This window comes from Prionailurus bengalensis, chromosome A3 (genome assembly GCF_016509475.1).
Source record: "Prionailurus bengalensis isolate Pbe53 chromosome A3, Fcat_Pben_1.1_paternal_pri, whole genome shotgun sequence".
Taxonomy (NCBI): domain Eukaryota; kingdom Metazoa; phylum Chordata; class Mammalia; order Carnivora; family Felidae; genus Prionailurus; species Prionailurus bengalensis.
In genome coordinates this window covers 112620532-112764710 of record NC_057354.1, presented here as the reverse complement: position 1 = coordinate 112764710, position 144179 = coordinate 112620532, and positions in this window count along the sequence as shown.

Genomic DNA, 144179 nt, shown 5'->3' with positions numbered 1-144179 from the left:
ATGTCAAGGAAATTCTTTAATAACATAACTTTGGTAAAATTTTGACCCCTAAGTTACTAACAATTAGTATTATTAATTATTGTTAATTCATATCATCAAGATCCAGAAGTGTCATCAAATTCACATTCAATTTGTTTAGTTAGTCTTAGATAAACTACTTAATGGGCAGAATTGTGTATTTTCATACAGAGATCTGTAAGTCTGTTTTTCTCCCTGATATTAGTAACTGATGATCATTGTTTGGATCTAAATGGGCAGAATTGTGTACTTTCATACAGAGATCTGTAAGTCTGTTTTTCTCTCTGATATTAGTAACTGATGATCATTGTTTGGATCTATAAATACATTAAGGGGTTATAGGATGGTGATACTTTATCATTCTTTATTGTGTACTAGCTGAAATATTTCCACAAAGGCACATTTCCTTTCTTTAACTGTAGTATAACTCCTATAGAATAGCAGAATAAATATTTAATTTCTCCCCTATATTTACTAGTTTTAATGTAATGCAGTCATTTCCTGGCATATTTAAGAGTAATTGTATTTATAATGTACTCTATTTTCATAGCTCTAGTTCAATATTCCTATTTTATTTTTATTGATAGACTTTATTAGGACAGCTTTAGGCTTATGTAAAAATTGAGCACACGGTATAGAGAGTTCCCATATAGTCCCTTTCCCACACAGAGCTTTCCCTGTTATTAACGTCTTACATTAATGTGATACATTTGTTACAGACAATGAACCAATATTGATACATTGTTATAATTCAAGTCCATAGTCTACATTAGGATTCACTGTGTGGTGCATAGTTCCATTGCTTTGGGAAAATGTACAACAGCCTTGGAATACTTATTTTGAAAGTATTTTTTTCCCCACTCTGTGGGTTACCTTTTCATTTTCTTAGCAGTGTCTTGCACAGAGTGGATATTTTTAATTTTAATGGAGTTCAGTTTATTAATTTCTTTCTCTTATGGATTGTATGTACTTTAGTATTGTATTTAAAAGGACTCACCAAATACAAGGCCACCTAGATTTTTTCCTGTTACCTTCTAAATGGCTTATAGTTTGGCATTTTACATTTAGATCTGTGATCCATTTTGAGTTGTTATTGGTGAAAGGCATAAGGTCACCATCTAGATTAAGTTTTTTGAGTATGAATGTCTAATTTTTTCAGAACCATTCATCGAAAGGACAATCCTTTCTCCATTGAATTGCTTCTGCTCCTTTATCAGAAATGTGCTAACTCCATTTGTGTGGGTCTATTTCTGAGTTCTCTATTCTGTTCCCTTGATCTATTTGTCCATTCTTTTCCTTTAACAATATTGTCTCCCTTTCCATGAATGTAGAATATCTGTTTATATAGATACTTGATATTTTTAATCAGTCTTTTTTTCAGTTTTCTTCATGTAGACTTTGTGCATATTTTGTGAGTTATGCTGTAATATTTCATTTTTGGTAATGTTAATATAAGTGATATTGTGCTATTATATTCAAATCCTGATTGATCATTGCTAGTAAAAAGGAAAGCAATTGGCTTTTGTATATTAACCTTGTGTCTTGCAAACTTGCTATAAGTTTTTTAGTTCCAGGAGTAGTTTTGTAGGTTTTTGGAGATTTTTCTACATAGACAATTGTATCACCTGTGAATAGATAATTTTACTTCCCTTTTTTTTTCCCAGTCTGTATAACTTTTATTATATTTTTTTCTCTTACTGTATTGCCAGGCTTTCTAGCATGATATTGAATGAGAGTAGTGAGAAAGTACATCCTTTCTTTGTTGCTAATCTTAGCAGAAAAGCATCCAGTTTTTCACAATGTTAGCTGTAGGTTTTTGGTAGGTGTTCTTTATCCAGTTGAAAACATTGCCTTCTATTCCTAGTTTCCTGGGTGTGTTTTATCATGAATGGTTGTTGGATTTTGTCAAATGCTTCTTCTGCATTTACTGATTGGATTTTCTATAAGATTTTTAAAAATATTTATTTTTGAGAGAGAGAGACAGATAGACAAAGCATGAGTGGGGGAGGAGCGGAGAGGGACAGAGACACAGAACCCAAAGCAGGCTCCAAGCTCTGAGCTGTCAGCACAGAGCCTGAAGTGGGGCTCAAATTCACGGACTGTGAGATCATAACCTGAGCTGAAGTCAGATGCTTGTTTAACTGACTGAGACACCCAGGCTCCTCTATAAGATTTTTTTTTTTTTGGTAGCTACTTCTTTGTTTTCAGAATCTTCATATATTGAAGATACAATATTTCAAGTAACAGGGGCACCTGGATGGCTCAGTTGGTTAAGTGTCCGACTTGAGCCTAGGTCATGATCTCACAACTTGTGGGTTTGAGCCCCGTGTCTGGCTTTGTGCTGACAGCTCAGAGCCTGGAGCCTGCTTTGGATTCTGTGTCCCTCTGTCTCTGCCCCTCCCCTACTCATGCTCTGTCTCTCTCTCTCTCTCTCTCTCAAAAATAAATAAGGATTAAAAACATTTAAAAAACTGCAAGTAACAAAAAAATTTGAATAGACAAATAATGTGTTTGATAATCAAACTCAAGACTCAAAGTGATCTGATAGGTTAAAATGTCAAGCTGAAACCTATAAGATAAAAGTTAAGTCCTGCATACCTCACTAAGTACAAAATGAGGGAAAAAATGCCTTCACAGGAGTTCTTGGAAGAAGTATATAGCAAAATTTTGTTGACAAAAGTTTTAATATTAAATAGTACCAAGACCTGGTTAATTAACACCTGTTTTGGAGTATTTAGTTTCTGTCTTCTGGGTGGCAAATTTTAAGAGAGTCTATATACAACAGTGTGTGTCTTGTATTAATTTTATAATGATCTCTCTGTTGCTTACAGGACCACAGTGTGACAAGCTAGTATAGATAATAGCAAAAACCAAAAGCTAGAAAAATGGAGGAGTTAATGTGGCTGTGCAATAAGGATCCGAAAATACTTCATGGATTGTTAGTATAAAAGAAAATATAGCTATGTTTTTTATTCTTACAGAGCAAAACTATGAGCAGGGGCTAAGATTTAAAAGTAAAACATATTTTCAAAATCAAAACCAGGAAATTGGCATTGGTACAGTAATGTTAGAAAAAAAGAGCAAAATGTATCTTGAATACATGTATGTATCATCTTGACATCCCTATACTTGAGGTATATGGTTTCTTTTCAGTTGTTGGATAGTATAAGACAAGTCCCTGGGATAGGGTGTAGAAGAGTTGCTACATGGGATAGAGTGTCAGGCTAAAAGAAGTGTAAAGATACCTTAGCACTTTAGCACTCAAAGTCTCTAATTCTCCTAGAGCTCATCTGAAGAAATAGATTCTGACCATAGGGCACTTGTGTAACTTTGGGGTGGGGATTCTGAGCTGCCGGGGCAAGGTAGAGAGAACGTAAAAGACTAGCTACCAAAAGTTGGTAGAAAATGAAAATGACAGAAAATACTCCTCTCTCAATACTGCATGAGTGAATAAGTGTGCAAATGCACATCCTCTTGCAATTATTATTAGCATGAATAGTACATCCTTCATGCTTCCTATGGGAATTGTGAAAGGCAGCTCAGTTTTGCAAGGATATTCCCTAGAAATAAGAATAGCTCTGAAAACACAGAGTAGTTGGGGTAGAGTATTCAGGAGTAGGACTGACCTCAAGAAAACAAATTTGCTTTGAACTTTCTATGGGGCAGGAGAGCTTAAAAGATCCCACCCAGAATTTTATGCCGTCTTAAAATCAGTATCAAAACATTGCCACCATTCAGCATCAGAGGGCTCATATCAGAAGGAATTTTAGTTGCTAAAACAGAAAGAGACATCTATAAGTCAGTTAAGGAGTTAATCTGGCAAGTTATGACCCTTTAATAAAGAAGCATTCCTTTGGTTAAGATCACTTATTAGCAAGGGGCGAACCTCTAGAAAATAAATGGTTAGGTTTTTTTATTCTTCTTCTACGTGAAGCACCTAATGGGATTTTTTTTTTTTTTTGAATAGAGTGAACAGTTAGTTGGTATTCTGTTTCTGGTATGAATAAATTGAAACCGAATACATTTTTTGTTGTTGTTTAAGGGCAATAGAGAAGATGACAGTAGCCTTCATCTGCTAAATAACTCCATTACAATTAGGAAGTCAAAAGAAACGATAGTTTTAGCAGATTATTAGAATTAAATTTTATATTAATTACACTGTCAAAAAAATGAATACAATTTAATTCAAGTCAGCAAGCTTTGACTATATTATTTATATAAAGATACTTAAAACTTAATTTAGTCTTATGAAGCCTGAATGTAAATAATATAGTTGGAATTGACTGAAGAATGCAGTCTGGAATGAAATCATATCTTCTTTTGAGGTCCTGTACACTTAGGTCATATTCAGTGATTGGCTTTCAGTTTTTTTCCCTTAAATGTTAACACTCTCATTGTGAGAGACCTAATTGACACATTTCCAATTATTCTTTTATGCTATTCTAAATATATGCCGCTGACATTTAAGAAGTATCCCAATTAGGAATATAAGGGCTTAAACTTGCTTCTTGTGGAGGGAGAGTCCATGAACTGTCAGTGTGCCCTACCCTGTACTTTATTGACATAAAGCAGTGAGCCCATCCCCCCCACCCTGAGCTGACCCATCTACCCCATTCTGCCTGTTCATGGGCAATCTGTGTAAAAATACATATTCATCAGTAGAACACTCAAAAAAGACAACTTTCCCAAAACAGCAGAGGTTATTTTTATGGTTTCTTATAGTTGAATTTGGACTAGAACAAATTGCCGTATTCTGTCTCTAAACAAATGCTATTTCTGAAGCAACATGGTTGCATCTGACTGATGTTTAAATTGTGACTGGTCATGTGATTCTGACACAGTGAGCCCAGTGATCTGGCTAGATTGTTGGTGCTTATTAACTTCTTAAAGTAAAAGGAAAGAAGCACGTTGGGTGGGCATCCTTGTAGGGCATTAATATAACACCCTCATTCTTATTAAATGAGATACATAAAAATGAAGGACACGACGTTTTCCCCAATGCAAACATGCTGCTTTCCAATAATGTTACTATAAAAGGCAGAACAACATAGACTTCCAAATGCATTTTTGTTACTCTCCTGATGAAACAAACAAATTCATGACAACATGGCTTTGTGTATATTTTGAATCTCCACAGATTGTTATAGTTTTTCCTATTTTACATCCCACCATAATTTTTCTTTGGCAGATCAGCCCAAATTGCAGTTTATTACCTTTAAAGGAGTAAATGAGAGGGGTGACCAATGCCCTGGACCAAGTAACAGAGGGGCCTCTCTCTCGTTTAGACAAGCCTTGCTAGTTGAGCAAGTGCTGTTGGTATGTGACCTCCCTTCAGGTTCTCAGAGGTGAGGTCTCTGACCCATCCTGGCCCTGTCATTTGCTGACGTCTCCATAACCCCAAACCTGCCCTCCCATTCAAGAAACAGCAAGAACACTAAGGGAGATACTCGGGTGGCAAAGAACTTTCTTTTCAAAAGCCAATGCCACTGGAGACTGCAGTGTGGTGGTGAGGTTTCTGGAGCTGTGTCTGTCCTGACCTAGAGGTGAGGAGCATCAGAATATACTGGTGAGAGTTACCGGGGATCTGGAAGGATGGAGCAGTGGCCTATGTATCTTATTATCTAGTATCCTAGAATGATTTCTGACAGATTAATGAGGAGTCAGGAATGAAGTAATATAGTCAGAGATCATTGGTGACACAGGATTTGAAGATCTATCAAATTTCTAGTTAATTCCTTCTACTTGTAGAAAGGTCATAGATGGGTAATTGGCAGGTAGGGTCAGTAAGAGGACATCCAGACTAAGGAAGAGTGGACACTTAAATTTACTATGAAAATCCTCTGTCTTTCCTAAATTATTTCTTGTCCTTTCTGGAATATGTGTATTTCCTGTAGAGAGCTGGTGCTTTTGAAGCAAAGGCCACTTTCCATCCTTGTATGAGCCACTGAACCTCAGAGGAAAAAGAATAACAAAACATAAAACAAAAATTTCACAAGAGTAACAACAAAGGAAAAGGGCTAGAAAGTAAAATTAGAAAAGCAACTCAAAGTGTATATTATGCTAACACAAACCTATAAAAAATGCATGGTTTCACAAGGTCCAGGGATGCTTTTATTAGCTGGTATAACAGAATGGTTTTTTGGCTTGGGGAAAGTGACTTGGGATTCCAAGTCAGATATAGATATAGATATATACATACACAAATGCATATACTCCTACATATATGTACAGATGCGTCCATGCACATGTGTATGTGTGTGTATTTGCCTATGCACACATGTGCACATGTATGTATATGTATAAGCTTCAGATGTGTGTGTATATATATAAAGTTCAGATATATGTATGTGGATATGTGTAAAGTTTATACACACACACACACACACACACACACCCCAAACTGGCTATCTTCCAAAGTGGTATTTTCTTAGGATACAAAGTAAACCTCCATTGTAGGCCAAACCAAACTAACTCATATACTACACATAGCCACTTAATAATTTATTCACACCATGGGCCTGGTACTAGAATAGGCCTTGAAGATGTGATTCACATCTGAGAAGACAGGTGTCACTCACATAGAATTGTTAAATTATAATTGTGTTAAATGCTATCGGAAAAGGACATTTAGAGTTTCACTTGGATTTTCCATGGCCTTTACACATTAATAGCTTAACATAATGGAATGAATTGATCTTTTAAAAATTCCCTTGTTCTAGCTAAGAAAAGGAACTAAATTTGAGAAGAGAGAGAAGAGAGCAACTTCCCCTCAGGCTGAGCTTCTCATTCCATTCAACTTTTCTATTCAATGTGCCCCACACTTGGCTTACATTCTTTAGCCAGTGGGCTTTCATATTCTCTCATTTAGAAGTGCTTTTTATCTCCCTTAAGGTTAGCTCAAATACTATTCCCTCGTTGGGGCGCCTGGGTGGCTCAGTCGGTTAAGTGTCCGACTTCAGTTCAGGTCATGATCTCGCAGTTTGTGAGTTCGAGCCCCGCGTTGGGCTCTGTGCTGACAGCTCAGAACCTGGAGCCTGCTTCAGATTCTGTGTCTCTCTCTCTCTCTCTCTCTCTCTCTCTCTGCACCTTTCCTGCTTGTGTGCGCGCTCTCTCTCTCTCTCTCTCTCTCTCTCAAAAGTATATAAAAAATATTACTTCCTTATTGATGCTTAACTGGGGTTAGTAACTGTTGGAGGAGGTCATTGAGAAGACAACCTCAGGTTGGCTCTCAAGCTGGACCCAAGCAATCAGAGGCTCCTCACCCCCTCACCTAACCTTGGAATGTGTGTTCTGTTCACTCTTCCCACAGTGTGAGCCCTTTTCAAGGACACAGCCTTAAAAGAGTAATGTGTTGTTGAGATGTGTCGATGGTGGACATGACTAAACCCTACAAGGCCTCTCTATAAACTGATTCTGATGGGTGGTTGGGTGTGAAGATACACTCACCTTGCAGCCACCCACCACAACCCTTGTGTGTAAGTTCCCTTGCTGTTTAACCTGCTATCCACTGATCTGGACCAGTCTGCCCCTCTCTTAGGTCTCTCCTTGCCCTCTGTGTACAGAGGCTAATTTGCAAACCAGCAGTTGGCAATCGTTCCCTTTTCTTTACCTTTGCTATTTTAATATCTTTTATAGTTCTTACCCAATTAACTTTTGAACCTTATTTTTCAACTGAGGTTGGAAACTAAACAAAGGCAATTCTATCCAATCCATGTGATGTGATTTATTAAATTATGCCTTTTCTCTTTTTGCCAGTTCAGTAATAGAAGAAATTATTTTATTTGTCTTACTGATAGGATTAAAAGGTCAATTAAGTATTCTCCATAGAAGGACCTGTTTGTGTGCTGTGAGACCATGTTTTCAGAAGAGAACAGCAAAGTGAGAATCATATATATTTAAATACAATAAAATATCAGTAATAGCAATTAATAAAATTAGTAAACATAATTTAATGGTAACCTCTGAGTTTCTCATACAAACTTCATGAAAAATTCTTTAAAGTTTTCTCAAAACTATGCAGAGATTGATAATAAACCAAATATAATACAGAATTCACTTCCTTAGGCTAAATGGAATACCCAACTAAGATTATTTTCAATTTTCATGATTCTGTAACTGGAACCAACTGAAACTTTCTTTCTGCATTAGCACGAGGTTACTACTCCAGGAAACTCTTGCTCAGGAAGACAAAAGTGGAAAATAACATTATTATTTTAGGAACTCCCCAGAGGCCTTTTAAATGAGCATTAGACTCTTCACTTTTTCAGTAGGTAGCATGGAAAGTCTACTTCTGAAAGAGTATCTTTGGAACTCTCCTTAAGACCTTAGCTTGCAGTGTCTGTCCTTTCTAAACTATTAGATCATGAACCTTACTCAATTGGAATCAAATACACTGCCTTAAACCAGGCTCCCCAAACCTCATAAGTACCCAATTTTTCTGTGTCCATTCTAAAATGCTACTAAGATTCTGTCAAAATAGCAATCTCCTTGACCATAATAACCCATTTTCCCTTATGAACAGGTAATTTTGGTAGCATTTTATCAATTCTAATAAAATGAACAAAGTCATTTTTTATCCACCGAGAAAGTTTTTGTATGCCCATCAAACAAATTTTTATAAATTCAATAAATTTTTGGTTTAGAAAAAAAAATAGAAGTCTGTTTAAAGTAGTACTTGGCATTTTTATGGAATGAATGAAGCTGTATCTTCATAAAGTGGATAGTGTTTGAAACTTCAAATCAAGTATATCCAAGTTTTTTATTAAGTACAAAAATGCACCCCAAACCATTTCCTCTGATTACTTGGTACTTTGGAGCTTATACATGGGTTTTCATTTATTCAGATAAAAAGGTTGAAATCTGACATTCCAGTACCACAGAAGCAATGAGTTTCCATTCTTAAGTCATCCTAAATCACTTTGCTTCTAGTTTTTCTTTATGAATACTTGTGTTTTGTGACATAGCTTTTCATCACTTGATTCCCCCTGTACAGTTTCTTCTCAGAATAATGATGTTTCTGGCACTTACCTTGCTTAAAAGTTACTGAAATAGCATTAGCTTTGGATTTGGGTGGACCTGAGTTTTGCTGTTTGTTCTGATTCCTTTCATCTCTATCACGTTTGATTTGATTCCTGTTCCTATCACCTCTATCACCTATTGAAAATAACCTCTTCTTTCTAAGCCTCAGGTTCCTCAACTGCAAAAGGGGGATCATGTTAATAACTCCCATATTTGTTTGGAAGATGAAAGGGGAAATGTAGGGAGTACTCAGTCAATCATGTGTCTTAATTTTTATATTTATCCTGTTATTCAAGGGATTCCCTTTGATGAAGGGTAGTTTCTTCTCCTAGATGACTCTACTTTGGGTTATGATGTGCCTGCCACTGCGACATTTCTTTAACTGGGGTGCTTCTTGAGCTTATGGTACTTCCTTCCAAAGTGTTCCATGACAGATGTATTTTCCCAGAGCCTACATTTCAGTTGTTCAGGGAGCTGCACCTCCCGGCAGAGCTTTATGTCATGGTTTAACCTATTGTCAAAATTGTGGGCCAAATGTATTGCCCAAGTTACTTGTTTCACTTTAATCTTTTGGATTTTTAAAAATCTGTTTTAAACCATAGCAAATCTATCCTATAACCTCATGCACTTTTTACATTGCCAATCTTTATTTATTCTCATATGTACTTTCAAAAATATAATTTTATGATTCTATACTCTGAGATTTCATATTTAATACACATACCTAAGTCATGGCTCGTAATAATTTTTTCAACATCATATTTCAGACTGCCCTACAATGAATTGACCTCTCTTTGTCCTCAAGCAAAGATACCCTGATAAGTTTCAAAAACATGGAGTTGTGTAACTAAAGGGGAATTTTAAAGGTAAAATCAGTCAGTGATTTAACATACTCTGAGGGAACAACTCCATTGGATAGCGCCTCCACATATCTAAAGCATTGCACCTTATTTGTTTGTGAAGACCATTCTACTAATCTACCACAATCTGTATAGCATCTGTTGGCTTTCCTATAGTGAGGTTAGGTTTATAAATTCTAGTAAATACAAACCAGAAGAATCTTGAAGTTGATCCAGTCCAGTTATCTTATAAACAGCTAGAGGCTCAAAGACTTGCTCAAGGTCACACTGCCTATTTATAAGAGATTTGTCTTTAGTACTCAGATTCTGTAACTCCCAGCCCAGCACTGTTTCTGCTTTACCTCAGCTTTGGTTTGATTCATGCTCTTTCTCACTGTCTCCGTTGGATTAATGGTACACATTTGTGAGATGGATGACCTGGGCTGTTGTCATTTTTCTAAAGAGATGTCCATCTACCCTCTTCAGCTCGACGGAATCCATGCAAACTTTTCTTTCAATGTCTCCTTTATTTCTGTCATCTCTGGAAAAATGAGAAAAATTCCAGTACCAGGCATTGCATTGATCCCATTGGAAAGCCTTTTCATCATAAATAACAACAAATAGTTGTTGAGCATTCACTGTGCTTATGGTATACTTTATCATTTTCTTTTTTCTCCTTATGCTGTGTGTCTCCTTTAAATTTGTATACCATTTCCAGAGGATATGCTTAAAGTTATTTTGCTTAAAGTTATTCTCAGTTTCTTGTACCCTAAGAAATAATCCATGTTTGAGCCTGATTTTTTACATAGGTATTTGCTTGTGGGGAAATGCAAACCTCACATACTGGTTAAACTTCATATATTTACTTCACAGGAGGCCTCCTTTTTGAGAGCAAGGTAATCAAACTACCTTCTATAATAGATGTTGGATTTATTCAAAACCAGACAAATGTTCCTGTGGCTGTACTACTTTCCTATAAATAAATAACTTGAAAATGTCATAAAGTTACTATGGCTGTGTCCTCTATATAGAACAGAGTGGATGCAAATAAAGGCCAGTTCAGTGCTTAATGGGTCAGTCTGAGGAAGAACGAGTGGTCTTGGAGATGGTAATAAGTGTATGGATTTGGAAAACCAGAGCTAAAGAATTTGCTGGTGGATTGGATCTGGGGTGTGGGGGGAAAAAAGCTGAATCAAGCATGATTTCTATTCTAGATTTTTAACACATCTGTTCAAATTGCAGTGTTGTTTTCTAAGATAATAGAAAAGATTTGTGGGAAGAGGTGTCAAGAATTTCAGACTCCTTGTTGAAGCAAAAATGTCAGGTTGGCTGTGGTGCTGGAATTCCTGGGAAGACACAGGGATTTCACCGTGTTGGTCGTATGTTCCAAACACGATGGACTTAGGGGAGGTCAGGCAGTAAGAGTGTGAAATGATGACTGGGTTAAATAACAAGCAACAGGGATTGAAAAGTAGCATCCAATGAGGTAGAAGAGATGAATGAGTACTAAAACCCATAATGACAGAGGAAATGATCAGCCGTGGAGAATGGCACTGAGAGGTTGAGGGCACAGGGATGCCCATTGGTCTCACTTGGCAACTTGCAGCTCATTGGTGATGTTGACAAGAAGGATTTTAGAGATGTAAGGAGGGGAGATGAGCAATCAGAGTGGAGATGAGAGAGTGGAGGCGGAGGAAAATAGTGTCAGCAGGAGGAAAATGAGCTCAACACATTTAGAAATGGAAGAAATGGGGATTGTGGCTGATGAGGTAAAGAGGGCTAAGAGAGTTCATTTTTTTAAGTAGGTAGAGAATATTACAGTGTAACTTACTCTCATTTTGATGTATTGTAAATAATTTTGTTTGTTGTTACTCCTGACTTCTCATTAGCCACCACCTACTGGCTAGAGTGGTGGGGTGGGGGGGGGGGTGGGGAAAGCTAAGTATTCTTTCAGGTTAAAATTTAATCCAATCTGATTATTTTAATTATCTTTTATTTTTTAATGTTTATTTGTTTTTGAGGGAGAGAGAGCGTGAGCAGGGAAGGGGCAGGGAGAGAGGGAGACACAGAATCTGAAGCACAGAGCCTGACGCAGGGCTCAAACCACAAACCACAAGATCATGGCCTGGGCTGAAGTCCAACGCTTAACCAACTGAGCTACCCAGGTGCCCCTGATTATTTGAATTATCTCAAAAAAGGATTTCTAGGGAAAAAGTGCTCAGGTTTTCAATTTGCCTCCTACAGCTTCTCTCTAATCTGGCTTTTCTCTCCTGGGTCTAGGACAGGGCATTGCTGCTTTCACATCCCTGGGGTGAACGGAAAAACTCAGATCCTATGAGGACCCCTTTTTTTCTCCTGGTTGATTCGAGATATTTCATACTAATAGTCTGTAGCTGCTCTAACTCATGACTTGTTCACTCTTGTGCGTCCTCTGGCTTACTCAAAGCTCAAGGCCTTTCAGCTTCCATTCTCTTCCTGAGGCCTTATGTTTTGTACCCTGGAGACCAGCCTGTGTTACAGTCATTTTATGGGACAAGGCAGACCCTATAAAATGCACACAGCATCCAAGTACCCACACACTGAGGACACATTCAGATATCTAAACTTTGAGGTCGCCCTTTGCCTGGCAACACTATATGCACAAACTAGTAAAATTAGGCCTTGGTTCAGTTCTGAAAGCCAGTCAGACAATTAGTCTCATTCCTGAGTCATAAACAGAGTTCCCACTATTGGTGGTGGTATCCTCACTTACTCAATGTCAAATATATTCTGCTTTGTACCAAAGCCAGAGAGAAGACTATTCAGACACTCATATGTGGCATCCTCCCTCTTTCTGGAGCCAAAAAGAGGCAAATGTTAATACGCATCCCCTCTCTTTCTGTCTTGGTGTCCTTTATTTAAATATGGGAGGTAAGGGAATTCAGCTCCTCATTTATCTTCCAGGCTGAAGGATTCCTTAGACAAACTAGGAAGAAAGTCATGTACTAAGAAAGTAAAAGCCAAAAGTTCATGAATTAGGGGTGTCTGGGTGGCTTAGTTGGTTGAGTGTCTGACTCTTGATTTTGGCTTAGGTTATGATCCCAGGGTCATGGAATGGAGCCAGTGTCAGGCTCTGTGCTGAGTGTGGAGCCTTCTTGGGATTCTCTCTCCCTCTCTTTCTGCCCCCTCCCCTGCTCATGTGTTCTCTCTCTTGATCTCTCCCAAATACATATTTTTAAAAAAAGATCATGAATTCTATGAAACATATTACCCCTTTTAGACATTTTAATGTGTTGGTAGAAATGATCTAGTGGAGATAAAGAAACCAATAGAAGAGAAAGGTCCTTCTTAGGGAGGAGAGATGGGAATGTGATGCACAAATGGATCTGTCAATTTTTGACAGGTCCAGAGACATTTCACGCATCTTTTTTTTTTTTTAACTTTTTAAATGTTTATTTTTAAGAGAGCAAGCAAGTAGGGGAGGTGCAGGGGAGTGGGGGACAGAGGATCTGAAGCAGGCTCAGTGCTTACAGCAGTAAGCCCAATGTGGGGCTCCAACTCATGAATTGTGAGATCATGACCTGAGTCAAAGTAGGACGTTCAACCGACTGAGCCACCCAGGTGCCCCACTTCATCTTAATAGCTGACCACAAGGTGGGAAGGGTAAGTATAGATGCAGAAGGGTGGGCGCTGTGACAGAGGAAACATGGGGTCCTTCACATCTGATTTCATCTGTGTTCTCCATGAGATGGGAGACAAGGTCATCACTTGTATTTGAGAAGAGAGAATGCCAAAGAACTGCACTCCAAAAAGAAATATTTTATAGTTTTATTTCACATAAGATGTTTCTCATAATGTAATTACTTTTCTCTATGTGGTGCTCTTCTGTTCCGAATGCACTAACTTACAGGTTTATATAATTTTATTCATTCTCTCTCTTGAAGATAAAATATTCTGTCCTTTATGAAATATAGGGATATCATTGCATGGAGTTAGTAGTTTCATTTACCTGTCAGGATAGATGGGACAGATTTGGGATTGATGGGAAAATTTCCAGTGGATCTACCTTGTCTTCATTCCCAGTAGAAATAATGACATGTTTGTGTATGCGTATCAGTGCAGTCATTAGGTATGTTCTAAAAAATGCCTGGTTAAGAGTAATCAGAAAAAACTCTTAAGGTTATGGGAATGTCAGACTGAGTAATTTGAACCAACCCTATTGCTGATTATAATTTAAAAATATAGATGAACTAAAAAAAAAAAAAAAGACCAGTGTGTAAGCATCAAATAGTCAACATGATAGTGAAGAGATGAACTGGACCAATGTAGGAGAAGAAAGAATTGAGAGACGTGGGTCTGGAATTTGGAATTGCTTTGGCTCAGGAGCATTTGCCAGTTCAGAGGAGGATCTGAGCAGTGTTTGACAGAGTTTCAGAACTTCAGGGACAAAGGTTAGAGTCCATTGCTTGCCAAAGGTGAGGTGTCTGAGTAAACTTCCCTGACTTAAATTTGAGAACCAAATCAAGAGGGCAGATTGAACCAGAATCAAACCATCTTGGAACAGATGGCTGTCCTATGTCAAGTCATGTAGGTCACCCAGAAGAATTGGATTAAGCTAATATTTCCAGGCAACTGGAAAGCAAGTGAAAAATATTATTTTAGGCCTCAAATTATTTCTAGCAAATTTTTAAATACTATGCCTGGCATCCAGGGATAACAAGAGACATGGGGAAGAGACAACATGGAAGAGAACCACTACAAAAGACAGATGACAAAGACCTGTAGATATGTCACATAGTGGAAATATGCTCAGACTGGGGAAAAATATGTTCACTGCACTCATGGAAATAAACGTTGAACCTAAACGTGTTATCGAGGATTTGGAAACTATGTAACATGACATTGTAATTTTAAAGAAAAGAATTGACTAGGAATTCTAAAACTGAAAAATAAATGACTAAAATTAAGAACTCAGGAGGTGGGTTTAAAGACATACAAGACACAGGGGAAGAGAAAATACACGAATCAGAAAATAGATCAAAAGACACCATCCAGAATAACGCTGAAGAAGTAAAATGCAGGGAGCACAAGATAGAGGGTAAGAGACACAGAGGATGGTGTGAGGTTTATTATATATTTACCTGGAGTCTCAGAAGAGAGGAAAGAGGGCATAAGGCAAGAGAAATATTTGCAGCGATAATAATTTCCCAAAACTTTTGGAAGACATTAAGGAACCAAATCACAAAGCTCCATTAATTTCAAGTAAACCTGTGAAACCTAATTCAGGGGAATACTGGAATACATCAATGAATTTTGTACTATTGGTAGAGTGTTTTGTTTGAATTACTGTGTTAATTTTCTTGTACAGTTGATCTAAACTGGGAAAATACTTGCTGGTTAGATGTTTTGTTTTAATATATTTAAACATTTATAATTAGCCTCAGTTGTTTAAAAACACATCTAAAAATGATTGAAAGTGGTTTGTTTTATAAATTGGCTATACATTGTTTTTATATGATGTATCTTGTTTGTGAATCCAGTTTGTCTTAGCAGACAATGAAAGAAAAATAATCCCAGCAATATGCAAATCATTGCAGATTGAAAATGTGTGCTGAATTTACATATATTTACTTCAATGTAGTGAGCTGAAATCACCATTGTCTTATCAGGTTGCAAACTTTATAGAGATTTGTTCATACAAAGTTTTTAATATATTGGGAAAAAAAACTCTCCAGTCTCTGGGCTTTTCATCCCCCTCCCTTTCTTTCTTTCTTTTTTTTCCTTTGGTGGACATATGGACAGGGTTGAATAATGTAAAAGAGCTTAGAGAAAAGGCTTCATACTTCTGTATATCTAATTTTTTAATTAAGAGTGACTGCAGTTGGCATCTACTGATGCCGCCATATGTTGGGAGAGATTATGTAAATGACAAAAGATTCCCCATATCCCAGTTTTTGCTTCTGACTTTGAGACATTCTCTTGTGTTAAAATTTAAATCTAAAGCTGAGATGAAGTTTCCAATTACAAAGTGCAATTGTCCTCCTTGAGCTATAGATACCGGATGGTAACCTCAAAAATTTCCCACCAGAGGCTTAACCAGGAGTCAAGTGATGCAAGGAAATAAAATAAATCTTGGCTGATTTCTAGGAAATCACCTCCCACCTGGCACAGGCCCATATCGGGCTTCAGAGTGATCTTCAGAGAGACATGGAGAACAGAGCTGAGTGACTCTTCACAGCAGGGCTGTGCTGCCCACGGGACAATCTGGGGAGCATTGAGGGCAGAAGGAAGTCACAGGCTGGTGAATCTTGCTGAAGGCTTACACTGATAACCCATCTGTCAGTGACACTGGCCAAACCGCTTCTCCCCTTCCATGTACCGGGAGAATTTTGAAGTGCAATATTGGGGAACAGGTGTTAACAAACCATTTTGTATTTTTTTTAATGTTAATTTGTTTTTGAGACAGAAAGAGACAGAGCATGAACGGGGGAGGGTCAGAGAGAGACGGAGACACAGAATCCGAAGCAGGCTCCAGGCTCTGAGCTGTCAGCCCAGAGCCCGACGCGGGGCTCGAACTCACAGACCATGAGATCATGACCTGAGCCGAAGTCAGATGCTCAACCGACTGACCCACCCAGGCGCCCCAAACCATTTTGTATTTTTAACAACATTATTTAATGGGAGTTGCTCATGTCTTTGTCACAAGCAAGGATGAAAATGCAGGCTTTCTTAAAGAGGGCCATGGGGGATGGAAGGAAATTAGTGCAGAGAAGGTGGAAGGTAAGTGGAACAGTAATTGGGAGAGGAACAAAACAGATAAAAAATTAATGACAAAAAAAAGAGAAAGTGTGCAATTTAGTACCGTATCAGCACTTGTTAATTTCATATGCTTCTTATGGAAAGTTTAATGGAGAAATTAAAATGAGAAAAAAATTAAGATATTAAAAATCTTCCATATTAAAGTACGCTTAGAAAAGTTTTAGGTTTTCTTCCTGCCTCCTCCCGTTTCCTTCTCTTTTCAAAGTTTTCTCTTTCTTTTGAATTAAACCATGGAATCTCTTTTCATAGACATTTTGGGGAAAAGATACTTTATCCTGTCTTTTAGAATTGTAGGGTCTGGTCTATGTAAATTTGTGATATTCCTTCCAGTCATTTGATCTTAACTTGTAGAGGCCTAGAGAACTATGTGAAATCCCCCTCAATGGTCTGAAGGTTATTCAAAATGAGTTTCCTTAGACACTTACAATGGCGAAAGAAAGGAAAAAAGGAAGACTCTTCAGATGCATCAAAATATAAAGGCTTTACTTTTAAATCTGCATTCTGTCATTGTGGGTCAAACCCTTTCAGGTCTGTCAAATCCTGGAACTGGCACTTAGGTCCCACTGTATGACTTCTCAACTGCCATAAGGGCCTGTTGCCACACTGGTGTTTCTGAAGCCGTTAGGGCATTTCTACTGAGGTGTAGTGTATATATGGAGTCCTCCTGAGCCTATTTGTCAATGGGGAGTGAAACTTAAAGTAAAAAAATGAAAAATAAATAAATGATAGGATGACCAAGAATGGAACAGTGAGTGACAATAGCAAGTAGATCAGATTCTCAGCCAGATAGTTGAAGAGAGAGCTAGCACATCTTGAAATTGAGGGGAAAGTGCACTTATTTTGGGGAAATACCACTAAAACCTCTCAACCAGGCAAAAGAGACTGAATGGGTGATCTATCAGGTCAAAATGACATAAAGTCAGAAACGTAATCAAAATTACTTCGATCTAAATTTTTCTTACATCACCTTTACAATATCAAGTCTCCCCAGAGTAACCTCCTGTATTTTCCTAGGAACCCAAACATGCACTTACAAAATGGGCCTGAATTGTGCCCTGAGGCCTAGTGAGTTGGTCATCCCTGCTGAATATAACCTCTGGCCTGGTCTGAGATGCACAGGAGCCCCTGTGAAGGGAAAGGCACTGCATAGAAAATGACAGGACCACAGTTTAGTTTGTTTTGTAATGTAAAGGGGATTTTCCTTAATCTTCACAGTGAGGACAAAAAGAGGGTAGGAACATACTCAAAGCATGCTCATTAAAAATCAGTGCAAGCCAGCTGGATGAGGAATCTTGCCTGTTTCTCCTTCCCTGGATATCTGTTGGGAGCTGCAGCACCATTGGGTCCATCATCTAAGTAAGGCAATTGTAAAGGTCTTTTCTCTGATATGACCTTACTCATGATATCCCCTCCTGACTTACAGCATATGTTGACATGGTTTGCTAAGTATGCAGAATGGCTATCTGTATCAGAGACCAAGGACTAGAACATAGGTTTTCCTCATGCAAGGGTAGGATGGCATGGAGTGAATGTGCCATATAGTCCAAGAAAATGGCTCTAAGCTTGTGTGTGTGTGTATGTGTGGTGGGGAGGGAGGTTGCTAATAACACTTGGGAGGATTAACTCATGAGTCACCTGATTTTTTTTCCAAGGGAATGTTTGGAAAAAACATGTCACTCCCTGCTGGTATGGTGGGGGTGGTGGTAATATGATGGGTAGAGGCATGAGGGACAAGGACAGGAATGTGGTAGGTATATAGGGAAAGCTGAGCAAGCCTCTTACCACATGTAAGGATGGTTCTGATTTTTATTAATGTTTCCATCTTTGCATTTGAACTTCTTGTTAACCTGTATTAAAAAGTCTTTTTCACAAGATCATTACAAGGTAAAAGAAAGAATAGTGAAAATAAGATTACTATTGAAATGAAAAAAATGTACAGGGTTCAGAGAGTTAAAGTTCCATATGTAAAACGGTGGGAGAGGGAAAAACTAAAACTTAAAAGTTTTACAGTAAGACATTTAAAAACATTAAGGGCTTAAAAAAGGATTCAAAGCAAGGGAACAGGCTTAGGGCTAACAAGATTTTTAAATGACTGGATGAGATTCAACAAAAAAATGACCCATGAGGGAGAGTGAAAAATTTAAAAAATACCTTCTGGTTTCGTTCTAATTAAGAAATAAAGGTAATGGGCAAAAATAGAAATGTTTGAAAAGTAAGCATTTTAAGTAAAAAAAAATCATTTTTGTAAGGAATTCTAATAACTAATACAACTTCTTTTTAGTACAGAAATGATTTACCTTTTAGAGGCAAAAGTAAAAGAGACCTAAATAAAACAAATAAAAAAAAACACCCAAAGCATGATCCAAAGCATATTGGTCATAAATCTCTTAGTCTGGATCTAATTTCTCGTGGTTACTAGCTAGGTACCAAAACTATTTCTCTGATGCTAACTACTTTCACCTGCCTCATACTGCCCCACAACAGGTAGGATTTTGAACCTCCAGCTGGGAAGGACAGAGCTGGGTACCTTGATCCATCAGGCAGACAGATGATGAAGAGAAGAGATAAGAAGAGGGGAGTGCCGGGGCGCCTGGGTGGCGCAGTGGGTTAAGCGTCCGACTTCAGCCAGGTCACGATCTCGCGGTCTGGGAGTTCGAGCCGCGTCAGGCTCTGGGCTGATGGCTCAGAGCCTGGAGCCTGTTTCCGATTCTGTGTCTCCCTCTCTCTCTGCCCCTCCCCCGTTCATGCTCTGTCTCTCTCTGTCCCAAAAATAAATAAACATTGAAAAAAAAATTAAAAAAAAAAAAAAAGAAGAGGGGAGTTCCTAGCTGCCCCCGCCCCTGAAAACATTCCACTTCTTACTAACTGGCAGAAGAAAGTGAAACTTAAAAAGTAAAAACAAAACAAAACAAAAAACAACAAAACATAAGAATAAGGTCCAAGGTCCAAGCAGGGATCAAAGCAATTATGTTCAAGTAGCAGTAAATATTATTAAAATGATGCTTCTTTGATGAGAATGTTCACATTTCATTTTTCTTGCTGGGTTTGTTTTTATGTCTTATAATGCAGCTAGACAGTAAAGTTTAATGTTCCTTGTGCTCAGTGACCACATACATAGGATTTGAGCCTTTGCTTATAGAATTCTCTTACCCTTCCCACTCATTTATGTGGATATATATAGACCCCATTTTTTAAAAACCAACTCAAATGCCGTCTCTTCCGTGAAGCTTCTCTGATTTCTATAGCTTGATGCAGTGTTTTTCTGTCTTGTTGGCCTCATTAGCCTTCGAATACTTAGAATTCTCTATACTCTATAAATGTTATTTATAAAGATAATTTCTTCTGAACCAAAAGTACTTAAAAAAATTTTTTTACATTCATTTTTGAGAGACAGAGAGCATGAGCAGGGGAGGTGCAGACAGAGAGGGAGACACAGAATCCGAAGCAGGCTCCAGGCTCCGAGCTGTCAGCACAGATCCCGACGCGGGGCTCAAACTCACAAGCTGTGAGATCATGACCTGAGCTGAAGTCCGATGCCTAACCGACTGAGCCACCCAGGCACCCCTGAACCAAAAGTATTTTAAAGAAGCTGTCCATGTCTTAATCATCCTGGACATTAAAAAAATAAACCCAAAAAAACTAGCATTCTCCTGCATTTCCTTACAATAAGAGATGTGATTAAAAGATAAATGGATACTTCTATTCATTCATACTTCAATTACTTTTCCAACAAGTACTTGTTTGAGCTTCTCTTGTAGACATCCATGCCATGATAGAGCTTGAATTCTGGTGGGGGGCAGACGATCAATAAACAAATTAAATATATAAAATATGTAGTATGTTAGAAGTGATATGTGCTATGTAGAAAAGTAAAGTAAGAAAGGAGGAAATGGGTCGTTCAGTTTTTAATGAGGTGGCCACACTGGTTAGGTTATATTTGAGCAGAAACCTGATGTGAGGAAGCAAGGTGCATGGCTGTCTGGGAAAAGGAGTGTTCCCGGTCCACGAGAAAGCACACGTGGAAAGGTCCTAAGGCAAGAGCTCTTCTCCTGAGTTTTCAGAATTATGCCAGTGTGACTGAAAGAGAACAATCGAGGGAAAGAATGGTAAGAGATCAGATCAGATAGGCTAATAAGGAACCCTATTGCAGCATTGTAGATCATTGGAAGAACTTGGGCTTTTGAGCGAGACCGACCAGAAACCACTGAAGAATTTTAAGCAGAAAGTGGGAGAGTGTGAGATGACTTGAGTTTGTGTTTCCACATGGTTGAATTCTATTCTATATACTATATTCTATATGATCCAGACACTGGATTCTCTGTACTACGTATACTATGTGTATCGTGTGCACTATACGTACTCTATAGTAGTAGGGTAAGCCACCTGCATTGTCTGAGTAGTAATCTGTCCTCACACATGGTTTCTGGTTGTGCAGCTACCGCTACGTGTTAAATACCACACAGTAAGGAACAATATATGTAGGAGTATCTGGCTTTCAATTTCCTGCCACCAGGGTCATTGTTCCTAAAACAAATCATAGATAGCTGAGTGCACAGGGCTGTGAAGTATTGACCACTTCAATTTCCTTATTTTACCTGTGTGGCTGAGCTTACAGATTTTTTCTCAGGGTTTCTATTTAATGGAGTTTGATTTTTTAAAAAGGGCCATGACTGGGTTTTAAATGTCTTTCCTGATGTCAATGATTCACCAAGGATTTTCTAATTATATTGCACTCCACTGAAACCGGACTTGAATTTCACACTCCTCTGCAGAGGGACGCACTCTAAACTTAGCTTGTCTCCTATAGTGACAATATCTAATTAGAAGGGAGCCTAAAAAACATTCCAGTTCTGTTTCTATATTTAAAACTGTATCCTATTTCTCCCTGTCATTCTCTTATCAAATTTTCCTTGTGTATTAGCCTACAAGGAACACAAATTAAAATTTCATTGTCGCATATTTTCCCATTTTAAGTGCGTTTGAGTATAAATTGTTTCACTGATATTAACTCTAAAATTGCATACAGGTAGAGACTAGTGGTGAAAATTATTAAAATAAAAAGCCAAACAATTTTCATTTAGTTATCTTAGACTAAATGCTCCAAGGAGATTTGGATTTAATTTGAGAGAAATAAAACTAGTCCAATTTTATATTATACTCAGAAAGATTACCTTAGGTGTCTTGTGCTATATAATTTCATTTAAGGACTTTATAACTATGAATTTTTATCAATTAGAATTATACAATGGTTTTAATTAATCTCATTTTATTTGAAGTAAGTTTTTACCAAGGTATTGACTTTTAAAAAGAGTGATCTTTCTCGGCTAAAAAAAAAAATTTTTTTTTCAGCTAGAAGTAAGAACCCCAGCATCAATAAGCTGCTAAGATTCCAAAACACAATTATTTAACATAGAAAACAATGAAATAGAACACAATAGAATTCTTTAATTTTTGGAGCATTCTTTTTTTAATGTTTATTCAGTTTTTGAGAGACAGAGAGAGACAGAGCATGAGTGGAGCAGGGGCAGAGAGAGGGAGACACAGAATCTGAACCAGGCTCCAGGCTCTGAGACGTCAGCACAGAGCCCAACAAGGGGCTTAAACTTATGATCTACGGGATCATGCCCTGAGCTGAAGTCGGACGTTCAACCGACTGAACCACCCATGCTCTCCTCTAACTTTTGGAGCATTCTTAAGCTGTATCATAAAGTCAATTCCATGATAAAGTGGTTTTGTCTGTTTGATTATTGAGGAATGCTAGGTTAAAAAAATGCTTTTTATGACTCCTGAAAGTTTATTCTCAAAAGCTGATACCAATATTTTGTTTTTCTGAATTAAGAATAAAACAGTGTTATCCATTGTGGTTACTGCATATATTTACTTTGCTCCTGGCACCTGACATGCAGGTCCCCATTTAATAGACAAGAAAGTTGACTAAAGAATGGCAAATGATCTGCTTTAGTTGATTTAGGGAGTAACTGAAAGAGCTATACTTGAACTGGCTGTCTCCTTGTCCTAAGCCTGTTTCTTTACTTTGCCCCACATTTCTTCATCACAGAAAGGTTGCCTTTCTAGGTCTTTTGATATTTCTATCTTCACCTTTATCTCCTTTGTATAAAGAAATCAATTGTATAGTGATAATGGAATTTCACCTACAGTTTTTTGTTTGATTAAAAAATAATAGCACTACACCGCAGACACTATGCACATATATTCATAGGCTCCTGGAGAGATCACACAATAGACATTATTCTAAAACTCCAAAAAGAGCAATTGGAATGAAACAGCCATGGTAACACAGACATTGAATTAGGAAATCTAACAGATGGTAGATTGGGGAGGCTTTGCCGGAGCTAATCTGTAAGGAGTGGGACTTTGTCTAATAGAAAATTTACATCAATAATTGTTAGTTTCCTTCTTTTCTTTCTATAAATATCCTTGCCCAATTTATCAGTGACTTAAAAGATATATGGAACACATGATTATAAAATTTGAATGTATTTTGTATTTGTAGATGTATTTTGTAATACTGATCTCTGGGGAATTGGTCTCAAAATATGTTCCATTCATTTGTTTTTATTAGGGCTCTTTTATTAATATTTTTTCTTTTAACCAACTTTAAATGGATTCCTTTTTTTTTCTTAACTCAGTCCAAGAAATCACTGCCTATGAAACAGTGGGTTTGATGTTCTCGATTTTACTAACACATACATAGGCAAACATGTTTAATATTCTTTGTCTAAATATGCTACCTAAACTAATGTTGTATGCTTCCATTGATATTTATATCATATTTTGACATATACTGTCTTGATTTTAATTCCTGAGATGATTGGACTAGTCACTTCTTCTCATCTTTTTGATACAGGTCACCAACGAGACCTGTCTTTGAATATGCAGTAAAAGGACTGCTCTTGGGTAGGCAGGTGTGGAACTGCACTTAGTCCTATAGGTTGTCATCAGGAACTGGAATCACGTGATCAAGAGCCAGCAGAGGCTGTGGATAAGGTAGGCAATGACAATTAAACGTAACAGATATGAATGTTCACATTCAAATAACTTCTCAAGTGAAAAGTACTGAAGACTTGCCTTGGTGACAGTTCAAATGCCAAACTGGTGGTGATTTTGTTAATCATAAGGTTATTGGCGACTAGTAATATTACACAGAACATATAGATAAGGGCACTGACCAATAGTATGTGTTCCTATCCCAGCGATCAAAGGGGGAAGGCTCTCTGATTTATGGGATATGTAAAATAATTTTATGAACATTAAGAGAGTTGCCTTAAATATTGAAGTTGTCATAGGGAAGAGAGAAAACACCAGTGCTATCTTACTCTTCTGGACATAAGTAGAGATGGTGAGTTTTGGAGCAGTGTGAGGAGCAACTTTAAATTACTTAGAATGTTCCAAAATAGAAAACTTGAGCTTCGGCCAAGAAGAGGAAAAATGCTTCCCTTTCAAAGAGGCGGGAGGCAGTTTTGAATTCAGAGAGAAATTGAGCTTCATGGTCTGTGAATTTCTAGGCTTAAGAGTCTAAAAAAATTAGTAAAAATTTTTACACTTAAGTTCATATATCATAGTATATTGTGCGAAATATTTACAAGAGTAAATCTCTGGAAGTTTCATAATGCTGAGTTCAAAGTTTCCTAATGATTTGCATATAAATCTCCCCTTTTCAATCATTAAGTTTTTCTTAAAATCTCACGTTGGAAAGAAATCTTTCCATTCAAGAGATTTTTGTTCTCATAACTAAGCATTCTGTGCTCCAAGCAATTCTTCATACTTAGTAAGGACTTTCTTGGGATGGTAGATTTAACTAAGCTGTTAACCTTTAAAAATATGAATCTGAACAGAAGAAAAATGTCCAATCCACAGGGTATTCTCCTAATATTTGGCTACAACATTAGAAGTACGAGTGTATACTTTTAAAACAGACTTTATAATATCATGTGGATGTTCTTTATACTCAATGAGGTATAATACATTAACACTTGTAGTTATGGAGAAGTGTCAGTAAAATAAAAAAATATGATGTTGAAGTTAATGGGTGAAATAAAGTGTTGAAGTTAATGGGTAGGCATATCTAATCTGTAATTTCTCTTTACCCCCAGACAATAGTCTGTTGTATACCTATTATTTACTCTTCCTGACCTTCCTGTTTTCAAATTATTTATGAGATGTAGAATACTCTGATCCCTCCTTATTTATGTGAGAGAGCTTGGAGAATACATTTCTGACAATAATGTTAGAATTACTGCTACTTTCAAGAATCTGCAGAGCAGAGCTCTGAGTAGGAACAAATGCCCATATGTTCTATTATAAATCCTATGATGCCTCCCACAACATAACTGTGTCACAATGGCAGAAAGAGCCCCTTTTATAGTGGCTTTATAGTGGTTAAAAGATAATTTATTTAGAACTAGTTAAACACCACTCATTCTAAACAAAGAAAAGTGGGTAAAACAAGAATAAACCTCTATAGGAACAATTGTTATTGTGCTCACATTTAACTGTGAGTCCCGGTAAATTTTTTGTTCTACCATTAGTCCTAGATGAAGAACGTATTTTCTTCTCTTTGTAAATGTGGTTCTACCAGGTGTAAAAAAGGAATGTAGCAAGATATCTACTGCTATGTCTTTAGCCAGTCAAGATCACTGAATAAGCTGTGCCTCATTTCCTCTGGTGTTGCCATATTTGTGAGAATAAGACTGTAAGTAAAAGCTTGCTTGAATACTGGAGAAAAAGCATGGCAAAAGGTACCCATAAATGGCCCCCCAGTCTCAACTTAGAACCTGAGGGTGGAGTCCTTTGTAATTTGGGGAATATTTTGTGTTTTACCAGGATGGTATAGATAATTTATGACCTGGCGTACCCATGGGAAAATGAAGCTCCCCAAACACCAGACAAACCCCTGATAAAATTTATCTTTTATATACATATTTATGTGTATTAATATTTATCTTTTAAACTTCTCTTGCATATGTATTTATATTTTACATTAAGACATATATATATGTGTGTATACATATATATATATGTGCCTAGTTGGAGAAAGTCTTAACTCTCTTATCATTTCCCAGATATACATTGGGAGAGTTGGAGAGTTAAGACTTTCTCCAACTAGGCAAGAACATTTTTAGTGCCACTGTATTGGATCTATCCTTGGAGCTACTAACACTGTTTTTTGAGTCTTCCCCCTGGATATGAAGGTTGATGATCCTAATTTGCCAAGGAGTTGAGTTTTGTTTAACATAGATATATTTCTATGATTCATTATGTCTTGGCTGTTTGAGGTGATCGTGACCATGGCCTTGTTAATTCTGTCTACTCCCACATAACGGCCAGGGCCCAATCTGAGTTACTTATCTCTCCCATACCTGCATTTGCTGGACTGAAGCTACTGTTCAACTGTTTCTTTTTTCTACCCCAAGCCTCACTCAACTTAGGTAGATATAGTCACTGAGAACCTTTTGACATCTCTAATGTTCATCATCCTGTGTGGTACCAAATTCAGAGGACAGTGCCCACAATGTAGTAAATTGACATGAGCAGAAAGACAGGACAGGAAGAGATTTACTACACTGACTTAAGAAGCAGTGCCTATGGACAACCTAACTTTGAGCTGAAGATAGGATACAATATATTATGTAAAGGTGGCTAGAGTGTTGTATAGCAGTTTAGCCACTGATCATAAATACTCCTACCAGACAGAGGGGTGGGACCGCCTCGTGGCATGATGGAAACAACTATGAAACAGATAACAGTGGGCAAGATAATATCAGTGGCAGCTAATGGGACCAGAGAAGAAGGAGAATTGAGTAAGTAGATCACCAAAGATGAAGGTATCAGTGGGGGTAAGCAGTAATCTGTCAGTGAAGTAAACAATGAAAAGGACAAGACAAGAAGTAACCCCCCAAAAGAAATACCAGATGTGAAAACAGTAAGACCTGAGGAGTTCAAAGTCATTACAGGGTCCTGAGAAATTCTGGGAAAGCACTTCCCAGAAAATGTTTCACTTCTATTTTGTTAATAATTGCATGGTCACCCTGTACCCAGACAGAATTCTTGTTTTTATTTTTTCTTATTTTAATTTATTTTAAAAAAAATTTTTAACGTTTATTTATTTTTGAGACAGGGAGAAACACAGCATGAGCAAGGGAGGGTCAGAGAGAGGGAGACACAGAATCTGAAGCAGGCTCCAGGCTCTGAGCTGTCAGCACAGAGCCCGACGCGGGCCTAGAACTCATGGACTGCGAGATCATGACCTGAGCCGAAGTCGGCCGCTTAACCAACTGAGCCACCCAGGCGCCCCAGAATTCTTGTTTTTAAATTAATGCCATTCTTAAATTATGTAGGCTAAGCCTCCTTCAATTCTTATCTATCCTATGCTTTGGAACTCCTATGCCACTCAGCTTTCAGCAGCCCCAAACCCAATAGTCTGTAAGTTCATTAGCCTGCACTAGTAGAACTTAACTTGATGTGATCAAATTACTTCCATACATCTTCAATGATGGCTCTTTGGAATATTGTCCTAAACACTCCTTATTAGTGTGCTCTGTTGTTGAAGGGATTTTTGTTTAAAATTCTGATTTCTAACATGTCTCTCAAAGTCCTTTAGTTTTTCTTTTGGAGAAGATTTATGCTTCATTTTGTCAAAAATGAGTGATATTTGATCAAGACAAACGGAAGCAAGTATTTTTCCATGTTATTTTTCCAGTTAGAGGAATCAAATGTAGACTTGGCATCTGCCTACCAAGCTTTGCCAAAGAATGTAGTTAGAGCTTAAAGAAATTCTACTTTTGACACCAGAACCGAGAATGTGTTGACAGTCCTTTAATGAAGATTTCTGGAGCTGATCAATGACTTTTCCCTGTAACATATCCTTTTCAGGTAAATACTAAGATTAATGGGTTATATTTAGACAGTTAAAGTGCCAACAGAATTGCTTCTGTTACAGCTGATGCTTTTTTGTGTGCCAGTTATATGAGGCATACGATCCAGACAATAAAAATTGAGCATGTCCCAAATTAAGCAAAAGCTCATTACATTCACTTCTTAATTAATTAAAAAAAAACAAACAAACACAGATAACATAATAGGCTTAACTCTGTGCCCCTCACATCTCCTTCATATTTCTGTTGCCAGGATTTGACTATTCATTTCCAGCCATCTGATAGTCCATTAACACTGTCACCCAAAAGGCGGGGAAAGGAAGGGAGGTGTTAATCCAATCAATCAGCTTCATAGCTCCCTAGAAGTAACACTGAATACTTTGGTAAAGGAACAATTTTACACAAATGGCTAAAATGAAAATTTCAGAGTATTGACAAACCTTACTGTCTACCTACAATAAAAGATTCTCTGTAATCTCAGGTATTTTGGCAGGTAGGTATGTATCAACTTATCAGCATCACCAATGTTTATTCATGTGATGCAACTTAGCATTAGTTGATTAATATCTTGGAGACTGCTCCCATAATGAAATATACTCATACTTTTGTTTTTTAAAATCCAGAGATTTTGCTATTTGCTGTTTTGCTTAGTAGTAAAATGAGTTGATGCTTTCTGCAATTTCTAACAAGCCAGCTAAGTTATTAGAAAGTTGTGGTCATTTGAATGTTTTGTTGTTTGTGATAAATGGCAAAATCATGATATGCTGATAGTTGGAAACTACAAATATTAAACACATCTGAAACAACGGGCACTGCCAGACCTAGGATCAAATTTTTCCTTGCCTCTTGCAGAATATTTGCATCATACCTCTGCCATGTAGAGAAGGCTTGAAGAGATTCAGATCCAGTTTTAGATTGCTTTGTTTCTGAAATAATGGGTTTTAATTGTATAGCAAATTACAGTTCCTCCGTTCTCAGAAATTACTAGCCTAAATCTTTGAATAGTTCATATATAATATAACTATAGAATGGAAGTGAAAAAATACTTTCATTTCACAATATTACACAAATAAGCTTTATACTTTTAACACATCCACATACTAAACTTTGTAGATTTTATTAATGAGGACAATTGTTTTTTAAAAGTAGCCTTCAGCAAGCTATAACTCAAATCCAAGTTGTTTCTGATTATTTTTTGATGTAAAACAACAAATGAAACCTTATCTCTCACACATGAGATAGGCTTAGTGGGCTTAACTCTATGTCCCTCACTTCATATTCCTGCTTCCAGGATTTGACTGTATATTTCCAGCCAGCTGACAATCCATTAGGACTGTCACCAGTACGTTTTTAAATACACAAGGATCTCTAGCCCTCTTTATGCTACTTGTTGAAACTGTGCTAGTTAAGCACAAGATCAGTTCCAAGACTATTGTCTCCAACTCTTCTTTTCTTGGCCATTGTCTCATCTTTTATCTGTTAAGAATATTCCATCAGTCACTGTTAGTGATGAAATATAGATTAAAAAGAAATAAAGTCAAACATTTATTGCCACAACATCTCTAGTATATTAAAAACACATATTTTATGTTTTCAGAAAATAAAATTATCAAAAAAGTTCAATACTCTTCTGCAAATTAAAGGTTTCTATATAAAAGCAGATAAGTAATATCTGGTAATAACCAGAGGCACAAGTTCCTGTTTAGATATGCTCTCCAAATTTAGAATATATCTGTCATATGAGCTAGTCAATAGGTAAACCTTTTTTTTTTTTAATGTATTAACCACACTACTGGCTTTTTTGTTTGTTTGTTTGGAAAAAACAAAAACAAAGAAAAAATAAAAATGAAACAACCCTGATTTTTTATAACACATTAAAAAAAAAGTAGGTTCCTGGACATCTGGGAAATCCACGTTACTTCTTTTGGGGGGAAAATGTTGACTATCTACCGATTTTTCTTTATAAAAAGCATTGAAGTGGCAAACTCCAGAGTGTGTCTTCTCATGAGGTTTACTCATCATTGCAGTAGTAAAAAGAACCTTTAGTGTCGTAGCTAAGGAAGTTGTCACAAGTACAGGAAAACAAAACATAGAATTTTGGACACATCTCTTCAAAAAAGATTAAAAAAAAGATCATCATTATGATCATTGCGTTTTTGCTCTAAATATAAATTTAGAATGAGATTTAATGCATCAGTTATTTTCCTGGTTAGCACCATAGCTTCTATCACAAGAACTCTGTGCTTCTTTTATTTACCACAGAAACACTGATGATGGACTAGAGCCTTTACTAACTGACTCGCTGATGAAACAAGTCCTATATGAAATTAGCTTTGAAGGTTTCTTTTGACAGGTTCTAAGACATCGTGGCTCATCCTTTAAGTTTTAGGGAAAAAAAAAACCCTCTTTTTATGAGGAACTTGTTCATATTTCTTTCATGAATCTTATTCTATTTCACAAGATTTGACTGATTCTTTATCTCCAGAGGAAGTCTTGTTTTCCTCTGTAACATATAGCCAACATGATACATTCTTATAACAGATCTTTTCAAGAAAACCCCAAATCCAGACAGACTCAAGTTTCTGCTATAATAAAATCATACCCTTCATGGATCTCAATGTCATCATGGCCCGGCCATGTTTCTTGTGACTGCCATGATGTTATTGAAATCCCACACTCCATGGATGGTTTAAGGTTGAAATTTGAAAACTGTCTATCATAAATTTTGTGATCTTTAGATTTCATCCATTTCTTTTGAGCAAACAAATCCATGAGAAATGTATCTTTAGTTCTGTTTAAACATCCTTGATCCCCCTATATGAAGTGTAAGAGGATTGCTGTGAGCAAAGCATAATGTTCAAGATTGCATGTTAAGAGTGATGATATGACCAGGAGAAAAGGGTTAAAGAGAGTGATTCTTCCACTTTCATCTCAGAAATCAAGTTCTTTTGCCCAACTAGACATAAACAATATCCTTGAGAAATACTCCACTTTCTATCTCTTTATGACTTGGGAACAACAGTTATGGCAGTAGTAGGCTTCAGACTGAGAATACAAGGACTTCTGGATTAGCCCAATTGACAAGTGCACTACCAATATTGTGGTGAAATCATGGACAAATAGGAATATTTTCCTAGAAATAATCATCGTGGCTGACTTGCTGGTACTACCTATTTTATTTAGTAAGAGAAGAACTAAAAACTTCTTCCCACAAAATATACTAATAGAATTATCATGATGAACCATACCAGTATGGTTATTATCCTCATATTTATGCAACTCAACGAGGATTTCTCTATCTCTTTATTAGCAACATGTTTTGGGGGCGGGGTGGGGAGGAGGAATTGTCTGTGACATTGGCATTTGAGAGTTATGCTTTAAACCAGAGTTTGGCAAACTTTGCCTATAGAAAGCTAAATGATACCTACTAGGCTTGTGGCCCTGGTCTCTGTTAACTCCTCAACTATGTCGTTGTAGTGTAAAAGCAGCCAGAGATAACAGATAAGTGAATATGTGTGGCTGTGTTCCAGTAAAACTTTCTCTACAAAAACAGATGGTCGGTCAGATTTGGCCTACAGGCAGCAGTTTGGCAGCTCCTTAAAAGTTCCACATTAGACATGAGATATATTCAGCATAGATGTTGGCCTTTACTAGGAACTAAATTATATGTCAAAAGCATTTCCAGTATTAAGGTAGCATATTCAAACTCCTAATTAATTTGTAGAATAATAGGAATGATTGGTAGTAGAGTAGCAATACATTTTGTAAGATTTGTATGGTTTGGAAATGTCTGAGGCCAAAATAAAGTTCGCGATTACTTCAACTCCTTAGGTGGAAGTGTTCAAGTGTAAGCTACTGGTTATTATTAGTGGTTATTATTTTGCAAAGAAGGGCATGGTTTTTAAAACAAATATCAGTCCCTTGCATAATTTGAAATTAGAGTATATTGTTAATCTACTCATCTTGAAATTTGAGGGCTTGACAATTTGTAATGGTAGCTCAAAATAATATCGTGTAGAACACAGGTGAGATTAGAGTAATCTCGAAGTCTCCCTCCTGGTCTCACATTTAGTGGTTCTATGCAAATGAATACATCAAGGTTCTTATCAAATGTGACTGAACTTGGAAAGCATATGAGAAAAGAGCAATGGCTATTCTTGTAGACACTAATTATCTCCCACACATCATGTTTATTTTGATGCTTTGCCTAGGGTCTTAATTCTGAATAACTAAATTTTATGAGACTTTTAAGGTTATCTTTTTTTTTTGCTTCATTTTAAATGATTTTGGAACATCTGTATTTAACTCTTTAGAAAGCATTAAAAATAAGCTTAATTTCTAGTTTTTCTTGTTCACCCGGTGGCCAAAATTTATTTTTGTTTTGTATTTAGTTCTTCGACTACTTCAGATGAATTTGGTTTTATTTTTTCATGTTATATTTGGAAATTTTGTAACACATAAAAGCAGAGAAGAGGCACCCCTACCAATCATATTCAACAATGATTGATTTTACTATTATTATTATTTTTTGCAGCTTTATAGATTCCTCTGTTTAGCTTTGGAGGAGTTATAGAGCTTTAAAGTATATTTTTGATATCATGTGTCTTACCTATAAAAGCTTTATTATGATGTCTAACTGATACAGAGATTTTTAAAGTAACAACTTTGCCATTATCAGACGTCAGAGCAATAAAAATTCCTCACTGTCATGTAATGTACAGGCTACATTCACATTCCCCAGATTGCTTTACAAACAAATCTTTATTTTTACAGCGGCTTGTTCATGTCAGGATACAAACAAAGTTTTAATATGACTCTAATGGTTTATCGAACACTTTTTCCCTTGAAAAGAGCAGGAAGTTAAGAATAGATCAAAATACTCCCTTCAAATTCCTTCCCTAAATATGGTGATAATGTTACTGAAAACATCCATATACAAAACCTTACAATTGGACAATTATAAATCTTTGATGAGAAACAAGGATAGAGATTCTAAGATCAGGAGCAAATGAAATGAAATAAAAAATGAAATAAAAAACTCTTAACAATCTGTATTCATACAAATCCTTGTTGGTTTCTCATCTCCAAAAGCATAAGCCCCAGATCCTTTGCTTAATATGCAAGGCCTCAGTATCTGTCATGAGCCTAAGGATTCTAGGTTAATTTCATTCTTTCTTAATTTTTTTAAACGTTTCTTTATTTTTGAGAGAGAGAGAGAGAGAGAGAGAGAGAGAGAGAGAGAGAGAGAGAATGAGAACGAGTGGGGGAGGGGCAGAGAGAGAGACACACACAGAATCCGAAGCAGGCTCCAGGCTATGAGCTGTCAGTACAGAGACTGATGTGGGGCTTGAACTCATGAGCCCTGAGATCATGACCTGAGCTGAAGTCGGATGCTTAGCAGACTGAGCCACCCAGGCACCCCTCATACTTTGTTTGTTATCTTTGGAATCCCTGTATTTCCTCAAATAGGACTTGCTCCAGGCGTTTTCTCTGCTTCTACTGCCTTGCCCCTTCCTCCATCTGATGTTCTTTTATGTCTGAGAGGAATGACACATCACTGAAAACCACAGTGATCCCTCTGTGACTACAGTTTCTTACAGAAGTCAAGAATTCATGAACTTATAGTGGTATATTCTTTTAGCATCTATAAGAAGTTCCTATCTGGTGTTAAAAAAAGGTTGTCACTTTAAAAAAATAATAAGATGAACAAGAAGGAAGGGAAAATATGGGAACAGAACAGAGATGTCAATCATAGAAACATAGTGCTTTTTCTTCTGTGAAGCCCATGGGAATGATAAAGGAAAATGGAGAAAAGTAAACTTAGAATTTATTCCATCTCTCAGGAAGGGAGAAATAGCAAAAATGTATGTAAGGAATCAGTGGATTGGTAAAGAGGCAGGAAGATGAGGATACACAAATGACTAAATCCTGAGGTACAAACACGGACAGCCACAGACAAACAGATAGGGGAAGGGATGATGAGTGACCTGTCCCAGAGAGAAGCATCATGATGTATTAGCATCTAATTGTAACTCCTGGGAGGCAACCAATTGCAAATGGTCCTGTGATCAAGGATACTGAATGAAAATGCTTATAGGGCCTATTAGTCTAAATGTAAATGAGTGAAATTCCCTCATTATTGGCTCTTTTGAGTTGGATTGTACACCATACTCACACAGAAGTCCCTCCTGAATTGAGAGGAGAGTTTCCTTCCAAGTCCTGGGTTTGGGAGCAGATTCTTAGCCTCTCCCAGGCAGCTGCCCAGTTCAAACCCTGTCCAGAAGCTTCTCTCTTGTGCTAGTTCAGTCTGTGGCAAATAGAGGAGAGTGATCTGTGCTTTTAGAGGATATTCCTGACAGAAGAACAAAGGTGGTTTGGTGTGGAGGGCTGCAGAACAATGGAGGCAGATAAAATGTGAGGGTGACAGTCTTCAAAACACAGGTGACAAGGGCTGAACCCCGGGCCGAACTTGAGCCACTCTCCTTCCAGGGTGGACTTGAGCCATTCTCCTTCCCCCTAGCTCCACTGAATTGCTGTGTATCTGACCCTGCTGTATAAAATAATATCAATTCTGACTAGCCCCGAGATTGTTACAATAGAAAGGTAAAAATTGAACTTTTTTTTTTTTTAACTTACAGCTGAGATAAGATTCAGCTGTTTCACTTCACACTCAGTGGTTTTGGTCATTTAGTCCTCACCTCCAAGAACCATGGTCAAGGTGAGTCTTGATGAAATATTACTGACTTCTTAGCCTCAAGCTTACTTTTGCTTTTTGCACATTTGTTCTAATTCTTTAGTGTGCTCATGACTTAAGCATTCTGTTTAAACACCTTTCTTTATGTGTGCTGTCTTTTTTTTTTAAAAAATAATCAAACCACTTTTCTAAAAGGTGTTTTAGGTTCACAGCAAGACTGGGCAGCAAGTACAGAGAGGTTCTACATACCCACTGTCCCCTGGCAGGCACCAGCTCCCCCACCATCAACATCCTGTAGCAGAATGGTACCTTTATGATTGAGCCTCCATTAACACATCCCCAGAGATCATAGTTTCTGTTACACTTCACTCTTGGTGTTCTACATTCTGTGGGTTTTGAAAAGATAAATCCACCATTGTAGTATCATACAGTACATTTTCATAACCCTAAAAATGCTCAGTATTCTGCCCATTCATCCCTGTCTCCCCACTACTCCCTGGCAACTACTGATTATTTTACTGTCTTTATAGTTTTGCCTTTTCCAGAATGTCATATAGTAAGTGTTGATAAATATAGTAGGACGTCCCAGTCTGAAATATGGCATGCTGACCAATTGAATATTTGAAACTGAAGGAATTCGAAAAATGGCAGATGCGAGAAGTACTTTTTGACTTTCGCCTGAAGCAGGTTATGAGACCTTCATGTGAGAGGTGGCCTCCCTCAGAATTTTCTCAGGAAAATTCTTATCTCTGAAGCTGGAGGAATACAGACAGGAATAGAATTGGCCTTGCTAAGTTTCCCCAGTTTACTGCAATTAGCTCATATCCTTCATCTTTTAACATTTCCCACAACTTTCTACTCTTCATCAAACACAGTATAAAATAGTATAAAATGCTGTAGTATAAAAATGCTCAGGTTTTCATTTTCCATGTCACATAATATTTATATTAAATATAAATACTATATTTAATTATACATTGTATTTAAAAAAATTTTTTTAATGTTTTTTTAAAATTTATTTGTTTTTTGAGACAGAGAGAGACAGACCATGAGCAGGGGAGGGGCAGAGAGAGAGGGAGACACAGAATCTGAAGCAGGCTCCTGGCTCTGAACTGTCAGCACAGAGCCTGATGCAGGGCTCGAACTCATGGACTGTGAGATCATGACCTGAGCTGAAGTCAGACACTTAACAGACTGAGCCACCCAGGTGCTCCTATATGTTGTATTTAAAGGATATATTATATCCTTTTCTCTTGTTATTCAGTCTTTGTTACAGGGACCCCCACCGAGAATTTTGAGAATTTCCAAGGGTAGAAGGAAAAGATATTTTTTCCTTCCCTATAGAATCACATAGTATGTAGACTTGCTGTATATTAAATTGGCTTCTTTCACTTAGTAATATTCATTTAAATTTCCTCCATGTATTTTTGTGACTTGGTAGCTCATTTCTTTTTAGCACTGAATAATATTCCATTGTTTGGATGTTTATGCACCTACAGAGGGACATTTTGGTTGCTTCCAATTTTTGGCAATTATAAAAAAAGCAGCTATGAATATTCTTTTTTATTTTTGTAGACATAAGTTATCAACTCATTTGGGCAAAAACCAAGGAACACGATTGCTGGATCATATGGTAAGATATGTTTAGTTTGGTAGGAAACTGTCAAACTGTCTGCCAAAGTAGTTGTACTTTTTGCATTCCTACCAGCAGTGACTGTGAGTTCCTATTGTTCCATATTGTCAGTGGTTTGGGTTTTGGCCATTCTAACCGGTATGTACTGGTATCTCATTGTTGTTTTAATTTGTATTTTCCCAGTGACATATAATGTGAAGTGTCTTTGCATGTGCTTGTTTGCCAACTGATATCTTCATTGAAGTGTCTTGTAAGGTCTTTGGCCAATTTTTTAAATTGAGTGGTTTTTCTTACTGTTGAGTTTTAAGAGTTTTTTGTATAGTTTGGATAGCAGCCTTTATCAGTATGTGTTTGGCAAATATTTTCTCCCATTCTGTGGCTTGTCTTTTCATTCTCTTGAAGTGTCTTTCACAGAGAAAAAAGAAATTTAATTTTAATTATGTCTAGTTTCAGGTGGTGAAGAAAGTAGAGTCAGTGCCTATATATTTTTTTTGCATGTGAATGTCTAGTTACTCCAATTTATTGAAAAGACTATCAGTGTCTCATTATATTGCCTTTTCTCCTTTGTCAAAATTCATTTGACTAGATTTATGTGGGTCTATTTCTGGGCTGTCTGTCCTGATCCATTGATCTACTTGTCTGTTCTTTCACCAATACCACACTGTCTTGATTACAGATGGTAGCTTTATTTTTTACTTATTTTTCTTTGCTAAATACTTTTTTATTTTAGCCATCCTAATTGGTGTACAGTACTATGGCATTGTAGTTCACATTTCAATTTCCATGACTTTTTATATTAAATATAATTTATTGTCAAATTGGTTTCCATACAACACCTAGTGCTCATCCCAACAGGTGCCCTCCTCAATGCCCATCACCCACTTTCCCCTCTCCCCCACCCTCCATCAACCCTCAGTTTGTTCTGTGTATTTAAGAGTCCCTTATGGTTTGCCTCCCTCTCTCTCTGTAACTTTTTTTTTTCCTTTTTCCCCCTCCCCCATGGTCTTCTGTTAAGTTTTTCAAGGTCCACATATGAGTGAAAAACATATGATATCTTTCTCTGCCTGACTTATTTCGCTTAGCATAATACCCTCCAGTTCCATCCACGTTGCTACAAATGGCCAGATTTCATTCTTTTTCATTGCCAAGTAGTATTCCATTGCATATATAAACCACATCTTCTTTATCCATTCATCAATTGAAGGACATTTAGGCTCTTCATAATTTGGCTATTGTTGAAAGTGCTGGTATAAACATTGGGGTACAAGTGCCTCTATGCATCAGTACTCCTGTATCCCTTGGGTAAATTCCTAGCAGTGCTATTGCTGGGTCATAAGATAGGTCTATTTTTAATTTTTTGAGGAACCTCCACACTGTTTTCCAGAGCGGCTGCACCAGTTTGCATTCCCACCAACGTGCAAGGGGGTTCCCGTTTTTCCACATCCTCTCCGGCATCTGTAGTCTCCTGATTTGTTCATTTTAGCCACTCTGACTGGTGTGAGGTGATATCTGAGTGTGGTTTTGATTTGTATTTCCCTGATGAGGAGTGACGTTGAATATCTTTTCATGTGCCTGTTGGCCATCCGGATGTCTTCTTTAGAGAAGTGTCTATTCATGTCTTCTGCCCATTTCTTCACTGGATTATTTGTTTTTCGGGTGTGGAGTTTGGTGAGCTCTTTATAGATTTTGGATACTAGCCCTTTGTCTGATATGTCATTTGCAAATATCTTTTCCCATTCCATTGGTTGCCTTTTAGTTTTGTTGATTGTTTCCTTTGCAGTGCAGAATTTCAGCACATCTGACCACTTGAACATGCTGACTTTGGTGCCTCATTCATTTTTTGCACTTATGTCTATGCACCCCTGGCTGGAGTTGGTTGCTTGGAATTTCCTGATGGGCAAATACTCTCTTTGAGTCTCCCAGTAGTTTTGTATAGGTCTTTGGCTTACACAGAGTTAGTTATAGTTCTTAAATTCTACTTAAAAAAATTTTTTTTAATGTTTACTTATTTTAGAGAGACAGAGTGAGACAGAATGCAAGTGGGGGAAGGGCAAGAGAGAGAGAGACACAGAAGCTGAAGCAGGCTCCAGGCCCTGAGTGGTCAGCACAGAGCCCACTGCGGGGCTCGAGCTTAGGAGCAGTGAGATCATGACCTGAGCTGAAGTCAGCTGCTAACTAATTGAGCCACCCAGGCTCCCCCTTAAATTCTGCTCCTAATGCTTTTGAAAGAGTCTGACTTTAAGGACTACTCTCAGCCAATGCTAGATGCTAGCACTGTCACAATTAACTAGTATAATTTGGTTTTAGAATCTGTTTCTGACTTCCTTCATTGTACATTCTTTAATCAAATACCAATATAGATGAGTTAACTTCTATATATGGGCCCAATAAAAATGAAGCTGAAAATTTCCTAAATTTACTACCTAGTATCAGTCAGACACAGGTCACGGGAGGGGGGGTGGACAGAGAAAATATGAAAATATTGATGGTTACAAAAAAGAACTAAACATAATAAATAATTCAAAACTCTCTTGCTTATGGGCCAGAAGTAATATATTGACATAAATATTTTAACGAAATTAGATTAACCTAGCAAAAAACTCTATAGTGCCAGTGCCATCCACTGTTTTTTTTGTTGTTGTTTGTTTGTTTGTTTGTATTTTGTGTGGACTTTAACACATGTTGATAGCCCATAGGAAGGGTTCATTGTTGGTGGCTAATGTTTCTTTCCATTTGCATATGATGGCTTCTTAGAGAAATGTTTCAGGAACATTCAAGTTGTCAATAAACAAAAGGGCCAGACCTGTTCTTCTTATAGTCACTAACATACTGTAAGTTTGTAGAAATCGCATTTCTCAAATCTGATTTTAGTACAGTATGATAAACTATGCCTACCTATTCTAAGAAAGATACTGAGTGTTTGAAGGGTGAAATACTCTACAGCAAAAAATTTAAAGACAAAGGGAAAAGTTATAAATCCTATATGTTACATTAGAAACTATGAAATAAACAGCAAGAGGTTAAAGACTAAAATATTTTTATTTCAACAAGCCACTTCAATACTATAAAACAAATCACTTGTCCTTCTATATCTTTCAAATGGAATTCTTTGAAAGTTTGATATTACACATCTTAGAATAAATCCCAGGCAATTCCTTTGGTATTCATTGACAAAACAATATACGTATTTTCAGAAACCCATTTGCAAATGTCTCTTTTGGTCTGTCTCTCCATGCAAAAAAAAAAAAAAAAAAAGCAGAGAGAAAAGATTTTTCCTTATTACTCAAAAAAGAAGAAAGAAAAATATGTAAGTAGACACTAAATTTAATACTTTAATGGAAATTAATATGACCTATTTGGCTAATCAGCAGTAAAGACAGTAATACATCCTCTTGGTTTGTTAGTACCTAAGAAGAAGTAATTTAACATGTAGCAAGATGATGAAGTGTAGATCTAGAATAAAAAAATATTTTACCAAAAAATTTCTTAGAAGTTGTTTATTAAATATTCCTGTGGTTTTATTTCAAATTGGACCTAACTTATAAAGTATGCAAATAGCAGAGATTGATAAAACAGTTAAATCTGCAAGTGTTTTCTCTCTTTAAATTTTTTTTTCAACGTTTTTATTTATTTTTGGGACAGAGAGAGACAGAGCATGAACAGGGGAGGGGCAGAAAGAGAGGGAGACACAGAATCGGAAACAGGCTCCAGGCTCCAAGCCATCAGCCCAGAGCCTGACACGGGGCTCAAACTCACGGACCGCGAGATCGTGACCTGGCTGAAGTCGGATGCTTAACCGACTGCGCCACCCAGGCGCCCCTGTTTTCTCTCTTTAATTCGCATATTAAAAGTATATTGAAAGGTAGAGGATGAAGAGATCTTTTAGGAGAGAAGCAGGATATTGGGGAAGAAATAGGTAAAGAATAGGAGATCTACAACATTATTAGAAGTTGGTCTAAATCTGACTTGAAATGAAAACGAGAAGCAAATAATGTGAGATTAACATGCTAAACTAATAAAATGGTGCTCTTTCTCTACCAGTTTACAAAGGATGATAGAAGTTAGCATTCATGTCAAAATAAGGCAACTGAGATAATGAACAAACACAAATATGTACGTGGTAGGCATATTACTAGTTCATCCAATGTATATTAAAACATTATTTGTTAGGTACTGTCCTAAAAACAGTGTAAACCATGGTTTTTGAAGCACCCTTTCAATCATACCTTTAATCACCTCCTCAGTGTTGTAATAGATGGATTGTGTAGGGTGCCTGCCTCACCCCTACCTTCTGCTCTGACAAGTGTTCCCACAGTAAGAGCTGCTACTCTGTGCTACTCTGGCCCCAACCATTTCTGATTGGACCAGGAGTAAATAAATGCCTCATTAAGTGGAGCCTTTTCAAAGAATTGTTGTTCCACTGACCCTGAAATCAAGGGGATAAGGAAGAGGTTGGGTTATTTAATCACAGAAACTGAACCTAGGATAGGGCAGGGGTAGCTAGGTCAGGGCACAGTATAGATGGAGCAGAAGAATCAGGCAGACCTGCTCAGAGGAACAGATTGAGGACATGTGACCCCAGAGGAAGATAAGTGGAAAGAGTAGTTGTTTTGGTTCATGACCATGTTTTCATTTCTATTTCCAATCCCTGTGGTATCTGACTACCTTCACTGACCCTAAATTCCAAAATATGCTCTTTTACTCTCTATCCTTTCCCTTAAATCACTTTCACCCATTTATTTTGGTTGGTTTTGTTTAAGGAAATTTAATATGTTTTTGTTACTTGTATACAAGGAGTATTCAACCACGGCACTAGTTTTTATTTAAAATTTACATTTCCTTCAACATGTTGGGGCAAACAAGTCAGCCACTTGAAAAAAAAAACAATTTTGGTTTTTAATTTAGACTATAAGCAAAATATGTAACATATTTAAATATGTTTTACAGAGAGATAACAATTAAATTTTTAGCAAAATTTTGGAGACAGCATGAATTTCTAAGTTTAGAAGTATAATAAAGAGCTTCAAAATTAAAATTTAATAGATTTGACAAGGGCTCTGCATGTAAAAGGCAAAAAAATCCTATTAGAAAGCAATATATTGATACATAGAAAGCATATATTGGTCATATATGTATACCATATATGTGAGTGTCATTATCGTTCTTATATAAATATCTCAGAAAATCTGTAAGAAGAATATTAAAAACTTCATGAGTAAATGGACCAAATTCCAAGTTCACAAAGATGATTAAACACAAATAATTGATATTAATGTGAAAACATCCAGTCTCTATCAAGTAAACAAATAAATATTAACACAAAAAAGAACACATTTTCTGCTACTAAATTGGAAATTTATTTTTAAATATTCACTGTTGCCCAAGGCAGGATAAAAGTGGAAATTTCCTACATTTTGGGTAATGCTAACTAGTACAACTCTTTTGAAAATGAATTGGAGATACTGTCCAGAGCAAAGGAAAGAAATAATACATACAAACACACACACACACACACACACACACACACACACACACACACACGCTTGAGATATATAGTCCCAGAAGAGAATTACTGGGCCAAAGGATTTGTATTTAAACATAAACATCTGTGTAGCTATAGTTATTACATAGATATTAATGTTTATCTACATTCATGGCTATATATATATTAATATTATTATATATTTTTATTTGTATATATATTCAGTATACTTATCACATTATTTGTACCATGAAACACTGAAGAAAACTTAATATCCAATTATTGGAGAATATTTAGGAAGTTTGATAAAGTTACCTTGTGGCTTTTTTTTTTTTTCAACGTTTATTTATTTTTGGGACAGAGAGAGACAGAGCATGAACGGGGGAGGGGCAGAGAGAGAGGGAGACACAGAATCGGAAACAGGCTCCAGGCTCTGAGCCATCAGCCCAGAGCCTGACGCGGGGCTCGAACTCACGGACCGTGAGATCGTGACCTGGCTGAAGTCGGACACTTAACCGACGGCGCCACCCAGGCGCCCCACCTTGTGGCTTTTAAAGTGAATGCTGTAAAATAATGAGAAGTCTCAAATTTGAAATGAGGTTACATTAAGAAAGCAAAATATATAATTAGAAATGCGATGTGTCAAAACATTTCAAAAATCTCAGGAAGAAAATGCTGGATGCAGTGAAGCCTCAATGATTGAATTAAGATAATTTAATTATAGTTTGTTTTGCCTTTTAATACAAGAATGTTTATAATGCATCTATATACCTGTATATTTAGTTTTTTAAAATCTCAATAACCATATGATTAAGACTGCACATTTGCAGCACATTCATCTTTACACTTTAATGTTATTTTGTTGATTTCTGAGGTCAGAATTTAATACAATTATTTATAGAAATGGATAATTAGAAAGAACTTACAGTCCAAACACTGAGGGAATAGTTAAATAAATTAAAGTAATTCTATTTGGAAAAATAGTATTCAAACTTTACTCCTACAGACAACGTAGTAGCCTTGGAAAGTAACTGAGAAATTCACTAAACCTATGTTCCTTATAATTATAAATATCTTTAAATATCTGCCTGTGGTGGGGACAAAATACTCTTACTAATAATATTCAGATACTAAGATTATGGACATTTTGAGATCAAGCTTTTCACAGAGCACCTGGGTGGCTCAGTTCATTAAATGTCTGACTTCGGCTCAGATCATGATCTCACAGTTCTTGAGTTCGAGCCCCTCACTGGGCTCTGTGCTGACAGCTCAGAGCCTGGAGCCTGCTTTGGATTCTGTGTCTCCCTCTCTCTCGTCCCATTCTCCCACTCGTGCTCGCTCTGTCTCTTTTTCCCTCAAAGTGAATAAACATGAAAAAAAAATCAAGCTTTTATAAACTTGTCATATTATTTTGTATTTATAAAAAAGTTAATACTGTTAACATAATCAAGTAAGGAGGCTCTAAGCCTCCTTGGTAGACTGTATAAGCAAATGGAAAGCAATACGTCATTTCCTGTAAATGCCTCTAATTAAGAACAGCAGCCAACCACAAACAGCCAGCTAGGCTTTCCTAAATAATACAACTGATTATGCTGTAGCAAATCAAATAATTTCCTTGCTCTGCTTCAGGGTCTTTTCTGTAAAAACCTTGCTCCTAGCTTCTATCCAAGGAGACTTCTATTTCCCTATTTAGCACTGCTTGGTCAGAACTGATATTTGCTTAAGCTAAAAAAAAAAAAAAAAAACTAATATGCTTCATTTTATCTTTTTTTTTCCAGTTTCTGTTTTAATACATTAAAGATGAGCTTTTTAATTGAAGGAAAGTAGATGTCATTCTGTGCATCAAGATAAGGCTTCTGAGGCAAACCAGAAGGTCTTCAAGCACACTGTATATATTCTAGTAATGGGAACTTTTGCCAGTGTTTGAAAAGGAAAAGCAGGCATTCGTTGAAAAACCGCTAGCATGTGATTTAAACCTACAATGAAAAAGGTCAGTTTTAAATACACTACCATTAATCCAGCTGCTTACACTGTAAATCTTTATTGAAACAGTGTCTGTTACATCCCTATGAAAGGGTTTTTTTTTAAGTTGTTAATTACATGCCCATCAGAATAATAGATGAATAATTATCCTTATTGTGCTTAGTGACATTGAAACTTCTTTTATTCTGTGATTGGACCTGCATAATTATAGATAATTGTTGGTACTGTATTGCCTGTTCAAATATAGCTCTGCAAAAATTACTTTATTTTAATTAAACATGTTTAATGTTTTACAAGTTTGGTTTGCTATCATAACCAAACAAACTCTATTTAAATGTCATAATAGAATATATCTCCTGAACTCTTATTAATCAGTTTTGAGCAAATCAGTTCTTGAACTCTAAATGAACTGCCCTTGGGGTGCCTGGGTGGCTCAGTCTGTTGAGGGTCTGACTCTTGATTTTAGCTCAGGTCATGATCCCAGGGTCATGGGATTGATCTGTGCATCATGCTCTATGTTTAGCTTAAAATTCTCTCTCTGTCTCCCTCTGCCCCTTTCCTGTCTCCCCCCCCCCGCCCCGTCTCAAATAATAATAAAAGTAAATAAATAAACAAACCAACCTTCTTCCACTTAAAAATCAATTAGATGAAATATAAAATTAGATGACTAGTATATTTTCTTTTGTAGGACCCAATTCTAAAAGCAAAGGTAGAATTTTTTCTAATATTATTGACAATACGATTTTTAGCTTTAAGAGATGGTAGTATTGGGTTAATAAAGCACTTCTCAAAGATTTAATGAAATAAAGTATTGTAGAAACCATTTACAATAAGTATGACACACTATTTTGGAACAAAGTCAAGGAATATTAACAAAGAGAAATATAGAACTCCTTTATCAAAGATGTCACTTTCTCAGAAAACTTATTACAGTAGGAATCAGCCATATAACCTGAGCAGGCAGCCTGCACAGAACTCAGTCCTCTTTGCACTTCAGGCTTTGTACAAATACCACACCAGAAGTCACAAAGGACACTTTTCTTTGACCTTGTCTCCTCTTTTGATAACACATAGTTTATTTCAAGTTGACTTGTTCTTTCAGGCTGAGAAACACCCCCGAGAGGTGGGTCCAATGCTTCTTTAGTGCATGGTCCACTTGTCTAAGATTCACAGGCACATTTTATGATGTTGTCATTGGCCATCACTCCGTCTTCCCTTTCCTTCTTTTGACTTTGTGGTAGGAGTTCAGTCTTGGAACCAACTAGGGGTCTTTGCTGGGTTACTTGTCATTGACCTCTGCTGCTTGCCTTCTCCTGAGCAACTTTGACTCAGGTGCACAAAATCAAGCGAAAAAACACAGTATGGAATTTCAAATATTCCATTTACATCCAAGGTAACCCATCCCAAGGCTCCTAAGGGTCTTTGGCATTGTAGAATGATGACACCCTGAGGACACTGGGTCTGTAGTTCATGAGCAATAAAAGATCCCAGACAGAGAGATAGGGAGAAAGGTGAGGAGCTGTGTTTAATGGAAAGAGAAGCAGACAAGGGATTGAGCATAGACAGGCAAACTGTTAGGAACCATTGATAAAAACGTGTTTTCAAATTTGAACTTGTTTTTTTCTGGACCAAGACAACTTTCATTCATTTGTTTTGCTTGCTTGTTTGCTTATGTTTTTGTTATTGTTTTTATGTTTGCATGTTTTTTTTTTTGGTGTAAAAAGTACTAATACTTTCTCATTACCCAGGCTCAGAGTTGTCTTGGGATCCCCTTTTTCTTTCCCTCACCCATTCTCTTGCACATCAGCTCATTCCATACTCTATACAAATCTTTTACTGTTCTTTTCTCTTTCAAACTACATTTCTGCTTCTACTTCTGATGTTAGGTCATTCTTTTCATTTGCTTTGCTTTTAAGCACACATCCACTTGCTTTTTTTTTTTTTTTTTCCCATGCATTAAGGTCTAACTCAAATGCCACTTTCATTGAGGAATCTTTCCTAGTGACCCACATCTGAAATGTATCACTCTTAAGCTCTTTCTTATCCTCTCTTTTTTGTCTGGATATTCTGTTTTGCCTTAGTTGTTTATACTCTTGTTATTTTATCCTACTAATGTGAAAGCTCTTTGAGCCAAATACCCATCCTAGGCATGATATACATCACAACAAGTAACTTCACTTTCCACACACTATAAGATGAGAACATAAGATTTCCTTTTAATATTTTAAACTAAGCATGTAACATAGATGCTAACAAGGGAGTCTTCATGTAACTTTATATAGGTCTTCCAAGAAGACAGATAAGATAATTTTTATGTGTAGCAGCTTAATATTTACATAGTGGATTAATTGTGAGATACAATATTTATCAGAGATGACAGTGAAAATAGGCAACCTTCTTTCCACGTAATGAATATGATGCTCAAGTAGAAGAGTAGTCCCTAAAAATATTTTAACCTTTCATAATCAAATATGCTCATTATAAACACAGACTGTTTTAAAAATGCAAATTTAAATAATGTAACTAAACACTAATTTTGGAGAAAAATCTTCTAGATTTTAATTATAGAACCAAAAAATAGAAGAAGAAAATTCTAAGAGATAAATGTTTTTTTTACCTTTTGATTAATGACCGTATATAATTTACTTTGGATTTACTGACAGTGTGAACGCAATGGGAATGGATTGGTCATGTTTCTCCATCACATGAAAACAACAGCTTTATGCAATCAACTTTGTAGAATCCCATTTCCTGGGAGAAGGTAGTAAGTGTGTGATAGAAAAATGGCTCCTGTCCAAATTATGATTCATTAAAAAGAGGCAGGCAGAGAAAGGCAGAAAAAATATTAGAAACATTTTTAACTCCTAGAAATCAGAAATGAATGTTTAACACGTATGAAGAAAGAGGAGTGAAAATCAGACTGTGATCACAGGGAATTCTTCTATATGACTTAACAGCATAGACTAGTTTACATTATCAATTTCAGAAAATAAAATATTTGATAATGCTGGGGCTAATGGTCATTTTGTTCATATTATAGTGCTGACACTTTCCCTTAGTTTCATACATCCTCACATGTGCCATATGTGAATAAAAATTATTTTGGCCCAAAGGAGATTTTTTTATACTCTTTGGCTTTGACTTTCAGAAACCTCCTGTGCCAGTTGATTCAATGCTTTGAAATACATAAACTTGTAGTGGAATCAAAAGTAATAAAATTTTTATATAGGTTTAAAGAAAGTTCTATTGAAAGTGTGTCTTCAACTAGGATTTGCTAAGACTGTAACACCATTTATCACATAGGGAAAAATGAACTGTTGTTTTAAGTCGACTATTGTTTAGTTCTCGAGGTGATCCGCTGAACCCTGGGAGTCCCTGAGACAATTTTAGAAGGGATATGAAGTCAAAACCATTTTAATAATAATATTATATATTTTATCATTTTTACTGTGTTAACATTGCACTAATTATGCCAAATCCATGGTGAGTAAAACTGTGGGTGCCTTAGCATGAGTAAAGGCAGTGGCACCAAACTATACTAGTAATGACTGTGTTCTTCACTGCTGTGAACTTAAAAGAAAAAAAAAATTTCACTTAGGAACATAAGACATTGAAACTAATTTTACTAAAGCTCAACCCTAGGATACATATCTTATTAAAATTTTATGTGATAAAGTAAGAAATATGTATAAAGTACTTCTAATTCAAACCAAAGTATGATGCTTTAGAGAGAAATTGTGGAATTGTTTGGTTTGAAGGCAAATTAGCCACTTTTTTTCATGAAGTACCATTTTCAGTGTTTGAAGAATAACTATGAGAGAAACCTTGATTATTTAGGCTTGGGGAAATTGCCAGATATTTGTTCAAAAGTAAAGGAACTGAGCCTATCATGTCAAGGTAAACAATGAACAGTATTTGTTGGCAGTGATAAAATTTGAGCTTTCATGGGAAAAATGGAAATGTTGGAAAATACCTATCAGTAAGAGCTTTATGCTTCCTGATACTGGGCAATTTTTTGTGATAAGATTGGTGGTGATATTAAAGGTGATATTTTGCTATATTGTGAGGTAAAGAGTTAACTCAGCAGTCTTACATTGTTCAGATTCTGCACATTCCAAAGAACAGATTGGCTCTTGATTAGTTCATGGTACATAACATCTGAGCCTTGTAATATCTTTCCTGATAAGAGTGTTTTGTACATGGAGTTCCTGTACCTTGCTGTATTTGGCCTCTGAGGAGCTGAAGATTGAGTGGCCAAAACCAGTCTTGAGAGCAGTATGTCTACATGACGAACCTCAAGCCGTTACTGGACTCAGAGCTCAGGTGAGCTACTCTGTCTGGTTGGCAATACTTGAGTTATGTTGTCACTGATAGAATTAAAGAGGTCCCTGTGTGACTCTTTCTAGTGAATTGAAGCCTGAGGGTGCTCTTAGGAACCCTCAACACACTTATAATGAAAAATGTCAACTTTGGAAGAACTTCACAACTCCGTGAATGACCAGTTCATGATGTAATAAAATCTTTCTTCCACTTCTTCCTGGTCACTGGCTCCTTTCTGATTAGTGGGACCTGAATAGGGCTTGGTTGCATACTTGCTCTGGTTCCGTCCTCTTTTGTTGTTTCTTCCTCTTTCTCTGGCTGACACCAGCCATTCTTTGACAGCTTTTGTGAAGCAGGTATATAAATGCTTGTTCTCTTTTGGATGCTTGGTTGATTTTTGTTCAAAGAATGCTGGGGTATACATTGTCAAGAACCAAGGCAACAACTCTTTCCTTTTCTTTTGTCTAGGGACATACTGTCTCTGCAGTGTATCTACCTGTATTTTTTACTTCATCTACTTTTGTGTAAAAGTACTTTTATCTACTTTTAGACAAAACATCCAACATGGATGCCTCTGTTCTCTCATTATGAGTGCAATCTCTTCAACCACAATTCCTAACTTCAACTCCATCCCTTGACTGTATACTATTATATACTACACAGTATCTTTTTTTTTTTTTTTTTGGAGCTCTCTTTGCCTAGAAGTTAGGACTCTTGGAAGAGTTGATAGCTAGTTGAATCAAGCCTAGCTAAGTTCTTTAGATACATGTGGCCCTGGATGTAAATGTGCCCTTGCCATGTGTCTTAATCAGCTCATGCTGCATGAAAAAAATACTATTAATGGTGTGACTTCCACACCATTCCACAACTAGAATTTATTTCTTACAATTCTGGAGGCTGGGAAGTCCAAAATCAAGGTGGTAGCCAGTTTAGTTCCCTGGTGAGGGCTCTCTTCATGGCTTATAGAAATCTACCTTCTTGCTGTGTCCTCAAATGGCAGAGGGGGAATCAGGGAAGAGGGCAAAGTGAGGAGAGAGAGGAGAAGAGAGCTCTGATCTTTTTCTCTTCACTAATCTCATCATGGAGGGTCACTCTTATGACCTCATCTAACCTTAATTATCACCCAAAGGCTCTACTTTCAAATATCATCAAGCTTCAACATAAGAATTTTGGGGAGATAGGAACATTGAGTCCATAACACTATGGCAGTGGCGAAAGTGTAAATAGCGTTGCCGCTTCTCAAGACAAGGAATATGAAAGATCTCTTGTTTTTCCCTCCTGCAGCTATTCTCAGTCTCTCAGGTGGTTCTCTGGGAGCTCCCCTCACTTAGGGAAGTATTATTTCTAAGGAGGGGAACAATAGCTTCTAAGCCTCAAACTCAGGATTGTTATTATTCTTACCCTTACTGTCCCCACTTGTCTTTATAGAGACTAGCAAGAAGCAGTGGAGTTGACTAGTTTTGGCAAAGTCTGGACCAAAATGTTTATAGATTCCTTTAAAATAGAAGATAATTTGAGAGGCGACTGGGTGGCTCAGTCGGTTAAGTGTCCCACATCGGCTCAGGTCATGTTGGCACAGTTCGTGGGTTCAGGCCCTGTGTCTGGCTCTGTGTTGACAGCTCAGAGCCTGGAGCCTGCTTCAGATTCCGTGTCTCCCCCTCTCTCTGCCCTTCCTCGGCTCATACTCTATCTCTCAGACATAAATAAAATGTTAAAAAATTTTTAAAAAAGATAGAAGATACTTTGAGCCTCTTTGTTCCTGCCTTTGGATCTCACCAGCCAATTCCTATAAAGTGTCACTCAACATCTAGTTATAGCTCTACAAATGTGAATGGATATTCCAAAGTCATACATGGCGCCCCTGGAGCATGCAACTCTTGATCTCAGGGTTGTGAGTTCAAGCCACATGTTGGGTATAGAGATTACTTAAAAATAAAATCTTTTAAAAAATTGCCTAGCACTACATATAATTCAATTCTTAAAAGTGTTGCCATGAATTGTGCCCTTTTAGGATGCTTTTCTGCCCCCTCCTTCCTTTTAAAAAAGGGAGGAATGACTCACCAAATTATTTTGTAATTAAAAAATTGTGAAATCATGTGACACTTAGTTTCACAGATACTGTGTACCTGTTACCTAATTTTCTCTCCCAAGGATGCAAATTTTGTTTCTTGTTGTGTGAAAGCCAAACAGGGGAATTAAAAGTAGCAAATCTAGATAGAAAAAGGAAAATTTTCAGACTTACTTACCAGTTTTTATAAAAGCATCAAAAAGTATATCAGTTGCTAAAATATATTTTAAACTTAACCTTAAAACACCCTTTGTCCTCAGATATCAAGTTAATCTCTGGAATGTTTATTTCATGTAACTCCAGACCTGAGAAGGATAAACAGAGGTCACCAGATCTGTCCTGGTTATTAAAGATGAATGATAATCATCTGAAAAAGTCTGGGTGGAGGTTTGTGCAGGGGACAGTGCAGTGTAGGAGATAGGAGGGCCTTTGATCATGATGGTGGCTACCAACTAGGATGGCTTCCCAAGTGAAAGGAAAGTTGATCCTGGAGGGAAAGTTTCATTGAGACTGGAACAGACTGGGGTGAGATGAGATGCATTCTGAGAATCTAGAAGATAGATTTGGGGAAAAAGCTGTAGGTCAGGGTAGCTTTTTGGCAAGATTTCTATGATCTACCTCAAACTGAATACCAAGTAATCCACTTTTTATTAGTAAATAATAAAAAAGGGGCACCTGGTTGGCTCAGTTGGTTAAAGTGTCCGACTCTTGATTCGTGCTCAGGTCATGATCTCATGGTTGTGAGATGGAGCCCCACGTCAAGCTCTGCTCTGGGTATGGAGCCTGCTTGGGATTCTCCCTCCCCCACCCCCACCACCTCCCTCTCTCCTTCTCTCCCTCTCTCCCTCTCTCCCTCCCCTCTCCTCCTCCCCCACTCACATGCATGCATGTGAGATCTTTCTCTCTAAAAAAAGTAAAAACAAGAACAAACAAAAACCCAAATAATAAAAGAAAATAAAACAATAAAAATTAAAATTCCTTTCCAGCCACTAACAGTACACCAGAAAAAATGAAACCATTACACAAATTGAAGGGGGGATTTTTATATTCTCCATTTCAAGTTCTTTAGTTATGTTTACATATTGGTCATTTAAAATATTTATAAAGTTCCTACAAACTGTTTTGGACTCAAGGGAATAAAATAAACTGAAATAGATACTATCTTCTCCAGTTTACATTTGAAACCTCTTTATAGATTTGTTACATACAATGTTACTTATTCTTTATTAAAGGCACTAATTCTACCACACTGCCTGGGATACTACAGATAATATTCCCTTGCAGACTTTTTATTAAATTTTTTTTTTTTTTTAATTTTTTTTCAACGTTTATTTTTTATTTTTGGGACAGAGAGAGACAGAGCATGAACGGGGGAGGGGCACAGAGAGAGGGAGACACAGAATCGGAAACAGGCTCCAGGCTCTGAGCCATCAGCCCAGAGCCTGACGCGGGGCTCGAACTCACGGACCGTGAGATCGTGACCTGGCTGAAGTCGGACACTTAACCGACTGCGCCACCCAGGCGCCCCTTAAATTTTTATTCTTTTCTCTTTGGCTCTATCTTCACCTGGCAAGGTTTTCTGAGAATTCCAAAGTGCTGGACATGGAAAAGAAAAAAGCTATAGTCACAATCCATCAAGAAATTTACTTTCCTTCTAGACATAGCAGATGACAATTTTCACATGTCAGAGGCAGGCACACAGGAATGCCATTTACCAATGGCATCAGCAAAATGGCAGCCAACCCCCAAACTGAGTAAGCATGTGTAATGTGGTTAAACAAAACCTATGTTTTTTATCTTCCCCTCCTACTGAAATAGCAGTTGAGTCACTGTACTGATCAATTATGATCTGAGATAAATGATACAGTTACCAATCAACTGAAAGCTTCCTTGAGAAGTTGGAAGCTTTATATCTGTCTTCTTTAGCAGAGCCACTCTTACCGTAACTAAATATGCACTAAAAAAAAGAAAGAAAAATAATTTAACCCAATTTCAAAAATACATCGTTTTAGCATTCTAAGCAAATAGGAAATGGTATCAAATCATGTGCTGTTTTGGCCATGTGGTAGGAGGTTCCCTTAATGCAAGTTATTGTTAGATAAACTTCGTGGATCATAGATTAAACATGCCACAAAATACCAGTTTGAAGTAATAGAAGACTCTACTATAAGCAGTATATTTATATAATTACAGAAGACTGCTATTTCCAAGATAGTTGTGTTGCACCTGAGCTTCTCCATTACATTTTTGTTCTCCTGAATTTTTTTTTTTCCCTTTTACAGTCAGAACATTGTAGGGAATTTAGCTTCTTGGAAAATAGCTTCTTTTTAACAAATTAAATGCTGAATAGCCTTTCAGATTCAGAGTTAACATCTGTTACCCGTAATTAATTGTCATCATTGATGAAGACAAGCACACTATTAGCAGAAAGCAAGTCAGTCCAATACATTTCACGGAGAAGCTGGGTGAACAGTTTTCATTTTGCCATCTTTCCTAGTAGAAAATATTTCAAAGGACTCTCTGACTGTTAAGAGTTCATCCTCAGCAATGTGTGGGCTCTACCTGACCACCATAGATCGCTCACTCCCTTGTAGTAGCTAACTTTGAAGAGAACAGGGGACTACAGTGGTTTTACAGCTTCAAGGGAATTCTCTTCCTTTGCACCGATAAGTACACTTACTTGAGGTATGTCTTTTTCCACTAAGGATCATTTGAAAGTTCAGAGATAACAGAGTATTTTAAGTATCAGACATAAGTGTGGTAACTTTAATCCAGCTTTTCTTTAAAACTGACTTTCTACCTTAAAGCTGCATCCTTTTTTTTTTTTTAACATCAACAAACATTACATTGTTAAAAAAAAAAAAAAAGGCAATGAGAAGGATTGACAGTGAAAGGAACAGTGTGGGGTGGGAGAGCCAGGACTGTGGAAACAATTTTTTTCCTAACTACCTTGTTTGTTTGTTTGTTTGCCACATTGCTGATTTGTTTTTAAATAGTTAACAAGACTAGGAATGCTGCTTAAAAATTCTTATTGAATGATTCTGAAAGAACAGTTTTCACTGGGAAGGCGTAGCTTAAAGATGCAGGCAGGAATTTGCCAGTTAAAAATATGAAGGAGAAGGAGAGGACGAAGAGGAAAAAGAATACAAACAGCACAAGAATATTTCAAGATCTCATGAATTAATAGAAATCTTGTTAGGTCATTTTTTTTTTCCAAGATGGGTAAAAATGATATTCAGCTATGGTATGGACTTCTCGCTGAATGTTGTTTTTTGTTTTTTCTTTTTTTCCCCCAGGAAGCTGGGAAGGAGCCTAGCCAAACCTGGTGAAATTTAAGTTGGTTTGTTAAAATTGCAGAGGGACCAGAGAAAATCAACATGCATAATAAGAGAAAAACATTTAATTGTAGGATAGATGAGGGATTTTTTTTTAACTGAGATTAAAAGTGCAAAAGAAAAGGGTAACTGTGATAAACTAGATCTGATGCCAAGAGCTGATGCCAAGATAGGATTAAACATGCAAACATGGTATTAGCTGAAGCAGCTGCTAGAGAATCTATGACAGGAGCCTGAGAAGGCCAGAAGAACTTAGGGACTACAATGGAGATCTGACCCTGAGGGAAGGAGAGGGAAGGAAGGTCGAGTGCTAACACTGCTGACTGCTGAGCCGTCTATGGAAGGTTTGGCAAGGTCGTCTGGTTGTCCTCAAGCCAGTCTGAGGTCAGAGGTTCATAGCTTGCCACCTGCCTTAGTCTCTTGTGCCACTATCAGTTGATTGTTCCGTGTCTCTTCCGTGGTGGGTATTTTCTCTGTCAGCACAGAGCCTGATGCGGGGCTCCAACTCACAAACCATAAGATCATGACCTGAGCCGAAATCAAGAGTCTGACACTTGAACCACCCGAGCTCCCTGGGTGCCCCCATGGTGGGTATTTTCTGATGGGCATTAACATGTGTTATAAAAATCTTCACATTTGATGCAGGTGCCCCTGGTTTTAAAGCATTTTTTAATGCATGTCCAGAAGATAAAAGTTGTTATTAATAGCCTGCACATCTTAGCATTGGTACCTGAACCTTTGTCAGTTGTCCCTTTTTAAAATGACATCTGGCAATGACCTCTAATTGCCTTTTGGTTTGTTTCTAAGATGATCAGTTTAAATATCTCAGAAGGCTTTGTACATTACTAGGAACATACTATGTTCTAGCCCCTAGTATTTGCGTAGAGTTTGAAGAAGTTATTTCTTTTTGTAAAACATTATTTAGTGACTACATGTAGTTTTTTAATTATTAAAAATCTGGACTAGTAACTGAATCCTCATCAGTGACCAGTTTAAGCCCTAGGGACTGGGAGACCATTGCAAGAGGAGTTTTGGATGGGGAAGCAGTCTCTGTGCTCTTCAAGATTTGTCTTGTAAATTATAGGGAATACATAACATGTGATATCACTTTAATAGAAAGAAAAAGTACTCTAAAGAATCCTACCCTGCAGAAATCTTTCATTGCTTCAAGATCCTTTAGAATTATGGTGTCTCCAAAGTGATTTATTACTAGATGTACTGAACCACGTAAGTCAATGTTATCTTGAAGTTCAAACACATCAGATAAAAGGAACCAGTAAATGACATCAAAGCAGTTGTAAAGAACAACTCAGGAGAATTAGAATTACAATATTTGATCTGGGTGTATACGTGACACTGTGCCTGCCCATTCTAATTATAATCACTGTGATATACAAAAGTTGATTAATCATAAAGTGAAATTGCTGTCGTGGGAAAACTCTTACTCAGTGGTTACATGATTCTAGCTATTCTAACATGACAGAGCATGCTTGCAGTTCTGAGGTTAAGGAACCCTTTGGCATTCAGATCTGAGAAGGAACAACTTTTTGTATATACAAAATTCTGAAAAAGCTACACTGTGGCTGCGTAATATGCTGAGTGGTTTTAAAATAGTTCATCAAGAATCTTTGAAGGATTTAGTATTCTGCAAGAAAATAAAATGCTGTTTATCATTAAAAGGAAAGTTGACAGAATAACACTGAAATATAAATGAATTGAGTTCTGATTTATCTGAACTGACTTTGAAAAAAGGATTTCGGAACTACAAGGACATTTCTTGTACATCTTTCAGAGCAAGATACTGAAGAAAACTTTTGTTTTTCAAACCTACATTCTAGTGTCAGAGAAATTAGTGAAATTTTCTGACTGCATCCCTGTCATCTTTTTCATGGTCTTGGGACTGTCACCATTGGCCCTGAACAAAGTAGATGGCAAAAGAGACATCGATGAAGAAACTGTCTTCAGAGACCTTAATTTTTAGTATTCCTTACAATCATTTACAGAATCCTTCCAATCAAACAAGTCCTCAAATAGCATATAATGTCTGATGTTATTTTTCTTCATCATCTTCTCAGTTAACGTACAAACACATTATCATGCAAATATCAGAGGTCATATAGGAGCATGAATGTCTTCAGCTTTTAAAAACATTAACTCCTTCTCTCCATAGGAAGTTGAGGTCCTTGGTGAACTTTAACAGGTTTGTTTCTTTTTAAAAGTATAAACATTAAAATAAAAATTTTTTTAATGTTTATTTCTGAGACAGAGAGAGAAAGAGAGAGTGTGAGCGAGCATGAGTGGGGGAGGGGCAGAGAGCGAGGGAGACACAGAATCTGAAGCAGGCTCCAGGCTTCGAGCTGTCAGCACAGAGCCCTATGCTGGGCTCAAACTCACAGACCGCGAGATCATGACCTGAGCCAAAGTCGGACGCCCAACTGGCTGAGCCACCCAGGTACCCCTTAAAAGTATAAACTTTTATTTGGAAGTGTTTTCAAAGTTAGAAAAGACTTGCATGAATAAGGCTAGCACAAAGAATACCTATATACCTCTTATCCAAGTTTGTCTAATTTTACCATTTGCTTTATATTGTATTCTTTGTTCTTCTTTCTCCATATATACATATACAATTTATATATATTTATTTTTATATTGTACCTATATATGTATGTATATATATTATGTATTATATTATCATATTAATATATTATTAACATTAATTATATATTATATTATAATATTAATATATTAATAACATATATATTACATTATATTAATATATAATTATGATATGTATATTTTATGTATATATTATGTATTATATATACATACATATATATGTAATTTAATTATTTATTTGCTCTCTATTATAGCAGGATGTTCCAAGCTTATGTTTATCTTGTACTTAGCCTGCCTCAGCCCTAAAAATAGCCTAAGATACCCTGGTTCCTTTTAGTGGAAAATGACATTAGAGACCAAGATGTGAGTATGAGATATGCTCATTTCTACTGGAGTGTCATTGTTTCTTGTACTTTTCAGCAGACAGAACTAGGAAATACGTGGATGTATATAAACACATGGACACAAAACATGCATCCATACACATAGGCATATCCATATTGATTCTACCTATAAGTTCATTCTTGCTTTACCATAGCTAGACCATTTGAAATACTTATGAATGGAAGTGTGACATCATCATGGAAGTTACTACTAGTTGCTTTGTCAGTATTTTCACAGTCATCTTTGGTTGGATGAATCTCATCCTTGAGTAGACTGTCATGTTTCTCTTTCCTTTCTCAAGATCCTATTTTTGCCCTCTTTTCCACTTTCCTTTACTGTTTCATCTCTAAAAGTGATACCCTTCTTAATATATCTGGTTCTGTTTCAGAAGCAATACATCTTCAAGGCTGCCACTTCAGGTTCTGTACACTTTCAAGTTCCTTTTCTGTGGTCAGTTCTATGAACCACCATTCTGACATACGTTGAGTATGTTACCACTTATTGTTGAGCATTTTCTTTCTGGGAATGGTTTTGTCTGTGCTTTTATCTCAGTCTTTTGCTCTCCTCTAGTCTTAATCATGGAGTATTGTTAGTCTTCCTTCCTCCACTCTCTGCACCCACAGGATTGCAGCATAGAGCTGGTAGTGAGAATGCCATTGGATTTTTTTTATTTTTTATTTTCTCTGCTTGCAGGTAATTGTAAAGTTGCATTTCTCTGTCTTATAATAATGCTTAAAGTATTGGCTCTGAGTGGTTTATTTGCTCTCCCTCTTGAGTTTATGGAGTGCTAAACCATTAAAATAGTTATATGTCTTCTGAAAAACCTCAAAAATAATACGGGCATCAAATAAAATGTTTTCTCAGAAACGACCATTTTGGTTTAAATATTTAGTCATTATAGGGAAATGTGAGCTAGATGCTAATACTTTCAGTTAATTTGGGAGAAGTGACCAGGAGGTCAGCATGTGAAAGAGACCAGGTGGGAGAGATGGGTAGTGTGGCCAGATGGCTCGGGGCAGAGGAGTGGGTATGGATACAGGAGAGTAGAAATGTAATGGACTAGAAAAGCACTAGGAGCAAGGTTTTTGATCATCTCCCAAGCCAGAGGTTTTAGAAAATCAGCAGCATTTATCATAATAGAGCTTCTGGGGAAATAGTATCCTCAAACAAAAGCTTGAGGAGGGAATATTCTGTGAATAGTTTCCAGAAAATGGAAAATAGGTGAATAGTGGTACATTCGGATTGGAAAGGATGAGTAGGGCAGCATTGGGATGCAGTTACGATATGGAGGATGGCCAAAATTGGCTGGGATGGGTGGTGTTGCAGGATGAATTCTTCCTAAATTTTAAACAGACATCACATGCAAAGTGGCTTTAATGCAGGCACACTTTAAGTCTCCAGTTCGAGTCAGAGGTTTAGAGAATGGTCTAGACAAAGGGCCCTAAGAGAAACAGGGGTCTCATTTGTAGGCGCTAAGGTAGACACAGGTGGAGGTCCTTGATTGAGTATTCAGAGAAGGAAAAAATCTTTTTTCCTTCTATCTTTCTAGATTCTCTGCTGGGTTTCTGTAATAAAATACAGGTTAGCAAATGAAAAAAAAAAACGAAATTATTAATATGTATGTAATATGTACGTCTTATATATACATGGGAGAAATTCAGGCATGAGTAACTCAAAGGGATGTTTAGAACTTAGGCACATACATCTTAGGTTAAGGACAGGGAGGCAAAATATGGGAAGGTAACCAGTAAAAGTATAGGGATCAAGGGTAAGGTTTGTCAGGCAGATTTGAATGGTGTCTTCTGTGATTAAGAGTCCTCCTTCTCTTCCTGATACATAGAGAGAAACTCCTTTACAAATGGAGATTTGCTTTAAAAATGTAAATTTTCCTTACAAAGGGACACTCTGTTCTGTCCTCAGAGCTTCTCCTGTGTCTGCTGTTATTCAAAATAATCAGCAAAAAATTATCTTCCTGCCAAAGAGGCATATTTTGGGATGGCATATTCTGGTCTCCTACAAGTCAAAGTCCTGGTGTGGGTGGAGTTGGAGATCTACATGCAATCTGCTAGGAGCTTTAGTCTGATTTTCCCAGAGGCTCACAGGTAATAAATGCCAGTCCACTCCTTCTAGCCTCTAGTGCTGCAAATGAGGTAGATATCTAATGTCAGTGTCGCCACTCTCTCCTTTGCATGGGTTATAATGTGATACCTAGATATGTCTTCTTCATTTGCAATCCTGTGACATCTTTGCATCTGTGAACTTAGCATTTTCTTCAGTTTAGGGGTCTGGTCATTTGTTACACAGTTAATGCCTCTTCTCCATCCTTTTTATCCTTTACCACCTCTCGTTATTCATTGTCAAATTCTTTCTTCCTCGTTATTCTTTTCTCTCTATCCTTTGCCTCCACTCTGAGATATTTTTCTCCTATTTTACCTTTTAGGCCATTAATGCAGGTTTCAACACTGTCCACTTCAGTTTTCCCCTGAATTGTTCAACTATGAACAACGGTTCAACGGTTATGTTAAACCGTGTTAGTGTGCTGTATTTCAGTTTTCTTAAGGTCTGCTGTTATTACATTAAGTGTGGATTTTCTGGTTTTCCTTACATGTGTTCTGACATTCTCAGGTGCTAAGAGAGTGACTAGTTCTCTATTTTCAGCTTTTTAGGGCTCCAGTGTAATAGTTGGAGAGTGTGGTTGGAGTGTGCCACTGGTAGATTTCCAGTGGGCTTCTTCTCCCCTGAGGCCTGGCCTCACATGTAGAGTTGGGCATGCTACCAGTTTGCAGCTGCAACAGCTCGAGGAAGTCGTGGAAGACATGGCCCATTTTCTGGTTCCTCTAGGAATTTGGGGGCTCCAGGGACCAGTCAGATGTACACAGGGTCAATGTCAGAAGGTAATGTTTCCCCACCCTGAAGAGGATATATGCTACTCACTGGCTAGTGCACTGGGAGCTCCTGAACAATGCCTCCACATGCTGACCCCGCCCACCATAAAGGACTGCACCAGTCATCTGTAATGAGATTCTGGTAACATACAGGATACCCAGTTTAATCTGAATTTCAGTTAAGATATATATATGTGTGTGTGTATATATATACACACACACATATGTATATACACACACATATATATACATATATATACACATATATGTATGTATGTATATATATGTATGTGTGTATATATATACATATGTGTGTATGTATATATATATGTATATGTATATACATATATATATATCCTAAATATTGCATGAAGCACACATACATTTAGATAGTATTCATTGTTTACTGGAAATTCAAATTAAAAACATTTTAATGTTTGTTTATTTGTTGAGAGAGAGAGAGCATACAAATAGGGAGGGGCAGAGAGAGAGGGAGTTACAGAATCCAAAGCAGCACAGAGCCCAATGCAGAGCTCTAACCCACCAACTATTAGATCATGACCTGTGCTGAAGTTGGGTGCTTAACTGACTGAGACACTCAGGTGCCCCTAAAATTCAAACTTAACTTATTTTTCTTTGCTGGATCTGACCACTTGACCATAGAGGTAAAGGACATCTTGCACACAGTGGTCTGTAAGGTCATGCAGAAGGTTGATGCAGAAAGGGCAGATGGTTTGATCTTGAGAGATGGAAGAAAGCAGTTCAGTTCCTGTCATGTCTCCAAATCTTTTTTTTTTTTTTTTTGCAATCTTCTACTTCCCTTTTCACTTTGCCCATTACATATGTTTTCCAAAATAAACAAGACCTTTGAGCTGACCTGGAAAGTAACAACAATTATAATAAAACCTTTCCCCATTAGAATCATGTGCCTGTGGGTACAAATATTTTACACATTTTGTTTTCTTTTCCACATCAATGATTTTATTTTTATTATAGTAGGTTATAAAGCAAAATATAGCTATAAGCTATTTTTAAGAAACACATTTAAAATGAATAATTAAAGAAAACAAAAGGATACTGGAGAAAGGGAAACAAAATATTAAAAAGGTTAAAAGAAAAAAGTAACAGTGGAAAATCAGTATCAAACTATTGAGAATTTAAGTTTAAAGTCACCGAACAGGATAAACAAATGCATATTGTAATAATTTGTATCTCACAAACATAATAGCTAAAAACCACAAGGAAATGCAGACATTGGAAATATTACAATGGAAGACTTCCGTATTCTTAGAATTAGGCAAATTGAATGACCACAAGAATAGCAAAATAAAGACATTAGGAAGAGGAAATTGATTAAAAAAATAGTTTAACATCTGATGAAGGGGTCGTGGAGTAAGGAATGTTATAGGTTACTGGCAGAAAATAAAGCATTATAAGAATTTGGAAAAACAATTGGGCAGCCTCTATTAAATTGAACTTTCAGGGGCGCCTAGGTGGCTCAGTCACTTAAGCGTCTGACCCTTGATCTCAGCTCAGGTCTTGATCTCAGGGTAATGAGTTCAAGCTCTGCACTGGACCCCATGCTGGATGTGGACCCTATTTAAAAAAAAATGAGGGGAACCTGGGTGGCTCAGTTGGTTGAGCATCTGACTCTTGGTTTCTGCTCAGATCATGATCTTAGAGTTTGTGAGTTTGAACCCCACATTGGGTTCTGCGCTGACAGCGTAGAGCCTCTGCGTCTCTCTCTCTCTGTCTCAAGGATAAATAAATAAACAAACAAAAATGAACTTTCAAAGATCTTTTGACCCATCAAGCTCATTCATGGAAATCTTTCTATGGAGGTACCTGAATGACTCAGTCGGTTAAGCATCCGACTCTTGCTTTTGGATCAAGTCATGATGATCTCATGGTTATCAGCTGTCTTTCTCTCAAATAAATAAACTGAAAAAGGAAAAAAAAACTTATATAAAGGAGAAGGCATTGGTATTTGAGTTTCAGGGGAATAGGAATGTTCACTACAGTACTATTGGCAATGACAAAAAAAAAAAAAAGGAAATGAAATGGATGCCTCTCTATAAGAAAATGGGTGATTTCTTGCTCTCAGCAAGGAATACATGTCAGATGAAACAGGGAGTTAGAGGAGTTGCCATATATTTTAACTTATATATGACTTAATGTATACTTTCTTATAAAGTTGAATGAATAAATGAAGAAACATGGGTGGAATAAGTATATACGAACAGTTTCACTTTACATTGACTGGTAACAGTGACTATTGGAGAAAGAACGCAAAGATTTCACCGACTTTCACACTGAGTTGTAAACAAAGAACACCTATGTAGGTATCATACTGTGATCCATGCAAAGGAGAGAGGAAAATGAGAGGGGAAAGCCATGCAGAAAAGAGAGAAAACAAAAATGCTGCCCCTAAATAAAAACATGTATGGCATGATCGCACATATGAGTTTATTTAAAAATATTTATTGCCTTATGTGTAAATAAATTGACTAATAAAAATCATTGGATCTCTGCCCATTATATGCACATCATAGGAAAAAAAAATATCAGTTCCTGGTTTTGGTCTCAGAAGTTATCTTTTATCTCCTACTCTTTTTTTATTCTGGCTCCAGTTATGTTATTATAAAAATTGGCATCCTCAGTAATCTTGGGTTAGAAGTTGGCATCTCCTTACTGGCTGGGGTTCTCACACTTGTGCTTTCTAGCTGGTTGGTTACCCTCCTCTCCCTTCCCACCTTCTTAAGCTTTTCCTATATAGATCTGTGTCAGGTGTTGTGCAAGTTGGAAGAAGTGTATCTCTCAGTCCCACTTTTGAGAGAGCTCAAAGTACAGCTGGAGAGACAAGTCGTGTGCACTTAAACTACTGCAACTTTAGAATAAACCAATGCAAACACTGGCATAAGCCAGGACATAGTTGAGAAACAAATGCAGTTTATTTTTTTAAATGAAAAAAAATTTAATGTTCATTTGTTTTTGAGAGAGAGAGAGAGAGTGAGAGAGAGAGAGAGAGAGAGAGAGAGAGAGAATGAATGAGCGGGGGAAGGGCATAGAGCGAGGGAGACACAGAATCTGAAGCAGGCTCCAGTCAGGCTATGAGCTGTCAGCACAGCAGAGCCTGACTCGAGGCTCAAGCTCACAAACCACAAGATCATGACCAGAGCTGAAGTCAGACGCTTAACTTATGGAGCCAACCAGGCACCCCTTGTGGCTCATTATTTAAACTGCATGTGTTTCTTAGGGCACCTGGGTGGCTCCTGGGTTAAGTATTGGATTGAGTCATGATCAGATCATGATCTTGTGGTTTGTGAGTTTGAGACCCGAGTCAGTCTCTGTGCTGACACCTCAGAGCCTGGAACCTGCTTCAAATTCTTTGTCTCCTGTGTCTCTGCCTCTGCCCCTGTCCTTGACCCTCTGTGCCTCTCTTTCAAAAATAAAACATTAGGGGCGCCTGGGTGGCGCAGTCGGTTAAGCGTCCGGCTTCAGCCAGGTCACGATCTCGCGGTCCGTGAGTTCGAGCCCCGCGTCGGGCTCTGGGCTGATGGCTCGGAGCCTGGAGCCTGTTTCCGATTCTGTGTCTCCCTCTCTCTCTGCCCCTCCCCCGTTCATGCTCTGTCTCTCTCTGTCCCAAAAATAAGTAAATGTTGAAAAAAAAATTTAAAAAAAAAAAATAAAAAAAATAAAACATTAAAAAAAACATAATGGGCCACGTACTAGAGTTGATAAGAGGGAGAATTTACCATGGGTTGGAGTAATCAGAGAATTCAGTGAGGCTATTAGCACAAGGACTTGGCTCTTGATACCTGTGGTTACACAGGCTGTTTTGCTGCTAAAACATTCTACATAGGCACGTCTTCTTAAAAAGAAACCAAACACGTCCTAGGAAGGAATGAAGGGACACCACAAAGAAAACCTAGCAGCCCATCATTTGATCAAAGAACCAGAGCATTAAGTTTTCATGAGAATGCCTATCTCCCAAAGGATAACTCTATGGTAAACAATCCTATATCCAATTCCTTAGTGCATGAGGTGGGAGAACAAGTCTATGCAATGCTAGAATTCCTTGAGCCAGAAATACTCGGGGCGCCTGGGTGGCTCATTCAGTTAAGCTTCTGACCTTGGTCTTGGCTCAGGTCATGATATCATGGTTTGTGGATTTAAGCCCTGTGCTCTGGACAGATAGGATGAAATCTGCTTGGGATTCTCTCTCTTCCCCCCTCTCTGCCCCTTCCATTCTCTCTCTCCCTCTCTCAAAAATAAACAAACATTAAAAAAGAAAAAGAAAATAGTGGACACTTTCTGGAAAATCTCTATATTCCAGGCAACACTGGAAGTATCTTCTTAACCCCTCCAACACTTCTGTGAAGTTGGCACTGTTATTATCTGTTATTTAGGGTGGAGGAAATGGAGTCACAGGTAGGTTAGTACTTGCTTGGTGTCACATTGCTTGTGAAGGATAGAACTGGAATTGGAACCTAGGTACAGACCCACGATGCTGACTGTCACTTTAACAGTGGACACGTTACAAGGCAGTGTGTGGTACAGTGACCATTAGCCTGGACCTGGAAACTGCTTCAGTATGATCATGTGCCTTTAATCATATTTGTAAAAATAAGGTTGTAGCTGCACAAACCACTTCCTACTGCATCAGGGAAACTCCTTTAGGACCAATGGTAATTAGTAAAAGAAATCTTTAAATGCCTTCACTAAGCAGCGTGGTGGGAATGTTGCAGGGTACACATGGCATATTTTAGTACTTGCTGTAGAATTTAGACAACTGTCAGCCCATGGGGAGCTCATATTTAAGCTAATTTAAAATAAATGAGTAATTAACATTTCATGAGCTAATGAATCAGACATTTGGCTAAATGGAAGACATATCATGTCTGTAGCTCAGCCCTCAATCTCAGCTACGAATCCTATAATTTAATTAAAAACAAGCCCTTTGGCCTTTGCTTGAAAAACACTATTGTGTTTTTTCCTCTGGAAATATCTAGATTCCCACCATCCACCCCCCTCCCCTTAATACATACTTGCTGTAATAACACATTTTGTTTTTGGATTTCTTTCAGTGAATGAAATATGTTTTAATGATCTTCTCAAGATAATTTAAAATGCGATCTATATTAAACCCCTTGTTTGAAAGGGACGGGAAAGGAAAGTGGGTGGAGTCTAGACTAGGAAATTTCAGTTTTTCAGCTTCATTTTTTTAATTTAAATTTCTTTTTTAATGTTTATTCTTGAGAGAGAGTGCGAGTTGGGGAGGGTCAGAGAGAGAGGGAGACAGAGAATCCAAAGCAGGCTCCAGGCTCTGAGCTGTCAGCACAGAGCCCAACACAGGGGTTGAACTCATAAACCGCATCAACTTCATTTTTTAAAAATATTAATATATCCATTTGAGAGGGAGTGAGTGCCCACGGGGGAGACACAGAGAGAGGAGACAGAGAAACCCAAGTAGGCTCTGAAGTGTCAACACAGAGCCCAGTGTGGGGCTCCAGCTTGAGAACCAAAATCAAGAGTCAGAAGCTTAACCAAATGAGCCACCAAGGCACCCCTCAACTTCATTTAAAAAAAAATGTTTATTTTTGAGAGAGACAGAGACAGAATGCGAGTCGATTAGGGGCAGAGAGAGAGGGAGACACAGAATCCAAAGCAGGCTCCAGGCTCTGAGCTGTCATCACAGAGCCTGACGCGGGGCTAGAACTCACGGACTGTGAGATCATGACCTGAGCTGAAGTCTGACACTCAACCGACTGAGCCACCCAGGCGCCCCACAACTTCATGTTTTTAAGGTTGTTTTGCTGTAACTTTTACTGAGAGCTTTCTAGGCCTGTTGAGGAGCAAGAATCCTGTCCCCTCAAAGGTCCTTCTAAGTGGGCTAAGAATCATATCTAGCTGGAGAAAATCAAATTTAATAGGCGTACCCACAGGGAATCCACACAGACATGGAAATTCTGAAGACAGGCAAAATGAGGTATATGTGCCATTCTGAAATAAGGAGCAGTGGGGAGGGGTCTGGTAATTCAGAGGAAAGGAATGTACTTCACAGGGTGATAAGAGCATATGTTTGGTAATTAGATATTTGCCTTGTCACATAGATGGGTCACTCAGATAAAATTTGGGAAGGGCTCCTAATTTAGATTCTTCTTGGTAGTTAAGGGAGCAGCAAAAGTTTCTCTTAAGCGTCTGTGGTCTCAAGTGTCTTCAGTTCAAAATAATCCAGATGCTACAGTGGATCATTCAAGGGGATGGGGGCGGGGGGGAGGGTTGTCCTGAAATTGTCAGGGCTTTATGCTGACTTCTTTACATGCAGTATCCAAATAGGACTCAGCAATATTAGGTGGTGGTTATTATTTTTTTTTTAATTTTTTTTTCAACGTTTATTTATTTTTGGGACAGAGAGAGACAGAGCATGAACGGGGGAGGGGCAGAGAGAGGGAGACACAGAATCGGAAACAGGCTCCAGGCTCAGAGCCATCAGCCCAGAGCCCGACGCGGGGCTCGAACTCACGGACTGCGAGATCGTGACCTGGCTGAAGTCGGACGCTTAACCGACTGCGCCACCCAGGCGCCCCAGGTGGTGGTTATTATTGCCATCCTTAATGTAAATGGACCCACTCATGAATTCAACATTTACTGACTATTAGGTTCAGACATCGTGTTATACAGGAGCCATCCCTTGAAATCTAATCATCAGGAAGGCTAAATCCTCTGCCTTCCAGTCTCTGTTGCAAGGTAGGAGCCTGACTTCCGTGGGTGCCAATTAGCAAACACAGAAGGCCCAATGACTTTAACCAACCTCCCTCCTCCCCTCATGTTTTCCAGTATTTTTCCACCAGCCCACCCTAGTTCAAGCTGAGTTTCATGGCTACTGTCAGGCAGCAACAGTGAATGGTTGGGGATGAAACCCAGAGTCTCCCAGTGTGTTTTTTACTGTTAAAGTCAAGTCCTCAGCAAAGAGGAGAATAATAATTTATCAGCGTGTGTGGACAGTGAACGAGGACATGTCATGAACAGGCTGGCTGAGGAGGACCTGGAACAGAGTTGTGGTTAATAGAAAAGAGAAACTTGTAGGCCAATAACCCTGGGGTTTGTTGGTGCAGGTGTGCATATGTATATGAAAAGATGGAGAGAGTTATATCTAAGTTTTGCCATGAGTTATCAAGGGACCAATCCTCTGGTGTTCTTGTAAATTCAATAAACTCTTAAGCTGTTTTTGCATTACTGTTGTGTGTTGGAGGATGTTTATTTCAGTGGCACACTACACAGGGACAGAATATCTCAAGGCTCCTGAGTGTTTGAAGGCTTCACTGGGAACTGAAAAATGGTTAGTGCTGTGTGACAGAAGCATAGTGAGGAGGAGAGTGGTATGAAACGAGGTTGGTGGAGTATGAAAGGTTGGATATGGAACAAGCCTGAAGCAGCATGAGTAGAATTAAAAACCAGGCCTGCCTAATATTGTAATGAATTCAAAGGTTTACTGTTGGGGAACATGAAATTGAATATCTTTGTGGTTATTACTTTAAATCCTCTATCAGGCATATTACTTAAATCTGTTTCATGTTGGTTTCTTGCTGTGGTTTGGTCCTGCTCTTTTATTTGGGATATATTCCTCTGTCTCTTCATTTTGTCTGACTTTCTGTGGCTGTTTCTGTGTGTTAGGAAAGTCAGGTAAGTCTCTTGGTCTTCGAGATGATGGCTTTATGAAGAAGAGGTTCTGTATACCCTGCAGTGCAGTGTCCCCTATTCTTTGGGACCTGGGATTTGAGGGAGTGTCTCCTATGTGTGCTGCCCATGCCCTGCTCTTGAGTCTTGGCCTCTTTTTCCTTCAGTCCTGTTGTCTGTAGAGGCTCTCTGTGCTGCTTGGGGGCAGTGTTGGTCCCTGGTGGGGTGAGGTACATTTTAACAAGGTGTGAGCCGGTCTCCTTGTGAAACTAGACCTGCCCCCACCACCGTGGGAACCAAAGCCCCACTAAAGGTAATGGTTGGAGATGTGGTGCTGGTGAGGTTTGCACTGGTCTTCTGGGGGAAGGGCCCTGCGGCACCAGATCTGAGGGGAACATGACTAGAAAGGGCAGATCTGCCCCAAGCATGGGCTGGGGCTTGCTGTAAGCAAGTTAGATAGCCAGTGTCTACGCCTGGGTGGGTGTTAGTAGGTGGCCATGTGCTTATGCTGAGGGGTAGGGGAAGAAAATGGCACCTGCCAGCTCCTTTGTTCCTGGAGGCATCTCCCTACGATCCCTGCCTCTCCAGAACAAGCTCTGAAATGAATAAATCACTCTCCCTCTTCTGTGTCCCAGTCATTTTGCAAACTTCTTCCAAACTGGATCTCCACAGGCTGTTTGTCATGCTGTCTCTTTAGGGGCTTGAACTCTGCTTCCTAATGCACTCTGGGGTTTCTCAGAGCTGAGCTTGCTGATTTTTACATTTCCTGGCTTTAAGTCCCACTGGTTGTAAGAAATCAGGAAATCTGGCCCCTCTTGCTTTCAAAGCCAAATGTTGTGGGGATTCCTCTTCCCAAGCAAGTGACCCCCCCCAGTGTGATAGTCTGTTTTTCACCCTTATCTGCACCACCAGCTCCCTCCCCACATGGAAGGCTATGGGCTGTTTCCCTCCTAAACCACATCTTTGCCCTTCCTGCCTTCTTTGATGTGGCCTCTTCTCTACCATTAGTTGTGGAGTTAGTTCTGCCAGTCTTAGGATCATTTTCTGGGTTCTTTGCCGTGATGTGAGTGCTATCTGCTTACTTCCTCCCAGTGGAGTCCTCCTATTCCACTGGCTTCCCAGTCTCCTTCTGGTGCGTTAAATTGAACACAATTCAAGGCAATGTTAGAAACAAAGAACTTTTTATTACCTGCTACAAGTAAAGATGTACCTTCGGCCCAAGGGTGTGAGAGCACCTACCTCCTGGGGTCCCAAACAGAACAGGTTCAGCTACTCGCCACTGACAAATCCAAAGGCAGAGAGAGGAGCAGTGGTGAAACAAGAAAGGAATTTATTTCAGTGAGGCTGACACTGGGAAGACAGTTGTCTCCAAAGTGCTGAAAATGCTTCTAGATTTATATAAGGAGAATGTGGGACCCAAGTCAGTGGGTACATGCAGTAGGACAGTAAAGGACAGGCAATCACTGTCTTGGGGCCAGTCATGTGAGGTCTTGCTGGTATCAGGGCAGTTATTATCGCCAGAGGAGGTAATACTGGTTTTCATCACAGGATATTTTGCTCACAGGGTCTTTTCCCTGAGGTAAAAGATAAACTGGAGGGGCGCTTGGGTGGCTCAGTGGGTTAAGTGTAGGACTCTTGATGTAGGCTTAGGTCATGAACTCATGGTTGTGAGTTCGAGCCCTGCATCTGGCTCTGCACTGGCAGCATGGAGCCTGCTTGGGCTTCTGTCTCTCACTCTCTCTCTCTGCCCCTCCCCCCTGGAAAGCAGGCACATGTGCATGTGCTCTCTCAAAACAAATACATTAAAACATTAAAAAAAATGATAAACTGTAAAGAACTTGATCAGTTAAAAAGTACCGAGTGAGGTCAAAATAGAGGTAAAGTCTTCTTTCCAGGAGACAGCTCCCAAAGCACTGTCTCCCTGTGGGTTTAGTGCCAGAGGCTTTTATGCTGGTTATTAGTGGGCTGGGAGCTTGCTTATACGTTAAGAACTTATATATACTCTCTTAGGCATTTTGGTTCAAGTGTGCTTGCTCAACATTTCAACAGCTAATGCATACACTGAATGTTCAAAAAATGGCAGAAAACCTCACCTGTAGGAGGAGATATTAGTATTGCAATGAGCTAAAAACGACCTCAGGACAACTAAGTGGGACTTCACAGGTCTTCAGCTCCATTCTGGCTCAGACTAGCTCATGTAAGGGGTTCTCAGGTGAAATACCTAGCTGGGCATCTCCTTGGCTAGAATTCTCTGCTGGTTCTGTAAAACAAAAACATATTCCTTCCCTGCTTTTGTCCCTCTCTCTTTCTTCCTTCCTCTGATAGCCTTCAACCCTCTGATCTAACTTTCCTTAGCATCCAGGCTAGCAAAATTTACACAAATAATTCAACTACAGAATATTAAATGAGAGGAAACCATTCTGCTCATCTAAGGCTGACTGTGTCTCTCAGTTCTCTCTCAGGATAACCCAAGAACGGTAGGAGTAGGCCATAGAGTTTAGTATGTAGAAAATATTAGCAGCCACCTAGTGAATTCTTTTTGAATAAATACAAGAGTGAAGTGAACAAAGATTAGTTTATTGACCTGTCTCCCTCTCATTATGTTTGTCACCTCAGAAAGGAAGAGTCCTGTTTTGTTCTCCACTGTGTTTCCAGTGACTCAGGTGGTGCCTGGTCTATAAAAGGCACTCGGGATTTGTACGAATGAGCGAGGAAGTGAGTAAACACTAATGACTCTGCTTGTCCCTGAAAATAATGTTTGATTTCTTTTTCCCTTGCAAATCAATTAACCTTATAAATAAAATAAAAATACACATTAACTTAAAAAATAAATAATTCTCCCATATGACACCTTGGAACCTAAAACAGAAATTGTAAAGAGTAAAGCATCCTGAAGGAGAACAGAAAGTCCTTCCAAAATATGTCTCTTTGGCATAGGGTTATTTTATAATAATCATTTATAAAAAACAGCAGACATGGAAAAAGCTCTGTAAACTGGATAGAATTACCCTTTTGAAAGAACATGTACATTTATAATGGAAATCTCCATTTCTAAGGGTGTCTCCTCTACAGCCCCAAGAAGAGGATGGTGAAATCTCTGTAAAGGCTTATCAGTGCTAAAGGCAACAGACTTAAATCTTCATAACAACCATACCCTTGTTTGCTGTGCTTTTCTTGATGACATTCCATAACTGGCTTCCCTCCTGCCCAGCATCTTTTGTTTTTAGCTGGAGATGGTATTTAAGGTGATGGCTTGGCCATTTTTGTAGTTACTTGGTTTTTCTGGATATCTCTTCTGTATCCAGGAGGTATACGTATTGTTAAAATTCTCTCTTTCTCATGTGCTCCTGTCTTTTATTACAGGGGCCTATCCCATAATCAAGAAGGATAGAGGGAAAATTATTTTTCTTCCCTAATACTGCCTTTCCCCCGGAGATAGTTTCCCCATCCCAGCAGCCTCCAAGAACACACACACCCATGCCTAGTACAACACACACTTGACTAATGAGTTCCTGGCACCTTTCTCATGCCCTGAAGGTAAAGGAACCTGGATTCTGAGCCTGTGTGACTTCTTCTAAAAGGAGCCCTTTTCTCAATGGACTTGATGGTAATGGTGTTCTTAGAACTGGTCCTGGACACCCAAGGAACCACGATTCTTTTGTGCAGGCCAACACTTGCTTCAATAAAACTTAGTGTGTATATTCAGGTAGACATAGGATAAAGTAAAAAATAATATTTCTCAGGAAATATTCCTCTACTAAATAAAAAATTCATGTTCATGAGAACAAAACATTTATTTCTGAGACAAAAGGGATGTCAACTACTGTGTTGCTTCAGCTCTCTCTTTTAGTCACGCTAATTAAAATTAATCTCCCCAACAAATGATAATAAAAAAAAAACTTGTAAAAATTTTTTGAAGTGTCTCACCCCTATTTGAAAGGTGAGATACCTTGAAAGTGATTTGTTAGTCTTTATTAATGTGTTAAACACTGTGCTAGAATTCTATAGGTACAAAATACATAGGTCGCTCAAGTCCTTAGACTCTATAGGACAAGTTGCTTTTATGTAGTGACTAACTTGGGACATTTCTCCGGATTATGCTTCTGACTGCCTTTTCAAAACTGTTTGTTTTCTTCAGTTGCTGCCCCTTTCCTGAAAGCTCATTTCTCCTTGGTCAGGAGTCAAGAAAGGCTTCATATTTAGGATGAACTTTCAGTGGAGGTGCACTGGTGGATATTGTCAGGCAAACAGAGAAGGAAGGGCAAAGCAGATATAGGTAGGAAAAATCCCTGTAAACACACAGAGGGGTCAAATAGTCTGATTTATTTGGGGAATTTTAAACAGGTCATGGTGACTGGAGCAGCATATTCAAGGAGTGATATTACAAGGATAAAAGTGTGGAGAAGGAAGTAGAGGTTACATTATTACAAAGCTGTGTAGACTTTATTTCATAAGAGATTAAGTCAGGAGACTCAATCTTAGTGAGTTTGCCCATGTATTTCAGCAAGGAAAAGAAAACCAAAACTAAGTAGAATAATGTCTTTGTCATCTTGTATCACTTTTGATGACAGAACTTTAAATCCCTTTCTACAGTCCTGCCCTAATACCAGATAGCTTCTCACTATTTTCCAATAGGAAAGTGTTCCTGAAACTTCCATAAATTTTTAGTTGACTTACAAAATAATCACTAAGTGATTAGTGCGATACGGAACTCACTATTTTCCAAAAATACTCCATTCACTCTTAGCCAGCTATGGTTGTCTGCTTATTTTTTATTTGTTTGAAGTGGAATTATAGTTTGTGAAATTTTACCTAGTACTTCCTAGTTTTCTCTCAAGTAAAGTAAAACAAACATTCTCCTTCCACATGACAACTTCTTGTAAAATACGTTTTTCCTTCAGATTTTAATTTTTTTTTCAACGTTTATTTATTTTTGGGACAGAGAGAGGCAGAGCATGAATGGGGGAGGGGCAGAGAGAGAGGGAGACACACAATCGGAAACAGGCTCCAGGCTCTGAGCCATCAGCCCAGAGCCTGACGCGGGGCTCGAACTCACGGACCGTGAGATCGTGACCTGGCTGAAGTCGGACGCTTAACCGACTGCACCACCCAGGCGCCCCTATACGTTTTTCCTTCAAAACATGCTGTGGAAAAAAAATTCTACATCAGTCTAGAGATTGGTCTGAGGACTGCTGCAATTCTATTTCATAAAGCAGGTGTCATAATAAAACCCTGCATGTACAATAATGAAAATAACAACTACTCTTTTGTTAGTGATGAGCAGGTGCCAAATGCTGAGTATTAATCTTTACAATAATCCTGTAGCGTTGATATTGTACTCATATAGGTTAGGAATCTAAGGTGAGTAAAGTGTTCTTATGTGTGTAACTGGTAAGTGATGGATCAAAGATCCATCCAGTTCTATGTTCTATACGTAGATCCAGTTCTATGCATCTTAAAAAAAAAGATCAGATGAGGATTTTTAGATTAAAAGTCAGAACCATGTATAACATAAAACACAAAGTCTCTTACATTAGTACCATATCCTGTGTTCAACATTTTGTAGGTTAATTAACCTTAATATCCTCATTTTAAAGAAGTTTTAGCAGCACATTATACACACTCAATTGGGAATACTGTGAGTTCCTGGGCCATTCTTATTTTACCATTTGATCTCAGACTTTAGTTAGACACATATTTCTTCATGGATAGTATTAAACTCCTACATTGCCTTAACTTCCTCAGGGAAAATATCAAAGTTGGTTATAATAATTACTTGAATATGGTGAGACAAGTGTTGAAGATTTCTTCTACAGTATTTAAAACTCTAATTAAAACAGCACAATGGCGGGGCGCCTGGGTGGCGCAGTCGGTTAAGCGTCCGACTTTAGCCAGGTCACGATCTCGCGGTCCGGGAGTTCGAGCCCCGCGTCAGGCTCTGGGCTGATGGCTCGGAGCCTGGAGCCTGTTTCCCATTCTTTGTCTCCCTCTCTCTCTGCCCCTCCCCCGTTCATGCTCTGTCTCTCTCTGTCCCCAAAATAAATAAACGTTGAGAAAAAATAAATAAATAAATAAATAAATAAATAAATAAATAAACAAAAACAGCACAATGGCTACACAAAATTAAAACTATTGATTAGAAGTGAATAAAGCAAAATAGCATTTGGGAAGGTCTTACGCATTCTGAGGTTTGTTCTTTAATAAAACTTTGCAGTTACGGTTTTTTTTTACTGTAATTTTATTTGTCAACAGTTGCTTATCTTAGAGCTCGTATATATAATTATTATCATTAATGACTTAGTGATTATTTTGTAAGTCAACTAAAAATTTATGGAAGTTTCAGGAACACTTTCCTATGAATCATAATACATTTAAGTTGAATTGTTTAAGAAAGTATTTTAATTTTTGGATATCCGTTCATTATTATGGTATCAGAGGGTCTTTGAAAGATGATCTTAGTAAAATGGTAAGAATTCTATTCTTAAAAAAATGTCTAAAATCCAAAGCTTTGAAATAAGATAGATGGGACCACTAACTAGATGTGTGATCTCAGGTCCTAACCTCCCTGCTCTCCTGTATCCTCATTATAAAATAGTAATGATAATATGCTGTTCACAGAGATAACAAGCCAATGATACAGGGACATATGTAGAAAGTGTAGAGCAGCTAATATTATCTGTGATTATGAGGTGATCATATCAGTTAAACTGGGATATTTTTGAGAATAAAGGAAGTGCTAACACAATTTAAATTATAAAATTTTTGAAATATTAATTCATAGACAAATTAATTCATAGGTCCAGGTGGACCCATTCAAAAACAGCTTTCAAAATTAAATTGCTTCCAAAATATAAAACATATATGTATGCATACACACACACACACACACACACACAAACATTAAAGCAACATTTTAAAAATTTGTATAAACAAAAAGGTATTCTTGGTGCATAGTCATATACTTTAATCAGTTCTTTAGCTTTATAGGTCTCTGACACTATGTCACTTATATTTTTCTGAAGAAAACATTTTTTCTGAAAGAAAAAAATATTTCTGAAGAAAACATTTTTCTGAAGAAAACGTTTTCTGAAGAAAACGTGATTTTTGTAATTGCTGAAGTCTTCTTCAAAGTCACATTTTATGTTGAATACATTTAAGTTGTTTATAATTTTAATTAACTGTTTTGATATTCTTAACTTTTGAGAATGCATTCATTGGTGATACTAAGATTCCCAGTAAGTGCACAGTAAATTCTGCCAAATGGAGCAAAGACTCAAGTCTAATTGTCATATAAATATATATAGTTGTTATATAAATTCATATGTGTGTGTGTGTGTGTGTGTGTGTGTGTGTGCATATATATTGTTTTTCTTTTTTTGAGAGAGAGCACACATGCACATAGTGGAGAGGCAGAGGAAGGGAGAAAGAGAATCCCAAGTAGGCTCCAGTCTAGTGCGGAGCCCAATGCAGGGCTCAATCCCACAACCTTGAGATCATGACCTGAGCCAAAATCCAGTTGGACGCCTAACCAACTGAGCCACCCAGGTGCCCCTAATTGTTATATTGAAATGTATAGGTATTTCAACGTAGTTATTTTCATAGTTTACTCTCTTTTGCCTCTATTCATTTTTTTCTTTTGTAATATTTCAACAAAACAAAACTTGTCAAATAAATTATCTAATCTATAATTTTTTGAATGCCAAAATTAGATGTTCCTAAATCATAGTCAAGTTAATTTTATTCATTTTCACTGCAGAATGTAAGTTTATTTGATTTAAAATAGGTTGCTCCAAGAGTCAAAATATTGCAGTGGAAAATTAGAGAATTTCAAAATTATACCTTACATGCAATTTGAGCTAGTTCCTCCCTCATATTATAACAATAGATTTCAACGTTCCTCTGTTTAGAAGCTTTTTAAAATTCAGTAACTGCAATTAACTAAAACTTCAAACACTGAAGATTTTTGGTGCTCTAGTCATGAGTACTTTCACTAAATATTTTAAAGTAACTTTCAGTTAAACTACCGAACACTCTTTTCAGAAAACTTCCCATAATAGTGTAAGATAGTTTTGTTAATTTGCAAATTAGCTCCTCAAATGCTCAAACTTTCCCATATTCTAAGATTCTGTGGATGACAGGAAGCAAAGAGAGAAAGTGTGTACCTCTCTGCTCCAGATTTTTTTATTCAACATCTGCTTTGTCCAAAAAAACTTGTCCTTTCATTACTTTAAAGGTGGATATATATCTTCACACCTTCAGATTCTTTTCTCACTGATGAGAATAAGACAAATTGCGTGCACATGATTATAATTATGCACACCATAACAAATCCTAATTAATTTTCTGCATTACAAACTGCTTAAAACATTGTTTAACCATGTTTTATTGACCAAAATATTTATTTTTAGTATCATAAGAAAATTGATTCATCTTTCATGTTGAACTTTTGTTCTTGTTTTTGTGTGTGTGTGTGGTTTTTTTTTTTGAGGAAGAAGAGAGGGACAGAGCGTGAGTGGGTGAGTGGCAGAGAGAGAGGGAGATACAGAATCTGAAGCAGGCTCCAGGCTCTGAGCTGTCAGCACAGAGCCTGATGTGGGGCTCAAACTCACAGACTGTGAGATCATGACCTGAGCTGAAGTCAGACACTTAACCACTTGAGCCACCCAGGTGCCCCTCATGTTGAACTTTTAAACTGAAGTGTAGCATCCATAATAATTGCAGATGTTTGACCTTCAAGAGAATGAACTTAACACAAAATCTTTCTTTAATTCATAAGTTGGATAAAAATAATATTTTCATCAATTTTCTGTCATGTATCTAATGACAGTGATACAAAACTGGCAAAATTTGTGAAATTGTTTTTTGCTAATAGAGCCTATATAGGAAAAAAAAGTCACTTTTTGCATATCCACCGAATAACTTGAAATGAGCAACATTAATTTGGAAGAGCGGTCATTTGGTATAAGTGAAAATCCTACTTCACAGACTGGTATGTAAACACACCTTCTGTAGCCACATGTGTTCAGTTGTTAACTTTGAGCATAGTCCTCTGAAAATATCCACTAACTCTTGAAGTAGGTGTTGATGCTCCTTAGCAGATGAATGTTTTCTGACTTTTATGTGGTCTTTAATGCTGCTACAATCCCTATAGGACTCTATAGTGGAAAGTAAATGTCTAGAAACATCATGTGCACATGACACGATCATCAATTTTCATGAGAAATGGAATTTAGTACCTAATTTTTACTATGTATTTTTTGAAGCAATCCCTTACTGCGGAAAGGGTTTGTTGCAAAATAAATAGTGTCTCCAAACAATACAATTAATGGTTATCGATTATGCACACAATCCCATATAGTAGTAAGAACATTTAGGCCATTCTCACTGAGCTCCACCGCAAAACTACTTTGCCTCTACTTTCCACACATATTTGGTGTGTACCTAATCTCCCACTTCCCATGGTTCCTCCTGATCTTGCCCCTTGGTGGCCTATTGGCTTTGTGCACTTCACAGGCCATGGCACAGCCCATGGCATCACTGGCTGGTGAACCAAGGAGCTAACAGACATACCAGAGATGAATGCCTCTCCCACTGCTATTGAGACGGAAGGAGCCTATAACTCTTACGTCCCAGTGCACTCAATTTTATCGGTGATTTCTCTGCATGCACCATTTGGAAGTGGTATATAAGTTACATTGCGCCTGACAGGGTCAGGGAAAGAGGGACATTGTTTGTATTTCAAATTTAACCATACATGAAAATAAAAGTTCTATCTCAAACACGACTAGCTGACATCACCCCAAATCCATCCTGGCTTATTGTAAAGCAATTAACAGTAATACTTATTTAAACAACGCAAAAATCCAGGACAAAAATTTGACTGCACCAAATGCCAGAACAGCAAGAACAAACTAGGACTGTCTTGGGCAAACCAGAATGTATGATCAGCTGAGTTGTTGTTTTCCTCATTGTGTTAGTGTAATCACTAGATGACTAGAATTGGCCAGGATTGTTTCTCAAAAGAGAAAAAAGAGAGATGTGAGCTTGCGTCTTAGTGAAAGATTGTCTAAAACCCAAAGTCTGAGGGAAAGTTAGCTAAGGAGAAGGCCAGACAGATGGGTTTAGGGATTCTGTTGAGCAAAATCTGTTGCCTCACATTGGAAGCCAGTTTCTTTTAGGTTGTGTCAGGCTGGAGGGCTAGAGAAAATACAAAACATTATAAAACCAACTGTTAACTAATCCAGGAAAGGGGTGAGTCTTAGGGTGACTGGACCTTTTGATGCAGTCTTTTCCTCATTAAACTAGAGCTCAGATGCTTCAGTAGATGCCTCTTACATTACAGAAAGCTGTCTGGTTAAGGAGCTAGACCTTCCATATTCCAGGTTTAGTCTACCCAGCCAACCTTCTTTCCTTTTCCACATGCGGTGCACTCCACTTAGCAGATTCTCTTCCCTAGCTTGTATGCTGTATTTCCTCTTTCTCTATCCAAATTCTATCTGCATAGGTTTTTGTTTGATAAGATAAATATTCACAGACTTTTTTCAAACAAAGATGTTGGATTTTTTGAAGTGCTTTTTATTCATTTATTGGAATGTTTGTATAGTTTTTATAATTTTCATTTGTGAATACGGTAAAGTTCAATGATTGACTTTTTTTTTCCAGTAGGCTTCATGCCCATTGTGAGGCTTGAACTCATAACTGTGAGATCACGATCTGAGCTGAGATTAAGTTGGGCACCTAACCACATGAGCCTCTCCGGTGCCCCCAGTGATTGATTTAAAAAAATTTTGATGTTTATTTACTTTTGATAGACAGATACAGAGTGCGTGCAGGGTAGAGGCAGAGAAAGAGAGAGACACAGAATCCAAAGCAGGCTCCAGGCTCTGAGCTGTCAGCACAGAGCCTGACACGGGGCTCAAACTCACGAACCGTGAGATCATGACCTGAGCCAAAGTCGGACGCTTAACCGACTGAGCCACCCAGGCGACCCCCCTACCCAGTGATTGATTTTTACATGGTAAACCAAATTTTACGTTTCAGGGATAAATTTCATTGAGTCGTGATGGATTATTCATATTATATATTTTTGGATTTGATTTGTTAAACTTTTGTTTAATATTATTGCATTTATCCTTATCAGGGATGTCGGTCTGTTATTTTATTTACCTGTATTGGAAGTACGTTAGTATCCAACTGTCTTTCCACATATCAGGTTTTGTGTTCAGGGTAACAGTTGAAGAGGTTAGGAAGTTTTAGAAGTATTCTCTTTGCTTCTATTTTCTGGAAAAGTTTTCGTAGAATTGGTTCTATTTCTTAAATGTTTACTAGAGTTCACTAGTGAAGCCATCTAGGCCTTGAGTTTTCTTTGTGGAAAGTTTTGTAACTATAAATGCAATGACTTTAGTAGACGTAGGAGGCTTAGGGTATCAGTATCTTCATGAGTGGGTTTTGTTAATTTGTATCTTCCAAGGAATTTGTCCATTTGTCACATTTATTGACAAAAGTCATTCATAAGAGTTCCTTATATTTTAACCTTTATATAATTTATAGTGATGTCTATCTCTCAGTTCTAATACTGGTAATTTGTGTCTTATATCTTTATCTAATTAGTCTGACTAGAAGCTCATCAGTTGTACTGATTTTTTTTTTAATTTTTTTTTAACGTTTATTTTTGAGACAGAAAGAGACAGAGCATGAACGGGGGAGGGTCAGAGAGAGGGAGACACAGAATCCGAAACAGGCTCCAGGCTCTGAGCTGTTAGCACAGAGCCCGACATGGGGCTCGAACTCACGGACCATGAGATCATGACCTGAGCCAAAGTAGGCCGCTTAACCGACTGAGCCACCCAGGCGCCCCCAGTTGTACTGATCTTATCAAAACCCTAGTTTTTTAAAATTTTAATTATTTTTTCTGTTTTCTCTTTCATTAATTTATATTCCTTATGCATTAAGGTCTTCATTATTTTCTTTCTTCCACTTTGAATTTTATTTGCTCTTTTCTCTCAGATTTCTTCATTAGATGCTAAGGTCACTGAGACCTCCCCTTTTTCTAACATAAGCATTTGATACTTTAAATTCCCTCCTGTTTACTACTCTAATAGTACCACTCAAATTTTGATATGTTTCAAAAGTTTTTTTTTTAACTGCTGTTACTCTCAAGACAGCATTACCAACCATTCATGTACTGCAACTTTGTTCTTATAACTGTGTGTGTGTGTGTGTGTGTGTGTGTGTTCTTCAAGTGGTCAAGAAGACTTGGGGCTGATACCATATTAAGATTGGACAGAGTGTTTTGCCTATAATTTGGCCTAAGCTTCAAGGAGGGAGATGTTAAAGTCTTTTTTAAGATCTCTTATGGTAGAAATGATAGGTGGGGCTAACCTCCAACTATAGATTTTGTATCTTATTTGAAGAGGGTTAATCAGATATGTTTCTAACTCTTTTTTTTTAATGTTTATTTATTTCTGACAGAGACAGAGCATGAGTGGGGGAGGGGTAGAGAGAGAGGGAGACACAGAATCTGCAGCAGGCTCCAGGCTCTGAACTGTCAGCCCAGAGCCCGACACGGGGCTCGAACTCATGAACTGAGATCATGACCTGAGCCGAAGTCGGTAACTCAACCAACTGAGCCACCCAGGCGCCCCGTCTCTAACTCTTAATAGCAGCGTTAATAGCCAGGAGGCACAACTGTGAAGAGAGAGTTATCATAACAAAGTTTTGTATGCATTAAATTCTACTTGTGCTAATATGTGAAATTTATTTCTTCAAAAGGTTACATATATATTTTACTGGGACTAATTTTATGAAATTCAGTTTTTCTCAAGGGAGAGGAAAAGTCATATGAGATACAGGAGAGACCCGAAGATATAAAGAGGATAATTTTTTCTAAAGAGGATAATTTGATCAAAGTTGTCCACCAATAAAATGTCCAGTTCAGATTATTGCAACATGTGGGTTATAACTGTGTTTGATTTATTTTGTTTACTTTTATTTATTCTGTAGGGAAAACCTTTCATTAAATTTTTACACACACAGATTTTGACTTAGTAGTAAATTGTAATCATAAAACATAAAAATAAACATTATAATGAAATTTTACAAATAAAACTTCAGTGAGTTACTGAAAAGTGAGAGTATGTACATTATCTCATTTAATACTCAGGATAGCCCTGTGACCTAGCTATTACTATTCCCATCCTGCACATAAGGAAACCAGGCTCAGAGTGATTAAATACTCTGAGTCACACAAAGAGTTGGAACATTTGTCTGTGATGCCACTACTTTCCACTCTTCATATATACTATTTCACAGAAAGACTTTAGCTGCATTTTATTTGATGACATTTAATAAGCTACTGACATGGGGCGCCTGGGTGGCACAGTCGGTTGAGCTTCGGATTTCAGCCAGGTCACGATCTCGCGGTCCGTGAGTTCGAGCCCGGCGTCAGGCTCTGGGCTGATGGCTCAGAGCCTGGAGCCCGTTTCCGATTCTGTGCCTCCCTCTCTCTCTGCCCCTCCCCCGTTCATGCTCTGTCTCTCTCTGTCCCAAAAATAAAAATAAACGTTGAAAAAAAAAATTAAAAAAAAAATAAGCTACTGACATACTGTAGGCCAAGCATATTGATTTCTGTAGATACAAGTTAGAACAAAACATGCCCTCAGTGGGCTCATAGAGGAGAAAGGACTCTAATCTCAGACAAATGACACATCCAGTAATGACTAATAAATATTACCATCAGATCCTATCTGTATTCCTAAACCAGGAATCAAAACTTAAAATATCCAAGGCTTTTTTTACCAACAGAATTGTCACACAGAATGAAAATGGGTGTTTTTAACTCCTAATGACCTCTATAAAATTAAGATACAAATGAATTTGTACCATCATTACATAAGGCTATAAACTCAAACTCACATTCATTTTTTCCTTGGAAAATTAATGTGATTAAATGTCAAGAAAAGGCTAGCCCTGTAAATTTACTATCTCTTTACAAAAAATGCCAGCCAGTGCATAACAAGCTTTGAGGGGGAAAAAAAAAGACAAAACTCTGTATAGGTATGTGAATGTGTTAGGGGAAATCAGGCATCACTTGTAGAAGGTATTAAGTCACTCATCCACCTCTCTTGTCTTCTCTTGGCCCCACAACGAGATTTTGGACCGAAACTGAATCTGAAATCCTTTAGCTTTCTTTGGTTGGTCCAAAGTGTTCACGCCTGGGACTGCCCTTAGTTCTATGAATAACCATGCCAGGCAGTTCTGGAAAATTAACTTTCATGTCATCCCTGTCCTGGCCTTGGATGTTGTAAGATCAGGTAGTGAAAGGACACGGTTCAGTGAAAACTTAAAATTAATTCATTAGATTCCTCGCTGAGCCACAAAGGTTGAAAAGCCTATGAGAGTAGCTCTGAGGTGGTTCCACAGATTCTGAATAAGGAGGGATCACCGTAGGTCATAGAAGTAAGCATTCTCTCAGGACAACTTTTCATTCACTGGCTGGTCTGAAAATAATTAGCCTCAAGTGCTTTCTGCACAGGAGCTGTAAAAATGTTCATTCTGTGGTATGCTTACTGTATTCTTCATTAACTTTCAGGCATTTCAGCTCTTTCCATTATATGATCTTGAGATCGGTGTATTAAGTTGAAAAACGAGTTGAAAAAGACTTTCCTGATTGGAAGGAGGGTACTGAAATGACTAAAAATAAATTCTACTGTTCCAAAAATTTTAGCAATAGCTTTTTTAATGACTTGAGTCACTGTGGTATTGTAAGACAACTGACATCTGGGCTTCTTGTCATGGGACAAAAGGTAAAACTTTATTTGCTGAAGACGGTACAAGCAGGTTTGTGAGCCAGGCAGCTGGTACATACGTTGCTGGTGGTGTTATGAGAACTGAATGGAAATATAAATTGCAGGTATGCATGAATGCCACAAAATAGTTTGCATCGCTTAGGCATCTAGTTATTGTTTTTGTCGTTGTTTTGGTGAATAGTACACTCCTGCACAGAATTTCTGAAGCATGAAGATTTGTTTAAAAGACGATGCATAGGGGTCACATTTATTGGCGAGGCACTGGGAATGTAAACATTTCATAGTTTCTTCTCTCAAGGAATTAGGTTTATTAGGGCTAAAGATAAATAAAATTTTACAATACAGTGTAAACACTGTGTTGGCTCCAAAGAGTGTGATTCCTGGTGGAGACGCCTGTGTTGGTAATAAGTGCTAGAAAGTAAAGAGATGAGGGAGAGGGGGAATATTCAGGGAGCAGAAGCAGTTAAGTAAAATAATAAAAAAAAAAACCCAGAAGCTCAGTTGAAGAACCAAATGTAGTTCAGAATTTCAGAAGCAGAGGATAATAAGATGGTGAGGAGGCATTGGCTTTTTCAGATAAGAAAGGGCTTTGATATTATTTACACTCAAGATTTTACCCAGAGGGCAGTGGGATTTCTCTGTAGAATTTTACACCAGAAGTGTAGTGATGGGCATGTTAGGACACTGGCAGAGGTGTGGTGAATAGTTTGAAGAAGGCAAAGCCAGAGTGAGAAAAGCAATTAGGATGCAATAGCAATAGTACACCTGAGAGATGGTGAGGATGGGGAAGCCGGACAGAATCAAGAAATAAAGAAGAAAACAAGGAAAGATTTCATTACCAACTAATACATTTGTGAGAGTTTGGTAGATGCTGAGAGTGTGGCAGAAACTGAATGTAATAAAATCTCTCAATACTAGAAGTTTCAGGCTTCTGTTCTGGACCATTAAAATTCCTTATAAAGCAGAGCCAGACAGAAATGATATTCAAGGAAAGAAATACATTAGAAGTTAAAGAACGGGAGATGAATTATTGAGATGATGTTTTAAAATAAATCACCATAATTTTGTTGTTAAAAAAGAACTCTCAAGCAACCACGATGTCCTCCAATAGCTAAATTGATAAAGGAAGTGTAGTACATCGTTAGTCACCAATAAAAGGGAGTGACCTGGCAGGCTACGAAAAGATACAATGGAGACTTAAATGCATATTGCTAAGTGAAAGAAACCAGTTTGCAAAGCCCATATACTGCATGACTCCAACTATATGACATTCTGGAAAAGGTTAAAATGATAGAGACAGTAACAAGATCAGTGGTTGTGAGGGGTTCAGAGGGAAAAGGAGAGAGATAAACAAATGGAACACAGTACATTTTGGGGACAGTGAAAATATTCTGTTAGATACTGTAATGATGGATATGTGGCATTATGCATTTGTAAAAATCCATAGAACTGCACAACACAAAAGTAAACCTTTGTACAAACTATGGACTTTTCAGTTGATAATAATGTATCACTATTGGTTCCTCACTTATACCAAATATACCACACTAATGAAAGGTGTTAATGATAGGGGTGCCAGGGTGGCTCAGTCGGTTAACCACTCAACGTTTGGTTTTGGCTCAGGTCATGATCTCAAGGTTCGTGTGTTCGAGCCCTGTGTCTGGCTCTGCACTGACAGTGTAGTGTCTGCTTGGGATTCTTTCTCTCCTTCTCTCTCTGCTCCTCCCCTACTTGCTCTCTGTGTCTCTCTCACAATAAATAAACAAAACAATTCTTAAAAAAGATAATAATGGTAAGGGAAACTTTATGCAGGGGGACATGTGGGGGAATATGGAACTCTGTTCTTCATGTGCAATTTTCTGTAAATCAAAACTTCTCTAAAAACTGTAGTTTATTAGGAAACAACCCTCTCCTCCAAAGAAATCAAGTCAGAACAATATTCGCTTTTATTCAAGATACGAAAGTCTTTGGTCACAGGCTCTTTGACACACAAACTATACTTAAACAGAAGATCTCCCAACTTTCCTTTTGCCTTTTTTTTTTTAACATGGATCAAAAACTCATCTGAGCCTCATAGTTAAGTCCAATATTTCTCATCAGATCGAGAATAATATTCTACAGAAGAGTTCAGCTAATAAATTAGTATTTGTCCCTGCAGGATTTTAGTCCTGATTGATGAATTCTTTAGATTTTGCAAAACTGTATTTAGATCTTTCTTCTTCAGACCCTGAAGTTCTTTTGTCAAAATCCTGCAAATATTTGTTCTGCCTATCATACATAGTATGCACTTCTAGATATTACCATGGCATCCAGTACCATTTACCTCCCAAGACTGAGGAAACTAGCCCAGGGAGAAGGTGACATTTCCTTTATAAAGAGCCACTTCTACCTGGGTCTTATGTCAACTACCTTATTGACTGCCTCTCACTGTGGCCCTCCACAGATGATTTTCAAGATTCTCAGGTGATTTCTGCTTGTTTCAGTGATAGCCAAAATAAATGTTCTTACAGTTATAGACTAACATATATATGAGATACCTGGAAAATCATATATGCACATTTCTTCAAAGTTCGTCATGAACTAGTATCACAAGTATCTTGATATCATACACCCATATCTTAGCATTGGTGTTTTGAGTCAGGTTCCTAGTCAGTATCATTTCTTTTTAACTAAATATTTTTTCCCAAACATAGCTAGATTAAACACTTCATTTTCCAGGCATAATTCTAAATAATATAGTCATTCCTTAAATGAACTGTAGTCTTAAATGGAGAAAATTCTGAGACTAATCAAAAGAACTTCAGATGGGGTCCTCTGGTGATTCTACATGAAAAATTCCAAACTGCTTTGAATAATGGGAGCACTATTAAAATGCACTTCATTTTCCTTTATTTGAAGGAAATGACACTCATTTGTATGTTACTGGGTTGGCTTGTTAAAATCATGCTCTTTTCTTTCTATTCCTATCATAATAAAAAGTTATAAAAATCAAGAACTCCTAGGGGGGAAAAGTGTTTTTCTCCAGCTAGTTTTTTTTCACGTGAGAAATGATGCTAGAAATAATAATAAAATGTTTAAAATAAAGCACAAATTTTAATGTTTAAAAACTTAAAGAGACATTGATGTTAACACACCTATACTATTCAGGTGTTTCCTAGTGCCTCCCCCTACTTTGGTTTATTTCTGAAGACCCAAATATACAAATTCCACCTAACCTCCATCAGTTTTTTCATTAATTTAAAAAATTATCAGGTATTTAGCAGTATAGGAAATTTCTCTCCAAAATTTTCACCAGTATTGGTGACAATTTTTGATCTGTTTTGGAAAAAAAAATTCTTTTTAATGTCTTTATTTTGAGAGAGAGAGTGCAGGAAGGGCAGAGAAAGAGGGAGAGAGAGAATCCCAAGCAGGCGCCACACTGTCAGCGTGGAACCTGACGCGGGGCTTGAACTTATGAACCAACCATGAGTTCATGACCTGAGCCAGGATCAAGAGTTGGATGCTTACTTGACTGAGCCACCCAGGTGCCCCCGTTTTGAAAATTTATATCTGAGGAAAGATGGCAGGGACACCTGGGTGGCTCAGAGGACAGTTCATCTATTCTTTCCATTTAATTTGCCAATAAATAATGAATGCGCATGAGAAAAATGTTTTACCAAATGACATGTACTTAACAGGAGCTTAGCTTTAAATGCCATTTCCACCTGTAGCTGGTAGGGAATGGACCTAAGTGTGGGCTAGATCTCCTGTTTTCCTCCCTTATGTCCCTGATGTGGTTGGTTGTTTCTCAGGTATGAATTTGCCTAAACTCTTTCTCAGTAGAGTTGACAGATACAGCAAATAAAAATACAGGTTGCACAGCTAAATTTGACTTGAAGTTTTAAAATTATCACTATATCCCAAATATTGTACAGGACACACTTCTAACAATTATTTTTCTGCACTTTGAATTTAACTGGGCATTCTGTATTTCTCTGGCAACCCTTCTCTTCAACACAGTCAAGTTGGAAGCATTTGCCTGGTTCCATCACACTGAGAAAGGCCATTCATGTTATGGAATCTTATGTAACATGGGGAGGATCACATGCTGGCACAAGATTAGTTTCATTGGCCTTCGAGGAACTATGGTCTCATCATGCGATGAGATGCTCATCATAAACATGAGTAAAGAATTGCCACTATTTCTGAGTCATCATTTATTGGGTATTGCAACATGAAGTTTTTGTTCACCTATTTACTCAGTGTGTTTTGCTTGAGGTGTGTATACATGTGTGTGTATGTGTGATGTATCAGTGTACTAAAACTGAACTCCAAAATATATGTTTTGCTTATGTGCACTCTTTATAGTCCATGGAAACCATAAAGGACAGCGACTTCTTCCCTAAGAAGTCTTGTTTTGCTATAACATGGCTGTCCTGTATAAAGGAAATCCTACCACAGAGATTATTATTATTATTTTTTTACATTTTATTTATTTTTGATAGAGATAGAGGACAAGTGGGGGAGGGGCATAGAGAGAGGGAGATACAGAATCCAAAGCAGGCTCCAGGCTCCGAGCTGTCAGCCCAGAGCCTGACGCGGAGCTCGAACTCACAAACTGGGAGATCATGACCTGAGCCGAAGTCAGACGCTTAACCGACTGATCCACCCAGGTGCCCCCCTACCACAGAGATTCTTAAAAGAATATTTATTGGCCTCAATTGATTAAAAATGGCATCAATACAGTGGGCACTTAGAAATTTATTATAATCCTATAATTCACTTTAGTCTTTCTGTAAAGGTTCTTTAGTTTACCAGACATTCTCTAGAATGGAATCAGTAAACCAGAGGCATTTACTAAGGACACTTGGATCAGTGCCCATCTCACAGTTTATCCATCTCTTATTAGCCTCTGAGGGGCCTTCTCTTGTGCTTGTTCCTTCATAAATGAGTCGTCTTATCAAGTATGTGAAAAAGCACACATCACACAAACTGACGGGTATATCTTCTTCTCAGTAAACTCTCACTCCACACATACCCTCACTGTAGCTGGGTCAGCCTTTCTTCAGCAGATTCTTGTTTCATTTGGATAACATCACTGCAGGACTACCAGTGGTTCAAGTTAGTTTGTTTCAGTGTTTTCATTTCTGGAGAATCGTTTACCACAGTTCTGATTCAGCATATTTTAAAAATGTTTGATTAAACAACCTATGCGTTTATAACTGGGTGGTAAGATCTTACTTTTGGTTTGGTTTGGTTTGGAAGATCTAGTTTCCCCACTCCCTTTGTCCATGGGCGTTCTCTGGAGCAGTCTGTGGGCCTACATCAGAACATGTCCTAACTTTTCTGCAGGACAGGCCACTATTTACCAATTCATCAGAACTCTTTTTTTTTTTTAACTCTTTACTGAAGCCTAATATACATACAAAAAAAAAGTATACAGTTGTAACTTTACCACTTTCTTCCCTCTCCCTCCCTCCCCCCTCCCCCCCCCTCATATACACATACACACACTGAATGAATTTTCACAGAATATGCATTACCAGCACCTCACAGGTTCCCCACTCCCATGGATCCTTTCAAGTCGCTCTCCCCCACGAAAGATAACAACTGTTTTTACTTTTAGTAGCATGGATGAGTTTTGACTAAATCTGAATTTTATACAGATGAATTCACTCTCTTGTATCTAGCATCTTCTCAACATTTTATGTGTGAATGATTCCACATTGTTGCATGGGTTGTAGTTTTTATTCATTCTCATTGCTGTATAATGTTGCATTTCGTGAATACATCACAATTTATTTATACCTCTGACACTTGATCAGGCATTTGGATAATGATGCTATGAAAATTTTTTTGCATGTGTTTTGATGAATATCCCACATTTCTTTTGGTGCATCCTGAAGACAAGAATTTTTGAACTCTTATTTAATTTTTAACTAACACATCTCCTTTATTAGGATTAATGCTGCTAAGGCTCTCTAAGCTTATAACATGGTTGAAATTTTAGAGCATATAAACCTTAAAAATCCAGCTGTAATTTTAGAATTGTAAACAGAAAACCATGCAGGGTAATGGGACTGGCATAATGCTTGGGTCAATTGTGTTAGACTTTAGATGATCCAAGTCATCTAAACTATAAAAACAGTCATAACAACATCACTGCTATTTATTTCACAGATTTGTCATGGGGATTAAACAATCATTTTTGTTTGTGTATTTTTATAAGTAAAAAAACAGCAGTAAATGTATAATATTAAGGTTATGCAGCAATATATTTGGATATCTGAATACCTTAGAAAAAAATATATCTATAGATTTGAATATTCACCCTGTGAACAAACTTATTTACTCAAAAACCATTTATGGTCAATACTAGAAATCCACATGTATTCCTGGTATGTCAACAGGATATATAGAAAATACTGATATGTCAACAGGACATATACAGATACTTCTCTATAGCTAAGAGGTGAACTCAAGTCGAGGTTTGGTAATTTCCATTCAAATAGCCCATTTATCTTGCTTTGAGCCAGTGTCCTTCTGATATACCTGAACCATTTCTAAATATATAATTTACATAACTTACCTCTTAAAACAGCCTACCCAGCTCATCTCTCCAACACAGTTCAATAACTCATACATAGTATATGTCCTTGAACTTCTTCCCTACGCCACATTCCACCAACCCAGCACATCTTGTCCTCCACATCTAACACCTGTAATGTTTCTGTTTGCTTTAACTTACCTCTTTCTGTAACTTACCACAAACATTATTCAATCCAGATTTTCATTTATAGTTCTAACATAACCTTGATTTCTCAAGGACTTGCAGTAATTATTTCCACTTGTACCAGTTCATGCCTCAACCTCAGGCTCCCTTCGAGTTAACACCCACATGATTATGTCTAACAGTCCCATAGAGAATTCTTGTACGCACTCACTCTTCCAGGTGTTGTTTATTTCCTGGTATTCACTGTGGCTCTGTGGCAATACAGTGTTGGAGGTATCCTAAGTAGTTCTGTTCTATCAGATATTTTTCCCTTTTGTTTATTTCTTGGTTTGATATATGTCTACACTGCCTCACTGTCAGACTCAAATAAGAGTCCAAAAGGGTTGGATTGAATGACCAATCCAAATAAGTAAATATAGATGCCATGCTATACTTAATTTATTTTTTGTCCACTCCAAGGGTTAAGTCTAGTCATCATTGCCTGGCTTCTTCTTCCCTGAGGAAAATCATTTCCCAGAGGGTCCTGAAAGCTTCGTGCAAATTACCTTTTGAGTGATCTTAACCATTAGTTTTCATGCATATTCGGGATTGTCAGAATCTCATTTAGTTTCACATTTTACCTTACACACATACCCCATTTTAATCTTTGTATTATCCCAAATGCCATAGTTGATTTCATCAAACTCCTTGACAGGCTTAAGACTGTGCTACTTTCCAGTTTGGGCGCAGACAGATGGAATGAATATGGAAACACGAAGTGAAGCAATTAAAGGCATTTTTTTCTTTTTCACAGAAGAGAAAAGACACTTACCTGAGTGAAAAGTTTCCAAAAGATGTAAAATCAAAATTACAAACATGAGTTAGCGAGAAGTGGGCTCTCTAACTTTTCGGCCCTCCTTTGAGTATCTGTGGCTCTTTTAACATCTTTACTTCTTTCCTTTCCCAGATTAAGCCCCATTTTCCATTTCCCTCCTTTGTTTCCACACTCAGCTTTCTTGCCTTTCTCTTTCCCATCACACTTGCCTGTCAAATGCTGCTCTGGTTAAGTCCAGTTTCAGCTCTTCCCTCATTGGCCCTTTACTTGTCAGAGAACAACACAGAGATATGCTGACTGGCCTCACCCTAAATTTATGGCCATGATTCTGAAATGGGGACTCTTACGCTGTCTGGCCGTCCTACTGCATTTCTCTATTTAATGTTTCTCCCTCTGTCTATTTTGTCTTATTCTCCCCTTTCAAATCCCATCATCCCATCCACCTAGTTTCCCTTCCAGCTGACAGCCTTCATTTTTCTTTGACTGAGAACATAGCAACAATCAGACAAGCCCTTTTTCATTTCTGCATCACTCCCTCACCCCTGTGTGCATGTCTGTCCCCACAGACTCCATCTTCCTTTCACATTGCATGAACATTCTACTCCTGTGTGAGGCCAAGACTTCCACTTGTGCCATGGTACCCATCCCCTTTCTCTTAACTAAAGCTGTTGCTCCTGGAGTACTTCCTTTCCTCTACTGGGTCATCACCCCCAAATCCTCCACAGGGTCAGCAGCAGCAGCAGGGACTGAGCTCACTGCGAGAGCCCTTTTCCCCTCAGACACTTGTCCATACATACAACAGAAACCCATCTGTCAGTGTCCCCAGTAATTTTATCCTCGTCACAGTTGGGGGTCAGTTATCAGCCTTTATCTCCCTTAAGCTTTAAGATGTATTTGACATCATGGAACCATCTGGAAACTTCTTCACTTGGCTTCAGCCTCTGCCCCGTTTTGATTTAAGTCTGACCTACTGTCCACTTGTTCCTAATATCTTTTGTGGTATCACTCTTGTTCTCCAGACCTGTGCATGTTGTCGTGTCCTTATGCATTTGTATTCCCTCTTAGATGATCTCATCCAGGTCTGAATCTGGCTGCTCGTATAGTTCAGTTCTCAGTATGCCCCAAATTCTGTCTCTAGCCCAAATTCTACCTCGAGCTTCAGGCTTGTGTCATGAGAGCCCCACTGGGCTCAAACTTCACATGTCACAGCTGATCTCCTGGCCCTGCCCTTCAGCCTGTTTCTCCCTGAGTGTTCCTTTTTTCAGCAAATTGTACTACTAGTAACCCTGATACTCATGACAGAATCTCACCTTTTTCCTTGCTTCCTCTTTTTGGTTGGTTGGTATCCCGTACCAACACATCTTATATGTGCCACCTTCAAAATAGATCCCAAACCAGACCAAGTCTAACAAGTCCACTGCTACACGATTGCCCAAGGTGCTATTCTTTCTTGTCTGGATTTCTGCTATCACTGCTAACATCATCTCCCTGCTGCTTCTCCAAGACTTCATTTTATTCCCCACACATCAGCCTCTGAAATATAAAACATGATCTGTAACTTCTTTTCTCAAAATTATTCAGTGGCTTCTCATCACATGCATTATAAACTTTGGGGTCCTTGCCGTGTGCTACAATGCCCTGCAAAGTCTAGCCCCTGAGAGCACGATGGCTTCTTCTCCTGGCTTTCTGCCCTTTGCTTTCACACCTGCAGCAATACTGGTTTTCTTACTACTTCCTGAATAGACTGAGCAAGTTCCTTTCCTAGGGCATGTACAGTTTGTATTCCCTGAGTCTAGAACACTTAAATTGCCCCCTCATTTTATTCAGGTTTTGGTCTAAAAGTCTCCTCCCCAGAAAAGAAAATGATTTCCTTACCAGGATATTTACAGTAGCTGCCCCCATTGGTCTTCATCCCCTTACTGTGGCTAGTTTTCATTCAAAAACACATATGTAGTCATGAGGTATTGTTTTCCCTTTACTTCTTATCCATCTTAGCTACTAGATTACAAAATACAAGAGACAGAACTGTATCTTGTTTACCACTCTATCCCTAGCATATATAACAGTATCTGACATGTGGTAAGTGGTTAGTAAACATTTATTAAATACATGAATTAATGACCACATTTGGATGTGAGAAATAGTCATTCAATCTGGCAATGTTCATGGTCTTATCACAACCCCCATAAGCTAACACAATAAGTTCTATACATTCAAGGGCAAGGGGTTCACATGAGTGTGGTCTATGACTTTTAGGATTTTTGAAAAACACTGAAAGGCTTTGAGCAATATTGCAATTTCTTGTGTTGTTAGAGCATAGGCCTTTATTTTGCTGCTTTATTATTATTTTATAAAAAGAACAAGTGTAACATATATTAAAAATTTTGAACAGTGATACTGAAGCAAACAACTGTGTACTGATTACTCAGTTTAAGAACTAGAACATTTGACTGATCTGTTCGACCAGGGAGAATCGTATGCCCTGCTCTGCCTACATCACCTTCTACACGCATACACCTTGCAGGAAACCACTGCCCTGAATGATTAATCATTTCCTTGATTACTTTACAGTTATACTGCATATTTATGTATCCTTAAAAACATAAAGCCTAGTTACTTTAAATAACATTATAGCAATTAATATTCTGTAATTTTCATTTTTCATGAAAATTTGTAGCAGGGGTAGACTCCTGGTGAGGATTTTTAAAAAATAATTTATACATTTATGTCCCTTTTTGTGATTCCCACATTTCAAGGACACTAGTTTTACCTCCTGTCTCCTGTGACATCAGTCAAAACCCAACCTTCAAAACATGAGGCGTCAGCACATTCAAATGGAGAAATATGGTATTCGAGGCGTACTTCTCTGAATTCAGGCTTTCTAGTCACTTCTAGAGTCCAAAGGATTTTATTTATTTATTTATTTTGTTTTCCTTATACTCCAGCATAATATATTTTAAATGTGTACTTGACATATTGTTTTAGGTATTCTCCATTGGCTTGTCCACCTCTTTGGGAGGTTAAACTATTCTATTTCTTTAATTGTGATACCAGTCTGAAACTGAACTATGTACATCTAGTCTTTATGAGCTTACACATTATGATAGATTGAAATGGGGGATTCGTCTTAAACAATGAGATAATTAGAGATAATGTAAGTGTCTAAGAGTTTCGATGAGTTTGAAACCCAAATATTTTACTGTGGCAAAAACAAATGTGCCTCTCTCCCATATTAACAACAGTTAATACTCACCAGGTGATGCTATGTTCTAGGCACCTTTCTAAATACTTTACCTGAATCCATTTATTGAGTTCTCACAGAAACCTTATGATGGTATGAATTTTATTGTATTTTATAGATTATGGGGCACAGAGAGTTTGAATAACATGCCTAAATTCATATCGTGAGTAAGTAGAAGAGTTGGAGTCATTGAAATCAAGAGAGAAAATCAGCTAGAACTTGACTGTCGATAGAGATCATAAAAGGGGAAAGATACAGTGGAGAAAAGAAGGGAGATCCTGAAAATACCAGCCCTTGGAAACTTCTAGGGTTCAAGAGTGATTACTGTCTTCTTACCCAGCTTTAATCTCTCGCAAGCGTCCAACCACATGTGCCCATTTTTGGTACCATAGCTGATTTCATTTAGTTTTGGCAGAATCAGCCAATCAGGAATCAGGAAAAATAACCAGGCTTCCTATCACAGATGTTGGGTCATTTGGAGTCCTAGGGTATAAATACAGCCAAAGCTTTTTAGAGACTTGGGGCAACATGGATAAATAAAATACCATAAGCTGAAGCCAGCATAGGCTTGTCTCCAGGCATGGGCTGAGGATGTGATAAGTTATGAGTTGACAGATTTAACGTGTAGATAAAAGGGAAAGAATCAGTGGAGGTATGTGAACATAGATCTAAAGAGGAAAGAGGCACATACCAAAATAAATGGGCATCAGAGGTCTTATCAAGGAAATTCACTAATATGTCAAAATCTTAGAAATGGTAGGACAGCAAGAGGTAGGATACAAGGATGGGATGCTACGGCAAGAAAGTAGGAATCTAACAATTGGATGACCAAGAAAAAAGCAAGTTTGACTTGACACTAAACTGGATAAATATTTCAGTAAAGCTTTTAATATTCTCTACTTCCCAAATAGATTTTATTCAGTGCATGGGGTAGAGGTTGAACATAAAAAGAGTGGTTTAGTGGCCACATCTGCTAGGTTTAAAAGGAGCAAGGGGTAAGGAGCCAGGTGGACCATTAGTCAGCTTAATATGTCATTACAACCAGTCTTTGCTCTGTGGCCTCTGTCACTTAAGTTAACAAATACATCATTAAAAGGGTCACCTTTCAGCTAGGAAATGACAGATTATTGCCTTCCGGTTACCACCTTCCCCCTGCTCTGTGTTTTCTCACTTGTTTCTAAAAATCAAGTGCTGACAGCAATGGTGATATAATTTCTTCTTTGCCCTTTCTTTCTTTCTTTCTTTCTTTCTTTCTTTCTTTCTTTCTTTCGCCTCTGACCTAGGTTATGGCTCACCATCCAATGTAAAATAAGAGTGTGCAAAATAATAATTAATGTTTTATCCTGCCAAACAAAATCATAGGGATGAATTAATTTTGATAATAATAAATTCAATTACTATTTTATATGCTAAATATTTGAGGGGAAACACCACAGTGACCTGAGTGAGGGTCTTTTACAGTTCATACTATTCATGTTTGCTGTTTTAATAAAATATGAGGAATAAAAACTGAAAACCTTAGAATTCTATACAAGTTTTATATAGTCACTAGAGAAAGATAAATGAAGAGAAAAGCAAGTAGAAGTTAACAAAAGATTAAAATAATTAGGAGGAACTGATAGAAGCTCAGTAGGAAGTGACTCTCATTGATGCCTACCTCATTGAAATGAGTCTTCTCAAGTTCACTGCCCCCTTCTTCCTATGTGTGTGAGTGCATGTGGGTGTCTATAACACACATAAACAACAAGGTAAAAAAATGGCTAACAGTGAAAGAAGGGTAACATTTTAGAGCTAGGGAGGTTATTAGAGAGTATCTAGTCCTCCTAGATAATCCTGATATCCTATTTTCAGGACAATATAAGCCAGAGAGGTTAAATGACATGCCTCAAATAAGACAGTTTGGAAGTGGAAAAAGGAACCAATTTGGGCAGAAACCATGGCAATTTCAAGGTGATTTTAGTGAGAAGCAGCTAATTTTGATTATCTGATAGTTCTTTCTCACTTAAAAGGGCATTTAACCTCTATAGGACAGTCTCTCTAACAAAATTGCTTGATGAATAAAACCTATATTGGAAAAGAGCTATTTGCTGCAAAAACATAATGCTAACAATCCCTCCTTTAATTTCTAATTATTTTTATAACCTCTAGTTAGATTGAAATCCAGGAATATCACACCCACACCCCCCCACACACACACATCTTTAATCATTACCTCTGTCACTGACTCGAGATTTAATGTAAAAAATAAAAACCCAAAATATTATCAGTGAGTAAAAATGCTTATTACTTTTCTCTTATTTCCCTGCTAGCTATTAGGAGCCAAATTTTCAAAAAAGATGAAAAAGACAAAATGATGAAAAGTCAATAATTGTATTGATGTTTGTGCATAATATTCACAAAAATGAATCTTGTGGCATGTTTATAGGGCTAATTATTCAGTTTTGCATAAGAAGAATCAGCTGTTAGATAATACATATTAGGCTCATTTCTGTTGTCTGAAAAGTGGCCAAATGGTTTAAGGCATTTATGGTAAAACCTGCTAAAGGAGCAGTGGTTTAAAGAAATGTCATATTCATCACTTCCAAGTGGCCCTTATTAGTCAGTATTCACAAACATAGTTGGGCACAGGGAGTGTATTTTCCCGACCAACACAGAGCTTTTTAGAGGAATACTCTTTCACCAGTGTATAGTTAAAGGCAAAGTTTTGGTAATACATAAGTGGAAAATTAACAAGTAAGAAAGAAAATGTAATACTGTTGACAGTAAAAGTAAAAAAAAAAAGTGAAGGGCAGAAAAGTGCTGAGAATAAATATTTAGATACAGGAGCAGCAGAACCTCAGAGGCAGGCAGATGAGAAGACATTAGACCTGCTTTCCCACAAGACAGGACCGTCTCATCCTTCGTACTTAAGGGCACCTAATATGGCAAGGATGGTGCAGCTTAGACCAGCTGTTCCTTTCAAGATGGGGTTTGGGAAGCATCATTTTGGCCTGTTAATTTGGTAGGCTCTCAATGGAAGAGGATCAGAATGCAAAATTCTGAATGGAAAAAAAAATACATATCAAGGATGAAATATACTGCAGGTGATCCATTTCCAATTACATTTATTCTTCTATAGGGGTTCCTGGGTGGCTCAATCGGTTAAGCATCTGAGTTTGGGTCAGGTCATGATCTCATGGTTTGTGAGTTCGAGCATCACTTCGGGTGAGCTCAAGCCCTGCATTGGGTAAGCTTGTCCCCCACTTTGAGTGAGACCCACCCACTTCTTTCTCTCTCCCGCTGCTCTCTCTGCCTCTTATAGGATTCTCTCTCTTTGCCCCTTGCTCACTTGTGCCCTCTCTCTCTCTCAAAAAAAAATTCTTCTATAACCTATTTTCCAATAAAGAAAAAACTAAGAACATACTCAGATTAACTTAGAAAATTTTATTGATTCATTTATTAAAAGATTAACTGAGCATCTATGAGTTGCATGAGATTTTTTGGATAATGGGGGCATAAAGATGAAAATCATCTGATTCTTGTCTTCAAGGTGCTTACTTTCTGATATCAGAAAAGACATGTAGATAAATAATTGAAAAAGAAGCTTCCAGAGTGATGGATATCATATGAGAATTGACAGATACTGCAGTAGTTCATTCATTCAACAAATGTCTATTGCACACTTCTTACATGGGCAAACACCTAAAAACGAATGGGAGATACGATGAAGAGAAAGCTTTGTTTTTATGGAGTATGTGTAGTGTTGAGGAAACACAGGTAGACTTGTTTATTTATAACAAGTAAATAAAATGTGTTAGGTTGTAGTAAATGCTTTGGAATAAAATAAAGCAATGAGGGAGGGTGCGGATGTGGATGCTCGTAGGGAATGTTGGTGCAGGTGAGATTTGCTATTTTAAGGATGGTGGTCAGGAAAGAGAGAGAGAGTATAAAGAGAAAGAAGTTACTTAAGGAGGGCCTTTACACTTGCTGGTCATGGATGTTTTCCAACTCAGATTCAAGATACATTGAAAGGCCAAGAAGCCCGGATGCATCCTGTGTTAAGCTGGAGGGATCTTGTCCCTGCTTGAACGCTTTGAAATACCACCAAAATACATATATAAACACACGTGTACATACGTATGTACAAAATAAAAATGCAAGGTACAAATATAGGATATTTGGGATAAAAATATAATGCATTGATGAAATATAATATGATACCTCCCCTCCCCTTCATGGGAACAGGATTTGTTTGTTTGGTAGTGCTAGAAAGCCTTGCTAAGTGTGTATTAACCCCTGCTCTTTGAGGAAAGTGTGGGAATAGTTCATGTGTAGCCATATGTTAGGGTGCTCAGAGGGAACTCTATTGGAGAGAAACTTCTTTTAATAACGCGAAAAATGTGATAATCTTTAGAGCAGGTAGAAACAAGTCCTGGACAAGAAACCATACTGTACCCGTAGCCTTGGTCCCTCAACATGAGCAAAAGCACACGAAACACATCTCCATTGCTTTGCTTTTGGTTCCATTTGGTGATCTGTGTCTGTGTCCTTTCTCTCTTTTTTCTCTTACATAAAAGAGTTCATGTTACAGTCTACTCTTCCATGGTGAGTGTTTTGTGGTACTCACCAGCTACAACACCAGAGCTGTTCAGAACTTTGAGATATTTTACTGAGGCATTAATTCTTGTAGACTGTCCAGAAAGTGGCCTGAGGTGAAGCAGGTGACCTCCCTTCTGGGGCATCCATCTTGAGCAGGGATCAGCAAACCTTTTCCATACAGTCCAGATAATACATTTTCAGGCTTTGCTGGCCATATGGTTTTGTTCCTAACTACTGAAGTCTGCCCTTGCAGCATGAAAGCAGCCAGAGACAAAGCATAAGCTGGTGTGGTTGCATTCCAGTAAAACCTGATTTTTAAAAACGTGATGTGCTGAATTTGGCCGGTGGGCCATAGTTTGCTGACCTCTGAACTGGAAAAGCATTGCTGCTGTCCTGGTTCTGGTCCTCAGTGTCTTACACAGGCTCCTACCTAGTCCCTTGTCTTCAGTGTCTCTAGTTGAGTTCTCATTGTTTCTTTACACACACACACACACACACACACACACACACACACACACAAGCAGGGGAAGTGTAGAAAGCAAGGGAGACAGAATCGAAGCAGGTTCCAGGCTCTGAGCTGTCAGCACAGAGTTGGACATGGGGCTGAAACCCATGAACCATGAGATCATGACCTCAGCCAAAGTTGGACACTTAATCAACTGAGCCACCCAGATGCCCCTCATCGTTCTGTTATTCACATGGCTCCCAGAGTAGTTTTTCTAACACATATGATATGTCATTTATCTCCCTCATGTCTTTAGTTCTTATATCATGTCGTCCGTATCTGCAACTTGGCCGTGTCTGCTGACCCACAGTCGGCTTCACCTGCTGCCCTGCTCAGAAGAGGCTCCAAATCACACCTGCTATGACTCTACTAGATTATCATCAGGACCCGCTCCCCCCCCCCCCCCGCCTATATTTCAGATATGGCCAAGACCTAAGTTATCCCTTCTTTTCCACATTGAAGCCTCTCCAGCAGAAGAGAATGAAATCTCCTTTATATCAATTAGGAACTTCTTTGACAGGAGAGACCTAGTGAGGCATGATTTTAGCTGTGTTAGGTCTTCTAAGATAAGAGTATTTCTAACCCAAAACTTCATTCAGATTTTCATGGTGCTTCTCATAAATCCTAGACCTTGAGCAATTTGACTTCATGACTCTTCCCACTGCCTGCCATTATATCTTAAGGTTGCAGCATTTATCAAACTCAGTATCATAATTGCTCATATCCATGAATAATGGATGCCTCTTAAAAAGATACATTTAAAAAAATTTTTTAACGTTTATTTTGAGAGAGAGTGAGTGTGTGTGCACACACGTAGGGGAGGGGCAGGGAGAGAGAGAGAAAGAATCCCAAGCAGGCTCTGTCAGTGCAGAGGCCGATGTAGGGCTCAATCGCACAAACAATGAGATCATGACCTGAGCCAAAGTCAAGAGTCAGACACTTAGCCGACTGAGCCACCTTAGGCACCCCTAAAATGATACATTTTTTTAAAACCTCCATTTGGTTACTACTCTAGCTACAGTCCCCACATCAATACTGCATTGTTAAGATCTCAGAAAGTCTTAAACTGCTCAAGTAATGGTCTTGCCACACTTCTAATTGCTTATGCGGGTTAATGCATTTAATCCAAAGGAACTCTTTTAAAGTAAGTAATTATTATCTTTGATTTTTAGATGAGGAAACCACGAGAAAAAGGGCTGACGTACCTTGTTTATGGTACTGTTAATCTAAGTTGCTTTCTCTCTAGAGAGAAAGCATTAAAGCACTCTTAAATTAAAATTTCTCTATACATATGCATATCTCCACACACTGATGTCAACTGGACATATGTTATACATCTACACCATAAATGATAGTTGGATCTTAAATGTACTTGAAAATATTAACCAGGGATTTGAGAAAATTTTCAAACTCTGTAGATATATATATAAATGTTAGTGCAAATGTATTGTTTTTCAAAGGTACTACGTTTTATGAAATAACACCCAGACTATACATATAAATATTACAAATAATACTTTTAAAAATAAAAATATTAAAAATATATTCAACATATTTTATACATAACTTATAAATACATCTATATATACCTCTACTATATAATATAAAATTAAAACTTGATTATGGGACTGTGAACAAGAAAAAGACATGATATACATAATCATTTGTTCAACACAGTTTCCTCACTGCTTGAGAGTTTTAGCAGGAAACTTGGCTTTTATATGCATAGCTTTATTGATTTTCTGTTCTGCAAAGGTAAATGGACAGTAATGATTGCATTTCCTGATGTTGGTCCTTGTGTTTCTCAGAGGATATTGCTGTATTCTGCAAACAGTCAGGTATCAGCCTCTCAATACCTTCCAAAGGTGGATAAACTCAAAAAGGAATTCTTGATGACATAATTTTGCTTGTGTAATGATAGTGGCTCCTGCTTACAAAATCTCTTGATCCTTCTCAAAGCACTACACTTCTTTTGTTTTACTTGATCCTCACAATGGTTCTGTGAGGAGCAAAGGAATGGTTTTGTTGTTTCCACTTACCCAGAAGGAAACGAACACTCTAGGAAGTTAAGTGACAGGCTTGTGTATACTGTCAAGTAGCTAGCATGAGACTTGTACCTGATGGTTCTGATGTATAGCTAGTGAAAAGGCTTAACAAAAATCTGACTTATCTTTGCTTCTAGAAAAATACAGCCTACCCAGGCCTTTCAGAGACTTGTAAATAAATTTCCCAAAGGGGCTCCCCCATTTGTAGATATGTGGGTGAATCTGCTTTCCTCTCCATAGCTCATTCCATCCACACTTGGTTCACCCACTCCTTGGCCAGCACTTTCCACTTGCTGTGTTCCTGATTCTAAGCTTCCGGTGTTGAATCCTATTTCAGTAGGTCCTGCTAAGCAACCCTTATTTCTAAATCTTAAGTCTTCCCACCTGGAGCATTAATTGTGAACATAAATTTATTAGTAATGACCCTTTCATTTATTAGTTACTGGGAATCCTGCCCTTTCTGCTTATCTTTCTTCTCCTCTCAGAGGGAGCCCATATGGGCACATTCTGACCCGTGGACAACCAGCCTGCCCCATGTAATGAATATGAAAACATTGCTCAAGGATATCTAGGTGACTTTAGCTTACAAATTCATTTATTTTGTATAGCATCACTTTTGAGTGTCAAATATCTAAGTCATTTTTTTTTCCCCTAGCCAGAAGTTAGTCCAAACAAGTAAGATCCTGGAAACCCATGGCTGACACTAGAAGTCTTGTTCGACATTTAGGAAATATCATTTGCTAGGGAAGATACAGAGTCATAAGAATATGATGGTATCCAAGACAAAGAAGGTTATAAAATCCCAAATCAAGGGCCTACTAGGAGAACCAGAGGTCAGAGATAATGAGAATTAGGAAGACAGCCCAGAGCAGCAAGTCCAAAATGGGAAGTGAGATGTATAGGGAGAGATCTCTTGGGAAATTGCCAGAAACGAACCATGTTGAAGGCTGCTGGTTTCGCAATAAAAAGGACTAAGGACCAGATGAGAACTCATGAATAGCATTGCATCCCCCCCTTGTTATACAGTGTTGCACAATCACCTCATAGAAACCACATCCTGGTGGCTATTCCAGGTAATTAATAAAAAGAGCAACTTTCATGAACTAAAATATATTAAATACATACAACATCTCAAAATGTAAGCCTGCAGTCTGGCAAATGAAAAATAGAACCCCAGCGTTGACATTCACACAAGAGTAAGTCAATATATGTTAGATTTAAAAAAATAAAATACATTACTCTAGAAAAAAAAGCATACACTATTTCTTAATATCATAAGTCAACCTTTTTTTCTATTAGAAAAGTTTTGTTTAGGCCACAAAATATGTATTGTGAATCATGCACCATATTCTTAGTGCTTCCATCATTTTAAAATGTGTTCCTAGTAATGCATGTAAATGGCTTAAACATGAAAACCAAGTGACACAGTGATGATATACGGCTGAGCTTACATTGCACACATCTTTTATGACATGTTTCACTTGCTTTAACTCTCCATGGCAGTAAACATCAAGGAATAACTTTTTACTGTTCAAACTGAACACAAAGTAAAAGCAGAGAAGCAATTTTTAAAAACTGTCACCCATAATATGGTGCCAATACATTATAATGGAAATTACACATATTACATGTTCAGGCATTCATTATAGAGGGTTTACAGCAGTAAGAAAAAAAAAGGTAAATACAAGATAGATTACATTATATCTGTTTATGTCATTTTTTATTATATGTATTGGTTATGAGAAATCATTCTTGCCTGACAACCATTACTTTTTCCTGTCAGATTATAGAAAAGCTAAGGTATCCAAAGAAGTGACCCATTATATTATGAATGGAATACCAAAAATTGCCTGCATTTTGCCTAGACCATGAATATTTACTAGGGTTAGAACTACAACTGGATCTACTTCAACATTCTCTTAATTGGAACAAAAAGTCAAATAGACCAATAAGGAGCATAGCAATTGCTTATACAGATAAGTGTTTGCAGAGGAACGGACAAAGGTTCAGGAAACCATGAATATCTTACCTTCTCCAAACCAGATTGGCTGAGAAAAGTCCAGTATAAAGAGTAGCTAAAACTAAAATGTTAGCTAAGGCCCCTAAAGAAAACTGTGGAACACAAAATATCATTAGTGAGTAGAAGTAGAGATGCCAGACAAAGGGATGACTTAAAAGATCTATCCTACAGAAAGCTGTTATTAGTAATGAATTCTTAAGAAAATACACAGAATGTTTAGACAATTTAATATAGTTTTGTTGTTATTGGAAATATTGCTTATTTTAGATTCCTCTTATTGATGGATGGTTATTAAGTCACATGTATTATTAATAAACCTAACTGGGTTAAGACAATATCAGTTGGGTTTACATCCCTGGCCAAAGCGTGCTTCTAAAAAATAAAATGCCCAAGTAACATGACCTATAGTTACTGAAATACACAACTCTCCCTGGTGCCGAAACTGTTGGAGAAGGCATAGTGAATTAATCCTGAGGTTTAGTATGTTCTGTTTTACAGGGAGAAAGTCAGGGGAACATGCCAAAAACATTTCAGCTTATATCCTAGGAGCCTTTTAAAATAGAATATTTATTTTAATTAAGTTCCTAGCTTATTTTAAAAATAAGACATTTAAAATTCAGATTACTTATTCCAAACTGGGAAATATTCACATAATTTCTGATATTCAGGAAAGTATATAGGTGGTGGTTATCTCACAAGGAAGGTACCATTGAATTTGGAAAGAGAATCATACTGATGACATATGTATTTATAAAAGGATAAAAACTATTTCATAGCACTCAGTAAGGGGTGGTACTTAACACTGCTTACCCAATCTCAGCACAAAGGTCTTTACTATATTTTTTAGAGGCTTTCAGCCCTACATTGTCCCTTGTCCTCATCCCATCCCTGGAGCCAAATAAACAAACATGTACATTATATTTTTGATCACGCTTCTAGTTCTGAACAGTTTCCACTGCTACCGTGAATGACAGTTTATTCTTTTTTTTTTTAATTTTATTTTAGAGAGAGTGCAAGTGGGGGAAAGGGGCAGAGAGAGAGAGAGAGAGAGAGAGAGAGTGAGTGAGAGAGAAAGGGAGAATCTTAAGCAGGATCCATGCTCAGCATGGAATCCAATGTGAGGCTTTATCTCACAACCCTGGGATCATGACCTGAGCTGAAATCGAGTCAAATGCTCAACCACCTGAGCCACCTAGGTGCCCTGACTGTCCATTCTAATGTCAATTATTTAGCTTATTATCCTTTTTTTTCCCCCTCATTTCAGAATTCAGTATGGAGTCTTTGGTCTAAGTCTTAGCATTCTTTTCTCAGCTAAAATTTTAGCTCCCACATGCATGGGAGGAGGGGCAAAGAGAGAATTCCAGATAAAACTTTTAGCTCCAGTGTGTGGGGGAGGGGCACAGAGAGCTTCCCAAGCAGGCTCCATGTTGTCAGCGTAGAGCCTGACCCGGGGCTCAGTTCCACAAACCATGAGCTCTTGACCTGAACAGAAATCAAGAGTTTGATGTTTAACTGACTGAGCCACCCAAGCGCCACCAAACAAGTTTGTTTTTAATATAGCACACCAAAGAGAATACAGATTTTTTTTTTACAATAAATAAGTACATTCATTGTTTTGTCAAGCGCTCTTCATCATAATTTTCTACTTTTCTGTTTTTATTTTTCATAGAAAATGAAGCTTATGCTTTCATAAAGCAGTTGCCAACTAATGGATAGAGTCTGACCTTGTATACTTTACAATATGAACGTTGTGCTTAGAATATGGACTTGGTTAGATGCTTAATGGACATAAACCTTGTACTTAAACTCAGTTATGTATTTCTTTTTGAAACCATGAACTCCATTTCAGCAGCTAAGATGTTTTATTTAATATTTGTATCCTTAATTTTATATAGTGTCTCACATATCCTAGTATTCTCAACAAATGTTGAGAATCCATTCATTTACCTCATATTTTTTCATCACCTACTATTTACTCTTATATTTTGACATTCCAATCAATGATCAGGATAGAATAAGCTGCTGATCTCATGGATTGATTAAAGATAGCTACTCTCCCAGAGACCATTTTTTTTCTTGTTTAATCACGCATCACTAAAATTATGAAGCTTAAAAGCAAAAAAATTCCCAAGAGATCCCTAGTATCTAGATCTCCTCCAAGGACATCTAGAGATGGAAAGCATTACCTAAATGGTCTATGAGGCACCATTATCCAATTTCGAAATGTTTCTGGCTGGAGGCATGATATGAAAAGAAATCTCTACAGTGAATGGAGTTTCTTCCAGGCCAAAGTGATTAAGAATCACGGTCTTAGTCTCACGCCTATTAAGGTTCCTGGAAGGCAACCTAACATTCTAGAATCTGGAACCTCTCAAGTCACATGTCACTGTGTGTATAAGGAGATGGGAGCATCACTGCTGGTGGTGGTAGGTCACGGCACTCCACTGTAGCACTGAATCAATGCTATAGTGAAAAATTGAGGGCTGAGTAGCATCCTGTTCAGGAAAGTAAAAATGTACCTTGCTGTACAAAACAAAATGTTCAGTCTTTGTCAATTCTTACTGATGAGACAAATGAGCCTCATAGGGAAGATTGAGAGAGCTGCCTACTAAATTGTGAATGTGGCCAAAGACTTCTTTATCCAAAAGTAACTGCCACAACCAATTGTGATCCTAAAAAACATTCTTAGAGGCCTTTTTTGGAGTTCTCTTCTTAAGACTTCTTATAAAATGTGAATACTTTTTGAAGAGTTAACACTAATTCAGTCACTCTAAAAAGTTAATGGCTCATTTGATTTTATATTTTTCTAAGAATAACCATATTGGCTACCTGTGGAGAACAAAGGAGAATGGTAGATGGCTCTAAAAAGTGTGGCTTAGGGGGAAAGTTTATGGTTTCTGGTGTCATTGAGACCTGAGTTTAAATCCTGGCTCTGATTTTGGTTATGTGATGCTGTACAAATTACATGGTCACTTGGAACCATACATTGCTTGAAGAGAAGTGATAAGACACTGTTTTTATGAGGAACAATTGAACAAATGAAAGGCACATAGCATTATGCTTTGGAGAGTGCTTGGCACCAAATACTTGCTCAGTATAAGTTGTTTTCCAACTTGAAGAGAGAGGAAAATGTAAAAAATGACATGGCATATTTCGGGAGAAAAATGTAACCATTTAGAAATGTAACTTGTTGTGTACTGGCAAATTCTTCCAGAAGATGGAGGAAGTTGTATGTCAATAGAATTCCAAGGAGATACTGCCCCAGGAGATGTTACAAATATCAATGGAGGCAAAACAACCAAAAAGAATGGAGAAAGGTTAAACAATCTGTTGGTAAATTAAGTTAGACTGCTAGCAAAAGGATGAGCTAACAGACTGAGGAAACATGTGTTGACATGATGGGTGTGAAAAGCAGGGAAAGTAATAATGTTGGAAAAGACTTGAGAGATTGGTTGTCATCCAATTAATTAGCTGCAACACATGCCTGTGTGGTTTTACACCACACAAGAGATTTGTCCCACGTGAAATGATGTGAATGCACCTGGCATATCACATTTAACAGGGCCTCTTCAGTCCCTCAACACTGAAGGAAAATCAAAGTGATCAAGAGCAATGATTAAGGGTCTTGGTAGGCAATTCTGTAATGAAAAAAATGAAGCAACAGTGTATCTAGAACTTGATGTGGATAACCAGATGCAAATCAATACAAGCTTGTTATAACTGGACTCACTATTACATAGTCAGAAAATCCCCAGCCCAGTCACATTCTCCATCTGACTCCCTAGAGTAAATATATGGGATAAGACTGTTGGATTATGACACATAAATCAGTCCTGTCCTATTTTACCAGGGTATGCTGGATTTCCTGATGGGAGCCTTTGGACAGGATCCTTTCAATCCCTTCTCCCTCCTTCCTTCCTGAACTAAGTCTGTTCCATTTCAAACTACCACCTCAAGGTGCTTATACTCCAAACACATCAGCTGACTGAGTGTTATTTAAACAGGTTCTGGAATTTTCTATGTCTCTGTCTTTATTCATCCTAATTTCCTTAGCTTATGGTTTTCTTCTTCACTTCCCACCCATTTGATGGTCATTCTTTACCCTTCCCAGATCATCTTCTTCTCCTTCTCCCTCAGTAAGCTGGGTGGCTAGCCACTTTGGGCTACATCTCCTGGACATATTGCCTGCTGGCTTCCCATTGAGTTGGCCAATGAGAGGTAATGGCAGGAGATCGGAGAGTGGGAAGGGAAAGATAAAGAGTTTTGTTGTGTTTTGGCAGTCAGGTTCTCTATTGTAATCATCATTTGTTTGAGTTACAGTTATGGCTCCCACACCTTGACTCTAACAGCCTAAAATAGGTGAGGACATCATGCTCTTGTTGGCCCCAGAATGCTATACCACCCCTCACTTGTACCCCGACCCTGCCCTGCACATTTGCACAAGTCTGTTCATTAGATGTTTTTCAATCTTTCTTTTTTGAGAGTACGATCAGTTCCTTCTCATACATGAAATCTTTCTTAGCTTTCTGTTTGCAATATATTTTTATTCTTATGCTCTTAGTGTAATTATACAGATAATACAACAATTTTTCTATAACTCAGCTTTGTTTTTATTTTTATTTTTGTATTCCAGCTTTGTGACAGGAAGTTAATCATCCATTTGAGATCATCCCACTCTCAAAACAGTTAGTTTTAGAGTGTCCTCTGTAGCCTGGTAAAGTGGCAGAGCAACCTGTGTGTTGGTTATCAGTCTAGTCTAGATAGTTGCATGTCTGTAATGGGAATGGTGAGGCCAGACCCAGATCCCTCCTCAATGAAGGGCATGTAGTCTCAGTTGCTGAGATTACAGAAGACAGCCTTCCCGTGATGCCATGGTACTCAAGGTTATGACCTTCCTGGGGCTGCACTTCTCCACTGACAGTTCACTATGGTGATACAAAGACTCAGACACCTCCTCCAGTGCATGACAACTGAGAGGCCTTTCTAGTTGTAGCATCGCTTGAGTTGGCTGATGCCTTCCTGGCCCTCTGTCCCAGTTCTCCCTCTGTGTTGACTAGTTCTCCTGCCTCCCTTCTACAGGTGTTGATCTCGAGGGCACTTTCTAATAAACTTCCTGCACACTCAACTCCATTTCAGAGCCTGATTCCAAGGGATCACTACTTGCAAAAATATCTTTGGTCCTACTTACTTCTCAGTAACCAGTTGTAGCCGATAGGTCTGTCCCTCCTCCCTGTCCCCTCGCTCTCTGAGGTTTGCTTCCAACTTCTGTTTGTGTTAATAATGTATCATATGGCTGCATAACAGTGTCTAAAAACTTAGTAGCTTAAAACAACATGTGTTTATTATCTCAAGTTTCCATAAATCAGGAGTCTTTCCCAGCTTAGTTGGACCCTCTGATTGAAAGTCTCACAATGTTACAATCAAGGTGTCAGTTAGGGCTGCAACCTGAGCCAAGGCTCAGCTGGGAAGGGAGCCACTTCCAAGGTCACTTGGTTGTTGACAGCATCTATGTCCTTATGGCTGTTGGACAGTTTTGTCCACTGTCATCTGGAGGTCATTTTAAGCAACTTAAAGTAGGTCTTCTTGACATGACCCCTTCTTCAAAGCCAGTAAAGAGTCTCTTAGTGAGATGTGTTTTAATCTTAAGTTATTGTGAAAGTGATATTCCATCACCTTTGCTGTATTCATTGGTCAGAAGCAAGTCACACTTCCTGCCCTCACTCAGTGGGAGAAGATCAGGAGGCATGAACACAGGAGGTGGGGACCACAGGACCTGCCTAAAGTCTCTTCACCACAGTCTGGCATCTCTGAGGTTATCTTTGTCTTTGTCTATCTAGAAGCATCAAGCACCTAGCTATCCTCTTCTGGACATATCTGGGAGTCTCCTTGTAGAGTAGGAATTGGGGAATTTCTCTCTTGAGCCAAGCAAACTCTTATCCCTCCATATCAGAAAAAAATATGAAGGCACAAAAGGGAAAGTGGCAAGAACTGAGACTCTTGCAATGCCACTGAAGTGGAAGGAGGAGAGTGGTGGTGGTGAACTCTTGCCTAGTTCCAGAATCCATTCAATGGTTTTTCTTCATGTCTGGGGGAAAGAGGGAAAGGAGAGGGAGTGAAGAGGTATGGGAAGGAGGGAGAAGGATAGAGGAAGCATTGGTGATGTTAAGATGTGCCTTCTCTGTCACAAGCACTTAGAGTACTAACCAGCTCCATTTAGCAACAGCTGGCATTTAAACAAATACTGTGATTGACAGTTGAATCTTGAATTTTCTACATTAGAATCTGAATCACTCAGCTTGCTACTAATTCTCATACCTGCAGAGTAGAACAGCAAATTCTTCAGAGTTGTTTAAGGGAGAGAAATTTGGGTACTTCTCCTAGGCTAAAAAGCAGCACATTCTCCTACCATTTCATAAATTTAAGGAAGCATCTCTTTAGGGAAGGTTTGAAAACAGCCCATGTCCTGAAACACAAGACTTCACATTCAGTAGATAGTTTTTCTCAGTGGTATCTTTCCTTTCACTGATTCTCATTGTCAGAGCTAACCTTAAGCATCGATGAATTAGGCCTTAACCAGGTTGGTGGGGGTTGGGGTGGGGACTGCCACAGAGTCTGAGCCTCCAAATAACTTCTGCCACTGCCACTGCCCTTCTTGAGTTCACCTTTTATGTCCATCAACTCTCTTTAAGTAGTTTAAAGTTATGATCTAGCATTAACAGCGTGTCAGCAACCAACTCTAAAATCTTTCCATATGTGAAAAGAATTCCAGGTGTATTATTAACAAAACAATCTAACTTAGCCCAATGAGAGTATCGAAGGTATTCTGTGATATTCTTGTATTGCATGATAATGAAGTATAAAAACTGTAAGTATCATGTATAAAATGATTGGGAATAGGGGCTAAATAGGTTTTGAAAGTCATTTATGTTCCAAGAACTGTATTAAGTACTTATGCCGTTTCATTGTATTTTTATAATTACCTTGCAGGGTATGTATTAAAATCTCCATTTTATAGATGAGAGAGGTCAGGTGCTTAGGTTAATAAACTGTCAATGTCACAAAACTAGTAGGGATTGACAACATGATGTAAGCCCAAGTCTGTGTCCTATAAATCACATTTTTCCACCTGCCATGTTGCCTCCTGAAATTAGTAAATAGTTTGAATAGCCCTGTGAGATAATGAAAACATATACATGGGTCTCTGCCCCAAGTTTCTGGCACAGAGCTCCTATAAAGCCCTTGTAATTTCCTAAGTGATAAGAACAGCAGGGACATCTTTTGTTCTAATATTTGTCTTTGACCCTGTCCCTGACACAGGGCTCAAAAACCCTTGTGAGTTTCTAAGTGATATGAGAACCAGGAGTATATTTTGTTCTAATGGGTGGGCTCCTGAATGGCTGCTGGATGGGGCCTGGTCACCAGAAGGAACAAGCCATGATTAGAACCTTGGAATTTTCATCCTCACCCCTTGTCTTCCATAGAGGGGGGAGAGGGGCTGGAAAGGAATTAATAATTAGTCATGCTTACATGAGGAAGCTTCCATAAAATCACCATAATACAGGGTTCACGGAGCTTCCAAGTTGGTCAAACACATCCATACCAAGAGGGTGATGTACCCCAACACCACAGGGACAGAGCCTCTGAGCTTGGGACCCTCCCAAACCTTGCTCTGTGATATCTCTTCATCTGGTTGCTCATCTCAATCCTTTGTTATATCCTTTAATAAACTGGTAAATGTAAGTAAGTGTTTCCCTGTATTCTGTGAGCTGCTCTTGGAAATTAATTGAACACAAGGAGGGGTCATTGGAATCTCCAGTCTAAGCTGCTTGGTCAGGAGCACAAGTGATAAGCAGAGGGTGGGCCTGGCCTCTGAAATTTGTGTGTGTGAATGGGGGCAGTGTTGTGGGACTGAGTCCTTACCTGTGTGATCTGATGCTGTCTCTAGGTAGATAATGTCAGAATTGAGTTGAATTCTTGGACACCTTGCAGGTGTCTGAGAATTACTTGGTGTGAAGAAAAACCTCCACACATTAAGTAACCAGAGTGTCAGAAATGAAGTGTTCTGTGAGTAGTAAAGGAGACACTTGAGTAAAAGAAAGACACACTAGGGAAGAACTAGGGTTTTCCCTACACAGGAGAGGAAAACAGAGTTTCTAATTTATAAGCCCCAAGCATCATTTCTAGGGACACCTGGGAGCAGTGAAAAATGTAGGAAACAAGAAAGGGCAGTGTGTGCTCCTTAACTTTCTCTTATTCCAGGGGAAGATGTTTAGAGGAACTGGTCTATTTACCCTCTGAGACCAATGGTTTCTGTCTGGAATTTGAGGCACAGAATCCCCCACAAACAGAGTCAGCAAAACACACCATGTCCCTCCTGTTTCTTCTTAAATAATGATGAAAACCCACATGTGTGTCACCAGTTGAAGGATTCCAACCCATTGCAAACAATAAATGCCCGATAGCCATTCACCCCATGTATAATAATTTCTTTTAAACAGAAAACTCTCACTAGAACGTTAAAGAGAATGTGAGGGTGTGCAGTGAGAAAAAGGAACCGCCAGGCATCAGCAAAATCTTTCCCTGGAATAGACTACCTTTGTCCTTCATTCATAAGAGAGAATAATAATAAATAGGGGAAAGAAGCCCAATTGTGTGAGGATCAAAAGCCACAACCTGTAAGGAACGGATTAGTGGAAATTGGGTATAATCACTAACTGACTTCTGTGGGAACCAAAAATAAGAAAATCCCACTGAGGTAAAAGTGATTACAGAATACAATACATAGGACATGGAGGTGTTTGGTCAATCATAACTGTGATGATTCCTATTATTATTCCTGAACACTTCTTTATATATAGAGAGAGGAATGAGCTAGCCATGGTGAGCTGGTTCTGCACTGATAAATTCTAGAGAAAACCTCTCATGTACACAATACATATAGAGCTTTGTGTGGCTGTTCCTGTGAATTATATATCAAAGGAAACAGTTTATTTTCTAAAGTCCACTAATTTGAAATGCATATGTCTGAAACTATAGGGAATAGAAAGTTTTAAATTGTATTGTCTTATTTTCAGTAGTGCTTTGCCTCTGATTAGCAATTAAGACCAAAGGTCAAAGGTGTATCCATACTGGAATGTATAGAGATAAGGGACATCACCTAGCTCAGAGACATTTTGATGTAGGCACAGAGAAGTTTAATAATTTAATCAGGTTTTGTTCCTCTGAAAGAAAATGAGGCCCAGTGCCTGCTATGCATGGTTGATGTCTCAAGGAGAAAAAGTAGACAACAAAGCGTCTGTAAACTAGAAGGGCATATTGACCAGAGGTATTGATGTTGGATGGAATGCAGATGAGGTGTTTTGGAAGTGGCTACGTTTATGGGGGCACAAGGCAGCTGAGGAGGCTTTTTGCATTCTGTTACTCTGTGATGTCTTTTTCATCCAATCTCAGTTGCTTTCTTCCACTAAGCACCTTCTCTACCTCTCATTTTCATTACTTGTTGGTTGGTTTTCTTGAAATACATGTTGTATACACAATATTCAGGAAGATGAAGACCACTTGACAGCCTTTCTCTTCAGGGATTGTTTTCCAGTTTGAACCATTTTGAGCTGCCCTTTGTGGTGGAATACAGTGTCTTCTAATATCTGGCATTTATCATTGCTTCGTTAGAGAAATACTGCCATGTGGGCTTTAAATTTTAACATGTCTACAACTTTCATACAACTCTGAAGTATCTTAATACTGATCCCTATGTTGGCACCGAGCATTCATTTATCACCTCATATGTGAATGTGCTGTATTCATGGTATCTACCTCTTGGATTGACTCTTCTTTTAGGTAAATATACCTAAGAGTTTGCTAAATGACTGACTCTTCCTAGTCTTTCTCTTCATCTTCCTTAAGCTAACATTATTGTTGCTAGAGGGCTTTTTGACAAACATACCTGTGGTATCAGAGTTAAATATGTCACTGTGAACGTGCTGCATAAAAGCACAAGGAATGGCAGGCTTCATCAACATTGGCAGTTGACTTCTCATTGATGGTGTAGATAATAGCACAAGCCTTAGTCTGGTAACAATAGTTAGGCAAAGTAACTGTGTGCTGCATTGGCAAAAATGACAGGAAAATGAGGGTTTTGATACATTCTGATGGGAAAGCTACAATATGCTTTCTAATTGCACAAATTTAATTCCTTCTTTATATATTCCCAAGACTGCAATCTTTCTGTTTTTACTCTTTAGGTAATGGACAATTACAAAAGTGCCATTCAAGCAAAAAATGCTTTTAAAAATATTTTAAAGAGATTGAGAATAAAGATCAAAATATACTTATCGTAGAAAGATTGTTTTTTCTGTGATGCTGTTATTATATAGAATATATTTAGTCAAATTGTTAAAGTCCTCAATACAATTCATATGTAGAAATGTAATTAAGTAATTAAATGCTCAATATATAATGTCAACTGCAGAAATACTTCTAGAAAATTGTGATGTACTAGATAAGGGGACATTCACCTTCTTTCCATAGTGTGTGGTCATTGTTGAAATTAAGAGTCGCTAACTAAGAAGTTTGATAGGAACTAGCTATATCCTTATGAGGCTTTGGAGCAGTAGAGAAGTATGTGGAAAGGAATAGAGGAATATATGGGGAGAATGGAGTTTTTTTTCTAGGGAGAGAGCAGCAGAGCATAAGGCAACTAGGCAAAACCTTTGCCTCACTAAAAAGCCATGAGCCAGTCGGTAGCCACCAACTGATTTGGGATCTCTGTTTAATAGTATTTAACACTGGACTCTCAGGATTCTCATGATGCAGGAGCTCTACAAAGACAAGAGCACAATGTTTCTAGTGTGATTACTCCTAAGATCAAGGATAGTGCCCCCAACCCTGACTCAGGAATTCATTTCCTACAGGGACACACCAGCAGAGCATTTACATTTCTTTGCCACTTTGTATTAGCTCTAAGAATCAAAGGAGTTAGTATTAGACCTTGTGTTTAAAGCATGATCTTTATATCTGAGGAGCAGCCTGAGGGTAGGATGGGCAATGGACTCCCAAGTTTTTACTTTTCCTGTATTTAGGGAGGAATCAGATGTGTTACCCACTTTCTGTAAGAGTTGGAGATAAAATGAGAACACCTGTATTTGAGACTCCAGTGGAATCGCACGTTAAGACATAAGCTGTCCTTATAGGGGGCACCCTCTAACAGTGTCCTGAATCCCCCTCTACTGTACTTCCCTGTGGGTTTTTTCATTGTCTTGCCTTGGCATTTCTGTAATCTACTGGATGCTATTCACCAGACCTAGTTTACAGAATAGAAAACTAAACCAGGAAGGAAAATGCCTCTTTAGGATCAACAACTAGTACAAAGCCAAGCCATTCCTCCCCATCTATCTCAGAATATAACTTAACTTTCTGACAAAATATTACATTTCCCAAACATTTTTAAAAATGAAATCAATAGCTCTAAGTTGTGTGTTTGAATAGAATTGCCCCAGAGAAGGCCTGCAGTTCCACTGTTTTGGGCCAGGCTCTGTGCTGTTGGCAGCTACGTAGGTCTGATACTTTGGAATTAGGTTTTAGTGCTCAAAGCCCAACTCCTGTCTGGAGATATTACATGGTTAGGTATAGACCAAAGTTGGGGGGGTGGGGGATGGATTTTTTTTTAGAAATTACTTTCTTAGCATTATAAACAGTAGGGAGGTGAAAACTGAAATCGTTGATCATGCAGGCTATTTCCAAAGTCTCTGAAAATGTCATCAGCATGTTATAGTCAGATGGATTCAGAAACCACAGCTAACTGCTACATCCTTCAGTTTGCTAAATGACAGTAAAAGTTACAGTTCTTTTATTAATAGAAAAAAGTACTGTCCCTTTTCTTATTGTTTCTTCCTTATAAAAAATGTCCCTTTTCTTATTGTTTCTTGCTTGTTCCTTTAATATCCTATCTTGGTCATTTCTTTTTTCCATTCCCTAATTTAACAAATTGTATCCTCTTTGCCTCAGACATTTTGGTTCTCTCAAGGCATGGCCATCAGTTTCAGGAGAGGCCTTTTTATCTGGTCAATTAACTACATTCCCAGGAATAAAAGAAATTTAATTTTTCCAGAGAAAAATAAAAATTAGAGTGGTTTAAATGATTTTTAAAAAATCTTTCTTTTCACATAAAGTCCCCTCAATCTATTGTCAAAACCCAAGGAGACACTATAAAGAAATAAGAAAGGATTTTCTCAGAAGGCAATTTAAATTTAAATTGTGACACGAATTTCACTATAGCAATCAATTAGCATTTACAAGGGCAAAGATGTATTCTGATATTTTTTCAGTTCATCCTTTCACTTAGACATTGTATACAGTAAGGCATAATTAAACTTGTGTCATATAAATAAAACAGTGATTAATCTATAATTAAGTAGAGGGTTACCAAAAGAGATTTGGTACCAACCTTGATTTACATTTTTAAGCAGAACTATGTTTAAGAATTACAGTTGGTCAGGGGGAACACCTGGGTGGCTTCGTTGGTTAAGCATCTGACTTCAGATCTCCTGGTCCGTGGGTTTGAGTCCTACTTCAAGCTCTGTGCTGACAGCTCAGAGCCTGGAGCCTGTTTCGGATTATGTGTTTCCCTCTATCTCTGACCCTCCCCTGCTCATGCTCTTTCTCACTCTCAAAAATAAACAAACATTTAAAAAATAATATAAAAACAGAATTGACAGTGGGCAGTAGCAGAGTTTCATATGCAAGTGTCTAATACAAGCTCAGTGGAAAAGAATAACCAATATTTTCATCCTCATTGTTGAAATGTGCTATTCATGCAAGTGAAGATTTTTCAATTTATCCATGGAAAAATGCAGTTATTGCTATATTTACCCCAGGAAGCACCTAAGAGCAGGAACAGTGAACTAATGTTATTATATTTGTAAATCACATTGGAATTTACAAAGTGCATCTCTTTTGATCTCTTAGCTCTGTGGGGACAAGTACCATTTTCTCTGATTTACAGCTGGAAAAATCTGAGCTCAGTACTGTATAATGAATTGCCAAGTTTCCATACATAGCCAGATGTGGCCAGGTGTGCTCAGGCCTTCTGCCTCATAAGCCATTGCAATTTCTCCTAAGAAGAATGAACTGGGTTAGGGAGAGGATATGTTCAGTGTCTTTCACTGATTTTCGAAAAATCCTCAACTCCAATTGACCCCCACACTTTTTCTTTAAGCTCCATGCCCAGCGTGGAGTCCAACATAGGCTTGAACATCCTTAAGATTAAGACCTGAGCTGAGCTTGAGAGTCAATGTTTAATGGACAAGTCACTCGGGTGCCCCAGCCCCCCACTTTTAAAATGACTGCAGGTTGTGGTGTAGGCTCAATATAAGTAGTGACATGTTTATGTCTTCACGTATTACATGGCAGTGAATGAGAAGTTGGACAACTATTTTACTGGTCACACACGTACAGTAATTTTTAGAGAAAAGTTATGGGGGCCGGGGCAGGGGCTGTGAGATCATCCCTGAGGTCCCTTCCTGCTCTCTCACCTTCTGAGATTGTCCTGTGCTGAGAGCAGAATGAATGCTCACAAAATGCATGCTGAACGAATTAATCCACTTCATACAAAAGTGAGTTATAGAGCTGCCATCTTGGCGAGATAGTAGCACTGACAGCATCATATGTCGAAAGCACTCCTCACAATAATGTTTGGCTTGATACAACGCTGGGGAAATAAAATATTTGCCATTTGTTTTTCTCCATTAATAATTTTAGACTCTTGAGTTCTGCAGGCTTTGCAAAGAATAACCATGGGCATGCTTTTCAGCTCTCTCTCAGCTCAGACTGTCTTTCAACTTCCTTCTCAGAAGGAATGTCCTTGCCCTCCCGAGATTCACACAAAAGGACTCTTCCAGGGCAAGAAGGAACCAAACTACATTTACACTTTAAGAACCCTTTCGAAGTCCCCACTTTACAAGTTAGAGGAACAGGGGTTAATTTCATCTGGAATTTTAAGGATGGGTTTTAAGAAGAGGCAGCATTGTGGATTATGAAAGAGGAGGTGAGGACATTCCAGAAAGGGTCAGAAGGAAATTGCAGAAGAGATGGCGAGGAAGCAGTAGCCTGTATGCAAAGGTGTGCTGATGACTCTCTGTGGGGATTAAGAAGAACTGGCCTGAAGGAATCTGAAAGGAAAAAGGAAAAAGAAAGAAAAAACAAAGGGTGAACCTTAAGAGGAGGTCAGTATGGGAGGAATCTTCAAACGCTGGCTTTTTCTTTTTTCTTTTTACCTGCAGCTTCTGGGTAGGGGAAAGAAATAAAAGTGCATTTTCAGCACTTCCTGAACAGAATGGAAAGGAAGTTCAGGATGATTATCTTCCACTTAAAAGTCTGTTTTCACTTTTGACCTAAAAAAAAATGGAGAACAGCAGGGGCTAGGTGCCCCTCCTGGAGACTAGGCCCGCGTGTATCCAGGTGTGCTGTGGCTGGAGCAAGTCTCTTTTTAAAGGATGTCCGGAAATAGGAGGATTCACGTGTCTCCTGACCCCTGCCTGAAACTTCTAGCCTGAACTAAGTGATACTGGGTAGTGCAATTCCGAGCCCTTTATACGCTGGCCTTGAGCCCATAAGCCTGGGAAAACGTCTTTTAGCTTCATCTGTTAATTCTTTGTGTGACTAGAATGGCAAACTGTAGGAACATTATCTTCAAGGTTCAGCTTGTTTCATCTTGAAGGAGATGTGCCACCTTCGGCGCCCCAAAACAGTGTTTATTAGAATACTTTTAATGAAATTACTCAAAATTCTAACACACATTATTTGGCTTGTATATCCTTTACCATTCCAATAACCTAATAAACTGGTGGCTACTGATTAATGGAAAATAAAGATTCATGTTCACCAATATTATCACATTTGTCAACATCATATGTCCAATTGCTATTGATCATCTTAGGAATGCTTTATCTAAAAAAGGGGAGGAGGGAGACACCTGGGTGGCCCAGTTGGTTAAGGCTCCGACTTTGGTTCAGGTCATGATCTCATGGTTCATGAGTTTGAACCTCGCATCGGGCTCTGTACTGACAGCGCAGAGCCTGGAGCCTGTGTCTCCCTCTCTCTCTGCTCCTCCCTTGCTCGTGCTGTCTCTCTGTCTCGCAAAAATAAACAAACACTTAAAGGAATACTGTATCTGCACATATTTTGAATGCTATAAAAAAGTTACACAAAAACTTTTCTAGCTAAATCAGATACCATATTTTTTCATTTGTCATATCATTTTTTCAGTTTAATGTGAATACACAATGGTAATGATTTCTACGGTGCCTTAAAATATTTGATTTGTTGTAGCTACAACCAAGATGGACTACGGCACTATACATGTTGAGCTTATGGGTTGACAGATAAATAATTACTCTTAACTTAAAGCAGTAGAAATCAACGTTTGTGCCAGAATTTTACATTTGGATCCCACAGCTGATTTTATGACTGTCTTTCTGGATAGAAACAAATAGTTCTGTTTCTGTAACAAATAGAAGTGCAGTTTAACACATTCTGTGTCAGCAAGATCAAAGAGATTACTGGGCTGCCCTCCCACCCTCCTCCCCTTTACCTCCCTCCTTCTCCCCCCCCCCCACCCCGCCGCCTTCCTTCCTTCTTTCCTTTTATTTCTTTTATTCTTTTTATTCCTTTCTTCTCCATCAGGAATGTTTGCATCTAGTCACATCACCGAAGTCAGTGGAGACACTGCTTCTGAATTACTTTGTTCCAGCCTCCATAAACATGTGCTCCTCTGCTTGTAATAGATTGAAAAAAAAAAGCAAGAACGCCTTGGGTGAATATCAGAACACTCCTCAACTTTCAATAGGAAGGCTGTACACTAGGAATAGTGACACATTTTCAGTTGTCTCAAGGCATTCAGGGAGCTGGCAATCCTGTAGGATGTTCTTTGTCCTAAAGTCTTATCCAGCTCTTAGGCAATGCTCAGCTTCTACCTAGAGGCAGTTCCTTGATAAGCCTCTCAAACAGCTCTCCAATGCTGATTTTTCTCAGTCTGTTCCACAACTGACCCACAATCTGTGTTCCCTTTGTTCCCTTATTTTTTACACCAGCCTTTTCCCTTCATCTTTCCATTCTTGTTTTTGCCTTCATTAATACCTGGATTCGCTTCATGTATCATTTCAAAAGGGTAAACGTTATTCTTAATTTCTGCTTCTATCTCCAGATGAGTATATTTTTACCTTGGCTCCATAACACATTGTTTATTGAAACTCAGGCACCCGGAAGGAGTGTAAACATAGTGGCTTTGAGGAGTCAGGCAAACCTTATTATGAATCCTACCTCACTAGCTTGAGGACCTTGAAAATTTGAAAAATTTCTTTAAGTATAAATTCCTTTCTCCCCTAAAATGGAAATGTATAACCTTGGCTTGTTTTGGTTCCTGTGAATGTTAAGTGATAGTCCGTAAAATCATTAGCACTGCTTATGGCATATAGTAAGAACTCAGTAATCGTTACCATACAACTTTTGTCACCCTGTTGTGCTTTTGGATATTTTTTGTGTGGTGAGGCTGATGGTTTGGTAGAAAGGATATGAGCTTTTAAGGCACAGACATCTGTGTTTATGTTCTGCCTCTACTACTGTGTGGATGAGAGAGCTTGGATAATCTATTAATCTTGGTGTTTCAGTATGATCATCTATAAACTGAAGTTATGACTACCTACTTGAACTCCACTGGGAGGATAAAATGTCATAATGAAGGTATGTGACAAAAATAATGGCTGACATATTAGTAATTTCTTCTCAAATGATAAACATGGCCTAGAAACAGAATTCTCCTCCAATTTTTGTTGTCTTAGGACAAACCTGCGGATAGCCTTCTCTATGCCATACCAACCCACTAATTCCCCTTTTCTCTTTGTTCCATCATCATTTTAGATAATTTTAAAATTACCCTGACATTCCTTGTGATATCCATCCCATGGGACCAGGATTTTACCATTAACAATTGTTTTTTTTTTTATATGAAATTTATTGTCAAATTGGTTTCCATTCAACACCCAGTGCTCATCCCAACAGGTGCCCTCCTCAGTACCCCTCCCCTCCCCTCCCCTCCATTCAACCCCCCCCCCCAATCAACCCTCAGTTTATTATCAGTTATTAAGAGTCTCTTATGGTTTGCCTCCCTCCCTCTCTAACCTTTTTTTTTCCCTTCCCCTCCCCCATGGTCTTCTGTTAAGTTTCTCAGGATCCACATAGGAGTGAAAACATATGGTATCTATTTTTCTCTGTATGACTTATTTCACTTACCATACCACTCTCCAGTTCCATCCATGTTGCTACAAAAGGCCATATTTCATTCTTTCCAATTGCCACGTAGTATTCCATTGTGTATATAAACCATAATTCCTTTATCCATTCATCAGTTGATGGACATTTAGGCTCTTCCATAATTTGGCTATTGTTGAAAGTGCTGCTGTAAACATTGGGGTACAAGTGCCCTTACACATCAGCACTCATGTATCCCTTGGGGAAATTCCTAGCAGTGCTATTGCTGGGTCATAGGGTAGATCAATTTTTAATTTTTTGAGGAACCTCCACACTGTTTTCCAGAGCGGCTGCACTAGTTTGCATTCCCACCAACAATGCAAGAGGGTTCGCGTATCTCCACATCCTCTCCAGCATCTATAGTCTCCTGATTTGTTCATTTTAGCCACTCTGACTGGCATGAGGTGGTATCTGAATGTGGTTTTGGTTTGTATTTCCCTGATGAGTAACATTGAGCATCTTTTCATGTGCCTGCTGGCCATCTGAATGTCTTCTTTAGAGAAGTGTCTATTCATGTCTTCGGCCCATTTCTTCACTGGATTATTTGTTTTTCAGGTGTGGAATTTGGTGAGTTCTTTATAGATTTTGGATACTAGCCCTTTGTCCGATATGTCATTTGCAAATATCTTTTCCCATTCCGTTGGTTGCCTTTTAGTTTTGTTGATTGTTTCCTTTGCAGTGCAAAAGCTTTTTATCTTCATGAGGTCCCAGTAGTTCATTTTTGCTTTTAATTCCCTTGCCTTTGGAGATGTGTCAAGTAAGAAATTGCTGCAGCTGAGATCAGAGAGGTTTTTTCCTGCTTTCCCCTCTAGGGTTTTGATGGTTTCCTGTCTCACATTCAGGTCCTTCATCCATTTTGAGTTTATTTTTGTGAATGGTGTAAGAAATTAGTTTAGTTTCATTCTTCTGCATGTTGCTGTCCAGCTCTCCTAGCACTATTTGTTAAAGAGACTGTCTTTTTTCCATTGGATGTTCTTTCCTGCTTTGTCAAAGATTAGTTGGCCATAATTGTGTGGGTCTAATTCTGGGGTTTCTATTCTATTCCATTGGTCTATGTGTCTGTTTTTGTGCCAATACCATGCTGTCTTGATGATTACAGCTTTTTAGTAGAGGCTAAAGTCTGGGATTGTGATGCCTCCTGCTTTGGTCTTCTTCTTCAAAATTACTTTGGCTATTCGGGGCCTTTTGTGGTTCCATACAAATTTTAGGATTGCTTGTTCTAGCTTCAAGAAGAATGCTGGTGCAATTTTGGTTGGGATTGCATTGAATGTGTAGATAGCTTTGGGTAGTATTGACATTTTAACAATATTTATTCTTCCAATACATGAGCATGGAATGTTTTTCCATTTCTTTATATCTTCTTCAATTTCCTTCATCATCTTTCTATAGTTTTCAGCATACAGATCTTTTACATCTTTGGTTAGATTTATTCCTAGGTATTTTATGTTTCTTGGTGCAATTGTGAAAGGGATCAGTTTCTTTATTTGTCTTTCTGTTGCTTCATTGTTAGTGTATAAGAATGCAACTGATTTCTGTACATTGATTTTGTATCCTGCAACTTTGCTGAATTCATGTATCAGTTCTAGCAGACTTTTGGTGGAGTCTATCGGGTTTTCCATGTGTAATATCATGTCATCTGCAAAAAGTGAAAGCTTGACTTCATCTTTGCCAATTTTGATGCCTTTGATTTCCTTTTGTTGTCTGATTGCTGATGCTAGCACTTCGAACACTATGTTAAACAACAGCAGTGAGAGTGGACATCCCTGTCATGTTCCTGATCTCAGGGAGAAAGCTCTCAGTTTTTCCCCATTGAGGATGATATTAGCTGTGGACTTTTCATAAATGGCTTTTATGATCTTTAAGTATGTTCCTTCTATCCCGACTTTCTCGAGGATTTTTATTGAGAAAGCATACTGAATTTTGTCAAATGCTTTTTCTGCATCCATTGACAGGATCACATGGTTCTTCTCTTTTCTTTTATTGATGTGATGTATCACATTGATTGATTTGTGAATGTTGAACCAGCCCTGCATCTCAGGAATGAATCCCACTTGATCATGGTGAATAATTTTTTTTATATGCTGTTGAATTCGATTTGCTAGTATCTTATTAGGAATTTTTGCATCCATATTCATCAGGGATATTGGCCTGTAGTTCTCTTTTTTTGCTGGCTCTGTCTGGTTTAGGAATCAAAGTAATATTGGCTTCATAGAATGAGTCTGGAAGTTTTCCTTTCCTTTGTATTTTTTGGAACAACTTGAGAAGAATAGGTATTATCTCTGCTTTAAATGTCTGGTAGAATTCCCCAGGGAAGCCATCTGGTCCTGGACTCTTACTTGTTGGGAGATTTTTGATAACTGATTCAATTTCTTTGCTGGTTATGGGTCTGTTCAAGTTTTCTATTTCTTCCTATTTGAGTTTTGGAAGTGTGTAGGTGCTTAGGAATTTGTCCATTTCTTCCAGGTTGTCCAGTTTGTTGGCATATAATTTTTCATGGTATTCTGATAATTGCTTCTATTTCTGAGAGATTAGTTGTAATAATTCCATTTTCATTCATGATTTTATCTATTTGGGTCCTCTCCCTTTTCTTTTTGAGAAACCTGGCTAGAGGTTTATCAGTTTTGTTTATTAAAAAAAAAAAACAACTCTTTGTTTCATTGATCTGCTCTACAGTTTTTTTTAGATTCTATATTATTTATTTCTGCTCTGATCTTTATTATTTCTCTTCTTCTTCTGGGTTTGGGGTGTCTTTGCTGTTCTGCTTCTATTTCCTTTAGGTGTGCTGTTAGATTTTGTATTTGGGATTTTTCTTGTTTCTTGAGATAGGCCTGGATTGCAATGTATTTTCCTCTCAGGACTGCCTTTGCTGCATCCCAAAGCATTTGGATTGTTGTATTTTCATTTTCATTTGTTTCCATATATTTTTAAATTTCTTCTCAAATTGCCTGGTTGACCCATTCATTCTTTAGTAGGGTGTTCTTTAACCTCCATGCTTTTGGAGGTTTTCCAGACTTTTTCCTGTGGTTGATTTCAAGTTTCATAGCATTGTGGTCTGAAAGTGTGCATGGTATGATCTCAGTTCTTTTATAATTATGAAGGGTTGTTTTGTGACCCAGTATGTGATCTATCTTGGAGAATGTTCCATGTGCACTTGAGAAGAAAGTATATTCTGTTGCTTTGGGATGCAGAATTCTAAATATATCTGTCAAGTCCATCTGATCCAATGTATCATTCAGGGCCCTTGTTTCTTTATTGATCTTGTGTCTAGATGATCTATCCATTGTTGTAAGTGGAGTATTAAAGTCCCCTGCAATTACCACATTCTTATCAATAAGGTTGCTTATGTTTGTGATTGTTTTGTATATTTGGGGGCTCCCGTATTCAGCACATAGACATTTATAATTGTTAGTTCTTCCTGATAGACAGACCCTGTAATTATTATATAATGCCCTTCTTCATCTCTTGTTACAGCCTTTAATTTAAAGTCTAGTTTGTCTGATATAAGTATGGCTACTCCAGCTTTCTTTTGACTTCCAGTAGCATGATAGATAGTTCTCCATTGCCTCACTTTCAATCTGAAGGTGTCCTCAGGTCTAAAATGAGTCTCTTGTAGACAGCAAATAGATGGGTCTTGTTTTTTTTATCCATTCTGATACCCTATGTCTTTTGGTTGGTGCATTTAGTCCATTTACATTCAGTGTTATAGAAAGATGTGGGTTTAGAGTCATTGTGATGTCTGTAGATTTCATGCCTCTAGTGATGTCTCTGGTACTTTGTGGTCCTTGTAACATTTCACTCACAGAATCCCCCTTAGGATCTCTTGTAGGGCTGGTTTAGTGGTGATGAATTCCTTCAGTTTTTGTTTGTTTGGGAAGACCTTTATCTCTCCTTCTATTCTGAATGACAGACTTGCTGGATAAAGGATTCTTGGCTGCATATTTTTTCTGTTCATCACATTGAAGATTTCCTGTCATTTCTTTCTGGCCTGCCAAGTTTCAGTAGATAGGTCTGCCACTAGTCTTATGGGTCTCCCTTTATAAGTTAAAGCGTGTTTATCCCTAGCTGCTTTCAGAATTTTCTCTTTATCCTTGTATTTTGCCAGTTTCACTATGATAAGTCGTACAAAAGATTGATTCAAGTTATGTCTGAAGGGAGTTCTCTATGCCTCTTGGATTTCAGTGCCTTTTTCCTTCCCTAGATGAGGGAAGTTCTCAACTGTGATTTGTTCTAGTACACCCTCAGCCCCTTTCTCTCTCTCTTCCACTTCGAGAATTCCTATGGTACGGATATTGTTCTGTTTGATTGCATCACTTAGTTCTCTAATTCTCCTCTCATACTCCTGGATTTTTTTATCTCTCTTTTTCTCAGCTTCCTCTTTTTCCATAATTTTATCTTCTAATTCACCTATTCTCTCTTCGCCTCTTCAATCTGAGCTGTGGTCACCTCCATTTTATTTTGCACTTCATTTATAGCATTTTTTAGCTCCTCGTGACTATTTCTTAGTCCCTTGATCTCTGTAGCAATAGATTCTCTGCTGTCCTCTATACTTTTTCAAGCCCATCGATTAATTTTATGACTATTATTCTAAATTCTTGTTCTGTTATATTGCTTAAATCATTTTTGATCAATCATTAGCTGTCACTACTTCCTGGAGTTTCTTTTGAGGAGAGTTCTTCCGTTTTGTCATTTTGGGTAGTCCCTGGGGTGGCGCAGAACTGCAGGGCACTTCCCCTGTGCTGTCTGGAGTAACTTGTGTTGGCGGGCGGGGCTGAAATCAGACCCAATGTCTGTCCCCAGCCCACCGCTGGGGCCACAGTCAGACTGGTATGTACCTTCCCCTCTTCCAGGGGCAGGACTTACTGTGGAGTGGTGTGGCCCCTGTCCACGCTACTTGCACACTTCCAGGCTTGTGGTGCTGCTTTGATGGGATCTGGCATATTAGCTGGGGTAGATCTGCAAGATGCACAGGGGCAGGAGGGGCAGGCTTAGCTTGCTTTGCCATAGGTCGTCCCCTGAAGGAGGGGCCCTGCAGCACCGGGAAGGAGGCAGACCCGTCGGAGGGATGGATCCACAGGAGCACAGTGTTGGGTGTTTGCACGGTGCAAGCAAGTTCGGTGACGGGAAATGATTCCCTTTGGGATTTTGGCTGGAGGACGGGAGGGGGAGATGGCGCTGGCCAGCGCCTTTGTTCCCCGCGGAGCTGAGCTCTGTCTCCTGGGGCTCAATAACTCTCCCTCCTGGTGTCATCTCACCCTCCCATTCTCTGAGGAGAGCTTTTGACTTTTAACATTCCAGATAATAAGTCCTGCTGGCTGTCAGAACTCACAGAGTCGGGACCCTCTGCTTTTGCAAGCCAGACTCGTGGGCTCTGCCTTGCCAGATGGGCTGCCCCTCTACCTGCCTGGCTCCCTCCCGCCAGTCCATGTAGGGCTCACTGCCTCTCTGCCCTTCCTACCCTCTTCCGTGGGCCTCTTGTCTATGCTTGGCTCCAGAGTTTCTGTTCTGCTAGTCTTCTGGTGGTTTTCTGGGTTATTTAGGCAGGTGTGGGTGGAATCTGAGTGATCAGCAGGAGGAGGTGAGCCCAGCATCCTCCTGTGCCGCCATCTTCCCCTCCAATCCCATTAACAATTGTTTTAAGATCTTTTGAGTAAATACCTAATAGTGCAATTGCTGGGTTGTAGGGTAGTTCTATTTTCAACTTTTGGAAGAAACTGCATGCTGTTTTCCAGATTGACTGCACCAGTTTGCATTCCCACCAATGGTTTTAGATCTTAAAATTTGAAATTATTCTTTCTGACCACCATGATTTCACCTCACACACCATCACTTTCCTTTATCCTCACCATGACCTCTCTACCCTCTGTCACTCTATACTGAGTCCATTTGTTCTCCCCTCACTCCACAAATAACCATTCTACTTAATAATTTCTACTTAAGCATTTCTAGTACTATTATTTCCACCAATATTGTTCAACTTAACCATTTCTGGTACTTTATTTTCCTCCATCTTGTGTTGCCTCATGAATCACTCAAACCAACCACCAATGCTGACCTCATTGCTCAATTCTCTATTTTTACAAGAGTTTCCATGGGACTACTTTAATTATTTCCTTAAATTTTGAATTCAGTTCACCAATGAACCTTTTGGGGACTGAAATTTTCTTTGTAGGAAGGTTTTAAATCACAATTTTAATTTCTTTGGTAGAGGGTTATTCAGGTTTTCTATTTCAGTTTCAGTAAATTTTATACGTGTACAAAATCTATGTCAATAACTTTTCCCTCGAAAAACTTCCTTGATTTGATTTATCGATTTGACATAATGTGTCATTCCTTGGGAATTACCTAACTAACTAAAACTTTATGGGCTTCACTTAAGACATTTACTTGATGGCACTTGAATTATACCCATGTTGGCAAGTTTCACAGGGACAGAAATCTGATTTAATCATCTTTGTGCTACTCATCACATCAAGTACATGAATAAAATCAATAAGTACATTTTGAATTCAATTATCATTGTTACAGGAGATAGATTGTAACATTTTTAAACTTTAGAATTAGATTCTGTTCCTTAGTCTTTGGCATAGCCCCCCATACATTTCTAATTATTCTTAAATTACTAAACCCAGAAGCAGTTTCCAAGATACTCTTTTTTGAAGGCGTGCTCATTCAATTGTCTAAAAAGTACTAGTGGGATAAACTGATATTAAATAAATGAAACCTGCTACAGTCAGTACATTTTCTCTCTTCCTGTTCCCCATTCTTTCCCACCATCATGTAACACTTCACATAACCATTGTACTTAATAATTTCTAGGACTTTATTTCAATCAGTATTATTTGGCTTAACCATTTCTAGTGCAAAAAGAAGAAAATTGGCCATAGGTTTTAATACTGATTCAAGAATAACCTACCATGTTTTAGCAGTGAGACAAGACCAGGAGTTTTGTAAAAGGATATGTGTTAGCACTTTGCCTGGATAATTTGAAGCATATTGGCATTCCCTCCCTGCACCCACCCCCCTGCCCCCCCCCCCCCCGCTGATTTTGCCATGGTATTCTGATAAAGGGACTTTTGAGTTTACTAAAACTTCTTTATTTTTTAAATTTTTTACTAAAACTTCTTTAAGTTGCCACATATTTGGCATCATTATTGCATTGCCTTTCTAAAATACAGGATGTTGCCCTACAGTTCCCTATCAGGTCAATGATTTAAGCCCAATTCTGTGATAAAAGTCATAAGTGTCAGACAATGAATCATTAATACACTTTTCCAGAAGAATTCATATCTTTTTTGAGGTTGATTATCTATTTGATGTACAACTCATGGCAGGACATAAGTGGGTGGGGATATTTGTTCAGAATGTTCTCCCTTGTCTCTCTCTTCCCCACCTCCTTCCCATTCTCAAAAGTGGACAGAAATGCTGCTTTTTCTTAGTGCTTCCATATTATGAGAATAAAGGCAGTCTTGCAGCACTTCTTATTATAAATTCAATTTCTTGAAACAGGCTTCAGGGGGATGTTTATGAATAACAAAGAGAGGAAAGGGGAAATTTGTGGAAAAATTGTAATTTTCCTGGGATTGAAAGATAATTCAAAATGCAACAAATCAATAAAACAGAGATATGTCTGTGAGAAAAAGAACTGCTGGAAAGAATATGTATTGTTTATGTGTAGTTTTGTTACCCAAAATGCTCACACTGAAACCAAGAGTAGAAAATAAGAGGTTTTTGAATTTCACACGAACTAGAACAAACATCTGTTCCATGCCTTCTAGGACTGAATGCTAATGCTGGATGTAGGTGACAGAGAGTTTTTATACCATATTTTGTGATCTCTGACCTGTGAGTTTATTTAGGTGTGCCACTTCCTCCCTACCTCACCCCAACCCTCATTTAAAACTTGTGTTTAATGTTACACTGGTCTCTGGTGCATGTAATGACATTGTACTATTACTTAATAAAATATTTTATGGCTCCCAGGAATCATCACTTCAGCTCACTATTCAGCTCCCCCCTCATACCCAGAAAAATAAAAGTTGTATGCTTCAAAACCATTTGAAATTGGGGGAGCAATAAAACATGATCTTTTGTTATATTATTTATGATCCAGAATGCTGCTAGGGAAACAAAAAATAAGCTCCTGTCTTTCATGTCTATAGTCTGTGTAAGAGGAAGGAAGCTAATGACGCATGTAATACAGTTGTGGACAATGATTTACCTTTGATTTTGTCCATCTGTTTTCTGAGAGCAGTCGTTTTCTTGTCCTGAGGAAAACAGCAAGGATATGATCCCAGAGGCTTCTCAGTTCAATCCCCCCTACCCCTCTGGGAGAAGTAGATAAACAGCCCTCTTTGGACGTAAGATGGGGTTAGTCTTCTTGCAGGCATGCTGTCCCTGTCCCTCTCATCTGAGAGCTGCTGCAGGCAGAAGTGCTCCAGGCCTTTCCTTTTCAGTGAGAATGCCTGATTACCATTGGCCCACAGAGTTGACAGAGTTTCAGCAACCATGAGGACAGCTCTCCAAGTCTTTTGTGTCTGATGTCATCTTCCCATGAAGATGTTTTAGACAAAGTGTCAAGCTATAAATGCGACTGGCTCCCATGATACACAGGGAGTGATGCCCTGGGCGAAGGTTTTCTGGTGTTCAGCAGGGATGCCGTAATGAACATATCTGTGCATCTCACATATGCAGCCTAATTACTTCTGTCAAAACTCCTCTGTTGACTTGTTGCTTGTCTCCTCATATTTTAGACTTGGCCTTAGTGACCTGACTCTGATTGGCCTAGACCCAGTTTGCAGCCACATGCTACCACTGGGCCCTTGCACCTGGATAGTGTAAATGATACCATAGGGTTCCCTTTGGTATCTTGCTAAGAGAAAACTGGTAGGAGAGGTGAGAATACGCCTAGCTAAGATTTATGTTGGGTAAGGGGCATCCTACCAATGAGTTTTTTTTTTTAGCTGTGCCCTCTTCCTAGTCAGTTCACTTGCCCATCATGCCACCATTTTTATTGTTGGAAATGTGGGAGTGAGGGTCAAATAAAAATATATTACCAGGGAATAAATTACTAATGTTAAAGCAGGCATTATTTGATAGTCAAGAACAATATTGAAATATAAACCCTGAAAATGGCAACCCGAAGAGACTTGTTTGAAGAAGTTTGGGGTGAGGAGGGATCAGGGATTCATCATGTTGCTGTGTTTTACATTTTCCCTTTATTAGCTAGCCTGTCACTGCTTTCACTGCTGGCTAGTCACCTTCCCTGTCCCCATTTGTAAATGCTACTATGTTAAGAGTCCCAGTGAAATAATATTGTAGAGTATTGCTTTTTATTCTGAGGTCAAACCTATTGGGATATACTTCTGGTATCTTAAAGTGTACCCATGAAATCCAGTGAAAAGAGACATTTCCATGGAACATTTTCTTTTACAGTTTTTCGCCTCTACACTGTTTGGTGTTGCCTTCTTTTCACATTTAGTTTTCTGTTCCTCATTCTCAGTCTTTTGTGGAATTTTTGTGAACTCTATTCTGTGGATGTTATCCATCCCTCTGGCTATATTTGCCACTTTTACTAAGGAATATCTCTAGTTTGTGATATGGCTAGACATGAAATAAAAAGCACATTGAAAAGTATGCTCTTTTCCTGGAAAGCGTTCAGTGTACAAGACAGGTGTAGGCTGGTTCACATCCCATCATGTTCACATAAAGGGATTAGCATTCTTGTGGGTGCTAAGCCCACCTTGGTTTTCATAATAGTTTTCTGTTTTGTGGTTCATTATATATTGTATTGGTACTTTTATACACAACTATTTCCATGCTTATTCTTCACAAGGATTCATTAAATTCAACAAATATTTATTGATTTTTTACTTCATGTCAGGCGCTATGGTAATTACTGTGGTTCCATAGGAACAACATGGTGATACCATCTAGAAAGAATTCGTAATAACAGCACTTATGTGGCATTTCATAGTTAACCAAACACTTGTACTTTTACTATCTCATTTGATCCTCTTAGCACTCTGAGAGTAACAAGAGTGGGTATTAACATTCCCACTTAACAGAGAAGGAAAATGGCTTAGAGGTAAAGTGAGTTTCTCAAGGTCACAGCTAATAAGGGGAAGACTTAGGGCAGAGAGTAAGAGGAATTTTCATTTAAAACTGATCTACAAAAAATGGCCCTTAAATTCCCATAGCAACATGTGACTAAAGATATTTATTTGCTTTATCAGAGCCCCAAATTAGTATTAGTATCTTTCTGATTATGGCTATCTCCTTCGTCCATCTTATAAAAAAATAAATACCAGAGAAAGGAATTGTTGTAAAGGCAAGCTATTTGACACTCTCCATAAAATATTATTGTTGTTTCTCAGTCTTATCCCAGAGGGATAGTTAAATCTAAGAAAAACTAATTTATATGTCAGACCAATAGCATATTGCAACTGGAGATCAATTTAAATGGACATTTATTCGTTGATTTTTATTTTTAAAGAGACACCAGTAGAATAAAAACCATTTCATAAAAGAAACAGTAATCGTCTCCTTTGCTTCTTCTGGTTCATGCTACAATTCTGTCTGGCTCTCTCATGCTCAGTATAAAGGCAGAGGCAAGTCAGAATATCTCTTCATCATTAGTATCACCTTGCTTCTCTTTTAAAAACTCGATACCTAATTACCTTCACTAATTTATTCTCATGTATTTCATAGCCTTTTTTCTCCTCTGTTTTTGGAGGAGGTCAGTAAATATATGAAGCATTTCCATAGTAGTTTATAGGAGAAAGAGGAGCTACAGCTTTCCAGAGTATTTTCCTAACCTCTGTGTAGCATTTGACACACTTGACCACTTTTTCTCTCTTGACATTCTCACTTCCCTTAAATTCTGTAACCCTGCATTGTCTCATTATTTTCCTATCTCCCGTTGTCTCTATTTTTTCTCATGCTTTCAAATGTAGCAATACCTGGAAGTTCTATTCTTATCCCTTCTCTGATCTCATCTTCTGATAGTATATCTATGTTCATGATTCTATCAGTCATCCATTATGAATGACTTCCTAAATTACACATTTAAGGTTCAAATTCTCTTTCAAACCCAATTCACCAAAATATCTGCTAGATAAAATTATCTTTCTTACTATAACTGATATTTTGGTATTTTAAAAATGGAATATCTCATTTTACTCTTAAATTTATTTCACTCAGCAAGATACTGTCTATTTCTGTTGGTACTATCCTCAATCTCTTAGGTGTAAAACTCAAGTTTCAAGTTACTTTAATCACCCTTTCCTTTTTATAACATATTTAATCAGCTTCTAAGACCTGAAAATTTTATCTTTAAATTGCAGTTACTTTTGTTTACATGTTTTTATTTACATTGCCACCATCAGGTCCTCTATTTTCATTGCTGTCAGATTTATTTTCTAAAACATGGCTATTACTAGTTGCAACCATGATCAAAAATGGTCAATAATCTCTCAATGTGTCAAAAGCCTGACAAGTCTGCCTATGATGTCCCTTTCTGACACTTATTAACTTCAAATTATATCCCAGTTTCAGGTTTATAGTTTCTCCTAGGTAAACATTTTGCCCAGTCTTGGTTTTATGACTTTATCCATGCTGTTTCCCCAATGGATGAGTTATCTCCTTCTTACCACATAATAGGAACTCCATGAATCCTTCAGTTCATTTTATTTCCCATATTCTGTGTAAGTCATCACTGACCATCCAGAATGAAACTGTGCCTTGTCTCTGTTTTTCTTTAGTAAGAAAAGTAAGTATTTGGCCTTTTGCATATAATGTCTTAAAACTTTATTGTCCTTTATATCCATGTATTTCCCATCTTCCCAACTAATTTATAAAGTGCTTATTATCAGGGATTATGTCTTATCTCTTCTTGCAGTTTCAACAATTCAGAACATTTTAGGTACTCAATAAACAGTTGATTTGTTGCATATAAAAATAAATTATTAATGCAAATTATTTATATTGATAAGCTATATGTACTTTTGAAGATCATTAACGAGATTATGCATGGTGATAATTCTTCATTGGTGGTTTGTAACAGTTTTAGGTACTCGATAAACCAAAAACAAATAAAATCCATTAATCATCTTCAATTAGTTTGGCAGTAGATCAAAGCCTAAAATATATGATAGACAAACATAAACATTATTGTTCCAGTGTCTTGTCTTTTAATCCCAGGCAAAGCCTTCTTTAAGCTCTATCCATTCCCTCTCTTTCTTCTAAATGGAGCAATTATTAAGGCTTTTCCTAACTGATTGTACCCAGGGAAGATAAACTTACTGAGGAACAAAACATGACAAAAGTAGAAAGCCCATCTTATGTGAGAGTTGAGATGCAGTGACCCAGAGGGGCACGGGGGTGGGAGGGGTTACATTATGTATATGCTGCATTCAAGATCTTTTAATCAGATTCTTATAGTCACAAGAAAGGTTCTACACCCTGTGTTAATGATTGTTTTTCTCCATTAGTGTGTACAGTGTGGAGCCCAGGATTTATGCTTTATTCCTTTCTGAATCCTCAATGCCTAGTAGTTTTGCTTACATAGTTTGGGTGCAATATTTATTCTTTCATTCTTTTTTTCAGTGCACAAGAGGATAATAGCTTGCCCTCTCCTTATCTACATATTTAGTAGATGGCTTATAAGCCAAGTCGTGCAGCTGGCACTGGGTAACATTCAAGACTTACACAAACTGATCAACATCGACAAGGGAGAGGGAAAAGAATCTCCCCTACACACACACACACACACACACACACACACACACACACTTTCGCCTTTCCTCCCACACATTAATTTATTAGACAGAAAGTAGCAAAAGACTAGAAGAAGTAGGTCTTCAGGGTGCTGGAGTTGTGTCCCTGATAATGACCTAGATTATGCTTTTTCCACGTTTCATCAAATATAAAGGAGAAAAGCTGATCCTCAGACCCATCTCTCTAGAGCAGTGGTTGTCAACCAGGAGTGATACTGCCCCAGAGGGAAAGAACATTTGGCAATAACTATAGACACTTTTTGACTGTCACAACAGTGTGGGTGTGTGGTGGTGGTAGTAGGCATCAAGTGAGTGGAGGCTAGAGATGCTGCTAAATATCCCATGAAACGTAGGACAGCCTCACAACATGGAATTTTCCAGCCCTAAATGTAAATAGGGTCAAGACTGAGAAACCCTGCTTTGGACTCTAATTCAGTAGGTAAACTGGGACCTTGGATTTTGCATTTTTAAAAAAAGTTTATTTATTTTTAAGAGAGAGAGGGGGGCAGAGGATCTGAAGTGGACTGTGCCCTGACAGCAGCAAGCCCCATGCTGGGCTTGAAGTTACGAACCAAATCATGAGATCATGACCTAAGCTGAAGTCAGACCTTCAACAGACTGAGCCACCCACATGCCCCGGATTTTGCATTTTTAACATGTCCTCTCTCTGATCTGATACAGATGATTCTTGGAGTCTCAAAGAAGCATACTTGTCTTTGAATAATTATTTCTATGTGATTCAATTACATGAAAAATTATTATGCATATAAATGTTCAATTAAAACGTTCAGTATTTTGTACCAATGTGTATGATTCTTGTTGATCTGAAATGCTTAAAATGAGCTTCACAGAGCACCAGCATGACTTATTATTACTGGCAGGAAGCAAGCCAGGGTTAACACCCTCACTGTCTAGTCAAGTCTGACAGGCTTGTTGGCTGCATTGTCAAGGAGTATGCCTCCACAATTACAGCATGTAGTCGGCTTCAGTGTCCCACAAAAGAAAGTATTGTAGCAGATAACTGCTTCTAGGATCCCTGCTGTCAGAGAAAATAAGCAAGTTATAACTTCTCCATGGTGCTGCTAGAGAGCATTTTCAATGGTGCCTGTTGCTTCACTCGGATGCTACATGTTGTTTCTCTCTGGTGAGTGGTCGGCTAACTTTTGACCTTTTCTTAGGTCATGCCACATTGATTCCTGCATGAAGTTATTTTTGGGAAATAAGACTTTTTCTCGCTGCTACAAAACTTAATACAACTCTCGATATGCTAATAGCTTCTCAATCACTGTTTGGAGGGGAATACCATTTCTTCTTTTGCAATGCAAAGTGTCTGCAACTAAAGATCTCTTCATTAGTGTACCCCAGTGGCCTCTTCTGATGCCCTGTCTCCCCTGATGCCACAGTCTCAGCCACAGCCCTTGCACCTGTTATGCTGTCAACCATTTACAACCAGAGCCATCTTCATGGACCCAAGTAAGGAACCTCCATCCCTCCTTCATCTTTATTTCTGACATCCTATTTCTTGACCAAGTTGTTTCTGCCTCCATTGCATGTACCATATCCCTTTCCTATTTGCCATCTCTTCTTTAGTTTCACCCTTGGAAACTTCTGCTTCTAAAATTAAGGCTGCTTTCCATTTAGTTTCTCTACTGCGTTTCTCTTTTAATTCCCTTCTAATTTACCTTCTGTATTATTTGGGGTTTTCTTTTGCAAAGAACTCTCATTATGCCATCCCATACATACAATTCACAAATGATAACCTATTCCCTATGGAGAAAAATCCAAACTTCTCAGATTGACAACCAAGACCCTTTAGAGTCGGGGCCCTACTCTACCCTACTCTACCTCTTTAATTTTCCAACAAACCACACAACTTACCTGAATAATGTATTCTTTCATATTTCTATTTTTTTTCTTGCTTTGTTCCTTTTGCAGGGAATGCACTTGTTTCTTCTCCATTAGACAAATTCATATTTGATACTGAGGGATAAAGCTCAAATTGTAACATATCTCACACGTCTTCTTTGACCTCCCTGGACTAGATATTATCAGGTTCATTTCCTTAGGAAGCAGACCCTAAGACAGAGGTTTGCATGGAGGAATTTTGTTGAGAGTATAGTCTTTGAATCAGTTATTTGTGGGGGTGGGAAGGAAACAGGATTGTCCAGAGAGGGAAGCTGAACTGTGCTGCAGTCACAACAAAGGCCTCAGACAATGTTATGGGGAACTCCTAGCTGGCATGACTCTTCAGAGTTGTCCTGAATGAAGGCAAGGGGGCTGGACCTTCATACCTCAGGGTTCATGTTACTGTATGTGAATTGTCCAGGAAGTGGGGTGACCTGAGCAGAGCCTGGGAAAGTCCTAGAGAGAGACTTTGCTGAGAGCTGTGGGACTTTGCTGAGAGCTGTGGATAACTCATTCTTTAACAGGTGATAGAATGAGTACTTCAGTCTTTAAGGAGGGGCTGAGGAGGTGTAGGCATGTAGCACCCCATGACATCTACTAGGCCAGAAATATTCATGCCTTCTTCTCAGACTTCAATTATAGAATTTAACATTTTGTACAGTGACTATTTGTTTACATCTTTTGCTTACTGAACCAAACTAATGTTTTTCAAAGGGAGTGGATTTGGGATTCAGGCTCATGAATCAGGGGAAGATAGGATAAGCACCCCAGGGTAGTAAAAGTAGGTTGTATTAGTCTTTCCTTCATTAAGTATAAAAATGCAGCTACCGTGATGTAACCAATGGATAGCATTGATCTGCATATTCAGTTCTTAGTTTTAAATGTGATTGGCTCTGTTTCTAAAAAATTATAACAAAGCTTTCAATAGGCAATTATTTATTTTTCTCATTAACAAAGGACTTAGATTTTTAAAAATATCATTAGCATATCACTGTGCACTTAAAAACCTTATATACAAAAATCTGGAAAAAATTAATGGAAAATAATATTACATAAAAATTATTTCCAAAATGCTTACTAAAGCTCAGTTGCAAAGAGAACAAGCTTAAGCATCCTGTTAGTGTCTGGTAACATACTCAGATTCCTTCTTACTTGAAGAAAACATTAAAAGATCTAAGATATATATTGCACAAGAAAGCTGTGGCCTTTGAATGTAGTTCATTTAGTTCTTATCATTAGATGATAAAATATAATGAGTTCATTGTCATAAATGTAACTATTCAGGAAATGTAATAGAGTTTCATAGCAATATATTTAGTATAGCGTGCAATTACTCACTGTTTATACCATTCATCATGAGTCAGTTGATGTCAACATTAAAATTTCATCTTGAACATTTCCTAGCTTCTCTTTGTTTAACTTGTTAAATTCTAAATGTTTTATTCCTAATTATTACTTGTTCTATTCTTCTGAATGCAAGAACATAGTAGAAAAATAACCTTTTTCTCACCATTAAAGACACATTGAATTTTCCATAGTCACCAGGCACCACTCTTTATATAAATTACTCAGATTTAGACATAATGATGATGTAACTATGAGTTACCATTTCTGAGGCTGAAGCAAAGAAATAATTTCACAAACTAGGTGACCCCTGGGTCCACCAGAAGCTGCAAAGGACAAGGAAGTGTTCTCATCTGGAGCCTTCAGAGGGAACTTGGCCCTGATAACACCAGGACACGTTGATTTGGGATTTGCAAGCTTTGCAACTCAGAATATATTTCTGTTGTATTAATGTTTATTTATTTTTGACAGGGGTGGGGGGTGGTGAGGGAGTAGCAGACATAGAGGGAGACAGAGAATCTGAAGCAGGCTATGCACTGACTTTAGAGAGCCTGACGTGGGGCTCAAACTCATGAACCATGAGATCATGACCTGAGCCCAAGTCAGATGCTTAACTGACTGAGCCACCCAGGTGCCCCTATTTCTGTTGTTTTAAATTCTAGGAAATGAATACGGATTTTGATGCCCTCTTCAATTATTATTTAAACAAAACACATTGATTTTCATTTATATGACCTCTCCATCTACATTTTAGGTATTAAACGCTTGGAGGGCAAACCAGCCCAGTGTTGATAAAACTTGAGGATGCTAGATTTCAGAGAGCTAGCATGCACTTGTTGCATTCCTTGTATCTTCCAGAAGAACTGGAACAAGGTCAGAATAGGTTGATGCATGGATGAAACTGATTCTAGGCTGTGAGTAAATTTCCTCACCTAACCCACAAACTATGACCCCACATTTGTCACTCAGGAAGAAGGGTTCCACACCTCAGAGGAGAACCCTTAGCTCATATTGTTTTAGAGATGAAGACATTGCACCTCTAAGCTAAGACTTATCCCCATTGACACAGTGAGTTAATTCTGGACCCAGATGCTCTAGTTCTTAACCATTCTTTATTTCCTGTTGGATAGAAGGACAACTGGACCCTAAGACAGACACATAAGCATTGGTAACTCAATCAACTCTAGCTAATTGTATCAGGAAGACATTTGTGAAAGCATATTTGCATTTGTCTTAAAATATTTCATACTTATAACCCTTATGATGCTAATTGTGTATGACATTATTTAGATTAACCAAACATTTGTAGATTACCCTTTATGCATTCTACATTTTTACTTCTATTATCATATTTAATCATCATAATTTCAGATAGATTATGTCATTTGTCCAAGATAAGTAACACTTCTAGTTCCCAGTCCATTTTTCACTGGAATAGTAGTAAAAGGTAGTACAAATAGGGTAAACATATAATTAATTGTTAAAAATCTAGGCCATTTTAAAGCGGGAAATGAGGCACTACTCATAAATACACTGGAAAAAAGGCATAAGCCAAGATTGTTCTGTCACAGTAGGACATAAGGTACAAGTAAGAATGGTCTAGGGAGATTCTCACCACATTTCTTTAAGTTGAATTTTGAACATTATAGTTAAAAGTACTCATCCCAGTATATAAGGTATTTGGGATTTAAGAAAAAAAGGTAACTCTCTGGGAAGTGCATTGTAGCAGTTAAATTCCAAGATAGAACTCATGCAAAGATTGGTAAGAGTACCTTGGGTGCTCCCTGAGAAATCAAACTTAGTGACACTGTCACCTATCATTTTGTTTAGCTGACTTAAGACCTGGTCCCTTCTTGTAGCTATTAGTTGTGTGAAGCACTCTCCCTCATGCACATTTGGCCTCATTGTCTTTTGTGCCTTTTAAATTCTTTAATCATACCTCTTTTAGGACACTTAATTTATTATAAGTTTTCATGGCTGTGTGTGTTCTTCCCCATAGGTAGAATGTGTATCTCATCACTTTGTGCCATTCTTGGTACAGACAGTTACTTACTTACTTACTTGATACAGACAGGTACTTGGACAGTTACCATGGGTAAAACTGGATGGGGGAAAATTGTTGTGGACAGCAAATGAGCACTAAAGAACAGAGGCTTATCTTTTTTGAAACAAATACTCATCAGCACCTACAGCACAGGGAGGAAAATGTGCCATGTTAGTAGTTTGAAAGGGCTTATAGAAAATTCGACATACTCTATTTTAATAATGATGTCAATGAATATAAAAACAAATGTAAAGTGTTTATTATGTTCCAGGTACTCTTTTAAGATGCCTTCACATCACTTGGACACTAAAATCTAAAACAATCTTAAAAAAAAATTAACATTTATTTACTGTTGAGAGACAAAGAGAGACATAGCACAAGCAGAGGAGGGGCAGAGAGAGACAGAGAGACAGAGAGACAGAGAGAGACAGAGACAGAATCCAAAGCAGGCTCCAGGCTCCAAGCTGTCAGCACAGAGCCTGATGCGGGGCTTGAACTCATGAACCGTGAGGTCATGAACTGAAGTGGAATGCTTAACAGACTCAGCCACCCAGGTGCCCTAAAACAATCTTAACATGATTTTACTATCTCATAATCTCATTAGCATAGCTTTTCTATTCCAGAAGACTTGCCCAGGAAGATAAAATTTGCGAATAACTGCATTACTCATTTCAGGAATTCCCAAGACCTATTACCTCTCCAGTAGAAAGTGTCAACAGTGTACTACTTAAGACTCCTTGAATTCTTCACCTCAAAATACTCCTCTTGATATTTCCACCAATACCAAATTATCATGATCTTTACCCAGTACTCATTAAGAGATGTACTGAAAAACATGCTTTCAACTACACTTTAAAATTTCAATAAATTGAACCCCAGCATGCTATCAGACAGTGTAGAAGTTTTATTATCCCAGATAAGCCATAAACTCAGCTTTGCCTTATCAAAAGCTTATAAACATCTTTGCTCTTCTGGGAGGCTCTCAGGAAGCACATTGCCTGTAACTAACATGATCTTCACTGCAACTTTGTGAGGTTTGGTGTATTCTTATTCCCATTTTGCAGAAGAGAAACTAAGCCCAAAGTTGCACTGCAGGTAGATGGTAGAGCTGGGATCTGAATCTAGGCTCTATGACCCTACAGCCAGTGTATTGGCACTGGATTCCTGGGAGCCATTTAAAAGCCACTTTAATTGGCCTCATTTGGAAGAAATTTCAAAGCATCAGAATAAATGAAAACACTTAAAAAAAGACACAATTAGATATGCAACATTTTAAACATCATCATTTACATAAATTAATCATTCTTCTGCTCACATGCTCTATAGTTTTTCTCCATTTAAAGGAGCAATGATAAGCATTCTGACATTTTCAATGGTCATGATGCAGGAAAATTGTCTTAACATCTGAAAATATTCTGGCCTTTGAAAAAAATAACCATTGCATTTATCACTCCTGAATAGCCAGTGTGTTTCCAACATGAGTTTCAACTTGAATCCACTGTTGTAGGGAAAGAAAATTATCTGCTGCTAATTTACTAAAGGTACTTATTCAGAATTAAAAGCCAGTGGATAACCAAATAATGGTTTAAAAAGAAAACAATCCTCTGAATGGATTTCGATGGAAATTTTTTCATAGTAAGGAAGAAATGGGAATATACATTTGGAAAGAGAATACCCAAGGGTAGATTCTTGTCCCAATAGTTGTTGCAACTGAATTGAATAAAAAGATTTATCCTCCTGAAATGGAATGAACATGAATGGTATGTTAATATTCTATACAATGGAACCAAGGTCCCATATAATATCAATAAGCTGGAAGAATGAGGCAAAACCAACAACAATTTACACAGGTAAATAAAAACTCTGTGTTTCAGTCTGAAAAGTAAATTGTGTTAAATGCTTTCTAACAATTAAAGCAGACACAGAGTGAATTAGTCAGCCTTGGGGCACCTGGATGTCTCAATCGATTAAGCATCCCACTCTTGATCTCAGGTCATGATCTCACAGTCTGAGTTGAAGCCCAGCCTTGGGCGCTGTGTGGCAGTGCGGAGCCTGCTTGGGATTCTCTCTGCCCCTCCCTCCTCTCTCTACCCCTCCCCTATTTGCTCACACATGCAAGCAAAAATAAATAAACATTAAAAAAAAGAATTAGCCTTATAGTACAGGAACAGAACACCCCAACACACCAACTATTTAAACAGAACATAGATGACCCTCTTTTGATTTATTTATTTATTTATTTATTTATTTATTTATTTTTAATATATGAAATTTATTGTCAAATTGGTTTCCATACAACACCCAGTCCTCATCCCAAAAGGTGCCCTCCTCAATACCCATCACCCACCCTCTCCTCCCTCCCACCCCCCATCAGCCCTCAGTTTGTTCTCAGTTTTTAACAGTCTCTTATGCTTTGGCTCTCTCCAACTCTAACCTCTTTTTTTTGTTCCTTCCCCTCCCCCATGGGTTCCTGTTAAGTTTCTCAGGATCCACATAAGAGTGAAACCATATGGTATCTGTCTTTCTCTGTATGGCTTATTTCACTTAGCATCACACTCTCCAGTTCCATCCACGTTGCTACAAAAGGCCATATTTCATTTTTTCTCATTGCCACGTAGTATTCCATTGTGTATATAAACCACAATTTCTTTATCCATTCATCAGTTGATGGACATTTAGGCTCTTTCCATAATTTGGCTATTGTTGAGAGTGCTGCTATGAACATTGGGGTACAAGTGGCCCTATGCATCAGTACTCCTGTATCCCTTGGATAAATTCCTAGCAGTGCTATTGCTGAGTCATAGGGTAGGTCTATTTTTAATTTTCTGAGGAACCTCCACACTGCTTTCCAGAGTGGCTGCACCAATTTGCATTCCCACCAACAGTGCAAGAGGGTTCCCGTTTCTCCACATCCTCACCAGCATCTATAGTCTCCTGATTTGTTCATTTTGGCCACTCTGACTGGCGTGAGGTGATACCTGAGTGTGATTTTGATTTGTATTTCCCTGACCCTCTTTCTGGAAAATTCTGTATAGGCAGTGAAATGATGTCTAAGGTTCTTCCCAATTACTAAATCCATGGTATTGATATAGCCATGTGGTTTGACAGAACCAAGGCTTTCATCTGTGTTTTAGTTACATGGCATGTAGACATTCCTCAATTGATATATCTATTAGTACATATTTTCAGATACTTTCAGGAGGGTTTGGGCAAAGCCCTTTTACCTACTAATAGACATATGCACATAACTTTGACCATGACCAGATGTCCAAGAGAGAACGGACACCTGAAAGATAATTTATCATAGACTTTGATCTCTGCATCAAGGTTCACAGAGGAAAGGAACATTTGCTTTCATTCTTGGGGGTTTTGGAGATTAGATTTTCTCCCTCCCTACCCTTCATGGTAGAATTGGCTTGTTATATGAATCCAGGAGTTCAAACATTGGGAGTATGGCTAATTTGATATGCAACCACACTGAGTAAACTTGTTTCTGAGGACAGGAGCCTATATTTGAGCTAGAGGAACCACTCTTTTCCAGACAGTAACTGTAGTAGTAATAGTGTCAGGAGCATCAGTGGCCCGGGGGGTGACTCAACCAGGGGATGCTGACAGTGCCCTGGACCTGGGGATGCCAGTGTTCTGGCACACTGAATCTCAACGCTGTATTCAGCAATGGCAATACTGTCAAAGTAGGTCATATTTAGAGGACGTAAGAGGCATTAAGTCATGATGGCCAGAGCAAGGGCTGTTTCACTACATGGCAACACTACTTTGGGGCCAAAGGTTCTTTACTCCTTTGCCACCAGAATCCTAGGCATCTGCCATGAAGCCCTGAAAGGGAATTTTTCTTTTCTTTACTTGAAATCTTTTTTTTTTCTTTAATGGTTTTTAAAAAAAAAACATTTGGTAAACAGAGGCTGAAACAAAAAGTTTCTTTTTTCTTTAGGTAGTAAGCATATATTGGTACAATATTTCTCCTTTTTTTTAACAAGGTCGTTATTATCATTAATATTCTTATTATTTATATTAGTATACAGTACTGTGAGTTTAAGAGCTGAAGAGACTGTGTTAAGTGGTTACCACAGTTAGGATGCTGAACATATCTGTCTTCCCCAAAACTCCTTCAGCTGCCTTTGGGGTCAAATTCTTCCCCCATCCATAACCTGTGCTGTTCTCTATCCCTATAGTTTTGCCTTTCCAGAAAGTTGGATAAATGGAATCTTTTGAGGCTGGCTTCTTTGACATAGCTTAATGCTTTTGAGATATCAATGTTATTGTATCAATATCCCCTTCCTTTTTATTTTTGGGTACTATCCCATTGTATGAATATACCACATTTTTTTTATTCACTTACCTATTAAAAGTTATTTGGATTATTTCTCATTTGAGGCTACTGTGAATAGCTGTAGTAAGCATGTGTACTAAGGTTTGGTGTAAACATAAATTTCTGTTATCTAGTGAAAATATTTAGTGGTAAAATTTCTGGGTTATATAATGTCTTTAACTTTGTACAAAATTTATATATTCATCTATAAATTAATATATTTTTACATATTTATAAATATTTTAATTATATATAATATGTATACATATATTTTACATATATAATTATATGTTACATATAATGTGTAAATTTCTTATAAAGTTAATCTATTAAGATATTCAGTTGATCCTTGAACAATGTGGGGATTAGGAGCACTGACATAACCCCATGCAGTTGGAAATCTGAATATAACCTTTGACTCCCCCAAAACTTAACTACTACTTGCCTACTGTTGACCTGAAAGCTACCAATAACATAAACAGTTGATTAGCACATATTTTGTATATTATTATATGATAGATTCTTACAAAAAAGCTAGAGAAAATGTTATTAAGAAAATTATAAGGAAAATATATTTATAGTACTATACTGTAAAAAATCCATATATAAGTGGAAACACACAGTTCATACTCATGTTGTTCAAGGACCAGCTGTGCATCTTTATAAGAAATGAACCATTTGCATTTTTATGTGGGTGTTCCAATCATCCTGTATTGGTGTCAGCACTTGGAATTGTCGAGTTTTTTTTTCCACACCCATTCTAAATAATTATATAGGGGAATCTTATTGTAGTTTTAATTTGCATGTTTCTAATCTCTAAATGATACTGACCATCTTTTAATCTCCTTTTCCATCTGTGCATATTTTTTATTTTCTTGTAAAGTATTGAAATCTTTTGTTCATTTTTAATTGGGTTGTTTGTCGTTGAGTTATGAGAATTCTTTATATACACTACATAAAAGTCTTGTGAATATTACTTACAAATATTTTTTCTCTAGTCTGTAGCTTATCTTTTAATTCTCCATTAAGCTTTCATACAGCAAAAAAGAAATTAATTTATTTTAAGTAGGCTCCATGCCCAATGTAGGTATTGCACTCACAACCATGAGATCAAGAATCACACGATCTACCAACTGAGCCAGTCTGGTGTCCCTATTTGTTTAATTTTAAAATCTATTTTATTAACTTTTTCTTTCTATATCATGTTATTTTGTGTCATATGTAAGAGTTTTTTGCCAAAGCTTAGGTCACACAAATTTTCTCCCATGATTTCTTTCTATAGTTTTACCTTTTACATGTATAGCTGTGATCCATTTTGAGCTAGCTTTTCTATGAATTATGTAGTTTGGACTGAGATTTATTTATTTATTTATGGCAGATAAAGATGCCCAATTATTCAACTTTCTGAGAAGAAAACCAAACACCTTCCCTGTATTTGAATCTTGTCAAAGAGCAATCATATTTCTGTAGGTCTGTTTCTGGACTCAATTCTGTTCCATTGATCTATGTGCCTCTCTCTTCACCAGTGCCTCTGTCTTGATTAATAAGGCTTTATAGTAAAACCAGGTAGTAAGAATCTTCCACTTCAGGGAACACAATGTGTTCCCTTTATTTTCCCTTTATTTAGGTCTCCATTTTCTTTTCGTGTTTTTAGCAAATAGATCTTCTACACATTAAGTTAGAATTATACGTGTTTCATTATTTTTGGCACAAATATATATTGATGTATTGATATATATCCAGCAAACATTGTGAACTCACTTATTAGTTCTAGGAAATTTTTTCAAAATTACTTGGGATTTGTTACATAGATGGTCATGGGTGTGAATATGAACAGTGTCATTTCATGCTTTACAGTCTGTAGGCCTATTATATTTCTTCTTTTATTGCACTGGCTAGTACTTCCAGCACAATATTGAATTGATGTGGTGAGAATGAATATCCTTCTTTTGTTCTCAATTTGAGAAGAAACATATTTAGTCTTTTTACTATTAAGTATGGGAGTTAAAAGTGTGTTTTCTTTTGAAACAGATTATCACATAAAGGAATTTCCCTTCTAATCCTAGTTTCCTGAGAGTTTCTCTCATAAAATGGCATTCTAGGTTTCCTCTTGCACGGATAAGAATAATTTTAGCCAGAATTATATACTCAGGAAGGAGGGTATAGTGACAGTGTAAGGGAATAACTGACTTTATTGTTAAATTGTGTAATAGAAGGTCAGAATTGGGGTTTTTAAGGGGCCAATATTGGGTGACATTGCTTTGTATTCAAAGCTAGTAGACCAGATATCACAGATACTCTACAAAATGTGTTAGATGATGTCTGCAGGTAGGCTTGCCATTGGACATAATGTTCTGTGAAAACGACTTTAATATCATAACTTGCTTTGTTACAGTTATATCCATATCTTATAAGAGGAATGGATCATCAGGTAAATGTGATACAGAAATATTTTATAACTAGTTCATTTATAATGCATATCCTACATTCTTCCAAAAACACTTGAATTTTGTAGAGAGAAAATCTGTATACTTATTATAGCCTGAAATGTTGATTAAATAATTTTACTATATTTCAGTTAATGCTTTATTGACTAATAATTTTTAAAAATAATATTTCTCTAAATTTTTGAAGCTGATATACTGCAGTTGTCTCAAGTACGTTCCTTATACTTTGGAAGAGTTATTCATTGATTTTCTGTTCTTTAGTGTCTCATAAAAGATTTACATGAATAATTATATCACATAATACATAGTAAGCCAGATTGCACTGGGCACTGCCTTGTTCCTGAATATAATTTAAGGTGCTGACATTGCTTTAAAACCTCTAAGCGTTTGCCATTCTCATTATATTAGAAATTATTGTTCCCAACTGCTCTTTCAAAATAAGGGAGATTAGGCAATACTGATATTACCCATAATTCACCTTTGGAGAGTCACAGCTTAGACATTTATTTTTGTGACTTCATGTAAGGAAGATCTTATCTGTCTCTGTCTGGAAAACCAATATTTGATCTCCCAATAGTTGGTGTGAGGCCTATGGTTTTCAGATTTTCGGGTGGCATCTTCAGATTTTATAGCTGACTTTGTAAAACATGCAATATAAATTGCAATGT